Source organism: Ranitomeya variabilis, chromosome 8 (assembly GCF_051348905.1).
Source record: "Ranitomeya variabilis isolate aRanVar5 chromosome 8, aRanVar5.hap1, whole genome shotgun sequence".
NCBI classification, from domain to species: Eukaryota; Metazoa; Chordata; class Amphibia; order Anura; family Dendrobatidae; genus Ranitomeya; species Ranitomeya variabilis.
Window position 1 is genome coordinate 45267596 of NC_135239.1, and position 120494 is coordinate 45388089.

General features: G+C 46.3%; 3 protein-coding genes across 18 annotated transcripts in view; 1 reads left to right on the top strand and 2 right to left on the bottom strand.

Moving 5' to 3' along the window:
- The window catches only part of CEP350 (centrosomal protein 350), a 78005-nt gene extending 73879 nt beyond the window's left edge, over nucleotides 1–4126 (bottom strand). For all 7 annotated transcript variants that reach the window (XM_077278893.1, XM_077278892.1, XM_077278896.1 and 4 more), the window contains exon 1: nucleotides 3995–4126. The gene's annotated coding sequence lies outside the window, so the exon portion shown is untranslated. The remainder of the gene's footprint in view (nucleotides 1–3994) is intronic.
- Nucleotides 4127–11472: 7346 nt separating this feature from the next.
- LOC143788328 (uncharacterized) lies at nucleotides 11473–77116 on the bottom strand. 8 transcript variants are annotated; one of them, XM_077277910.1, is made up of 22 exons: nucleotides 76904–77116; nucleotides 63202–63225; nucleotides 63088–63114; nucleotides 60872–60937; nucleotides 55113–55178; nucleotides 52908–53024; nucleotides 51353–51406; nucleotides 51220–51267; nucleotides 48425–48469; nucleotides 45731–45772; nucleotides 43947–44003; nucleotides 43057–43107; nucleotides 28821–28874; nucleotides 28213–28266; nucleotides 26917–26955; nucleotides 26126–26179; nucleotides 16973–17023; nucleotides 15780–15833; nucleotides 13861–13899; nucleotides 13230–13301; nucleotides 13096–13131; nucleotides 11598–12599 (listed from the first exon to the last, which is right to left on the bottom strand). In XM_077277910.1, exons 1-22 carry the CDS (start codon nucleotides 76932–76934, stop codon nucleotides 11800–11802), a joined length of 1881 nt encoding a protein of 626 aa, XP_077134025.1. In that variant the 5' UTR covers nucleotides 76935–77116; the 3' UTR covers nucleotides 11598–11799. The 8 variants fall into 8 exon arrangements, with proteins under 8 accessions (XP_077134027.1, XP_077134030.1, XP_077134032.1 ...); XM_077277909.1 differs by having other exon boundaries at nucleotides 11658–12599; nucleotides 55101–55178; nucleotides 76904–77051; XM_077277912.1 differs by lacking the exon at nucleotides 45731–45772 and having other exon boundaries at nucleotides 11473–12599; nucleotides 76904–77049.
- On the top strand, nucleotides 76485–96716 carry LOC143788327 (uncharacterized). 3 transcript variants are annotated; one of them, XM_077277907.1, is made up of 4 exons: nucleotides 76485–76588; nucleotides 81649–81765; nucleotides 87950–90092; nucleotides 95077–96716. In XM_077277907.1, the coding sequence occupies exons 3-4, from the start codon at nucleotides 88121–88123 to the stop codon at nucleotides 95814–95816; spliced, it is 2712 nt and encodes a 903-aa protein (XP_077134022.1). In that variant the 5' UTR covers nucleotides 76485–76588; nucleotides 81649–81765; nucleotides 87950–88120; the 3' UTR covers nucleotides 95817–96716. The 3 variants fall into 3 exon arrangements, with proteins under 3 accessions (XP_077134022.1, XP_077134021.1, XP_077134023.1); XM_077277906.1 differs by lacking the exon at nucleotides 76485–76588 and adding an exon at nucleotides 77044–77180; XM_077277908.1 differs by lacking the exon at nucleotides 76485–76588 and adding an exon at nucleotides 80186–80210.
- Nucleotides 96717–120494: the final 23778 nt, after the last annotated feature.

A 120494-nucleotide genomic window follows, 5' to 3' on the forward strand; every position in this document is an offset into this window, starting at 1 on the left:
GCACGATCCGTGATGTCGCAGCGTCGTATGATTATCGCTCCAGCGTCGTAGACTGCGGTCACACTTTGCAATCACGGCGCTGGAGCGATGCCGAAGTCCCCGGGTAACCAGGGTAAATATCGGGTTACTAAGCGCAGGGCCGCGCTTAGTAACCCAATGTTTACCAGCGTAAACGTAAAAAAAAACAAACAGTACATACTTACATTCCGGTGCCTGTCCCCCGGCGTTCTGCTTCTCTGCACTGTGTAAGCACAGCGGCCGGAAAGCAGAGCGGTGACGTCACCGCTGTGCTCGCTTTCCGGCCGGCAGGCGCTCACAGTGCAGAGAAGCTGAGACGCCGGGGACAGACACCGGAATGTAAGTATGTACTGTTTGTTTTTTTTACGTTTACGCTGGTAACCAGGGTAAACATCGGGTTACTAAGCGCGGCCCTGCGCTTAGTTACCCGATGTTTACCCTGGTTACAAGCGAACGCATCGCTGGATCGCTGTCACACACAACGATCCAGCGATGTCAGCGGGTGATCAAGCGACGAAAGAAAGTTCCAAACGATCTGCTACGACGTACGATTCTCAGCGTGATGTCTGATCGCAGTAGCGTGTCAGACACAGCGATATCGTATGGATATCGCTGCAACGTCACGGATCGTACCGTCGTAGCGATCAAAGTGCCACTGTGTGACAGTACCCTAACTTCTGAACAGGTTACAACAACCGGCAGACTCTTAGGGTACTGTCACACAGTGGCACTTTGATCGCTACGACGGTACGATTCGTGACGTTCCAGCGATATCCATACGATATCGCTGTGTCTGACACGCTACTGCGATCAGACATCACGCTGAGAATCGTACGTCGTAGCAGATCGTTTGGAACTTTCTTTCGTCGCTGGATCTCCCGCTGACATCGCTGGATCGTTGTGTGTGACAACGATCCAGCGATGTGTTCGCTTGTAACCAGGGTAAACATCGGGTAACTAAGCGCAGGGCCGCGCTTAGTAACCCGATGTTTACCCTGGTTACCAGCGTAAACGTAAAAAAAACAAACAGTACATACTTACATTCCGGTGTCTGTCCCCCGGCGTCTCAGCTTCTCTGCACTGTGAGCGCCTGACGGCCGGAAAGCGAGCACAGCGGTGACGTCACCGCTCTGCTTTCCGGCTATGGTGCTTACACAGTGCAGAGAAGCAGAACGCCGGGGGACAGACACCGGAATGTGAGCATGTACTGTTTGTTTTTTTTACGTTTACGCTGGTAACCAGGGTAAACATCGGGTTACTAAGCGCGGCCCTGCGCTTAGTTACCCGATATTTACCCTGGTTACCCGGGGACTTCGGCATCGCTCCAGCGCCGTGATTGCAAAGTGTGACCGCAGTCTACGACGCTGGAGCGATAATCATACGACGCTGCGACGTCACGGATCGTGCCGTCGTAGCGTCCAAAGTGTCACTGTGTGACAGTACCCTTAGGCCAGAATTTGCTCATGAATTGCTATGGTAAACATCAGGGCCACACAATCATGATCTAAGGGCACCAATTGGGATTAGGAGGAAGCCCCCACAGTCTGTTAACCATTTATATGATGTAGTCACTATTGACAGCAGCATCTAAAGGGTTAAACAGATTTGGATGGTGCAAACACTGATCGTGGCTGATACAGCAAGTTGTCAGCTATAGTGTACAGCCGACAGCTGCTGGATTGTCACCTGTATGGGGAGGCTATTCTCTTAAATGTCAGGTCAGTTAAAAGACGTATTGGCGGTCATTAAGGGGTTAATAATATTACATTTTGAGAGGTTAAAGGGACGACAATGTAGGGAAAAAGACCCGGATTCCAGTGATTGTCTCTAGAGGACTAGTTAACCCGCTGTCATGTAGTCCTCCATATTCATGAGCTCTGTATAACTCCGGCCCCACCACCAATTGGCAGCTTTCTGCCTTTGCACAGTGTACACTGAAAGCAGCCAATCAGTGGTGTGGGTGGAGTTATACAGGGCTCAGCATTTAGAGAACTGCTAGATCTGCAGCAGAGAAAACTGATTTTTATCAAAACTGCATCAAGTAACTTTGTACGTGACACACGACTGGAATCAGAGTCTTTGCGCCCACATTATGCTGCACTCAGATTGGGTAACAAAAACCTGGTGACAGATTCCCTTTAAGTAACTATCAACCTTGTGAATACCACATCAAAAATGTCACCTGGGAAAGTCTTTAGCACTACAGCCCACCATAGGACATACTGATGCTCAGATTTTATGCAGAGAACAAGGTGAGAAATGGCAGCACAACCCACAGCTCATGTCTCCCATGTTTTGAGTTTAGGGTGAAATCAAGACTGGACACAATGGACATGTGTAGGGGCATCAAGAACCCAGTTTACACACTACAGAAAAGGTTTGACACTAATTTTTGTTTGCGGTGTGAAAAAAAAAAAGTGCAATGGAGAAGAGGTAAGCTACTGAGTCCTGCAGAGTCCGCGAGGTAAAGCCGGATTCACACATCTAGGCTTCACAGTCTGAGCACAGACTGACCTCAGGTCTCCTGCCCCCGACAGTCTCATATATGCTTATCAGGCTGAGGAGTTCGGGTCAGGAGACCCAGGGCCGCTCCCTACCTCATAGTCTGCACTCAGAATCCAGCCTAAGGGCTCTTTTCCATTTGCGGGAAACACGTCTGTGTCTCGCATGTGAAAACCAAGCTGTGGCGCCTCCAGAGTGGAGCGTGCGGCCGCATAGCAACACATGGAGCCGTACGCTCCGCTCCAAAATGCTGGCGCCACAGCTTGGTTTTCACATGCGAGACACGGACGTGTTTCTCGCAAATGGAAAAGAGACCTAAAGCAGAGAATAAACCCCTCTGAATCAGTCTGACCCTCCTGTAGATCAATACACTAATCTGTTGCACCTGTGTATAAAACATATCCTAAGGCATGCAAAAGAGAAAATGTCCACATTACCAACGGAAAAAACAAAACATGAAAGACGTCCAATTAAACAAAAAAGGTTTTACACCTACAGCTCTATGCAGTCCTATGTGTCTCCATGGTGACAGATTACAAACAAAACCCCTGTAGTCTGCTTTTGCAGCCATGATCAAAGCTGGTGAGTGTAGAGCAGTCACCAGGTGCAGCACAACCAGAGGCAGTGGGCAAGGAGAATCGCAGCGCAACCAGAGGCACCAAGCATGCAAGGAGAATCGCAGCACAACCTGAGGAAGCACAAGCGCAGGCAGAGGAAGCACAAGCGCAGGCAGAGGAAGCACAAGCGCAGGCAGAGGAAGCACAAGCGCAGGCAGAGGAAGCACAAGCGCAGGCAGAGGCGCAGAGGAAGCACAAGCGCAGGCAGAGGCGCAGAGGAAGCACAAGCGCAGGCAGAGGCGCAGAGGAAGCACAAGCGCAGGCAGAGGCGCAGAGGAAGCACAAGCGCAGGCAGAGGCGCAGAGGAAGCACAAGCGCAGGCAGAGGCGCAGAGGCAGCACAAGCGCAGGCAGAGGCGCAGAGGCAGGCAGAGGTAGCGCAGGCAGAGGCGCAGAGGCAGGCAGAGGTAGCGCAGGCAGAGGCGCAGAGGCAGGCAGAGGTAGCGCAGGCAGAGGCGCAGAGGAAGCACAAGCGCAGGCAGAGGCGCAGAGGTAGCGCAGGCAGAGGTAGCGCAGGCAGAGGAGCAGAGGTAGCGCACGCAGAGGTGCGGCGATCAGTGCAGGACGGCCCTGTAGTCAGTGCTGGCCGTCAGCAGATGGAGGAGCCGGGAGCAGTCGCGCAGACAGGTCGCCGCCATACAGCTGGCAGGGAGGAGGCCGCCTGCAGCCCGGAGCTCACACTCCGCCAACTCCATGACAACCATAACAGGCAGCCCGCATACAGGGGGTGGCAGGCTGGTACTTATAGTCCCACAGCAGAACGCCACACATAGGTGACATCCCAGCAGGGAGGCCCCGGACTGAGGCCGCAGAGCAGCCCGCACACACCCGGCCCCCGCCCGCCGGACACACACTGACCTCCGCCCCGGCCACAGACGATTCGGTTCTTCTGCTCTTCCAGTTCTCTTCTCCTGGTAACCAGACTACTTCCGCTTCCGGGGTCACGTCCCGCGCTCCCATTGGTCGGCAGTGAGGGGAGGCTAGTGCGCAGTTACAACCGACATTCCGAGAGCGGCCTCGCGGGCGGGAGCGGGAGAGTCTCGCGAGGAGGCGGAGGGCTCGTGCACGTGGCCATGGTGGTTGGGGCAGCGCGCACAGGCCCGGGTACTGCACAAGCGCGAGAGGCGCAGCAGAACAGCGGACGTTACCAGCTGCCTCCGCTAGGGGGAGACAACTCACAAGAAAGCGGCAAATTACACAATTCACACTGGTCCGAGGGAAAGAAGCGTTATATGGAGGGGACAGCACAATGTGGAGGCATGTCCGCATACAGCAGTGACACCCTTACCAAACAATGTAGGAATGACCAGAAACATAAACTGTGCCCCCAGAATATTAAAAAAGACCCTGTGCCCCTGAATAAACAAGTATAATTACATTGGCCGATATCACTAACCATACACTGTGCCCCCTGGAATAAAACCTACTGTGTAATATAAGGGATAACATCTCTGTATGTGGAGGAGCCTGACATCCTGTGAGGAGACTTATAGGCCATGCATGCGCCTCTGCGAAATTAAATATGCAAATTACCCTTGAGTGAGGATGACAACGTAAACACTAGCGCCACCTATTGGAAGCAGCGCTCCTGCACATCGCCACCATCCAGTACAATACACATGCACGCTCGGGGGATATGAGCATGCATGACCTGAGCTGTACCGCCAAGTCTCACCTCCACAATGTTACTCATTTTTCCATCTCCCTATAACACCCGTATAATCGCATATAAAGACGAGGACTGAGTTGTTGATATTCTTCTATTCAAATAAGAAAACCCCGCAATGGTCACGGAAATAACCGGAAACTGACAAAAGTCACTTTTCTTGTAACTTTATTGAACATGAATAAAAATCAGACATTGCTTTTGAATTGTGGTTCCAAACCTAATGAAAAACATCCTGGACAAAAACGACGAGACCTTTAAATTAAAGCAGTGATCTGAAGCAAACATTTATTTTATTCCTAAATGCCATCTATGTAATGTAATAATCTAATCGCTTTTTTTGCCAGTTTTCTCCTTACAATGTGCAGTGACAGTGCGCTCTCTCGGCAGCTCGTCACTTCCCATTAGAGCTGGAGAGAGAGCGCACTGTCACTGTGCATATTGCAGAGTGAACAAGGAAGGATAGTTCCAGCCCAACAGGCATATAATAGTCTTAGTTTAGGCAAGTCCACACCAGACATACAGTATGTAATAAAACTTTTATGTTACAAGTTGCATTATCATCTACATGTTTAAGATCCTTATAGCTCATGATTAAGCGTTCCATAGGAGCCGGATAGATGCTAATGCAGCTTACGTTACACAACCTTATGAGGCAATCGCTGCAAACGATTTCTGTAACTTTCAGAGACTTCTGCACCTGTCTACAGGTATTTTGGAAGAATCCTTATGAGCAAACTGCTCCTTCCGTCTCCGGAGTCTTCTCCAGACTGCAGGTTTCTGCTCAATCCACAGGTTTAGGTTGGAGCTTATAGAAACCACTACAGAACAGTTCAAAGCTTTGCTCTTCGCTATTTCTGGATGTTTTCAGCTGTGTGTTTTGGGACATTATCCTGTTGGAGGACCCATGTTCCTGTGACTCAGACCAAGCTTTCAGACACTGGGCAGCACATTTGTCTCCAGAATGTCTTGAGATTTAATTATACCCTGCACAGAATCCAGACACCCTGTGCCAACACAACAAAGCAGCTGCCACCCCCCCCCCCAAAAAAAAAAAAATAAAAAAAAATAAAAAATCGAGCCTCCTCCATGTTTCAGTGTAGGTATGTTTTCTTTGTATGCTTAATTTATCGTCAGTTTTCGCCTCCTCTGTTCAGATGGCATTCTTCCATTAGCTTTGTGGCTTCTCAATAGGTATTTTGGCATTTTCCAGTCTCGCTTAAAGGGAATTTGTTCCCCTCTTCCCTGGACGTATATGATCTATTAATATGGGCATACAGGTAATAGAAATGTTACACTAGTCCTACCTGTATGCCTCATATTAATGGTCCTGCTGTTGAGAAATGTTATATTCATTTCTGTATGCTAATCGTTTCTTCCAGGCTCCTGGGCATGCGTTGTCTGGAAGAAATCCCTGCCTCCTGTCTTCATTGTAAGGCCAAGTGCACACGCTGCAGATTCCATTGCGGAATTTTCCGCAGCGTTTTTGATAAATCCACAGTGCAAAACCGCTGCGGTTTTTACTGCAGATTTATCGCGGTTTTTCACCTGCAGTTTCCTATTGGAGCAGGTGAAAAACCGCTGCAGATTCCGCACAAAGAATTGACATGCTGCGGAAAATAAACCGCTGTGTTTCCGCACGTTTTTTTCCGCAGCATGTGCACTGCGGATTTCATTTCCCATAGCATTACATGGTACTGTAAATGCATGGTAAAACTCTGCGGATCCGCAGCGTGTGCACATACCCTAATACTACCCTCCTCCTATGCACAGGAAGATTAAGCTGTTTGGAGATGGTCTTATAGCCTTTACCTTTATAGTGGTTGTCCAATACTCAGATAACCCCGTCTCAATCAGCATGTTTGTACCAGTAAAATAACACTTCTACTCCCCTCCGCCGCTCCAGCAGTGGCAGCTCTCGAGGGGCTTCTGTGACTTTGGGTGCCCAGGACATCAAGAGGAAGTTAAATGTGTGGCTGGCCGCTCACTTCCTCTTGATGTCCGAAATGTCTGAAAAGTAGAGCACCGGAGGGGAGTAGAAGCGTTGTTATTTTACTGGGGCAAACATGCTGATTGAAAGGGCTGTGAGTAGTAGACGACCCCTTTAACATGTATGTCTATAATAATCATTCTAATCTCACGAGACAACCCTCTCCTTAGCTTTCTTTGGTCCATGGCCAGTGTGGTACACACCAGGATACCAAACCGCACAGTGACTACTTTTCAAACTTGGAATAGGTAGACTGACTGATAAGTCTGTAGACACCCGTGATAATTACAAGACACTGTAATTTATTATGTCCCCAAGGTCAAATTATTTAGAATTTTCTTTCTAGAGTTACCGTCATTTTTGTCCAGGCCATTTCATTATTTTCCTTTCCTGTTAGGTGACAATTCAAAAGTCTGAAATTCTGTAAATTTAAACAGAAAATTACTTGTCAGTTTCCTGTTATTTCAGTGACCATCGTGGGTTTTTCATACTTTAACAGTAGGGCATTAACAATTTTATCCATGTCTGTACAGTATAGCCACCTACTGGTATAGGTAGTAGCTCTCAATGTATTTAATTAAAAGTATTTAAAAAAAAAAAAATACATTCGATTTGGATTATTTTTATTTAAAAATATTTCTCATTGTACAAAAGTAAGCAACAATCTAAATCTGCGCACACAGGTACAATATACAAAGTCTCAGTGGGAAAAAAAAAAATTGTAGACAAACATTATAAAAAATAAAACCTATACTTGGTCATCTATGAGCAATCTTCAAACAAAGTTTTAAGAAGCAATTCCACCGCAATCAAATAGTATCTAAAATTAAAGCATTAAAACAAATTAATGACATAATGAAATACGCAAAGTAGAATTTTAACGTTTCAGCAAAAGCATAAAACACATCAGACGAGAGGCGATGAAAGAATAGAACAGATTGTGAAATACATCTGTGGCCGATGAAAACGTTGTATGTGGGTTAATTATTAGTGATGAGCAAACGGGATCTGATCAGGTGTAATCCGAGGGTCATCGGTGTGGTTGAATAATATGTTCGAGTCCCCGCGGCTGCATGTCTCGGGGCTGGTCGACAGCCACAATACATAGAGGGATTGCGGCTGTCAGATAGACGTGAGATATGCAGCAGCAAGGACTGGAACAGAGTATTTGAGCACACCGAAGACTCTATTAGCACCTGAGCATGCTCAGATAATACCTTATCCCAGGACGTTCGCTCATCACTATTAATTATATTTATTCCTGCAGCCACAGGTGCAAAAAATTTAATTTGCAGTGGTTTTCCAAAGTCATAACGAAACTACAGCAAAAAAGAAAAGAAGGAATATTTCTATGTGAACTTACCTAAATAACTGCGACCCAACCCAACCCAATCCAAACAAGTCAAGCCCTCTAAACCACTCAAGAATATATTATAAACTAAAATAAAAGAAAAATGGTGCCAAATGCTGCTCCTAAAGCTATTAAATTCTGCAAAAACTTCAACAGGTATGTACAAATAATATAAGAAGCAGTTGTAAATGCCCCCAATTCTTACCCCCTGTCCAGGATAAGACCCCTTGCTGACTGCGGCATGGTCCCATTCATAGCGCTCAAGATGGGGGCCATCACTTCCTTACTGGTATCCCTGGCCCTTAGCACATAGGCAGGCACCAGGCAGGGCTTTCCCTGGTTGTGCAGAAGTGGATGGAGATGAGGAAGCAGTCAGATGATTGCTATCTATATGACTCCGCTGCTCTCCAGTGTTTACACCGCCAGTTCGATGGGTTTTAAGAGGCAGCGCAAGGTCAAAAATGTATAATTGCTTAGATCAGTACAGAACAATTTAGGGCATTTTTAGAAATTTGACTAGAAAGTGACCAACCCCTTTTTACCTCATGTCTGTTGGGCAGCCCAATTATAAGAAGCACATTTCTATACCCTCAAGATTTGTAAACCTGGTCTCAATCAATCAGTAAAAAACAAACAAACCCTTTTTGGGTTATAAAACAAACCCAAAATAAATATAATAAATGCCCTTATATACATTATTAGATGTTGGTTGACGGCTCTCTCTTGTGACCCCGCCGTACTTCGGAACAGACAACGTCAAATCTGATGAAAGTACACTGCGTGCAGAATTATTCGGCAAGTTGTATTTTGATCCCATGATACTTTTTATACATCTTGTCCTACTCCAAGCTGTTCAGGCTTGAGAGCCAACTACCAATTAAGTAAATCAGGTGATGTGCATCTCTGTAATGAGGACGGGTGTTTTCTAATGACATCAAAACCCTATATAAGGTGTGCTTAATTATTAGGCAACTTCCTTTCCTTTGGCAAAATGGGTCAGAAGAGAGATTTGATGGGCTCTGAAAAGTCCAAAATTGGGAGATGTCTTGCAGAGGGATGCAGCAGTCTTGAAATTGCCAAACTTTTGAAGCGTGATCACCGAACAATCAAGCGTTTCATGGCAAATAGACAACAGGGTCGCAAGAAGCGTGTTGTGCAAAAAAGGCGCAAAATAACTGCCCATGAATTGAGGAAAATCAAGCGTGAAGCTGCCAAGATGCCATTTGCCACCAGTTGTGCCATATTTCAGAGCTGCAACGTTACTGGAGTAACAAAAAGCACAAGGTGTGCCATACTCGGGGACATGGCCAAGGTAAGGAAGGCTGAAAAACGACCACCTTTATACAAGAAACATAAGATAAAACGTCAAGACTGGGCCAAGAAATATCTTTAGACTGACTTTTCAAAGGTTTTATGGACTGATGAAATGAGAGTGACTCTTGATGGGCCAGATGGATGGGCCAGAGGCTGGATCAGTAAAGGGCAGAGAGCTCCACTCCGACTCAGACGCCAGCAAGGTGGAGGTGGGGTACTGGTATGGGCTGGTATCATCAAAGATGAACTTGTGGGACCTTTTCGGGTTGAGGATGGAGTGAAGCTCAACTTCCAGACCTACTGCCAGGTTCTAGATGACAACTTCTTCAAGCAGTGGTACAGGAAGAAGTCTGTATCGCTCAAAAAAAAAACATGATTTTCATGCAGGACAATGCTCCATCACATGCCTCCAACTACTCCACAGGATGGCTGGCCAGTAAAGGTCTCAAAGAAGAAAAAATAATGACATGGCCCCCTTGTTCACCTGATCTGTGCCCCATAATGAACCTGTGGTCCCTCATAAAATGTGAGATCTACAGGGAGGGAAACCAGTCCACCTCTCGGAACAGTGTAAACAGATCAAGCAACTGACAGTATCTATGGATGGAAGGCTGTTGAGTGTCATTATAAAGAAAGGGGGCTATATTGGTCAATAATTTTTGGGGGTTTTGTTTGTGTCAGAAATGTTTATTTCTACATTTTGGGCAGTTATATTGGTTTACCTGGTGAAAATAAACAAGTGAGATGGGAATATATTTGGTTTTTATTAAGTTGCCTAATAATTGTGCACAGTAATAGTTACCTGCACAAACAGATATCCTCCTAAGATAGCCAAATCTTAAAAAAAAAAAAAAAAAACACTCCAACTTCCAAAAATATTAAGCTTTGATATTTATCAGTCTTTTGGGTTGATTGAGAACATAGTTGTTGATCAATCATAAAAATAATCCTCTAAAATACAAACTTGCCTAATAATTCTGCACACAGTGTAGATAAATGCCGCGTATTATCTGTGATCTGTACATGCCACCGGACAATCCTGTTCTCTGTAGAGGTAGATTTACAATTTTTGCTCTGTACATAGATTTCGAGAAGAGTCTCACATTAGATATTAGCAGGACGCAGTAGCCTAAAGTGGCCATTAGCTCCTCGTACGATCACCAGTCATGATAAACTCATAAGACAAGGGTCCATGGACGTCATACGCCCTCCATTGTATTTCCAGAACAGAGCTCCATATCTGTTATATGGACCTAGACAGAAAAGACAAATCTCTGGCTGTCGCCTATCCCTGGGGAACGTGCTGTATACATTTATACACCGAATGTATGTTAGCCGGCAACTAGGCAGCCAGAATTTTATCAAACTTAAAACTTTTTTTTATTTTAACTTAATTATTTTAATTTAATACATATAAAATGTAAAGTGAAACCATTTTTCAATACAGATTCCGTCCTGTCACTTCTCCAGCTCCAGTGCAGACTGTGCGTCTTTTTACGGTTATACGTGGTGTATTTGCTGCTGCTATTTCCATAGTATCTGCAGCACAATATGCACCTTTCATGCGGATTTTGCTGCACATGAATCAGTTTCCACTCATTGCTAAGATTTGTTGAGATCTCATCTGCTTATCTGATACTTTACTACTTTGTGGATTTTCTGCCTGCAAATCTGAGTGGAAAAAACACACCAAATACACGTGTGACGCTATGCTACAGGGGGGTTTCTGAGCTGACTATAAAGCTGCACACAGGCAACAATATAGCTAAAATCCAGAATATGTGTCACCCATGTCATCCCAGCACTATGTTCACAAACAAGGGCTGCAGCCATCCTGGCCTGTATACCCTGCCTGCCCGGCTGCAGCTGATCACTGGCCTCAGTGGTATATGGCACAAGAAAGCTGAAGCCAGTGATTGGATGCAGCGGTCATATTGTGTGGATCGGCGAGGATGAAATGGGCTAGCATACATTATTTACACAAGTAAAAAAAAACAGGAGTATCCACCTTCATTGTAGGCAAGTACATTTTGCTTTAATTTGCTGAGATCAGCATCTGTCCAGAGGGGTCAGGAAAACTTTATAAGTCCCCATTGATGTCCGATTGAAGGGATTCCAATTTTTTTTTTTTTTTTTTTTTGAATGCTGGTGATCTCCAGAAACACCAATATTTCCTTTACGTCATATACATATAGTACGATGAAGCTAAACCTGGCCGTTTCCACCATTTACAACCTAAATCTGATGGGTTTTCTTTTCAACAGGACACAAGTGGACGACAACGGCTGTGCATCCCGGCAGGACATCAAATGCTGCACCCTTCACCTCGCTTACTCGATGCTTTAGTTCTGTTTCTTTGCGCATTTCGCCATGATATTTTTTTCAGGGAAGATGGGAAGGACTACATGGGATATGCGGCTCCAGACTCCGCTAAACTTGTCCTCGTCCATCCCGTCATGAGAGGCCTTGGCATTTAAGTCAATTAATTTTTGGGTTAAAAACGATCTCACCTTCTCTTCCAGATTCATAAATGAAATGTCCTTTTCCAGGGTTGCATCATCCAAAAGCACCGTGAGCAGCAGCGCCACATCCTTGAACATCGCCGATTCGTGGTCACAATATTTGTAGAGTATCAGCAGGGACCCGGCGGGCAGTAGCTCCAGACGATGCAGCACCGCTGCCCGGGATGTGCCTTGGAAACCTGCACTGAGACCATCATCGATGTGTTCTTTAACCTCTTGACTAGTTCCAGATGCATAGTCGGATCCAGAGATCACCGTGTAGCCACCACCAAGGGAGGAGGAATAGACATCTGCAAGCCGAGTGCCAAGGCAGCGCAGCGTTTCTTCTGCATCCAGGGCACCCGCGAGGAGGATTATAGCCGGCTCGGTGATCTCCTTCCAGCTTTGCACGTGGCGTTCCAGAATGATCCTACTTCTTCTCCACATCTCCTCAGTCTGGTTGGAGAAATTGCTGGAGAGCATCGCAAACTCATTCTTGAGATCCTTCTTGTCTTGTGGTTCGCTTATCAACTTCATCTGACTGGCAATCTTCTGGAATGACTCTGGTAGGAGGTAAAAGACAGCGGCAGAGCCGACGAGCAGGATGAGGAGGGCCAGGAGTGAGAATTTCATGCATCTTCCTGAAGAAGAAAAAAAAAAACAAGCTAAGACATCTGGTGCGGATTGAAACAATATGCCTGATTCCTATTCTATTTTTATGGCTATAAAGTGGGATCCCACAGACGCTCATTAAGATAAAAACTTTGCCCCAATATTTACCTTGAGAGCAAATATTAGCGTAAAACCCTCGATATCGACCCGTACATGTGTGATCTCTCTACATACAGACGCATAGCAAAGGTCCAGATTTATCTCGCTGCAATGGGACCAGAGGGGGTGTCGGATAATCAGTGACCATAGGAAAGTGCATATGGCCAATTTGGAAGGGTAATCATAACGCTAAAAGAAAGCTTTAACATCAGATCTGCCTTTTTTAATGGGATCTCCCAGGGATCTTTCCGTACACATTACATTCTAGTCCTATATGCCATATTAGAGATGAAAAACAAAACAGTCAGTCATTCATCAGTTTACTATCTCTGTGTATACACATTAAATACATACATACATACATACCAGAAAAACAGATGAACGGCCTGGTGGGAGCAAATACTGTAAAAAGAAACACAGGACTTAGAACACATATCTATGGAATATGGATAACACACAATATCTACATATATCATATACACAGACCAGTGGGACCTTACCTTCCTTCCTATCACTTTTTGATGGATAGTGGTTTATTTTATTGCCTTCAACATGTCTGGGATAAAAGGTATCTGAGAAACAAACAGAAATGAAAGAGGATGCAGAGGACAACAAAGTAACCTTTCTATAAGCTACTAGATGAAGGGGCTTTATGGGACTTTGGTATTAATGGCCTGTTCTAAGGATATGGGAGGTCTGATTTAAGGAGCTGCCATAATTAAAAAGGCCAAGGTCATTACGTTTTTACTCATTAAATGTGTATAGATGCATGTAACGTAGTGTGAGCAGTTTAATGTACTCGCCTACCGCTGCCCTCGCTGGCGTTCAGCGCGGTTCTGCTCCGCTACTCAGCGACGTCACCGCTCTGCAGTCTCTCCAGGTCACGCTGCGCCCCACGTGACCCAGAAGTGGCCTTATAACGAGGCGTTATAACAACAGTCACTGAGAAGCAGAAAAGCACCACGCTGGGCTGCGGAGAACACAATGATGAGTATATTACCCCACTCACTACATTACATGCATGTACACACACATTGAATGCATAAAATACGTAACGGCAGAGCTTCTTTCATCTCATAAACCCTGATGTACATTAATTACACACAGAAACGCGTCGTCTTCTCCATGTACCTTTTTGCTGTTGATAACCAATTCTCTTTTCTTCTTCATCTATGATGTGAAAGAGAACAATGTAAGTGTTTATTATATACACAATACTCACAGATTTAGTGTATTGTTTTGTCAGTAAACGTTGATACATTAATAAAGGGGTTGTCCAGAATTAGACTGTCAGTCTCCAGGAGACAGCAGCAAAGCCTCCGAGTGCACGTCCACAGGCTCCTGCCCCGTCAGCCTTCTAGTACAGGTGATCAATTAATGGTACTATAGTGATTGCACTATATGTCATTTACTAATTAAAGATAATTAACCCCTTTACGCTCCCAAGCCTGTTTTCACCTTCATGACCAGGCCAAATTTTACAACTCTGACCACTGTCACTTTATGAGGTTATAACTCTGGGACGCTTCAACATATCCCACTGATTCTGAGACTATTTTTTCGTGACATATTGTACTTCATTAGTGGTAAAATTTCTCCGATATAACTTGGGTTTATTTGTGAAAAAATTTGGAAATTTGGCGACAATTTTGAAAGTTTCACGTTTTGTGCCCTTAAATTAAGAGTCATGTCACACAAAACAGTTAATAAATAACATTTCCCACATGTCTACTTTACATCAGCACAATTTTTTAAACAATTTTTTTTTGTTAGGAAGTTATAAGGATTGACAACAAAAACTAAAATAAAAAAAATATCACATTTTCCACAAATATCTATATTTTTTTTAGCCCCAAATTTTATTATTATTTTTTTTTTTTTACAAGGGTAACAGGAGAAATTGCACCATATATTTTGTTGTGCAATTTTCCCTACGTACGCCGATACCCCATATGTGGTCGAAAACTACTTTTGAGGCACAGTGCAAAGCTCAGAAGTGCCATATTGAAGTTCAGGTTTTGCTTCTATGGTTTGAGTCCATGAGGTGCCAGACCAGGAGAGCCCCCCATAAGTGACCCCATTTTACAAACTACACCTCTCAATGAATTTATCTAGGGGTGCGGTGATAATATTGACACCACAGGGGTGTCACAGAATTTGATACCATTGGGAAGATTTTAGCCACAGATTTTACATTTTCATAAGGAGAAATTGGTAAAAATGGCACCAAAATGTGTCCCACAATTTCTGCTGAATGTAGAAATACCCCATATGTGGCTGTACAGTACTGCTTAGCCATACGGAGAGACTCGGGAGGAATGGAGAGGTATTTGTCTCCTAAAGCGCAGATTTTTATTTAACAGTTTGCAGACTCCATATACAGAGCCCCTTAAGTACTAGAAGGGCAGAATCCTCCCTCATGTGACCCCATTTTGGAAATTATAACTTTGGGACTTTATCTACAGGTGCAGTGACTATTACAAGTACGCCGCATCCAACCCGCAGCGTTTACTGATCGTATGCCCTAGAGTTGAGCAAATTTTTCAATATTCGGTTTGGATTACGATTGCCGGCGAATATTGTATTTGCAATATTCACCAAACACCATTGGAGTCAATGGCGGTAAAAATGATCTAATAGGTTTGGAAACGATCGTGAAACATAAATTCGGCATGGATAGAGCACCAATATGGCAAATTCAGATTCTGAGATAATTTCCAAACATAATCGCTCAACTCTAGTCTGCACGTTCCCCGAGAGGTCAGTCCAGTAGACAAAAGCAGATTTAACTGATAAAATCAAGCAACTTTGTAATACATCGCAAGTATACTATTGATTTATTAAATAAAACCTAAAACAGCTATAACTCTTTAAGGAATTATTCCTAATGACATTTTATTTATTTCTTTTTCTATTCTCAGACAACCCATCTAATAGTAATACGAGGTACAACCTGCGGACAGGCAAGGTCATTTTTTTTTAAAACAAAGGCTTATTTTCTGTAATTCTGGACAACCCCTTAAGCTTTTAAAAAAAAAAAACTCACATACCATCAGAAAAAGAGGTGCTTGCTTTAGAAAAGTGATGTTGTAATATTGTAGTCTCTGCAAATAAATTGGACAGTCAAAACATAAGAATATATATATACAGGAAATAAACTATGTGGTTCTGTTAACATACAAATATTACACATACAGTGCAAAAAGAAAAAATATATATAGGTTTGTCTCTTTCTGGATGTTGTTTCTTCTTTTCTAGATCACCCAGTGGAAAGAAAAAGTGAGCAATGTGGGTGATAGACATTACTGATGTATAACTGCAGGCAAGCACTGTCTAATCTCCCCCCTCAGTAACATGAGGTTGTCACTAAATGCCTCAAAAGGAAGAGATCCGTCATAATAACCCCTTACTATCCTTCACCCCTAAAAAAAAAAATGAAATAATAGATAATATTGGGACAGGCTGATCATCCCGGCATCATTAAATATGGGAAAGGAATTACTTTCAGTAATTCCATGTCGATTTGACAGAAGAATGCTCTGTAGAACATCAATCTTGTGCAAGCCTAGATAGGTCCACCAGGGTCTTCTCCGCCATTACTTTGATTGTATCAAGCTATCGTGTTGCTGGTCTAACTCTTAGCTTTGTTCCTTCTATTCTTTCGATCATGATGTCTTTCTCCAGTGATTGATCTTTTTGTACGATGTGTCCACAGGCAAGACATAGTTTGTGATCTTGTCTGGTTTGATTTGTTCCAAACTGATTAACCGACAAAGGGTGAGCTTGATGGATCAATGTCTTTTTGTGTAACCACCTCAATAAAAGCCATTTCTCCACCACCTCCAGTTCAAGGTCATTACGACGATGAATCAGTGCTACATCCTCCATACACAGCGCCCAATGAAGCGATCTGCGTCCCCCGCACACACCGTGATCACAGCCTAGGCTTTTCCTCCCCACTAGGTGCACAGGAATGATGACCTACCTGTGACCGCTGCAGCCCTTCCCAGTGTTCACCACAGTGCCTTATCCTCCTTTTAAAGCCCTGGTCACAGCACTGTGAATGGACGCCAACAATGACCTTTTCCTTTGCACCTACTGGTGTGCCCCCCTATAGCAGTGCACCATACCCCACACTGACAAACTCCAATGTACAGGACTACTAGAATAATGGGAAAACCAATCACAGATGCATGAGCTAGAAGAAATGCTTCTATTCCAACACATGAACTTCTCAAAGTACCTCTTGGCTTTGATTGAAAGCGCTGATAGACGTATGGCTCTTTCCCACGATCTGTGAATTATACATTAAATAAAAAAAATTCTGTGTAGATCAGTGTTTTACTGAGTAACAACCGAGATAATTCACATATGATAAAACCGCACAAAAGAGTTGCCTGCCCGTTTGTAATGCAGTGTTCCCTTATTTCATTTCCTTCCCTCTGAAACACCATGCAGAAAGTGCTGTTTTAACTCGCTAGTTCATGCGCTTTTAAAAGCTGCTTTGAACTGCTGCTCTAGGAAACATCCGAGTTCTAACACGATTTTCTACACTAGTTGTTGAAATTGCACGTTAACAACAATCGTTAATTTTAGGCATCTGAAAGCCCACCAATATCTGGAAGAATTTGGCATTTTTGTCTTATAAATGCAGGTCGTTCAATTACAGATCTCATCTGTAATCTTTCTGTATCAACTGTAACATCCGGCGGTTGTTATTAAAGGGGTTCCCATTAAAAATAATACATGGCTAAAAGGATAACAGGATTTTTGGTTGCTTACTGTAAAATCTGTTTCTCAGAGCCTTCATTGGGGGACACAGGAACCATGGGTGTGTGCTGCTGCCACTAGGAGGCTGACGCTATGCACAAAAAAGTTAGCTCCTCCTCTGCAGTGTACACCCCACTAAATGGCATTATGAACTTCAGTTAGTGAGAAAGCAGTAGGAGAAAAAACAATAAGGTTGAAATAATATAACCACAAACATGAAAACTGTAAACATGAGAACAGTCATAACACCGAACCACAAAAACTGAATAATATGGGCAGGTCATGTGTCCCCCAATGAAGGCTCCGAGAAACAGATTTTATGGTAAGCAACCAAAAATCCTGTTTTCTCTATCACCTCATTGGGGGACACAGGAACCATGGGACGTCTCAAAGCAGTCCCTGGGGTGGGAAAAAAAAAAAACAGACTTCCATCAGGTCAGAGGACTCACCACTGCCGCCTGCAAGATCCTTCTCCCTAAGCTGGCGTCCGCCGAAGTGTAGGTATGGACCTTGTAAAATTTGGCGAACGTGGATGGAAGACCAGGTTGCCGCTTTGCAAAGCTGTAGGGCGGTGCACCAGGAGGCGCCGACTGCCCGGGTAGAGTGAGCTTTAATCCCGGGAGGGGGCACTCTGTTCTTAACCCAGTAAGCCTCCAAAATTGCAGTTCTGATCCAGCGAGCAATAGTAGCCTTGGAAGCCGGCAGGCCTCTACGCGTGTCATCAGGAATGACGAAAAGAGAATCCATCTTCCGGAAAGAGGCTGTTCTAGCTAGGTAGATCCTCACCGCCCTGACGAGGTCCAGCTTGTTCAAGTATCGCTCCAGAGGATGAGTCGGAGCTGGACAAAAGGAAGGTAGAACGATGTCCTCGTTGAGGTGGAAACCACCTTAGGAAGGAAGGAAGACGGAGGCCTCAGGACCACCTTGTCCTGGTGGATAACCAGGAAAGGACGTCGGCAAGAAAGGGCCGCCAACTCGGAAACACGCCAGATAGAGGTGATGGCCACAAGAAAAGCCACCTTCCAGGATAGAATTGACAGGGAGACCTCCCTGAGAGGCTCAAAGGGGGAACCCCCTCAGAACCTCCAGCACAAGATTAAGATCCCATGAATCCACAGGAGCCCTGTATGGAGGGACAGCATGGGCTACTCCCTGAAGGAAGGTCTTGACCTGTGGCCGAGAAGATAATGTCTTCTGGAAGAGAATGGAGAGCGCAGAAACCTGGCCCTTTAGGGAACTAAGGGCAAGGTCCGCATCCAGTCCTGCCTGAAGGAAGGCCAAAATGGAAGGAAGGGAGAAGGACATAGGTGAAACGTGGTTGGACTCGCACCAACGGAAGTAAGCCTTCCAGGTACGATAGTAGATCCTGGAAGACGAAGGCTTCCTAGCCTGGATCATAGTGTGAATCACCCGATCCGAAAGGCCGGACGCTCTTAGAACTGCAGTCTCAACAGCCACGCCGTTAAAGTGAGCGACCGAGAATTCGGGTGGCAGATCGGACCCTGAGACAGCAGATCGGGTCTGTCTGGAAGCCACCAGGGGGCGTCCGCAAGAAGATTATAATAATAATAATAATAATAATAATAATAATTTTATTTATATAGCGCCAACATATTCCGCAGCGCTTTACAACTTATAGAGGGGACTTATACAGACAACAGACATTACAGCATAACAGAAATCACAGTTCAAAACAGATACCAGGAGGAATGAGGGCCCTGCTCGCAAGCTTACAAACTATGAGGAAAAGGGGAGACACGAGAGGTGGATGGTAACAATTGCTTTAGTTATTTGGACCAGCCATAGTGTAAGGCTCGGGTGTTCATGTAAAGCTGCATGAACCAGTTAACTGCCTAAGTATGTAACAGTACAGACACAGAGGCTATTAACTGCATAAAGTGTATGAGAACATGATGGAGGAACGTGATTATGTTGTTGTTTTTTATTAATAGGCCACACAGGGATAATTAGGTTAATGCGTTGAGGCGGTAGGCCAATCTGAACAAATGAGTTTTTAGTGCACGCTTAAAACTGTGGGGATTGGGGATTAATTGTATTAACCTAGGTAGTGCATTCCAAAGAATCGGCGCCGCACGTGTAAAGTCTTGGAGACGGGAGTGGGAGGTTCTGATTATTGAGGATGCTAACCTGAGGTCATTAGCAGAGCGGAGGGCACGGGTAGGTTGGTAGACTGAGACCAGAGAGGAGATGTAGGGTGGTGCTGAGCCATGGAGTGCTTTGTGGATGAGGGTAGTAGTTTTGTACTGGATTCTGGATTGGATGGGTAGCCAGTGTAATGACTGGCACAAGGTAGAGGCATCGGTGTAACGGTTGGCGAGGAATATGATCCTGGCAGCAGCATTCAGGACAGATTGGAGCGAGGAGAGTCTGGTAAAAGGTAGGCCAATTAGTAGAGAGTTACAATAGTCCAGACGAGAATGAATAAGTGAGACAGAAAGAGTTTTTGCAGAGTCGAAAGTAAGAAAAGGGCGAATTCTGGAAATGTTTTTGAGATGCAGATAAGAAGAGCGAGCCAGTGATCGGATGTGGGGGGTGAATGAAAGCTCGGAATCAAGGATGACCCCAAGGCAGCAGGCATGTTGCTTTGGAGTAATGATTGAACCGCACACGGAGATGGCAATGTCAGGCAAAGGTAGGTTAGTAGAGGGAGAGAACACGAGGAGTTCAGTTTTTGACAGGTTCAGTTTCAGATAGAGGGAGGACATGATGTTAGAGACAGCGGTAAGACAATCACTGGTGTTTTCTAAAAAGGTCGGCGTGATAACAGGAGAAGAGGTATATAATTGGGTGTCGTCAGCATAGAGATGGTACTGGAAACCAAATCTACTGATTGTTTGTCCAATAGGGGCAGTATACAAAGAGAAGAGGAGGGGGCCTAGGACTGATCCTTGAGGAACCCCAACAGTAAGGGGAAGGTGAGAGGAGGAGGAACCAGCAAAACAAACAGTGAAGGATCGGCCAGAGAGATAGGAGGAGAACCAAGAGAGAACGGTGTCCTTGAGGCCGATGGAGCGGAGCATAGTGAGGAGGAGCTGATGATCCACAGTGTCGAATGCTGCGGAGAGATCCAAGAGAATTAGCATGGAATAGTGACCATTAGATTTAGCTGTTAGTAGGTCATTAGAGACTTTAGTGAGGGCAGTTTCAGTAGAGTGTAAAGAGCGGAAACCAGATTGAAGAGGGTCGAGAAGAGAATTATCTGAGAGATAGCGGGTAAGACGGGAGTGGACCAGGCGTTCCAGGAGTTTAGAGATGAAGGGAAGATTAGAGACAGGTCTATAATTAGCGGCACAATTTTGATCGAGGGAGGGCTTTTTAAGTAGTGGATGTATGATGGCATGCTTAAATGAGGAGGGAAAAATACCGGAAGTGAGGGAAAGGTTGAATATTTTTGTTAGGTGAGAGGTGACAGCCGGGGAAAGGGACTGGAGGAGATGCGACGGAATGGGGTCGCTGGTGCAAGTGGTCGGGCGAGAAGATGCAAGGAGCCTGCTTACTTCTTCTTCTGTAACTGGTTCAAAGTCAGAGAGTGAACTAGATGCAGTGGGGGAGGGAGGACAGTGCTTGGTATGAAGAGATTGGGAAATGATTTCCTGTCGAATGTGGTCAATTTTTTCTTTGAAGTAATTGGCCAGATCGTCAGCATGGAGATCTGTGGTTGGGGCCTGCTCTCTTGGGTTGAGTAGGGACCGGAAAGTGTCAAAGAGACGTTTAGGGTTATTGGACAGCGAGGTGATGAGGGTGTTGAAATAGGTTTGTTTGGAGAGGTGAAGGGCAGAGTTGTATGTTTTTAACATGAACTTATAATGGATGAAATCTTCGGGCAGATTAGATTTTCTCCACAGACGTTCGGCGCACCTGGAGCACCGCTGCAGGAAATGTGTTTGCAGCGTGTGCCACGGTTGTCGCCGTCTGTGCCGAGTTGTTCTATGTATAGGAGGTGCAGCTTCTTCCAGGGCACTTTGCAGGGTTTCATTGTAATGCTTCAGAGCAGAATCAGGACAAGAGATGGAGGAGATTGGGGCCAATGAAGACTGCAAGTTCTTCATAAGTTTCTGGGTGTTAATGGCCTGTATGTTTCTATAAGTGTGGAAAGTGGGGATTGACGATCTCTGCAAACCAAGATCTCCTGGGCCAATCCGGGGCGATCGGAATGACAGGCACCCCTTCCGCCTTGATCTCTTTCAACAGCTTGGGAAGTAAGGGCAGGGGTGGAAACAGATAGGGGAGCACGAACTGCGACCAAAGAATGGCCAGAGCGTCGACGCCCACGGCAAGAGGATCACGGGACCTGGAGACGAACCGAGGGACCTTCCTGTTGATTCAGGACGCCGTGAGGTCCACATCCGGAGTCCCCCATCAAAGACAAATCTGATAGAAAACATCTTGATGCATGGACCATTCCCCTGCCGCGAGGCCCTCACGGCTGAGGAAATCGGCGTCCCAATTGTCCACGCCGGGGATATGCACCACGGATATCACCAGAACCTTTGCCTCTGCCCAAAGGAGGATCTTAGATACCTCGGCCAAAGCCAGAGAACTCAGAGTCCCCTTCTGGTGGTTGACATGCCACTGCTGTGGCATAGTCCGTCTGGATTCGAATTGGCAGGCCCCTGAGAATCCTTTCCCAGTGAAGAAGGGACAGAAAGATGGCCTGAATCTCGAGGACATTGATTGGCAGGGATGACTCCTGCGCCGACCAACGACCCTGAGCCGTCAGGTGAGGAAATACCACACCCCAGCCAAGAAGGCTGGCGTCCGTCGTCACCACCTGCCTGTGAACTGGAAGGACCTGCACTGGGAGATGAGAGGTGACGTCAGCCACCAGTTGAGGGACCTTTTGACCCGGGGCGAAAGCCGAATCAGGCGATCCAGGGAGAAGACAGACCTGTCCCACTGTGAGAGAATAGCCTGCTGAAGAGGTCTTGAGTGAAATTGGGCAAAGGGAATCGCTTCCAATGTTGCAACCATCCTCCCCAGAACCTTCATGGCCGATAGGAAGGAGGGAAGCCGAGGACCCTGGAGCAAGAGAACTTCCCGACGAAGAATGGTTCTCTTCTCTTCGGGAAGGAAGACTCTGGACTGACTGGTGTCGTAGAGCATGCCCAGAAATACGAGGCGCTGAGAGGGAACGAGGCAGGACTTCTTCTGTTGACAAGCCACCCGAAACGGGATAGGGTGTCGAGGACGATGGACAGACTCTCGTGAGCCTGAGAAAAGGACGGAGCCTTGATGAGTATATCGTCGAGGTACGGAAAGAGAACCAGGTCTCTGATCCTCAAGATGGCTATCAGTGCTGCCATGATCTTTGTGAAAACCCTGGGAGAGGTTGTGAGACCGATCGGCAGGGTGACAAACTGGAAATGCTCCTGATGTACTGCGAAACGAAGAAATCTGTGATGTCCCGAAAATATTGGGACATGGAGGTAGGCGTCCTGGATGTCTATGGATCACAGAAATTTTTGAGCCTCCATGGAAGCAATTACCGAACGAAGGGATTCCATCTTGAAGTGTCTCAGACGAACCCTCTTGTTCAGCTATTTGAGATCCAGAATGGGCCGAACCTTGCCGTCCCTTTTCGGTACCACAAACAGGTTTGAATAGAAACCGGTGAACTGTTCTTTTTCTGGAACGGGAACGATTACCCCAGATTTTAGGAGGGAAGCAATGGCTGCAAAGAAATCCGGAACTAGAGCGGGGTCTCTTGGAGGGCGGGATTCGAAGAAACGATCCCGGGGCCGTGAAATGAACTCTATCTAGTATCCTGAGGATACAACTTCCCTGACTCATGCGTCCTCCACTGAGGTGACCCAGATGTCCCTGAAGAAGAGGAGACGGCCGCCCAGCTTGGAAGGTGCGCTGGGGTCTTGCCGTGAGTCATGCCGAGGTGGATCTTCCAGTCCTAGACATGGAGGATCTACCTTGGTAGTAGCGAGAATGCCAGGAAGGAGTGGGTCTAAAGGATACCGTCTTCTTCTCTTAACGTGCCTGTGGCCTCTGCTGCTGGTGGGAAAAGGAATTTGATGCCGCGAAGCAACGAAAAGGACCGATATTGCCGCCTAGGAGGAGGCCGGCGAGGTTTGGACTGAGGAAGAAGGGAGCTTGTGCCCCCGGTGGCGTCCTTAATAATTTGGTCCAGCTTGGAACCGAAGAGACGAGATCCCTGAAAAGGCAGACTGGTAAGGGACTTTTTTGATGACAAATCCGCCTGCCAGTCCTTGAGCAAACGGTACGACAGATGGCCACATTACTGGACGCCTGAGCGGCACAAGATGCGGCGTCCAGGGAAGCAGAGACCAAATATTCCCCAGTATGGGAAATCTGGGTGGCAAGTTCCGCCAGCTTTTCTGGTGTAGATTCGGCCAGAATGTCCCGACGGAGTTGTTTGGCCCATTCGGATATAGACTTCGAAACCCAGGTGGAAGCAAAAGTTGGGCATAGGGTAGACGCGGCTACTTCGAAGGCGGACTTCGCAAAGGATTCTATGATTCTATCGTTGGAATCTTTCAGAGACGCTCCGCCAGACAGCGGGAGGACTGTATTGGTGGAAAGTCTAGAAACTAGCAGATCCACAGAGGGAGAAGAAGTCCAGTTGGCGATGAGATCCGGAGAAAAAGGATATAAGACGCCAAGGCGCTTTCCTCTTTGAAAGCGTCTTGTCGGATTCTCTCTTTCTCTGGTCAGAAGCTGACCGAACGCAGGATGAGGAGCGAAAACCTTGGAAGGTGTTTTAGACCGTCTAAACGAAACCACCTGATCTGCGGGTTCCGTAGAAGAATCTTTGATGCCACAGGTCTGATTGATCGCTCCAATGAGACTCTGAACCATATCCATCATGCTCCAGTTCCAGATTATCCTCGGAAGGCGCATCAGAGAACGCCTTGCCTGACTCAGGGTAGGAGGACCGGGGAGAAGCCGATCGCAGAGAAGGACCGTGGGGCGAGATGGAACGGGAAGGGAAGAGGACTCAGACCGGCATTCCTGTCTGGATCTTTTGCGGCCTATAATGGGAGGCTCGGATGGAGGTTCCTGCGACCAGCTGGCTACTGCGGGAGTCTGCAGGGGCAATCTATCAAGCATGGACACAAGGGTCTGTGACACCAGTGTTAGATCCTCTACCGATTGTGACAGAGTGGAAGCCCAGCTAGGAGTGGAGGCTTCACTCAAGCGGAGTAGCAGGTGGATCCTGGGCAGTGGGCATAATGGGTTTGCTGCAGGCCTGACAGAGAGGAGAGGACTGACCTGAGGGAAGCTTGCATTTACAAGACGAACACGCAAAGTGTTTGACTAAGGCAGAATAATTAGAGGAAGAAGTGAGAGGACGAGAGTGACCTCCCTTAGAGGGAGACATGACGAACGGGTCCCTGAGGAAAATGCCAGGAGAGTGTCAGTCTGCAGTGGAGAGCTACTCACGGCAGACGAAGCGGTTTCCAGAAGGAAGAAGCTGCCCATCTGTAGATGGTCCCCCAGTGGAAGATAGCCCTTCAGGCAAGAAGGTAAAAAACTCCTGCAGCGATCCAGTTAAGGAGACCTGGGACACGTTGTCGTCCGGGGAGCCGGTGAAGATGGCGACTGTAGATGAGAACGCCAGACTGTGCGCTGAAAAGGGCGGAGAGAGGCGTGCGTGGCGCCGAAATACACTTCTGCAGCAGCACAGGGAGAGGTGGAGCTAGCCGTGCGGAACAGGAGCACCAAGATGGCGCCGGTTGGCGGAGCTAGCCAGGGGAATGATGGTCGGGCGGGAGAAAAACCCGCCCGAGGAAAAAGGAAGTGGGCGGAGTCGCGGCGCCGGAACTAGGCCCGGCAGAAGCCGGGGCCTAAATTAGATGCCGGCGACCGCGGAATAGCTGCCGGCCGCCAGGAGAAGGAGCAGGGCGGCACATTACCAAAAGGTAGTGCTCCTGGGATACCTCTGCGTCCCTTTAGAAAATCAGGGCATCCCTTAAAACCCCAGGGGGTAGTGCAGAGTTAATTCCCTAATCTGGATGCAATACTCACCTAATAAATCCCACGCCATCATCTACTACGGAAGCCTCGCTCTCATGGAATTCTGAAAGGAGAGAGAGAGGTACCTCAGTTCAGGGAAGGCATCAGACGTCCTCGTCTCTGCAACCGACAAGCTCTGGAGGGGGGCGAGTAGGTGGGAGACGGAGCAAGGACCGGTCTGAATCTCCTCAACACTCTTCTGTGTTAGGGGTCTTGGTCCTGCTGTGGGGATCTATGAGGATACGGGGAGTACACACCGTTCTCAAAGTCCACATTGTGGGATTACAGTTGTGACTGTTCACACTGTATCCCCCTCTTGGAAATCTGAAAGGGAATGACGCACATTGAGGTAGATATGGGTCTAATAAAAGACCCGTGTCCACCTCCTACTGACACTAAGCTTAACTAATAATGCCAGTCGGTGGAGTGTATACTGCAGGGGAGGAGACCACTTTTTTTGTGCATAGTGTCAGCCTCCTAGTGGCAGCAGCATACACCCATGGTCTGTGTCCCCCAATGAGGCGATAGAGAAATTTATGTTTTAGTATAAGGCAGCACTGCGTTTCTGCACGGGGTAGGGTCATGGACAAGACCTATAAATGTTAAATAGTTCACATACCATCAGAAAAAACACCACGTGCTTTAGACAGGACAGGCTGTATCTTTGTAGTCTCTGCAGATAAATTGACAAGTCAAAACAGGAGAATATGGATAGAAAAAAAAAAAAACTATGACACTGTCACAACAAGATGCAAGACGCTGTGTGCAGTTCATCTGCCGCAGATCCATCAGTAATCTGAATCATCAGGAAATCACTAGAGGACTAGTAAACCATCTGCCATGTAGTCCTCCATATTCATAAACTGCGTATAACCCCGCCCCCACCACTGGATTGGCAGCTTTGTGTGCATAGGGAGAAAGCCGCCAATCAGTGGTGGGGGCGGGGTTATACAGAGCTCATGAATACTGAGGACTACACAGCAGACCGTTTACTAGTCCTCTAGTGATAATCTCCTGCTGATAAAACTGATTTTTATCAAAACTACAGCAAGCAGCCCAGGAGGTGACCCATCACTGGAATCAGATTATGCTGCTTTAAGACTAGGAAGCAAACACTGTGACAGATTCCCTTGATGCTGCCCGGTTTCAATTGTAAAATAGCAAAGTGATGCTGATCTTTTATGGCTACAAAGTAAAAAGTCCAAAGGTTTGATCTATTTAAGTGACGTGGAAATTACTTTAAAATCCTCTACCAAATAGCAAAAATATTGTAAATTAAATTCCTGGGAAAAAAACAAAACAAAAAAAAGTTAAAATACAAGTTCTTTAAAATTCAAACATTTTCTTAATCCCATAAACCCTGATATATATTAATTACACACAGAAAAGCACGCCGTCCTCGCCATGTACCTGTTTTCTGTTGATAACCAATTCTCTTTTCTTCTTCATCTGTGATATGAAAGACAACAATGTGTTTTTTAAAATACATATTTACACAAAGTACTCACAGATTTAGAGTATAGATTTATCAGTAGATGTTGATGCAACATTATTAAAGGGGTTGTCCAGAATTAGAATACCATGGCCACTTTTTCCCCCCCATGTACAGTCCTGTCAATCTCCAGGTCACAGCAGCAAAGCCTCTGACTGTACATGCACAGAGGCTCCTGTCCCGTTAACTTTCCAGGACAGGTTCTATCAATATAACAGTGATCATTTTAGTGTACTATAGGGATTACCTCCCTAGATAAAACAAATGTCATTTGCTAATTTAAAGCGTAACCATTGTTTTAGATTTGACTTCACAAATCAATAGTACATGTGAAAAAAACATATATTACTTGGTATCAGATCTTTGGGTAATCTGCCTCTTTCTCCACCAGGACTGGTCACTCATGTTTAAGATTTTCAAAACACACAGATAAAATCTTTATTCAGTGAAGACATATTTTTACATTACTGAGTAAGGACAGATGGTGCTGATAAGATTCTATGTAGAGGGAGGAGCTAGAGGCAGAGCCCCTCCCACTTCCCCTATACATAGAATCTTATCAGCACCAACTGTCGTCTGTTATCTCAGTAGTGTAAATATCGGTCTTCACCGAATAAAGATTTTACCAATAAATTTTAAATCTTTAAAACGAAATTATCAGATCAGGAGTATATGTAAATTGCCTCTTCAGAGAAAAAAGGACTTGAACTCTATGGCGCCACCTGTTGGAAGTAGCGATCCTACAAGTCACAATCAACCCTTTAATGAGTCTTGTAATAGGACTTAGGATAAAAGCCAAATCAGTATCTCAATTCGCAGACACGGCGTTTCGGGCTGTTGGCCCTCGTCAGTGCGAAGCATTGAATGGAGAATAAGCCTCCTTACCTTGACAAGCCAGAACTGGTAGGTCACTCTCCACAAGGAGAAACCTTACCCCTTAGACCTCAGATCAGGAGGAGAAAGACGCAGATTTCTCCGATGAGATACATGACAAAGTTGATTGTTTTTATGCATAATATTGATTTATAAAATTAAAATGACAGATACTTTTTAAGGATTTCTTTAATTTTTTCTATTCTCAGAAAACTCCATTTACCTGCAATACCAGTTACAACCTGCGGACAGGCATGGTCATGTTTAAAAAAAAAAAAAAGCAGCCGTTTTTTTCCCTGTAATTCTGGACAACCCCTTTAAGCTTAAAAGAACTCACATACCGTCAGGATAAGAGACTCTTGCTTCGGAAGGGGGGTTCTGTATCTTTGTAGCCTCTGCGGAAAAATTAAGTGAAAACATAAGAATATACAACAACACAAACTATAAGCTGAAGAATCCGCACACTGGGAAGAAGCAGCTTTGAACGGCTGCTCTGCCGAGAATCTGTATTCAAATACTATTTTAGACACTAGTTGTTGAAATTGCAGGTTCATTGGGTGAATGTTAGCAAAGGTTCATTTTCGCCAACTGAAAACACCAATATCTGAAAAAAATTTAACCACGTTTGGAAGATTTTTTCTGATAAACACAGGATCGTGAACTCATCTCTCTGATCTTTCTATATTAACTGTAACATCCAGCAGTTATTTAATGGGGTTGTGCCACCATCACATATTTGCAAAGAAAATTATGTTTCTTTTTTCTTTATTCACTCCTATTAAAAATAATACATGGTTATAAGGAAATGTATGTTTTATTACAAGGATTCGCAGTGGATCAGAGGTTGGCACAGGTGTGTGTGTGTGTGTGTGTGTGTGCGCGTGTTTGTTTGTGTGTGTTTGTTTGTGTTCCTGGAAAAGACCTATAAATTCTAATTAACCTCACATACCATCAGAATGAGAGACACGTGCTTTAGACAGGGCAGGTTGTATCTTTGTAGTCTCTGCAGAAAAAAGGAGATTTTTGTGTACTCACCGTAAAATCTTTTTCTCCGAGCCACTCATTGGGGGACACAGGACCATGGGTGTTATGCTGCTGCCACTAGGAGGACACTAAGTAAACAGAAAGATTAACTCCTCCTCTGCAGTATACACCCCTTCACTGGATACAATTTCAACCAGTTCGGTAGTAAAGCAGTAGGAGCATGAACAAAGACAAACTATGTCAAAACCAAAGAAGTAACAACAAGCCAAAACAGGCTAACAGGGTGGGTGCTGTGTTCCCCAATGAGTGGCTCGGAGAAAAAGATTTTACGGTGAGTACACAAAAATCTCCTTTTCTCCTACGCCTCATTGGGGGACACAGGACCATGGGACGTACAAAAGCAGTCCCTGGGTGGGGAGCAATATGCTAATACCCCATGTACCACCAGCTTACTGAGGTACCGATGTGTGCAGAATGCGCCTGCCGAGGGCAGCGTCTGCCGAAGCCTGAGAATGGATGAGGTAGTGCTTCGTGAAAGTATGGAGACTGGACTAAGTCGTAGCTTTACAAGCTGATGTGCGGACGCCTGGTGCCGAATGGCCCAAGAAGCACCGACCGACCGGGTGGAATGCGCCTGAATCCCAGGTGGGACAGGAGTGTTCCTGACACGATAGGATTCCTGAATAGCGGAACAAATCTACTTGGCTAGAGTGGCCTTTGAGGCAGGTAGACCCTTCCTATGTCCCTCCGGAAGCACGAAGAGGACATCCGACTTATGGAAGGGAGCCGTGCGAGATATGTACCTCCGAAGAGCTCAAACCAGATCCAGAGTATGGAGAGCTTTCTCGATACAATGAGTAGGTGCAGGACAGAAAGACGGCAAGACAATGTCCTCGGGAGAGGTTCTCAAAACCACCTTATCTGGGTAAAAAATTCAGAAAAGGGGGGGGGGGGTCGGCAAGAGAGAGCCGCCAACTCAGAAACTCTCCTAATTGACGTAATTGCCACTAGAAAGACCACCTTCGATGAGAGGAGGGTGAGAGAGATGTCCTGCAATGGTTCGAAAGAGGCCTCCTGAAGAACTCCGAGAACCAAGTTAAGATCCCATGACGCCAAAGGCAGTCTATAGGGAGGGAGCACCCGGAAGACTCCTTGGATGAACGTCTTAACCGGCAGTCTGGAAGCGATCCTTCGTTGGAATAGAACAGACAAGGCGGACACTTGTCCCTTGAGCGAGCTTAGGGCAAGGCCTGACTCTAAACTTGATTGGAGAAACTCCAGAATGGATGGAATGGAAAAGACTAAGGGCAAACGTCCATGGGTATTGCACTATGAAAAGAAGATACGCCAGGTGCGATGATAAATGCGCATGGATACGGGTTTCCTAGCGCGAATCATGGTAGAAGGACCCCCGGAGAGAATCCGGCTTGGGCTAAAATCCAGGATTCAACGGCCACGCCGTCAAAGACAGGGTCCCAGAGTTCTGATGGCAAATTGGGCCCTGGAAGAGAAGGTCCGTGCGATCTGGAAGGCGCCAGGGGGTGTCGGCGACCATTTGGACGAGTTCCGCGTACCATGCTCTACCACGATGGCGCGAGGATCGTGGGAACGGGCAATGAACTGGGGAACCTGGTTGTTGAACCTCAAGGTCATGAGATCCACATCCGGCGTCAGCCAGCGAAGGCAAATCTGCTGGAAAACTTCCGGATGGAGGGACCACTCGCCCGAAGCAAGACTTTGGCGACTGAGGAAGTCCGCTACCCAATTCTCCACGCCCGGTATGTGGATCGCCGATATGAGCGAGTGATTGGTCTCTGCCAAGCGCAGGATGTGGGAGACTTCGCGCATGGCTGCTCTGCTGCGGGCTCCCCCTTGTGGTTGATGTACGCCACGGCTGTGGCGTTGTGGGATTGAATTCTGATGGGATGACCTGCGAGAAGGTTGGTGAAAGTTGTGTAAAGCGAGAATGATCGCTCAAATTTCCAGGATATTGATTGGGAGACGTGACTATCTCGTGGACCAACGACCCTGTACCGTGTGGTGAATAAAAATTGCACCCCAGCCAAAAAGGCTGGCATCGGTAGTCACCACTAACCAGCGCACAGGAAGAAAGGATTTCCCTTGTTTCAAGGAAGACTGTAGTGTCCACCACCTGAGGGTCTGCCTGACCTGTGGGGGTAGATGAAAGCGACGGTCGAGAGGAACCGGGCTTCTGTCTCAGGCTAAAAGGAGCGCCTGTTGCAAGGGACGGGGATGGCACTGCGCAAACAGAATGGCTTCCATCACCGCAACCATTTTTTTTTTTTGAGGATGCGCATCGCAAAGCGAATGGAGTGAGGGACTGGGCAGAAGAGCCTGCGCGCTCCCTGTTGTAAGGATAGAACCTTCTCTGGAGGGAGAATGACCAGCCCGCGGGAAGAGTTCAAAATCATGCCCAGGAAGCAGATTTGCTGGGCCGGCACTGGAGATGATTTCTCGAAGTTGATCTTACAACCCAGGCGAGAAGGAGAATCCACGGTGATGCTCACCGACTCCTCGCAGGTAGACTGGGACGGACCTTTGATTAATAGGTCGTCCAGATATGGCAGGACTACCACTCCCCGAGCGTGAAGAATGGCCATGACAGCCGCCATGACCCTTGTGAAGACTCTGGGGGCGGTGGCAAGTCCGAAGGGCAAGGCCACAGACTGGAAGTGTACTTCTTGGGCTGCAAAGAGCAGGAACTGCTGATGAGAGGGAAAAATTGGGATGTGTAGATAGACATCAAAAGATGCCTATGAATGCAAGGCACTCTCCTTTTTCCAGGGACGCGACAACGGAACGGAGGCGGTCCATCCTGAAGTGTCGGACCCGTACGAATTTGTTTTAGCAGTTTGAGATCCAGTATGGGCCGTAGAGTCCCGTCCTTCTTTGGTACCACGAAAAAGGTTGGAGTAAAACCACGTGAACCTTTGGTCACGAGGGACTGGAGTGATGACACCGTCCTTTTGAAGCGCCTGTATGGCGTGAAGAGAAAAAACTCGATTTTGTATCCGGAAGACACGAGCTCTCTGACCCACTCGTCGTGAACGACCGAGAGCCACTGTTGACGGAACGAAAGAAGGCGTCAGCCTACGTTGTCGGTGTCAGCCGGACACGCCAACGAGTCATTGTGAAGGTTTAAGGGATGCGGACGGCTCAGGGGCAGACGGCCTGGGTCCGGGTTTCCAGGAACGGTTTGGTCTGTATGAGACCTGGGAAGTTCTGTTGTCCCGACGTCCCGAACCAGGGGAAGAGTACGACAAACTGGAGTTGTTACGAAATGACTGGAATCGAAACTGCTGCCGATTCCGTGCTGGGGAAGAAATTCACTTTTTTTTTTTTTTTTTTTTTTTTAAATCCGGTAGCGTCAGAAATGATTTGGTCTAGGTTTTCCCCCAAATTAAACGACCCGCTTGGTAAGGAAGAGAGGTCAGCGACTTTTTGGAAGCAGAGTCTGCTCGCCAATCGCGGAGCCATAGGGCCCCCCCCCCGATGGAAATTGCGTTTGCAGCCGCTTGCGCTGCGCAATTAGCCGCATCTATGGAGGCGCTAACGACAAAATCTCTGGCCTGAGCAAACTGGTTAGCTAGTCTGGCCGTCTCTGGGGGAAGATTACTCAACACCTCAGCCCAGGTCACCATTGCCTTAGCTACCCAGGTAGCTGCAAAGGATGGAAGGAGGGCTGCTCCTGAGACTTCAAAGACTGAGCGAGCCAAATAATCAATCTGGCGGTCAGAAGGTTTTTTGACTGATGAATCCTCTGACAGAGAGAAGATTGTTTTGGATGCAAGCCGCGACACGGCAGGATCCAGAAGGAGAAAGAAGTAAGCCCTTCACCAGATCCCTTGAGAAAGGATATTTAGCTTCCGTGGCTTTTTGAGCCGTAAAGCGCTTTTCTGCTCCCTGTGTTTTGGATAATATCCTGAAACTCAGGGTGATTATGGAGACTTCTTAAAAGATACAACGTGTTCCTGAGAGGAAGCAGATTCATCGTCCACCATTAATGCCTGACCAATAGAGGAGTCTGGGTTAAAGATTCCTCCGACTCATATACTGAGCCCTGTACGCTGCGACCCTCAGGGGAGGGGGAGCGAGAAAATGAGCTTGCAGAAGCTGAAGCGTGTACGGGAGATGGGGAAAAGGTCCTTTTCCTGGAACCCCGGGAGCCCCGTACAACGGTGCGCCCCCTGTGGTCGGACAGCCCCGCGCCGTTATCAGATTCCGTCGCAGCCGACGGAGGTGAATTCTGGTTTAAGGAGGACCCAGGATTCCACTGAACGTGCGCGGCCCACTCAGGAGACGACATAGGAAGTGGCGGCAGAAGGCGGCTGCGCACTGGCCAGGTCACAGTTCTGGCACAAGGGGGGACTGTGGGTACTTGGCAAGGCAGACTTGCAAGTGGCACAAATGGTAAAAAATACAGTGTGCTTTTTTGTCCCCTTTTTTCCATAGATTGAGACCTAGTGAATGTCTATCGCAGTTATGTGAGCAGGGAAGGGGTTAAGCTTTTCCCTATGCAGCGGAGCAGCTTACCCACGGTCCTGAACTGGTGTCCCCAGGGAGGAAGAGAGGGAGATAGCGTTTTCGGCTGTATTTCCCTGTAGCAGTGGAGTCCCAAGATGGCGCCCGAGATTTGCAGGGCTCTTCTCATTCAAAACGAGAAGCGCCTGAACAGTGGGCGGGGCTCCGGCGTGGGCGGGTTTTTTTGAACTGCGGCCTAGTCCGGCTGGAGAAGCCGGGGACTAAATTAGTGGAGCCGGCCGACGAAGCGCTCTGGCGGCCGCGACGCCGCGCCTAACGATCGTCGCTGGCATCTAGCCAGCGGTACCTCTCCCCAGGGACCCGGACCGCTTCTTCCCACGCCGGTAGCGTGAGGAAGATAGTACTCACCAAAGGAAGGACCACCTCCAGCTCAATCGATCCTCCCTGTGTCGGGGGACGGAGAGCCTCCTGAAGCATGCTTGCCTTCTCAGGGGACTTACAGCTGTGCCTGCCACATGGAGATTTTTGCAGGGTTCTTCTGCGCCTGCCACAGGGGGCTTACGGCTACTGTGGGGACTACGAGACGCCAAGATGAGGGCTTGAGTGCGGTGGAGCCCGGGAGATGCACATAAGAGGTAAACTCCATGTGCTCGCCATCTTACAGGGGGGAGATCGGGACCGTATAGGAACCGTCGCCCTAGCGTAGATTAGGCGTGCCCCATACGTCGCAGGAGAGGGACGGGGAGGTATACTCGCCGTGCTCGCCTGTTGATGGTTCGGGGGAGAGCGGACCCTATAAAAAAAAGGAACCCGTCGCCCCCTTCACTCCGTTAAGTAAAAAATTAAAAATTTACTGAAAACTAAAAACTTTAAAATAAAAATTAAAATAAGAAAGTTGGGGCCTGAAAACAGACCCAAGTGCCTCCTACAGACACTAAGCAAGAACTGGTTGAAATTGTATCCAGTGAAGGGGTGTATACTGCAGAGGAGGAGTTAATCTTTCTGTCTACTTAGTGTCCTCCTAGTGGCAGCAGCATAACACCCATGGTCCTGTGTCCCCCAATGAGGCGTAGGAGAAAGTGAAAAAAAAAGACAAAAACAACCATAAGAAAAAACTATGACACAAGATCAGACATGAAATTAAACAATATACAAGAAGAGGATATTTTTACAGTTTTTTTCCCTCAAAACCAGGAGGACAGAGATGAGTCAGTAAAGTGCATTAAACATATCAGATAATTGAAGTTGGCCAAGGAGATAACTTTTTTTTTTTCTGCACAGTGTCAGCCTCCTAGTGTCAGCAGCATACACCAGTGGTTCCTGTGTCCCCCAATGAAGCGGTAGAGAAACAGATTAGATCATTGGAGTTGGCCAGTAGTTATAGCATCGATCATCTACCCTCAATAATATGCAAAGAAGTTCCCCAGGGGATGTGATCGTATTTTTACAAATTACATCTAGAAATGTAGAAAGTTATACAGTTGTGTATAAAAAGTTAATATCAACAGTACAGAAGTGGTAATCTGATTAACACAGTCAGATATCTAGGCCATCCAAATCTTAAGAGGTTAAAACCAATTGTTCTATTCAAGTGAATGGACGGGCTAATCTTCAGTACAAAGCACAGCGGCTACGAAGAGCACGGCAAATTCTGTGTGTGTGAATTACTTGGAGCAATTTCTCCACTACCCTCAGCACAGTATCGTAACCTCAGACACATAGTGCCTACTCTTGGACTGGCCCATTGGAGAACAGGTGGATCCCCCGGTGGGCCCTTCACGCTCTTATTTGAGCAATAGTTAGCACCACACGCTTGGTTTACATTGTACAGATTGAGGCAGCATCTAATCATTAATTTCACAAACTACCCAGTGTATTATTACATAGAAGAATACATTTGTGAATGAGTGTAATGTAATATTTGTATGCTGTTGAATACTGGGCCCCAGCGGTCACTGTTACTGGTGGTCCTCCTGGCAACCCAGTATGACTCGGATAGTGCCAATGACCATGCCATGTCATCTGCACACAGCGACCACGGCAGTGCCACGTTTTCCCTACACCGTGCACAGCTATGCTTTGTCCTCCTCCATCTGTCTGCTGCTTTCCTTGTCATCTCATCATTTTGTGCACTGGTCACTGTAGCAGGAGAGTATGAATGCTGCCAGTACCGATGACGCTAGTGACATCAGTAGCAGACCAGCTCTATAATGGCCAGATGATACTGACTCTTACTAGGAATTGGATTTTCCCATTGCCTCCATGGCAGTATTGACAGGAGGGTTTGGTGGCCTCCGATAAATGCAGATAACCCCTTCCTGATGTGTGATACTCTATGTAGGGAGCTTTGGGGCCCATTATACTGAATATAGGGGGCTGTGTGGCCATCATACTATATAGGGAGGGCTATGTGGCCATTATATAATACATAGAGGGCTGTGGGGTCGCAGTACACTAGGCGTCGCAATTCGACACCATTTACTTGTGTGACCCCATGATATAGCAGCTAAACAGAGCTTTGGCCATGTGACCCATGTAGTGACATGTAACCCCAGTCTAAATTTAACAATATGACCCACTTCCTACTGGTATTTTTCTAAGTGACCCCTGAATCCATTTTAGTTTGAGACGCCTGAACTAGATGAAGAGGCATGGAGACAGAGGACACACCTGCCGTACGCCCCTCGGACAGACAACTACTGGCCCACAATCTATTTGTAGCATCCTTGGCAGAAGCTGAACATGACATATATGCGCCGGGTGATAGTGGACGAGTGGGTGCCCTGTGCACTTATTTGATGGCAAGTGGGGAGAGAGGTCATCTTAACAAATGTATTTTGCAACCATACGGTGTTTCTGCCCTCTGCTTTTTTTCTGGTAACTATTATTCATATACAATATGTATGGAGACAACTTTCCAAGTCGTCTGCTTTATTTATCAAGGCATGAATACTCTCCACCTTGGTCTCGTCCCTCTTTTACGAGAGGCAAACACTCATTTAGCCCATCCATAAGGAGTAGCTGATGTGGAATTGCACAAGGTTGCGGCTATGAATTCATCATGGATGGTAGACTCATGATCGGCCACGTGCCCCCTGTGCTGCGTTCTCAGCACATTCCCAAGCGGTTTCATCTTTGGCCTGTACTGATGTAGTTCAAGCTAAAGATTCCATCTTAGGAGGCCTCTACTTCTCATCTATCAGGTCATTTCCACCTCCTCTCGCCTGTCATCTCAATCGCTGTGTGTAGACCAAGTATTTCGGTCCATGGCTTTGTGTGTCAAGGGCCACCATATTTAAAGGGCCGCAGTCTTTCTCCACCTGTTCTTTGTCCTCCTCCTGATGCATTATGGCAGCTCTTCGCTCTGAGAATGGCAGCAGGAGATAGAAGGGCATCTCAGAAGACGGATCGGAGTCTCTGTCAGCATGTGTAAGTGCTGGAAACTGAGGAGGTTAGGGGCAACTCTCTCCTGAGGATGCTAAAAGCAACAGGAGGCTCAGCAATCTGTGTGTGGGCAACAGGAGAATCAAGTGCCGAAATTCTGTCAGATGATTCCCACACACATAGGAATAGCCAGGAGGAATCTTACCAACAGCTGAGGAAAAGAAAAAAAAAAGAAAATAGTAGTTACTCACCGATAACGGTGTTTCTCTGAGCCCATGACGGCACCACGGAGAGAGGGGATCCGCCCACCAAGGACAGGAAACCTACAGATAAAAAGGCGGTACCTCTCTCCTGCATCAGTTGTTTACTAGAGAACGATGGGAGACTATGAACAGAGACTTTATTTATTTAACATTACTTAATTGAGATACCGAGTGACTATTTACACTATTAGCATAAGGCATTATATTTCTGTGCACACCCAAGAAGTGAAGGGAGGGAATGTACGGGTGCCGTCATGGGCTCAGAGAAACACCGTTATCGGTGAGTAACTACTATTTTCTCTGACGCCCATGACGGCACCACAGAGAGAATTGCAGAGATTTGTACATTAGGGAGGGACCACCGCTTCCAGAACCCTTTTACCAAAGGTAAGGTCCGAAGAGGAGATAAGGTCCAATCTATAGTGCCTATAGAAAGTGGACGGTGAAGACCAGGTAGCAGCTTTACATATCTGCTCAATAGAAGCTCCAGCCTTCTCCGCCCAAGAGGTTGCCACTGCTCTTGTTGAGTGCACCTTGATATTTCCCGGGACGGGTACGCCACTCGATGAGTATGACAGGCTGATGGCTTCTGTAATCCATCTTGCCAGGGTGCCCTTAGATGCTTTCTTCCCCTTCCTGGGGCCCTGGAAACACAAAAAGAGAGAGGAATCCTCCCTACTCTCCCTAGTGGCTTCTATATAATGCATGAGGCATCTCCTCACATCTAACGTATGTAATGCCTCTTCCTCTTTGTTTTTGGGATTAGGACAGAAGGAGGGCAGAGATATCTCTTGCGTCCTATGGAAAAGGGATGCCACTTTTGGGAGATATGCTGGGTCAATTTTCAGGATGACCCTATCATCGAGGATTTGTGTGAAAGGGGGGTTAGCGGATAGGGCCTGGATATCACTGACTCTACGTGCGGAAGTGAGAGCAACGCAACGAGCAAGGAAGTTTTAAGGGATAAGATTTTGATTGGAGCTTCCGCTAAGGGTTCAAAGGGAGGTTTAGATAGTGCTTTAAGAACTAAATTTAGATCCCACTTAGGGGTAACCTTCACAGGTAGAGGTCTTGATCTACCGGCTGCTCTGATGAATCTAGAAATCCACCGATTCCCTGCTAAATCATAGTTGAATAAGGCTCCTAGAGCCGCAACATGAACTTTTAGTGTGCTTGTGGCCAGACCCAGTTCTAACCCTTTCTGCAGAAACTCAAGTATGGCTTTAAGGGGGACGCCCTCCCCCATTTTGGCACCTGAAGATGAAAGAAATTTTTTCCATACTTTCCCGTATTGTTTGGTTGTAACAGGCTTCCTACTTTTCAGCAGTGTAGATACCAGCCCCGGAGAAAACCCCGTTTTCTAGTAACTCCCTTTCAAATGCCAAGCTGTCAAGTGCAAATTCTCCACCTGTGGATGATGAACTGGGCCTTGGGAGAGGAGGTTTGGGAGATCCGGCAGTACCCATGGATCGGAGATGGACATTCTCATCATCCAGGAAAACCAAGGCCTCTTCGGCCAGAACGGGGCTATTAAGATTATGTGAGCCCCGTCCTCCCGAATTTTCCTCAGCACTGCCGGAATCAGCGCAATAGGGGGAAAGGCATATGCTAGTGGATGGTTCCAGGGAATCAGGAACGCATCTAGAGATACAGGGTTCCCCAAAGGTGTTATTGAGCAAAAGGTGTTCACTTTTTTGTTTAGATGGTTTGCGAAAAGGTCTATATTTGGTTTGCCCCATCTTACTGAGATCTGAGAGAACACTGACTGATTCAGTTCCCATTCTCCCTGTTTCAAGCAAGAGCGACTTAGATAATCTGCCCTGTAGTTGTCCACCCCTTTTATGTGAAGGCCCGATAGGGATTGAAGGTTGGTTTCGGCTATGTGGAAGATTGATTTGGTTATCTCCATCAGACTCTGAGAACGGGTATCTCCCTGGTGATTTAGGTACGCTACCACCACTTTGTTGTCCGACATTACTCTGACATGGTGAGACCGAAGGGGACCCAGGAACTCTAATAGTGCAAACTTGACCGCCAGCAGTTCTATCATATTGGAGGACACCTTCAGATGAGGTGGCCAAGCTCCCTGGGCTAACAGGTCGTTCAGGTGTGCACCGCACCCGCTGGGACTCGCATCCATTGTTACTATCTGTGAGACTGGGGTTACCCATGGGATTCCTTGAGAAAGATTGTCTAGCGATGTCCACCAACTCAGTGACCGAATTGTGCTTGGAGACAAGTTGAGCCGACCTTCTAAATTCCCTTTTAGAGAGACTTCTTCTGACAGGATCTGCCATTGAAGCTCCCTTGAGTGTAACTGAGCCCATTGGACTGCCGGGATGCAGGCAGTCATGGATCCCAGGAGGGACATAGCTTGACGGAGGGTTATGTAGGGGGTGTCCCGCCTTTTGGATACTAGACTTATGATGTTTTGAATTTTTCCCTCTGGGAGACGGCATTCTCGTTTTATAGAATCCAGAGTAAGGCCCAGGTACTCCTGGATTTGGCATGGTGACAACCTGGATTTTTTTAAGTTCACTAACCAGCCCAGATTTTCTAGTGAATGTCTGATTGTCTTCAGCTGTTCCTTGCAATGTTGCGGAGAGGAACCGATTATCAAAAAATCGTCGAGGTATGGCACTATCAGGGTATCTTGCGCCCTCAGGTGAGCCATTACCTCCGCCACTAATTTTGTGAAGACCCGTGGCGCTATGGCCAGCCCGAAGGGAAGGGCTAAAAACTGAAAGTGGCATAACACCCTCCTGATGTAGATTGCTATCCTGAGGTATTTTTGGTGATCTTTGTGGATGGGGACGTGATAATAGGCGTCCTTTAGATCCAGGACTACCATAAAACACAATGGGAACAACATTTTTATCGAGGTCTTTATTGTTTCCATTTTGAAAGACTGAATCTCCAGAAATTTGTTCAGATTTCTCAGATTTATAATCGTCCTGAAAGAACCGTCTGGTTTCTTTCTCAAGAACAGAGGAGAGTAATATCCTTGTCCTCTTTCTTGTAGGGGAACTTCCGTAAGAACCCCTTTGCTTACTAGTCCCATGACTTCTTTTTCCAACGCTAGCTGTTCTTCCTCCGAAGACCTTAGCGATGTTGTCATAAAGAAGGGGCGAGGGGTTTTTTGGAACCTCAGCTTCAGTCCTGATTTTATTATACTCAACACCCAAGGACTGCTGGTAATTTTCTCCCAGGCCAAGAGGAAGAGGGACAACCTTCCCCCCACCTGGGGCAAGCATTCATTGGGCAGGCTTTTTGTTGTCGTTGGGGTTCCTATTGAATATGAACCCCTTGGTTTTGTTTCGCTTATCTTCCCATTTATCTTGATTTTTTCCTGGTTTCCTTCGGAAGAACCTCTTGCTCCGAAAGGGCCTCCTGTACGAAGGGAAACTCAGAGAGGGAAAGGATTTCTTTTTATCCCCAGCTTTCTCTAAGATATCATCTAGAGTGGGCCCGAATAGGAATTCTCCTTCACAGGGGATGGTGCATAATCTAGACTTTGTTTGGAGATCTCCTGGCCAACATTTAAGCCAAAGGGCTCGTCTAGCGGCATTAGAAAAAAACGCCGCTCTTGCTGATAATTTGATTGAATCGGCTGAAGCGTCCGCTAAGAAGGCAGCCGCTCCACGCATAACTGGTAAAGTATTTAAAATAGAGTCACGAGATGATTTATTTTTGAGTTGGCTTTCTAATTGGTCTAACCATATCATCAGGGAGCGAGATGTACATGCAGCCGCGACTGCTGGTTTAAGGCCTCCACCAGCTGCCTCCCATGAGCCTCGGAGGAAGGCATCTGCCTTTTTTTCCATTGGGTCTTTCAAGACCCCCATGTCCTCGAATGGGAGGGCATATTTCTTGGATGCCTTAGCGATGGCCACATCTAACTTAGGTGCTTTATCCTAAAAGGTGCAAGATTGATCATCGAATGGGTATTTCCTTTTTGGTGTGAGTAGTGCCTTTCTTACGGGTTTCTTCCATTCTTTCTTAATTAAAGCCTGGATTTTTTCATTAAGGGGGAAGGCCCTTCTCTTTCTTTGGTCGAGCCCCCCGAACATTATGTCCTGTACCGAATTTTTGGGGTGAGAGTCTGCCAACCCCATAGTGCTTCTGACAGCCTTAACCAGACTGTCTGTTTCTTCTAAGGGAAAGCAACTACGCCTTCCAGAGGAGGTCGAGGATGATGATGAGGACGAGGAGGAAGAAGAGGTGGAGGTGTCTGAATCCATATCCTCCCCTGAATCACCGGACTCAGGAGACGGGGATCTGTGCTTGGTCTTCCTCCGCTTTTTCCCCCCTTTAAGGGACTTAAAGGTCTCTTCTACCTGGACTTTGATCAGGTTTTTAAGGTCCGCTGCGAACCCGGGGAGGCCCTCTGACACTGTCTGTTGGATACAAACACTGCAAAGCCTCTTTTCCCACGAAGATGGAAGATCTTCTCTACACAGAGCACAAATCTTATGCTTAGACTTGCCTGTGCATTTCTTCCCCTATAGTAAGGAAGCACAAAGATAGGCCCTCACTATCACTAACATTCATGTAGATCACTTACCACCTTATGGACCCATAAATACCGGTTGGGAGTGATCCAATGTCGGTCTATCCTTAGAGCCGGACGCTGTGCTGGACTCCTTGCTGCGCAGTGATCCAGAACGCCCTTTACCGGTATCCTGGTGCCCTTTCTGGGGACGTTGCTTCTGCTGCTGCGGCGGTGGAGATGCCCTGGACAGGGGAGATGCCTGCTCGATGTCGCTCATGACTGGTGAGCGCTGGTCGGACTCCATAGGAAGCGCCTGCCCCCATGTGTGCGCTCACTAAATAGCGGTGGAAGGCGCCATTTTTTTTTTCCCCCCCGCGCATGCGCAGTTCCGGTGAGATCGCGCAGAATCTCGCGCCTGCGCCGACCGCCGCATGTAGCGAGCCCAGACCGCTAGCGCGGCTGCACAGCCAAGTTTTAAGGTCCGCCGCCGCAGCGCGCCTGCGCGGCCCATCTGCCCTGAGCGCGCGCGCCGAACGAGAATCCCGGCGCGAGCGGTGCCGCAGCCAGCCGCGCGTGCGCAGAGACCCCTCCTGTTAAAATCTCGGGGAATCTCGCGCGTGCGCAGCGGAATCCAAGATGGCGCCGCGCATCACCGTACCTGTTTGCTGGCTTCCCGGAACCCCCGGGAACTACAGCCCGCAGTCTTGCGCAGGAGGAGCAGGATGTTGGCTCCTATCCACAGAGGGACCCCCCTTGGATAATGCTGCTGCCGGTGAGTCTTACCTAGAGAGGTGGCCATGGTCCAGCCACCTCTCTCCGCGCACCCTAAAGGCCTACTAGCCCCAGCGGTGGCGCTTCGGGTCACCACACCAGCAGAGGCAGGGGGGGCCCCGCTGCCTGAATCGAGCTGATTGGCCCCGGCATTGTCCACGACGAATCTTCTCTTGACGACACCACGGAGGTGAATCTATAGGTCTCCCATCAAGGACAGGAAACCAACTGATGCAGGAGAGAGGTACCGCCTTTTTATCTGTAGGTTTCCTGTCCTTGGTGGGCGGATCCCCTCTTTCCGTGGTGCCGTCATGGGCGTCAGAGAAAAGTTGTGGCCCCTTAAGATACAGACCCTGGCATTACAGAATGCCAAAACCTGAACCTAATATTTAAGGGGAGAATCCAATGAGGATCCCCCAGTCTTTCCCATACCAGGGGGATATCTGCAGCAAGGTGGAGACACAGGAAGCCTGGGGCTTCCACCAACCGGAGGACATAAGCTAAAGCAGAGAAGGCATCAGGAAGAGGCACCTGAGCGAGGAGGTTTTAATTACCTGCTACCACTTTAATTTTCAGTCGCTATGAGAGGAAGTCCTCCCATCAGTGCCACTGTGGAGTCTATAGAAAAGTACCATTTTCACTCCCACCCAATTGGCGCCCCACATCATACCCCACATTGACAAGCACTGATGTAGAGAGCAACTACAATCAGGACCCTGGGAAGATCAAACAACGGAGCCAAGAGATGTACATCTATCATACACACAAACATGAAGGTCTCCAAGTACCTTTTGGTATTGACTGATGTCCCTGACGGAGGACGGACTCTTCTCCGCGATCTGTGAATTGTACAAGTGAAAAAAGGACATATGTGTAGGTCAGTATATTACTGAGCAATAACTACAGGGATGTAAGGTGCAAAAACAGCAGAAAGATGCAATGGGAAAGCTGTACGGCCCCCATACAATGGGAAAGCTGTGCGGCCGACACACAATGGGAAAGCTGTACGGCCCCCATACAGTGGGAAAGCTGTACGGCCCACATACAATGGGAAAGCTGTACGGCCCCCATACAATGGGAAAGCTGTACGGCCCACACACAATGGGAAAGCTGTACGGCCCACATACAGTGGGAAAGCTGTACGGCCCACATACAGTCGGAAAGCTGTACGGCCCATATACAATGGGAAAGCTGTACGGCCCATATACAATGGGAAAGCTGTACGGCCCATATACAATGGGAAAGCTGTACGGCCCACATACCATGGGAAAGCTGTACGGCCCACATACCATGGGAAAGCTGTACGGCCCACATACCATGGGAAAGCTGTACGGCCCACATACAGTCGGAAAGCTGTACGGCCCACATACAGTCGGAAAGCTGTATGGATTACATCAGGCCTGAAAGGTGGTGGCCACATCTCATATTGGCCAAACCTGGTGACTGGTTCCCTTTAAGCACGGACGTGTGAATGAGGCTTAATGCAGAGTTGTAAATGAAGGCTCGTAGGAGGCCGGGGGTTAAGAAATGATACACCCCATATACAATTTATTTGCAATCTTTTCAAGTTTATAAAGCACTATTAAATGGATGCAAAAATCAGGAAGCAATAAACTGTTAAAAATGAGAAAAAATAAATCAGGTGCAAGATATATATGTATATTATATTATATTATACCTGTGCTCCTATAGGTTCCTCTCTCCTCTCTGTATTGGGAAGTTTGAAATATCGGATCTGAAGAACATAAGGCTATGAGATCACATGGCGCACACACACAAAAAGAAGAGGAATATACCATATATAAAAAAACACCTTTACAAGTTCTCCGCCTCCCCTTTTTCCATTAGAAGCAAACAAAAAAATAAAATAATACACACACATTATATATATATATATATATATATATATACGCACACACACACACACAGACACACATACACACACATACATACACGCAAACATATAACTCCCTAAACTTTAACTCTTTAGAGGTTGGGACATTATTGCTTTTTTATTTCACTCGCCTTCTTTCTAGAGCTATAACTTATTTTTTTGACGTGTGCTAGTTTTCTGTGGGTCAACTTTTTTTTTTAAATGGCACCATTAACGTTACCATGTACTGACACACATGGGAAAAATATATTCCAAGTGTGATGAAATAGCAAAAAAAATAAACAAACATGCAATTTAACCATTGGTTTTTGGGTTTAGGTTTTACAAAGTTCACAGTGTTGAAATGGGTGTTTGAATTTTTATATTTTGTAAAACTTTTTCTTTAATGTTATACGTTATTTTTTAGTCTCCTTAGTGGATTTGAACCTTGCGATTGTTTGATCGCTTATACTATATACTGCATATACTATGTTCTACAGTATTGTAGAATATTGTGAAAATTTCAGTCTATGGAGCTCGGCCTACAGCTGAGCTTCACAGAACGGAGATATCAGCAACGGGGGTCTTTAGCAGATCCTTGGCTGTCATTGTAATCCATCGGTCACTGAAGTCGCTGGGAGCTGGTGTGCGCGGGCACAGTCTTGTGTTCCCTTTAAGGGTATGCGCACACGTTCAGGAATTTTTGCGTTTTTTTCCCCTTTTTTTTGCGATAAAAACGCTATAAAAACGCATACATATGGAACCTATCATTTAGAATGCATTCCGCGCAATTTTTGTGCACATGATGCGTGTTTTTCCGCAAAAAAAAAGCATTGCGGTAAAAAAAGCAGCATGTTCATTAATTTTGCGGATTTTTTGCGTTCTTCCCGCCATTTAATGCACTGGTAAAAACAGGGGAAAAAAAGGGCGCAAAAAAAAAGCGCATAAAAAAGCGCAAAAAAACGCATGCGGAATTCTGGCAGAATTGTCCGTTTTTGGTCAGGAAATTTCTGCAAGAAATCCTGACGTGTGCACATAGCCTTAATGTTGCTGTCAGAGCTTCGCTAAAAGTCACGGCTGTTTGAGACAGAGCCGGCATCTGTTCTGTAGAGGGAGCTCTGTTGAGTCCCCTCCACACCCGAGGATCCCTTTCCAGGAAGTGAATACAACATCCTTTTGCGGGAAGAATTTAATATCTTCTTTTATCAAAATAATTTTTTGTTTTTTTACTTTCCTTAGTGTCCCTAGGAGACCAGAAGTTATTGTTTTAACTAAATTATTACAGCATATTGCAAAAATATCGACCCTCGATGCAGGTGTACCTGTGGGGCGGGATGAGTTAGAGAGGGAGCATGGGTGACGTAAAGGACACTTTCCCTATATCTAATCACTTGAAAGCCACTGTTAGCAATTGACAGAAGCATCTTAGTGGTTAAACAGCAGCGATTAGAACCATATCCTAAAAACATGCTGGCTACATAACAGAGCAACCGCCACGTATGAAGCGGGTTCAGCGCCTGAACCCTCACCAGACACAGATCACATATATATCACACTTCGTAGAAGAATATGTGAATCTTTTCTTGTACCTTGTAGAGTCTGTCTATACTGAGCTCTTTCTTCAATATCATCTAAAAGAATAAATCCAACATTAGACTCTCTGTAAGGGTGGTTTCACACTTGCGTTTTTGTCTGCAGCGTTTTTTGCACAAAAAAACGAATGCGTTTTTTTCCCTATATTTAACATTGAAAACGCATGCGTTTTTTTGTACGCGTTTGGTAGCGTTTTCAAACGCATGCGTTTTTTTCTGCATGCGTTCATTTTCAGAAATGCAACCTGCAGTATTTTCTCGCAGCGTTTTTTTTTGCCGCGAAAAAACGCATGTGTTTTTTCGCGGTAAAAAAATGCATTGCTGTCTATGTAAACGCATGCGTTTTTATAGAAAAAAAACAGAAAACACACTGAAAAGCCACCCACCACCATCAAGGTGATAAAGGGATCCAAACCCTAACCCTAACTCTACCCCTAACCGTTTAATGAACATTTTCTGACAGTCATAGTGCCACGTATTTAAGTGCCACGTATTTAAGTGCCACGTATCACGTATTTCAGTGCCACGTATTTCAGTGCCACGTATCACGTATTTAAGTGCCACGTATTTAAGTGCCACGTATCACGTATTTCAGTGCCACGTATTTAAGTGCCACGTATTTAAGTGCCACGTATTTAAGTGCCACGTATTTAAGTGCCACGTATTTAAGTGCCACGTATCACGTATTTCAGTGCCACGTATTTAAGTGCCACGTATTTAAGTGCCACGTATTTAAGTGCCACGTATTTCAGTGCCACGTATTTCAGTGCCACGTATTTCAGTCACGTTTAGGGTTAGGGTTTTCTTGTGTTTTTCTATAAAAACGCATGCATCTAAAAAACGCATGCGTTTTACCGCGTTTACATGCGTTTTTTCACACATGCGTTTTTTAAAAAAACGCATGCAGATAAAAACGCAAATGTGAAACCAGCCTAAGTGCAGCGTTTTACCGCTAAATCTGCAGCAGCATAATAATAATATTATATATATATATATATATATATGTATATGTATGTATGTATGTATGTATGTATGTATGTATGTATGTATGTATGTATGTATGTATGTATGTATGTATATATATATATATATGTATATATATATATGTATATATATGTATATATATATATATATATATATATGTATATATATATATATGTGTATATATATATATATATATATATATATATATATATATATATATATATATATATATATATATATATATATATATATATATATATATATATATATATATATATATATATATATATATATATATACACATATACACACACACATATATACACACACATACATACTAGATGGTGGCCCGATTCTAATGCATCGGGTATTCTAGAATATGTATGTTTGTATGTATGTACGTCACGCTTAGCACAGCCACATAGTACATAGCACAGCCACATAGTATCCCTGTTAAAAAAAATAGTTATATACTCACCCTCCGGTGTCCACCGAAGCTGTCCCGATGCGCGCGATGCTGCCGCCAGCTTCCGTTCCCAGTGATGCATTGCGAAATTACCCAGATGACCGCTAAGTCATCTGAGTAATTTTGCAATGCATCACTGGGACAGGAAGCTGGCGGCAGCATCGCGCGCATCGGTGGAAGGTGAGAATAGCACAATGTTTTGGTTTTTTTTATTATTTTTAACATTATAACTTTTTACTATTGATGCTGCATAGGCAGCATCAATAGTAAAAAAGTTGGTCCGGGATGGGGTGACACACTGGCGCTGACTGTAGGGGAGTAGGGAGGGGCCAATCCGAGGCCGGACTAAGCCTGTTCAGCGAATATATATATATATATATATATATATATATATATATATATATATATATATATATATATATATATATATATATATATATATATATATATATATATATATATATATATATACACACACATACACACTGGATTCACACTGCCCCCACACTGACTGCCTTCACAGGACATCTGGCAGTGTGTGTATTCACACTTAGCTCTGATTTATACTACCCAGAAACTGCAGAGATCAGGGCTTGTTCTTTTTTGATAAATAGTGAGAGGGATCCAGCTCAACGGATAAAATATTTGGTTTTATTGGTGCATTATTAAAACATATTCACGTGCATCTGTAGTTTATAAGGTAGCACATCAACACGTTTCTGGTGCACTCTGCACCCTTTCTCTCATGAAGATGTTTTAATTATGCACCAATAAAGTTGAAGATTTTATCCGCTGAGCTGGATCCCTCTCACTATTTATCAGGATTGCTACCGTCTTTGTTAATGACACCTCTTCCATGCTCCGGAAAGACTAAGCAGTTATGGTGATCTGGCTTTTTTTTGTATTTTAAAACATGCTCATTTTTCCCTTGCAATACAATAAGCCTCCTGCTTATGATTGGTCAATGTCATACAGGGAACAAAGTACACACCCCCCATAGAAAAATCTCTGGTAACGCCCCGTTGGCCTGATCATAAATGTTAACCTAAACTTTAAAAGCTCAGCAACGGAGAGGAGAAAATAATAAAAAAATTAAAAAAAAAACACTCCATAATGTGGCCAGTTTAACATTCTAAAAATGGTGAAAGGTCCTCTTAGATATATATATATATATATATATAAGTGACACAGGAGCCATGAGCGAGTTGTACTCCTATAAGATCTATAGGAACAGCACCTACCTCTCCAGGTATCATCATTAGTATTACTAGTCTTGCCTTCTTCATCTGTGGAAAAGAAGATCAATAGAGTAACATGACAAGATTAAAAGGAACACTAAACACATAAAACTCAAAAAAAAAAAAAGGAAAAAAAAAAAAAAAAACTCAGGAATCTCATCCCTTAATTTTCTCATATTGTAATTAAAACAGAAATATCTGACCCCCTTTTCAATTTACAATTCTGTGCATGGCTACATGACAACTGGCTGCAGCAGGAGCTTCTCCCTCTTTGTAAGTCTGTAGTAGGGCAAAAAGATCATTTACCCCCACCCAATAACCAAGTGAAAATAAAGCCCTGTTGCAGTAATTGGGGCTGAACTGCAATATCATATACAAATCATGCACAAGAACTGGGCTGTTGATGAGGAAAAAATACCCTATAATTTATTCTTATGATTGTATATTTACCCCTTCATGACCCAGCCTATTTTGGCCTTAATGACCTGGCCATTTTTTGCAAGTCTGACCAGTGTCCCTTTATGAGGTAATAACTCAGGAACGCTTCAACGGATCCTAGCAATTCTGAGACTGTTTTTTCGTGACATATTGGGCTTCATGTTAGTGGTAAATTTAGGTCGATAATTTCTGCGTTTATTTGTGAAAAAAAACAAATTTGGCGAAAATTTTGCAATTTTAAAATTTTGAATTTTCATTCTGTTAAACCAGAGAGTTATGTGACACAAAATACTTAATAAATAACATTTCCCACATGTCTACTTTACATCAGCACAATTTTGGTACCAAATTTTTTTTTTTGCTAGGAAGTTATAAAGGGTTAAAATTTGACCAGCGATTTCTCATTTTTACACCAAAATTTACAAAACCATTTTTTTTAGGGACCACCTCACATTTGAAGTCCGTTTGAGGGGTCTATATGGCTGAAAATACCCAAACGTGACACCATTCTAAAAACTGCACCCCTCAGGATGCTCAAAACCACATTCAAGAAGTTTATTAACCCTTCAGGTGTTTCACAGCAGCAGAAGCAACATGGAAGAAAAAATTAACATTTAACTTTTTAGTCACAAAAATGATTTTTAGCAACAATTTTTTTTTATTTTCCCAAGGGTAAAAGGAGAAACTTGATCCCGGAAGTTATTGTACAATAACAAAGTGTGTTTCATTTTCACATGGTCAACAGGATAAAATGGATCTTAAAATTTGTTGGGCAATTTCTCCTGAGTACGCCGATACCTCACATGTGGGGGTAAACCACTGTTTGGGCGCACGGCAAGGCTCGGAAGGGAAGAAACGCCATTTGACTTTAGAATGAAAAAGTAGCTCCAATCGTTAGCAGACACCATGTCGCGTTTGGAGAGCCCCTGTGTACCTAAACATTGGAGCTCCCCCACAAGTGACCCCATTTTGGAAACTAGACCTCCCAAGGAACTAATCTAGATGTGCGGTGAGCACTTTGAACCCCCAAGTGCTTCACAGAAGTTTATAATGCCGAGCCGTGAAAATAAAAAAAAAATTTTCCCACAAAAATAAGTTTTTAGTCCCCATTTTTTTTTATTTTCCCAAGGGTAACAGGAGAAATTAGACCCCAAAGTTGTTGTGCAATTTTTCCTGAGTATGCTTATGCCCCATATGTTTGGTTAAACCACTATTTGGGCGCACGTCAGGGCTCGGAAGGGAGGGAGCACCATTTGACTTTTTGAACTCAAGATTGGCTGGAATCAATGGTGGCGCCATGTCGCGTTTGGAGACCCCCAATGTGCCTAAATAGTGGAAACCCCTCAATTCTAACTCCAACACTAACCCCAAAACACGCCTAACCCTAATGCCAACTCTAGCCATAATCACAACCCTAACCCCAACACACCCCTAACCTTAATCCCAATCCTAACACAACCCTAACCCCAACACACCCCTAACCCTAATCACAAGCCTAACCCTAACCCCAACACACCCCTAACCCTAATCACAAGCCTAACCCTAACCCCAACACACCCCTAACCCTAATCTTAACGCTATTTCCCACCCTAACCCTAATTCCAACCCTAAGGCTATGTGCCCACGTTGCGAATTTGTGTGAGGATTATTCCGCACCGCTTTTGAAAAATTAAGACCGTGTGCACATGGCCTAATTGCAACCCTAACCCTAATTCTAACCCCAATTGCAACCTTAGCCCTAATTCTAACCCTAATTGCTACCCTAACCCTAATTGCAACCCTAACCCTAGTTCTAACCCTAACCCTAGTGGAAAAATAAAAGTAAATATATTTTCTTTTATTGCATTATTTTCCCTACCTATGGGGGTGATAAAGGGGGGGGGGGGGTTATTTACTATTTTTTTATTTTGATCAATGTGATAGAACCTATCGGACTTCGGGGGGAGCGAACGGGAGGATGGAGGGGAGCGGAGGACAGGAGGGAGGGGAGGAGGAGATTGGTGGCTGTGGCAGATCGCGGTCTCCAGCCATGTCCAATGATATTGAAGCATCGGCCATGGCTGGATTGTAATATTTCAGGGGGGGAATATTTTGGGTAAAATCTAAGCCATCCCCCCTGGGCTCAAGTACCACTCCCCCTGTCCCTGGAGGTCGGGTGAAATTTGAGTTAACCCTTTCACCCGATCTGCAGGAGCGCGATCATTCCGTGACGCAGCATATGCGTCACAGGTCGGATTGGAACCGACTTTCATGACGCAAACGCTGTGTCACAGGTCGGGAAGGGGTTATTATAGTTCCTTTAATAGCAGATAATGGAAAAAGTGCAAGCAAGGAAACAAATTGTATTTTAATGCACATACCAACAGAATTCCGAATTGGAGGTCTTTGGAGGGAAGACCGTGTCGTTACTATAAAAATAAAAAAAAACAAACAGAAATGATCAAACTATTTTGATATACAAATTTATATTCTGACAAATCGATAAACACATACCTGTAGTATAGCTGGCAGACTGAGTAAGCTGGGATGGCTGCCTTTTTTGACTACCTGGAGTTAAATGAATGCAAAAGTTAATATAAAGAACAACAAAATAAAAAATTATCAATATGAACATAGGGTAGAGGTGATGCAAGCTTTGTAGTTGTAACACAACCTCACACATGTATACTTACATGTACCAATAACTCAAATAACAATGAAGCAAAATCAATAGCAAATTGATATATATATATACATACACATACATACTATATATATATATATATATATATATATATATATATATATATATATATATATATATATATATATATATATATATATATATAGACAAAGGTATTGGGACACATCTTAAGCTCAGCCCCATTGCCCCCACGGCATACCATTTGGGCCCTCGACATGACATCTAATAACATGTGATAATGGCTGGTGGTGCAGAGCTCACTGATACACTGGTGGCTCCCATTACAGGACCGTGCTCGCAACAAGTCCGTTCATTACATTTCTTCCTCCTAAATATTCCCCCCATAACCTGTGAGTGATAATACTGAGAAGTGGAAGGAACTGCAGCAACTCCGCCACGAAGTGGAGACCCCGTAATGATACAGAGCGGGGTCACCGAATGCCGAGGAGCAAAGAGCAGAAAAGTCACTAACGCTCTGCTGACTCCATAACTGCAGAGTCCAAGCCTCATCTGGCAATAACATCAGCAAAAAACTAATTGATGCATACGTCCTAATCCCATTTTGCAGGGGGTTGGGACGCAAGCCCTGAGGGGGCCACTGAACGGGTGCCGGAACGCAAAGCGAAAGCACCCTGAGTGTCAGGTCACACACCTTCACATTGACGGGGGAGCACAATGAAGAGTTATGGTAGCCCACAACCCACAAGTTCAGACCCAATTTTTGCTAGAAAGTCAGGTACGTTAGCCTGCCATTAGGGACATTTTCACTGGCAAGTCATATTTAGGGAAATCATGTGTCTGTGGCCGCTCACAGTTTTCTCACATACAAAGGGCAGTCACAGAGCAGTTTGTGCTTTCACCAACGTAGACCTTCCAGAACTCAAAGTGATTGTGTGCGTTCTTCTATTCAGAAATCTGTAATTTCTGTGGCAACAAAAGCTCGTTAGTGATGAGCGGATCTCGTTTGAAATGCAAAAGTTCACGCAGATTTTCCCAGGAAATTTGATTGGCGGCGAAGTTATTTGCAAGAAATTGAATGTTCCTTATTATCCTCTGGAGTCTCTCTTCAAAGAGGTGAATCATTAGGCAAGTATTAGGGCTTTATTTTCCTTGACAATTTGCCAGCCGTTTATGATTCACCAAAACGACAGCAGGATGGCATATTTTGTTTTATCTTGTGATCTTAGGGCTAGAGAATCAAAATCGCAAAGTGTTTGCCTGTAACTGTGAGTTTTAGGAAATTTGGCTCAAACTCCATCAGCTCATCTCTACAGTAATGCTTATGTGTTCTGGGTCTGGAATTAACATTAGATGAGGGCAACATGGAACACGTATCACAGGTGGGGTCACTTCTTTTCCACTTACTTTTGGAAGAAGAGCTGGCTGAGAGAGGATGGGATTGTGTGTCACGTTCAGGTAGCACTCTCCTGATACTATCACTGTGCTTAGAGCCATCAGAGTCTTCGTCTTGGTCGGATTCGACTGTAAGAGATCAGCGGTCGGATGAAATACTCTTCCTGGATTTATGACATAAATCTCTAACATAAAATTCAAACTAGGTCTTTTATTGGCTAAATAATCACTTTTACTTGAAGGGGAACTCCAGCTATTTTTTGTTATTTGCTTATATAGTGCAGCATATGCTATTATTAAAGAGTAAGAGAGGACTTTATGTATACCTTGTGTACAAATGTTTTAGCTCGTGTGGGGGGTCGTGTGGGCCACCATACTGTGTGATTGGATAGCAAGAAGCCGTGTGGGCCACCATACTGCACAACTGGAAAGGAGGAAGCTATGTGGGCCACCATACTGTACAACTGGAATGGAAGAGGCCGTGTGGGCCACCATACTGTGCGATTGGATTGGAAGAGGCCGTGTGGGCCACCATACTGTGCGATTGGATTGGAATTGGACGTGTGGGCCACCATACTGTGCGATTGGATTGGAAGAGGCCGTGTGGGCCACCATACTGTGCGATTGGATTGGAAGAGGCCGTGTGGGCCACCATACTGTGCGATTGGATTGGAAGAGGCTGTGTGGGCCACCATACTGTGCGATTGGAAGAGGCCGTGTGGGCCACCATACTGTGCGATTGGATGAGGCCGTGTGGGCCACCATACTGTGCGACTGGAAGAGGCCGTGTGGGCTACCATACTGTGCGATTGGATTGGAAGAGGCCGTGTGGGCCACCATACTGTGCGATTGGATTGGAAGAGGCCGTGTGGGCCACCATACTGTGTGATTGGATTGGGAGAGGCCATGTAGGCTACCATACTGTGTGATTGGATGAGGCACTGTGGGCCACCATACTGTGAGACTGGAATGGAAGAAGCCATGTGGGCCACCATACTGTGTGACTGGATTGGGAGAGGCCATGTGGGCCACCATACGGTTGTGATGGTGTGATATGCTATGTGGGTATCATTTTTGTGTATATTTCTATTTTACTGATTTTCATGGTGTTCTCTTGTAGAAGGAGTTATTTGCTAATTGATGAATGGCTGTTGTTGCCATCTGATATCAGCCTCCACAGTATTGAATTGTATGCTAATGACATGTTGACCTAGCTTGTTGAAACAATGAGCCCCTGAGACCTTCCCCCTCCTGACCTGTGAATGAGGAGGGATATAAAATATCAGTGAGGTGAGACACAGATCAGTCCTGTGTGGAATGATTATGTGTTCACAGCACCTCAGAGAGAATGAAGAGTATATGGACTATGCTATCCTCTGTCTGCTGGATTGTTGGACTTTTATCCGGTTACTGAACTGCATTCATGTTCTGGACTATTTTATCCTTTGTGTGGTGGATCGTATATATGGACCTTTCGCATTTTTGCCTAATTAAAGGACATGGAATTGTCTACTATACTCTAGCTCTGTTGACTGTGTAGTACCGGAGAAGGACCCCGTGACACTGATTGGATGAGGCTGTGTGGACCACCATACTACTATATGGGCTGTGAGGGGCATCGTACTGTGCACGGGGGGGTGACTGGGGGAATGTGTGAGGAAAAACTGTGAGGAAATTACATTGTTTGTGGGGTACTGTAGAGGCAAATTGAGAGTTGTGTAGGCTGCAGCCCATCAGTGTCTGCTGATTGACTGCAGTACTCACATAACCATCAGAGGACACAAGGCTTAGAGGCCAGGAGTGGTGCTGGTTTGAGAGACAGCTATGCAGAGTTTGTTTTTTTTAATCTATTTTATGATGCACATTGGTGACATTTAAAAAAATGAAGTCTATTAGTGGACGACACCTTTAAAGTAATTACACTGCCTGTTGAGCCGGATGCCTATGGATGCTTGCACCACGCTGCATTCTTCTTTTGAAGTAGAAGGGTGGTGCACCTAAAGCACCATTAACAGGTATTGTAAAAATAAATAAGGTGTTAATACCTGTAAGGATTGTTTTCCTCATGAATATAACAGACGCTACAGTGCTTTATGGGGAAGGAAGTAAAATATATAGACGGTTATAAATTGCAGCAAGCAATTATCCGGGGACGGGCGTCTGCTACACCCTGTTAGACAGACTGGACAGCGCAGACATAGATACCTTCATACTTACTGTGCTTTGTGGTTCTTTTTGGGGAGATACTTTTTGCTTTCTGCTCTACCGTGCGATCTTTTTTTGCTTTAAAAAAAAAAAAAGTAAGAAAGAAGGAATGCAGTATAATCAGCATAGTGTCAAATCAGAGAGCAGAAGACGATTATTTTGTACTGTTCTCTGCAATTGGAGTGCTGTCAAGACAACGCCAAGAAAAAGGCAGAGATGCTTACCTGCCCAGGCCTCAAAACAAATGCACTATCAGGATGCAGTGGACCCAATTAAAGATGGCGGCTACACAGGTGCAGTAATACCGATGAGACAGCCAGCTTACAATCAGGGACTGGCAGTTTGGTACACCAGAGCACAAAAAGATAAGGTAAGGTTAAGCATCTCTGCCTTTTTCTTCGTATTTTTTTTTTTTTTTATAGATTTTTGGAGGATTTTCAAAACCACAAAAAGAGGACTGATGTTAGAGTAGGACTCGCTAAAAGTGAGGACCCATGATGTGGGTTGTGAGTTTCTATATTTTGGCCAGAATGTGAACTAATACCTCACATATAGTGCTATGTGTTTTTTTCACTTTACCTCTTTGCAGGGTGCAGTTGGGCCGAGATGGCTCTGTGAACTGTGGCCTCTGTTCACACAGGATGGATTTTAGTTAGCACTGGGCAGCCCGCCTGATCTAAGAGTATGGGTGTCATTAGTAGGCTGTGAGCCAGATGCTCTGCATTTTCTGTGTGAACATTGCTGCATACAGACTATATCTTTTTGTGCACTGGTGTAAAAAACGGCCAATCCCTGATTGTAGGCTGGCTGTCTCATCGGTATTACTGCACCTGTGTAGCCGCCATCTTTAAATATGCCCACTGCACCCGGTTAGTGCATTTGTTTTGAGGCCTGGGCAGGTAAGCATCTCTGCCTTTTCCTTGGTGTTTTTATAGATTTTTAATTCCTCTTTTTGTGGTTTTGGTGCTGTCAAGAGGCCCAAAATAGCAGTCCTTTTAAATAGAACCTGACCCCTAACAGGCCTCTTGGACTGGTCATCTGAGATGCATGATCTCTGACCAGCTTAAAGACAAGACCATCTGGGGGGACATGGAGCCATTAGGATTACTCAAGTCCTATCTTCCCCATAGCTTTTCAGATCACTTTTTTCAGCGTCTCTATAGCTAAGTAATAATCCCATGGGAAGAACCCTCTGTACTTACAGGAAGATAACAGGCCTAATAATAATTTGCTCCATTAGCTGATGAGAAAAGAACAACATCTGGTCACATAAATAACACTTTCCCTCAGGTTCCGTAGATGAAAAGTGGACAAACCTGCAGGAAAAGTGTAACATAAAAGCCTTGTAGGGGAGCACAAATGTACCTCTTTTGGATTAATAGTAGAGAGAAAAATTCAGCTCTACGGATCCCATAAAAATACCAAAGTTCATTGAAAAAAAAAATCTATCTACCGTATTTTTCGGACTATAAGACGCACCGTACCATAAGACGCACCCCAAATTTGGGGTGAAAATTGCAGAAAAAAAGATTTTTTATAAGATGGGGGTCCGTCTTATTGTCCGAATTTAAGATCTCTTACCTGAGGGCAGGCAGTGGCAGAGCAGGGTCACAGGAGGCATGGTGGTGGCAGAGGTGAGGTGATGCTGAGGTGCGGTGGGCGGAACGGCGTGCACCTGAGCAGGGTCCCATCCTGCTTAGGTGGGCGACGCCATGGCCTGGTGTCCATGGGGAGGTTGCTGTGGCGGCGGCAGATGTGCGGTCACTTCCTCAGGTGGCGGCGGCCAGGGTCTCTTCCACATTTGAGGTGACGCCACAGCAGTAGTGAAGGAGAGCAGCAGAGCTGGGTGAGTCACGGTTTTCCTGGTGGTGGCGGGCTTACCGGCATTGTGGCGGCGACAGAGGTGCGGGGCTGCGAACTCGGCTTCAGGAAAATGGCCACCGCGATCTCCATCTGCGCACGCGCGGCCTCCCGTGACCATTTTCCTGAAGCCCTGGGACGCAGAGTAGTGAATCTGCGCACGCCCGGCCTCAGCGAGATGGCCGCCGCCACCAGAAAATACCGTAACTCACCCAGCTCTGCTGCTCTCCATCAATACCGGGCAGCGGATTCACCTCAAATATGGACGGGACCCTGCTCACGCCATACAGCTCACCGCGCCACATCATCCCCGCACCTCTGTCGCCGCCACAATGCCGGTAAGTCTGCGCTCCAACTATAAGACGCACCCCCCATTTTCCTCACCATTTTTTTGGGGAAAAAGTGCGTCTTATAGTCGGAAAAATACGGTATATAGTGTGTGGGGGTGTGTGTGTGTGTGTGTGTGTGTGTGTGTGTATCTTCAAAGTAGCCACCTTTTGCTTTGATGACTGCTTTGCACACTCTTGGCATTCTCTTAATGAGCTTCAGGAGGTAGTCACCGGGAATGGTCTTCCGACAATCTTGAAGGAGTTCCCACAGATGCTCAGCACTTGTTGGCCCTTTTGCCTTCACTCTGCAGTCCAGCTCACCCCAAACCATCTCGATTGGGTTCAGGTCTGGTGACTGTGGAGGCCAGGTCATCTGGCGTAGCACCCCATCACTCTCCTTCTTGGATAAATAGCCCTTACACAGCCTGGAGGTGTGTTTGGGGTCATTGTCCTGTTGAAAAATAAATGATGGTCCAACTAAACACAAACCGGATGGAATAGCATGCCGCTGCAAGATGCTGTGGTAGCCATGCTGGTTCAGTATGCCTTCAGTTTTGAATAAATCCCCAACAGTGTCACCAGCAAAGCACCCCCACACCATCACACCTCCTCCTCCATGCTTCACGGTGGGAACCAGGCATGTAGAGTCCATCCGTTCACCTTTTCTGCGTCGCACAAAGACGGTGGTTGGAACCAAAGAACTCAAATTTGGACTCATCAGACCAAAGCACAGATTTCCACTGGTCTAATGTCCATTCCTTGTGTTCTTTAGCCCAAACAAGTCTCTTCTGCTTGTTGCCTGTCCTTAGCAGTGGTTTCCTAGCAGCCATTTTACCATGAAGGCCTGCTGCACAAAGTCTCCTCTTAACAGTTGTAGAGATGTGTCTGCTGCTAGAACTCTGTGTGGTATTGACCTGGTCTCTAATCTGAGCTGCTGTTAACCTGCGATTTCTGAGGCTGGTGATTCGGATACACTTATTCTCAGAAGCAGAGGTGACTCTTGGTCTTCCTTTCCTGGGGCGGTCCTCATGTGAGCCAGTTTCTTTGTAGCGCTTGATGGTTTTTGCCACTGCACTTGGGGACACTTTCAAAGTTTTCCGAATTTTTCGGACTGACTGACCTTCATTTCTTAAAGTAATGATGGCCACTCGTTTTTCTTTACTTAGAATTTGTATTATGGCAAGAAAAAAGCAGCTAACAGTGTATTCAGTAGGACTATCAGCTGTGTATCCACCAGACTTCTGCACAACACAACTGATGGTCCCAACCCCATTTATAAGGCAAGAAATCCCACTTATTAACCCTGACAGGGCACACCTGTGAAGTGAAAACCATTCCCGGTGACTACCTCTTGAAGCTCATCAAGAGAATGCCAAGAGTGTGCAAAGCAGTCATCAAAGCAAAAGGTGGCTACTTTGAAGAACCTAGAATATAAGACATAACAAAAAAGTGTGAAACGACTAAAATTAAGTATATAATTCCACGTGTTAATTCATAATTTTGATGCCTTCAGTGTGAATGTACACAATAACTCATGCATATGTGCCATTGCAAGGAGTTTTCCTGTGTCTCCAAGCACCAGGGCACAGCCCTCTACATGAGTACAGCTGGTCAGAGCCAAACCCAGCCACAGGACCAGTATCTGCTCCTTTGCAGGAGCAGGAGGCGCACTGGCTGAGCCCTACATGACCTCCTTGTGGGCTACTGGGGTGCATCTTCTTGATCAAACTATCAGAGACTGGCTACATGAAGGTGGCATGAGGGTTCAATGTTACAGAGTGAGATCTGTGCTCACAGTCCAGAACTACCCAGCCAGACTGGCACTTGCCAGAGAACACCTCATTTGGCAATTCTGCCCCTGGTGCCCTGTTCTCTTCAGATGAGAGCAGGTCCACCCTGACAATATGTGATAGAGTCTGGGGACGCCAGATGCTTGCAACATCATCCATCCAGACCAGTATGGCAGTGGGTCAGTGTTTGTCTAGAAAGACATGTCCCTTGAGTGTTGTACAAATCTTGACACGATGGTCAACAATACCCTGATTGATATTCGGTATCGGGATGAACTTCTCACAGCCATTGTCAGATCAGGGTGCAGTGGGTCCTGGTTCCTCCTACTCAGGGCAATGCCGGACCTCATGTAGCCAGAACGTGTAAGCAGTTCCTGCATTATGAAGCATTGATGCCAATGACGGGGGCCTTACATTCCCCTATTGAGAACCACTGGCTCAATATGGTATGTATCAGTGCATCCAATGCCATCATGTCACATCACAGACTGTCCAGGAGCTCAATGATATCTGACCCTGGTCTGGGGTGAGACCCCATCTGCGTGTCATCAGGATCATACAGAAACATTGTCGAGAGTGCATACAGTCACGTTGGGGGGGGGGGGGATTGGGGTTCATCCTCCTGAGTCACATTAGGAATAAAGTGAGGAAATTCACACAAAGTGGATCTGTGATTTCTATGTTATGTGATTTTTGGGATGATTTTGAATGAAACTCAACTGATTGACGATTTTGGTTTCCATTGGCCGTCGATAAGTTGTTTTGTCCTCAACAAAATACACAAGATATATCATTAAAGGTTTTCAACCTGAATCTTTCAGTCACTGAGATCAGATGTGTGATTTGTGTGCAATGTGTACGTGTAGTAGCTCTTCCAAAGATTTTTCTCTTTTGGGATCACATTCGTACATGGGATACAGATGCAGCAAACATTACAAATAGACTCTGAACAGAGGAGAACAGCAGTAATCATCAATTCTTGGAACTCGGAGCAAACATCTCTGATCACTCTGGGGAAGAGGTCTATGGGGATTGGAAAGTATTATTAGGGAAGACTAGAGAATTCATCCATTGGAAAGAATAAAGCTGTGAAGGCGTTCTAGCATTTTCAACGACTTAAGGACAGTGTGTATTTTGGCTTAAGTTACTAGTGATAAGCGAAGGTGCTCGAGTATTAATAGTGCGCCTTCGGTGTGCTCGAATACTATGTTCGAGGTTTTGCGGCTGCATGTCTTGCGGCCTGTTAGGCAATCCCTGCATGTGTTGCTGCTGTCGTAGGCCATGTCTGAATCATTTCTATTTACTGACTTATGTGCTGTAAATAAAGAACTGCAAAGGGAGCCGCCAGCAGCGGTTCTTGATGATTTGCTGCCCAAGCGCGGCCGAACATTCCTAAGACAACCATTAACAATCTCAGTGATAGAGCCTTGGCTGCTAAGTGCGGGGATTTCTGCAAGTGATGCTCATATTCTATACGTCTTGAAAATTTTGTTTTTATTTCTTCATCATGTGCATATCAGTGACATGTCCAACACCCTGTGTTTTCCATAAGTTAACATCTTTTCCTTACTGGTGTTGCAATTTTATTGTTAAGATGGTTATATGTTCATATGCAGGAAAGGGTTACTGGAGTGATGTACAGAGGTACGGGGCAGCAGTGCTTCTCACAAAGCTCATCCACAGGTTACACACTCATCTCTATGGCTGTATCCTACATCTATAGATTAGCTGTACAAGAAAACAATCATTTTATTTGGGGGATAAAGTGTAAATTCATCGCATTGTTCCTTACCACGCTCAGGAGTCTGAGGCGCCGTCACCGGGGATGCGATACCTGACGACTGCTGCACAACATTTACTGGGAAAATTGTTGGGGGAATAAAAAATGCAAATAATAAATACTAATATTGACCGAAAGTGATTAGAATTCTACGGTGCGTGTGAGACACATTCATGAAAATGTGAAAATCTGTAACAAATTGCACACAGAAGTTAATGATGTTACAGGACCAAGGCCACAAAGTCAGAGTGACCGTCCACAGCAATGTTCATAGCCGAATTTCACTTATCTGTCAAATAACTGTAAGGCCATGTTCACATGTTGCATTTTTGCTGCAGTTTTTTTTTTCTGCAGACAAAACACACTCTATTGGAAGTAAAGAAGCTGCTTACGAAAAAGCAGGTTCTGTTGCGTTTTTTATTGTCCTTTTTGTGCATGTTGATAAAGCTTAGTCCCCCCCCCCCCCAAAAAAAAAGAATTCATGATGCAACGTCCTTAGGTTTTTGCACCAAAAACGCAGCAAAACTTGAGACCTGTGTTTTTTGTTGCATTTTTGCACTTATTGCTTTCTATGGGTGACAAAACACTGAAAGAAGCGACATGCTGCAGTTTGCAATAATGCAGCAGTTTTGCAATTCAGGCAAGAAAAAAAAACAATGTGTGCATGAGATTTCTGAAATCTCAGTCTTTTCTGGTACTAAATCCGAGCTTAAAATTTGCATAAAAAAAAAAAAAAACGCAGCAAAACTGAAAAGTGTGAACATAGCCTAAAGGTACCTTCACACGAAACGACGCTGCAGCGATAGCGACAACGATGCCGATCGCTGCAGCGTCGCTGTTTGATCGCTGGAGAGCTGTCACACAGACCGCTCTCCAGCGACCAACGATGCCGAGGTCCCCGGGTAACCAGGGTAAACATCGGGTTGCTAAGCGCAGGGCCGCGCTTAGTAACCCGATGTTTACCCTGGTTACCAGCGTAAAATGTAAAAAAAACAAACAGTACATACTCACATTCGCGTCCCCCGGCGTCCGCTTCCTGCACTGACTGACTGACTGAGCGCCGGCAGTAGCAGGGCACAGCGGTGACGTCACCGCTGTGCTTTCACTTTCACTTTGCGGCGCTCAGTCAGTGTGGGAAGCAGACGGCGGGGGATGCGAATGTAAGTATGTAGTGTTTGTTTTTTTACATTTTACACTGGTAACCAGGGTAAACATCGGGTTACTAAGCGCGGCCCTGCACTTAGTAACCCGATGTTTACCCTGGTTACCAGTGTAAAATATCGCTGGTATCGTTGCTTTTGCTGTCAAACACAACGATACACGGCGATCGGATGACCAAATAAAGTTCTGAACTTTATTCAGCGACCAGCGATATCACAGCAGGATCCTGATCGCTGCTGCGTGTCAAACTAAACGATATCGCTAGCCAGGACGCTGCAACGTCACGGATCACTATCGTTATCGTTACAAAGTCGTTTCGTGTGAAGGTACCTTAACTCTGTACATTGACACGGATGGCATTTGGAACAATTGGAGAGATACAAACAAAAGCATAGAAAAATAAAGAGGTACGTTCCCCATAGCAATACATAAGGTATCAGCCGTACTTTCCAGGCTCTTACAATAAGAAAACAGCTGCCACTTTAGCCGCTATGAAAGCACTATAGGTGCTGGGACTTTCTAGATCTCATATCCCAACTTGTGTTGCTCCTGCTATTGTCTAATGGCCTGCATGCCCTAAAATAAAAGCCTGACTGTTTTGCTTGTATGGATAACATACTGCACTACTTCTATCTATGGCACATCGGTGATCACCACTGCGGGGAGCTGATGAAGTGACAGAGGGAGGGATCTCCTTCTGTCGAACTGCTTAAATCATGCAGATGCTATGGATCGCGGCATTTAAAGTGCTATTGGAGCCACTGTAAAACCCCAGAAGCTCATCCACCACTGCGGGATCTATGCTGAGCAGGGCTAGAAAACTAGAAGCTCCAACGTCACAATTCAAGTCCTAATGGGAAGTAGCACATCCATTGGGAACAGAAAGGGCAGTGCTGTGACGGGACGTGGTTAATAAAGCAGATGTTTGTTATTCTCCCTATGAAATAAATATTGTGGAAAGAAGGAGCAATAATTTAGAGGAAACACATTTAAGTATTGTTCATTATGTAGCCATCCGAGACAGCCAACGCTGACATCCTGTAAGTAAAGACATTTGGGATACTTACTTGTGCGATCCCGGAGTTTCATTGTTCCTTGGATAGACAAAAATAAATAAATTAGGAAAAGCTGCAGTTCTGAAATCCATTCAGGAAAAAAGGCGGGTAGTGGCTAATACTTACTCTGCACTGCAGGTGAGGACGTGCCTGGAAAGACAGGAGGACACATTAATGACCGCACAGACAATGAGGATCTGCATAACGTACATGGTAGAGACGCTCTCTGCACTGCGGACTATGAATCCGGCAAGCTTCTACATACTTAGAGGGAAGTCATCATGGGGCTGCTGAGCTGGGGGCCAAGAGACCACCGGTTGGTTCTGACATCACAGTTTTTGGACAGTGAATGTCAGACGTGTGCACCCGTCCTTTGTATTTTAAGGAAAAGACATATGTACAGCACACCTGGCACAGATGACGGACACCAGACTCTGAAAACCATCACTTCCAGCAGCTCCATGTAAGGAACTGAGGGACACGAGGCCAGTCTATTCCTCTCTAGTGAGGGTGGATGGACAACCATCACGCAAAGCTGGTCATACCGGTATACAGCAAAATCTTGCAGGTTATACTGGGGCTCACTTTTCAGTGAAGATATATATATATTTTTTTTAAAGAATTTCTAGCAATATTCCTAACATTTTCAGTTAAAGATCCGCAATGAGATCAGTAGGTTGTGGCACGATTACGTCTTTAATGGCTTCATAATGCAAGAATTCCTGGGTAATGAGAAACTGCAGAGAAGAAAATGGCGGGTGCGACTCTCCATGCGCAGTGACCCCTGAGCTGATAAAGAGGAGCCGCGCTGTTATCTGCCGCCGCCACAATGGCCGTGCACGCAGCACAGCAGAGGCGACACACAAGCCCACTGTTACTTTGTTAAAGATAACAGTTCAATGAAGGGTTAAAGTCTGCTGCTTCCTAGAAGACAATGTTACACAATGTCCAATCCATCTTCCCTGTGAGCTTCAGGATTAATGTTCCAACCACAGATGCCCCATATACAGGACACACGCGTAGTCCTCGCATACATGGCGGCCCACACACACGCGTAGTCCTCGCATACATGGCGGCCCACACACACACGCGTAGTCCTCGCATACATGGCGGCCCACACACACACACGCGTAGTCCTCGCATACATGGCGGCCCACACACACACGCGTAGTCCTCGCATACATGGCGGCCCACACACACACACGCGTAGTCCTCGCATACATGGCGGCCCACACACACACACGCGTAGTCCTCGCATACATGGCGGCCCACACACACACACGCGTAGTCCTCGCATACATGGCGGCCCACACACACACGCGTAGTCCTCGCATACATGGCGGCCCACACACACACGCGTAGTCCTCGCATACATGGCGGCCCACACACACACGCGTAGTCCTCGCATACATGGCGGCCCACACACACACACACGCGTAGTCCTCGCATACATGGCGGCCCACACACACACACACACGCGTAGTCCTCGCATACATGGCGGCCCACACACACACGCGTAGTCCTCGCATACATGGTGGCCCACACACACACGCGTAGTCCTCGCATACATGGTGGCCCACACACACACGCGTAGTCCTCGCATACATGGTGGCCCACACATACACGCGTAGTCCTCGCATACATGGTGGCCCACACACACACACGCGTAGTCCTCGCATACATGGTGGCCCACACACACACGCGTAGTCCTCGCATACATGGTGGCCCACACACACACACGCGTAGTCCTCGCATACATGGTGGCCCACACACACACACACACACACACACACACACACACACACACACACACACACAGTCCCCGCACACAACAGCAGAGATACACAGGTGAGTTCTTAGCACATATACCCCTCACCTAATGAGACCTTACAGATAATTTACTGTGCAGTTACCCCTTCAACAACTGCATGTAGTTCTACCTGGGTTGGTGAGGAGCCTCAGGGCTTAGTCACACAGGTCGGACTCAGTGGATTTTCTGCTGGTGTATTGTATCAGTGTTGAGCACAAGACTAAGGCTATGTGCCCACGTTGCATAATAGAAGCAGAATGTTCTGCTTCAGTTCTGCATACCCTCTGCATGAAAAACGCATGAGGATTTATTCACGTCTTAGACATGTAATTGACGCGTTTTTCAAATGCATTTCTATGGGTGCGGAATTGCTGCAATTCCGCAAAAATAATGAACATGCTGCATTTTTTACCGTGATGCGTTTCTGCCACGGAAAAACGCATCATGGGCACATCAATTGCAGAATGCATTAGAAAATAATGGGATGCTGTTTGTAAGCGTTTTTTTTAAGCGTTTCCGCAGAGGAAAATCACGGCAAAAATACTTTAAAAAATGCAACAAGGGCACATAGCCTTAAAGGGAACCTGTCAGCAGGATTTTGATCAGTAACCTACAGACAGTGTCAGGTTGGCGCCGTTACACTGATTACAATGATACCTGGTGATGAAATCCATCCTGTGGTTGTTGTTTAATCGTTATTTTCAGTCTTGAGTTAGTGATATGCTCGTGCTCTGGGGCGGCCTGTGGGGGTCTTTATGTGATGCTCCGATTAAGGCTTCTTTCACACTTCCGTCTTCCAAGTCTGCACAGGATCCGTCAAGACGTTCCTGTGCAGATTGTAGAAAACATGTGCACTGGGCCCGTCTTTCTGACGGACCCATAGAGCCTTTTGCGCACCTGTTGTGTATGCGTCTTCGCAGCGGTTTTCCGCTACGAAAACGCATACACAACACAAACCAGGTTAAAAAAAATAAATTTAAAAAAAAAAATCAATTGCAGTATTCTCACCTACCGACGTTCCTGTGCAGCGATGTTCCCGGCAGCTAGCATTCCTAGTAAAACATTGCGAAATCTCACGTGAAGTCGCGGTCTCGTGAGACCTCGACTTCTCGCGAGATTTCGCACTGTATTACTAGGAACACTAGCTGCCGGGAACATCGGTGACACTGCGCGGGACGCCGGTAGGTGAGAATATTGTGATTTTTTATTATTTTTAACATTATATCTTGTTACTATTGATGCTGTATAGGCAGCACCAATAGTAAAAAGAGAAAGAGAGCGAGTGAAAGAAAATTACCCTGACGGAAAATTCTTCCAAGCATGCTCAGTTTGAAAAGGCGGGACCCGTCGCTGGATTCCTGCTTTTCACAGGCAGCGAAGCATCCTGCACCCATAGGCTTCCATTGTAGCCAGTGACGGGCAGCGCAGGATGCATCGCTGACCGATTCCCCGACGTGCAGAAAAAACGTTCTGAATGTTTTCTCTGCCCGACGAACTGTTTTTTTTACGCAAGATCCAGTGCACGACAGATGAAACGGATGGCCATCCGTCACGATCCGTCGCTAATACAAGTCTATGAGAAAATGCAGGATCCTGCATAAAAAAAAATAATAATAATAGACGGATTATGACGGGAACTGAAAGACGGAAGTGTGAAAGAGGCCTAAGTATTCACCAGTATCGCTTCTGATAGGTCACTGATCCCTCACTGACCTGCCCCCTAGTTTACATACTGTGTATAATATGGTTTGAAAAAAAAAAGAAAAAAAAAAAAAACATTCATCAGGCAGGTGGCGGCACTGTACCATGATGCGGTGGATAATACGCCTGTTTTCATTTTATTTAGACATAGGTTTTGTTTGAAAAAAAACAACAACAAAAAACGCATCTTCATCAAAATTGCGGCTGCACCATAGCATTTATCAAATTCCGATAGATGCTACTGTGCAGGGGCCTCGGTGGCACCATTTTGCTAGAGAAAAAAAAAATTGGCTCCATCAAGATGGTGCCTGTGCAGTAGCATCTATCAAAAAGTGATAGATGCTATGCCATGGCCAACATTTTAATTAAAGGGAACCTGTCACTCCCAAAATCGATGGTGAGGTAAGCTCACCGTCATCAGGGGCTGATCTACAGCATTCTGTAATGCATTCTGTAATGCTGTAGATAAGCCCCCGATGTTACCTGAAAGATGAGAAAATAGAATTAGACTTTTCGGTAATTCGGTTTCTAGGAACCTTCCACGACAGCATAGGAGGATGTCTCCATTCCCTAATGGGGGACAGGAAGCACAAAGGTTAAAAGGCCCCTCCCACCTCCCATTAACCAGTGACTTATAATGGATACCATAGCACTAGCTACCTTAATAAACCCAGGATAAATCCAAAGGAAGGGAGGGAATTAGTGCTGTCGTGGAAGGTTCCTAGAAACCGAATTACCAGTACCGTATATACTCGAGTATAAGTCGAGATTTTCAGCCCAAATTTTTGGGCTGAAAGTGCCCCTCTCGGCTTATACTCGAGTCACGGTCGGCGGGTGAGGGGGAGAGGGCGCTGAGGCATACTTACCTGCTTCCGGCGATCCCGGCGCTCCCCCTGCCCGTCCCACGGTCTCCGGGTGCCGCAGCTCTTTCCCTGTTCAGCAGTCACGTGTGACCGCTCATTAGAGAAATGAATATGGACTCCACTCCCATAGGGGCGGAGCCGCCTATTCATTTCTCTAATCAGCGGTAACGGTGACCGCTGATAGAGGCAGAGGCTGCGGCACCGAAGACCAGCTGTCTGGGGGAAGGAGCGGGACGACGGGAGCAGGTAAGTATTACATATTCACCTGTCCGCGTTCCACACGCCGGGCGTCGCTCCATCTTCCCGGCGTCTCTCCGCACTGACTGTGCAGGTCAGAGGGCGCGATGACGCATATAGTGTGCGCGCCGCCCTCTGCCTGATCAGTTAGTGCAGAGAGACGCCGGGACCGGACGCTGAGGACCTGCAAGCAAGAGAGGCGAGTATGTGTTTTATTATTTTTATTGCAGCAGAAGCACAGCTTTCTATTGCACAGCTTTCTATGGTACATCTATAGGGCAATAATGAACGGCGCAGAGCACTATATGGCACAGCTATGGGGCAATTATGAACGGTGCAGAGCACTATATGGCACAGCTATGGGGCAATAATGAACGGTACAGAGCACTATATGGCACAGCTATGGGGCAATTATGAACGGTGCAAAGCACTATATGGCACAGCTATGGGGCAATTATGAACGGTGTAGAGCACTATATGGCACAGCTATGGGGCAATAATGAACGGTGCAGAGCACTATATGGCACAGCTATGGGGCAATAATGAATGGTGCAGAGCACTATATGGCACAGCTATGGGGCAATAATGAACGGTGCAGAGCACTATATGGCACAGCTATGGGGCCATAATGAACGGTATGGAGCATCTATTTTTATTTTTGAAATTCACCGGTAGCTGCGGCATTTTCCACCCTAGGCTTATACTCGAGTCAGTAAGTTTTCCCAGTTTTTTGTGGCAAAATTAGGGGGGGGGGTCGGCTTATACTCGAGTATATACGGTAAGTCTAATTCTATTTTCTCTAGTCACCTTCCACGACAACATAGGAGGAGTACCAACCAATTCAGCACTAGGGGGGGGGGGGGGACACAATAGCCTGGAGAACTTTCCGGCCAAAGACTAGATCCCGATTGGACAATAAGTCCAATCTGTAGTGTTTGGTAAATGTATGTGGTGAAGACCAAGTTGCAGCTCTGCAGATCTGCTCGATGGAAGCGCCCGCTCGTTCAGCGCATGACGTTGATGTAGATCTTGTAGAGTGAGCTCTGACTCCAGTTGGAGGTGCTAGCTTTTGGGCTAGATAAGATTCTTGTATAGCCCTCTTAATCCAGCTAGAGATGGTGCTTTTTGCCACCTTCTTCCCTTTTCTCTGACCTGACATATGGACAAACAGGTTTTGGTCGATTCTGAAGGAGTTAGTTTGCTCAAGGTAGTGTATAATGATACGCCTAACGTCAAGAGTATGGAATTCTTCCTCTCTGGAGTTTGTCGGATTCTGACAGAAGGAGGGAAGGGTGATGTTTTGAGATCGGTGAAAATCAGACACCACTTTAGGTAGAAAAAAGGGATCCAGACGGAGATTTATGGAGTCATCCGTTATTGTCAAGTAGGGTTCTCTTACTGATAGGGATTGAAGCTCTCCTACTCATCTTGCAGTGGTTATTGCTACTAGAAAGGCGGCTTTGTAGGATAGGAATTGAGGAGAGCATGAAGATAGAGGCTCAAACAGTGTTTGAATGAGACCCTTGAGGACCAGGTTTAAATCCCAAGAGGGAACAACTGGTTGTTTTCCAGGTTGCAATCTGAGAGCTGAAACCATAAATCTTTTGATCCAACGAAGGTTGGCCAGCTCCTGATCGAAGACTGCACTGAGAGCAGACACTTGAACCTTCAATGTGCTAGGCTTAAGCCCTCATTCTAGGCCGTGCTGAAGAAAATCTAATATTTTAGATATATTAGGACGGAGAGGATCAGGAGTACTTGGAAGGCAAAAGGTGGAGGTGGTCTTCCACACCTTACTGTAGACTGCATTTTTGACAGGTTTTCTGGATTTTTGTAAAGTTGAAATTACTGCATCCGATAGTCCTCCTGCCTTTAGGACCTGGGTTTCAGCAACCAGGCTGCCAGGTTCCATTTTCGGGGGTTGCAGTGTTGGAAGGACCCCTGGATGAGAAGATCGGCATCCACTGGTAGAAAGACTGGCCCATCCGCATGTAGTTCGACAATTATGTTGTACCAACTCCTCTTCAGCCATGCTGGAGCTATCAGTATGGTAGGTACCTGTTCCTCTCGTATCTTCCGCAGAACTTTCGCCAACAGAGGAATTGGTGGGAAGGCGTATGCCAGCCGAAAATTCCAGGTCTGGACCATGGCATCTACCCCTCTGGGATTGTCCCTGGGATTTAGGGAAAAAAAATGTTTCCACCTGGGCATTCTGACCTGAGGCAAAGAGATCTACCTCCGGAAGGCCCCATCTGTCCACCAGCATCCTGAAGGTTCTTCTGTTCAGGCTCCATTCCCCGGGTTGAATGTCCTAACAACTCAGGAAATCCGCCTGGAGGTTTGATGACCCCTTCAGATGGACAGCCGTGAGGGAGAGAAGGTTTTTTTTCTGCCCAGCAAAAAATTCGACTCGAGACGTTTGCCAAGCTGTTGAATTTTGAGCTCCCCTGATGTTTGAGATGGGTGACAGTAGTTGTGTTGTCTGAGTAAATCTGGACATGTCTCCCAGAAATTAAGCTGCTTGCTGCTTTGAGGGCTTCCTCCACCGCTTTCAGTTTCCTGAAATTGGAGGATCTGGCACTCAATGTCTGACTCCAGAGGCCCTGAAACGGAGTATGCAGGATTACTGCTCCCCAACCCCGGTTGCTGGCATCCGTCGTGATTGTCACAAGGGGAGATTGCGACCAGCTTACCCCTCTGCAAAGATTTCTGGGGTTCAACCACCATGCAAGAGATGCCTTCACATGACCTGGGGTAAACACTCTTGTTTAGGGAACCCCGATTTCCATCCCAGTTTGCAAGAATGTGGGCCTGGAGGACTCTGGAATGGGCCTGAGCCCAAGGCACTGACTGGATACATGCCGTCATGGAGCCCAGGACCCACATGCCTTCCCGTATGGTCGGAGATCTGGATTCTCTGAAATCTATCACTATTGTTGTTAGGGCCCGAAGATGGTCTTCCGGGAGAAAAGATTTCTGTTTCACTGAGTCCAGAAGAACTCCCAGGAACCTTCTTGTTTTGGAAGGTTGTAACTGGGATTTTTTTTAAATTCGGGAGCCACCCTAATGTTTTGAGAATGTCCAGGGTTCTCGTAACATGATTGGTGAGAGTCTGAGCCGAAGGCCCTATTAGAAGCAGATCGTCCAGATAAGGGATGATACAGATTCCCTGTTTGCGGATATGAGATACTGTCTCTGCCATAATCCTTGGGAAAACTCTTGGAGCTGAAGAGATTCCAAAGGGGAGTACATTGAACTGAAAGTGAGTCACTTGCTGATTGAACTGAATCGAAAACCTGAGGAATTTTCTGTGACGGGGGTGAATGGGCACGTGAAAGTAGGTGTCTTTTAGGTCTATCGTTACCATAAAAAACCCAGGACCTATTAGGGGAATGGCAGACTTCACGGATTCCATCTTGAACCTGTGGTATACGATGTGACGATTCAGCTCTTTCAGATTTTTAATGACGCTTGGTTCCCCTGTTGGTTTCTTTACCAGGAATAATCGGGAGTAATGTCCTACACCCCATTCTTCTGGGGGTATCTGGAAAATTGCATTTGTTTTTAGCAGTTTCCTCAAACCTGTCATCATTGTTAAGAAGTCTCTTTGCGACGACAGGGAGGTGATTCTCAGATTTCAAGTGGGAAGAATTCTATCAGAAGGCCCTCTTGTAATATATTGAGGACCCACTGAGACTCGGAGATAGCCAGCCAGTGATGGACAAATTCTGCGAGCCTCCCCCCCACCGGGACGGAGTCGTTTCTCTTGCTGCTGCTGCTGCTGCTGGGGAATGAGGATATTTTTTCCCCCTCCCTATGGGGTAGCTCCATCTCCCCGTTTTACCTTTACCTCTTGTTTGAGGGGTATTTGACTGGATGGCACGAAAAAAACGCTTCCTGATAGGAAAAAGGCCCTTCCAGACCAAAAGCCTATCTGTTGCCTTTTCTAGAATTTCATCTAGAGAGGGGCCAAATAGGTAGTCACCTTTAAAGGGTATGGAGCACAGCTTAATTTTGGAGGTTACGTCACCACTCCACATTTTAAGCCAGAGGGCTCTTCGTGCAGAATTGGACTGGACTAAGGACCTAGCCGCAATCCTAATAGACTCCATGGAGGCGTCTGAGAGAAAAGCCGAAGCCTTTTGAAGCATTGGTAGAGAAACAAGTAGCTCTCCCCTTGATGTGCCCTGAGAAATATGCTTCTCAAGCTCATCTATCCAGCGAGAAAGGGCTCTGGCGACACAGGTAGCTGAAATGTTAGCTTTTAATCCCGAGGTGGACGTTTCCCAAGATTTTTTTAATAGACTCCATTTTCCTATCCAATGGATCCCTTAGCTGGGAGGAGTCCTCAAAGGGGAGTGAAGTTTTCTTAGCCACTCTAACCACTTGTATGTCCACCCTTGGTACATCCCAGGAAGGGGAACCTGCCCCTAAGGGAAACCTGTGTCTCATTTCTGACGGTGTAACAAGTCGCTTCTCCGGGCATTCCCACTCCTGAGAAATCATGTCTATGATGTTCTGGTGAACTGGGAACCCCATTCGCTTTTCCGACTTCAATCCTCCAAACATTTTATCCTGAATGGTTTGAGATACAGGTTCCTCCTGAAGCCCCATAGTGCTGCGTACTGCCATCACTAGCTCGTCAATGTAATCCGAGGAGAAAAAATACTTTCTTGCTTCGGAGATTTTATAACTTGACGATTCACCCCATTTTTCCGAATAGGAACGGTTAGAATCAGAGTCAGAATCCTCAGTTTGAATCTTCCTTTTTTTGGAAGGGGAGGGATTCTGAGGAGGCATAGGAGGATTGAAGGCAGCTAAGGAAGATTGCACTTCATTTTTGACTAGTGTGCGGATTTCTTCTAGCAGGGAAGGCTGCTCGGCTCTAACTATTTTGTCCGTGCAGGCCTGACATAGTTTCTTCTCCCATAAGGCGGGAAGCTTTATACTGCAGATTGCACATTTAGCCGTTTTCTTAGCCGGGTTTCTTTGGGCCGACTTTTCTCCCTAAAATAAAGGGAGAGTGGAGTCAGGAACTAAAATAAGGCCCTTAATACCCTGGACATGGACCCACCCCGCGACTGACTTACAGGAGCTGGGGCAGTGCTGGGCTCTGCAGATGCAGGGCAGGAAGCAACATTCATACTGAAGGGATCAGTCTTACCTGGAGGTGTCTTCAGGCTGGTTTATATAGCCATAAACCCAGCCCCCAGCGCAGGTGCAAAAGTCCCCTCCTCATCCTCGGGTCCCAGGCAGGCCGCCACGTGGGGGGCGCACCGCCGCGGCGTTAGAGGCTCAGGAGGCCGGCAAGGCCACACCAGGAAGTGTGTGTGCGCTCCACGAAGTGGAAAGCAGGAACCGGAAGTGACGCGAGCGACCGCCGGCGTCATTTCCGGAACGCCGAGCCGCAGAAGGATGAGGAACATGGCGGTGAGCTCAGGAGGACACCGCCGGGGATTACTGGCCCGCTTTACCTCAAAGAGGCGCGGGTGGGCCAGGACAGGTCCCGAGTCCGGAGGAGACGGGAGCAGCGCAACCCGTGGAGGAGGGCAGAGCCCACAACCACCACTGCCCGGTTAAAAAAAAACAAAACAGGTATGCCACGGTCACCGGCCACGCAGCATAGCAAAACCTCTCCATGCCCCATGGGGGACAGGAAAGACACTGACGATTTGGAGGTGAGAGGGGCCTTTTAACCTCTTTGTGCTTCCTGTCCCCCATTAGGGAATGGAGACATCCTCCTATGCTGTCGTGGAAGGTGACTAGAGAAAAAGAGGTTACAATATACTCACCCCAGGGGCGGTCCCGTCCAGAGCCTCCCATCTTCATTCCATGACGTCCTTTTCTGGTCTTCACGCCGCGGCTCCGACGCAGGCTGTCCTGTTAAGGGCAGAGCAAAGTACTGCAGTGCGCAGGCGCCGGGACAGGATAGAGAGGCCCAGCGCCTGCGCACTGCAGTACTTTGCTCTGCCCTCAACAGGACAGACAAAGTACGCCTGCGTCGGAGCCGCGGCGTGAAGACCAGAAGAGGACGTCATGGAATGAAGATGGGAGGCGCCAGACCAGACCTGAGACGCCCATCGGACCGGACCGCCCCTGGGTGAGTATAATCTAACCTCTTTTTCTCCTCTTTCAGGTAACATCGGGGGCTTATCTACAGCATTACAGAATGCTGTAGATCAGCCCCTGATGACGGTGAGCTTACCTCACCATCGATTTTGGGGGTGACAGGTTCCCTTTATAGTATAGATATAGTTTTGTTTGAAGAAAAAAAAAAAATTATGTCTAAATAAAACGAAAACAGGCGTATTATCCACAGCATCATGCTACAGCGCCGCCACCTGCTTGAAAAATGTGATTTTTTTTTTTTTCAAAACCATATTATATACAGTACGTAAAATAGAGGGCAGGTCAGTGAGGGATTAGTGACCTGTCAGACGCCATACACATGAATACCTAACTAGAGCACCACATGAAGACCCCCACGGGCCGCCCCAAAGCACAAGCATATCATTAACTCAAAACTGAAAATGAAGATTACACAACAACCACAAGACGGATTTCATCACCCACGTATCATTGTAATCAGTATAACGTCGCCGACCTGACACTGTCTGTAGGTTACTGAGCACAATCCTGCTGACAGGTTCACTTTAATAGGATCTCATCCACACACTGCAGAGAAAATGTGAATTCATGCTGTGGATAGCCCCCGAGGATTTCATTCTCTAATGCCTATGGCTAAACCTGCATAATATTTAGCAGCCTTATGGTACAGCGACAAGTCAGCGCCAGCAGCGTGCCCAGTACAGAAGGCCTGCACCATTTCTGCTTTCCCGATCACTACTTGCATAGACTCAGTGAGCTGAGCGCTACGTATAGAAAAGAGGAAACAGCAGTTTCATATCATCATCATCAGGGCAGATGTTAGGAAACAGATACTGGGTGTCAAATATTCGTCACTTGTCAGAAAGATTTTGCCTTTTTTCCTGACTTTATGGGGGACATTTGTGCATTGTGGATCCTGGACATAAACGTCATGGACATGCACAGTAAACATGTTTGGCATGCAATACCTTACTTAATATGGCGCCCGTCTTTCTGAAAGTGTACTGAGCAACTGCGGACTTGAGGATTGTGGGTCCTGAATGTAAACGTCATGGACATGCACAGTGGACATGCTAAGACGCCGAAGGATTGAACTTGCACAGGGAACATGTTATTGTAAGTTTAATTTGATTATGTTTCATGAGATGGGACACCTGAATATGGAAACTTATTTAATTGATTATTTAAGGAATCTTTGTGATTCCAGTACGTTATTTTTGGTGAACTGTTTGTATAAATAAAGAATCCTAAAGGATTTTCTGAGCACGCACTGATGCACTTTATGTAACACTTGTCACTAATACACTTTTTATTAATTTTTCTTATTGCTCTTAATGATTATATAAATGAGAAATGTATGTGTTTCTTATAAAAACCTGTCACTTCCATGTATTCACTGCTTGAGAAAGGATATTATATCCGAAACGTTGCCACGCCTTCTGGGCAAATAAAGTCCACTTTTTTTTTTAGTTTTTTGTGCTGTTTTCCTTTTTAATTTTTATAAAAAAATATATATATATATATATATATATATATATATATATATATATATATATATATATATATATATATATATTTGGTTTAGTTTATTTTTATGTTTTACCGTTTAGGTTTCACAACAAATAACTTTGATTGAAATCTCCAGGTTTTTCTGGTATGACAGATACCTACGGTAATATGTGTCGGTTTTGCATGGGTTTTGTTTTCTATTTATGTGTATGGAAAAAACAAACAAACAAACATTTTCTATTAGGCTGTGTGCACACGTTGCAGATTTTTTGCGTTTTTTTCGCGTTTTTTCCCCGATAAAAACGCTATAAAACCGCAAAAAATCTGCATACATTATGCATCCCATCATTTTTAATGTATTCCACAATTCTTGTACACATGATGCGTTTTTTCCCGCGAAAAAAACGCATTGCGGTAAAAAACGCAGCATGTTCATTAATTTTGCAAAAAAAAAAAAAACGCAGTAAAAACGCATGCAGATTTCTTGCAGAAAATCTCAGGATTTTCTCAGGAATTTTCTGCAAGAAATCCAGAACGTGTGCACATAGCCTTAAAGTTTTTGAAATTAGAAATATATTTATTTTCCCAGATTAAATATATACACACACACACACACCCTTTTTTTTGTTAGATAACTTATCCCCCAAGAGATAATAAAAGATCAAAGGAACCATCTTTTTTCCCTTTATTGTTCATTTTTTCCCCCTGTAACTGGGGCATCCATAGAAGCCCCAGTTACAGGGGTGAAACTCCCATTAAAAGTGAAAAAAGTCACAGGCTGAGCTGATCCAGGTGTGCTAGGACCCAGCTGCTCTGCTGTAGCGGCAGACCCCCCGGTGATCAAGTGACCACCAGGTCTTATAGAAGCGCTCACACTGCTGATGCTTCTGTACACGACACAGCGCTCTGCGTAGTCGGCAAAAAAGAAGATGGAAGCGGTAATAAACCTCTCCTGTCTTCTTCCCAGGATCTCGACCACTTCTGACAGCCAGAGACCCATTTGCACCTGCTAGATTACAAAGGGTTAAACATAAAAGGTTTACTCCCATCACCATGCTCAGTGATTGGCTGCAGCGGTCACAGTCGTGACGTCATTGCAGTAACCTGTAAACAATTAGCAGACCAGTGAAGGAGGCTGAAAACGGATCTGCCACCCACATTCACAACACAAACACTTTAGACCCGATGAGGCCGGTGTACTGACACCCATAACCCACGTCACAATGAAAGCTTTCCTGCTTGATGGACTGACACACTCATTACATGACCGCTGTCATTAGCCAAAGTAAGTACACCGGCCTCATCAGATCTAAGAGACGGATTAGCGTATGCGGATTGTAATGTGACATCTGGTGACGCCAGAAATCTGGAGGGAAAAGGAGCAAAAGTCACTGCAAAATCAGATTACGGGGATTATAAGCGTCTGATCCCAGGGTCACCCGGAAATCCCCCCGTATCACAGCAGCAGTGACGTAGTCACCCCCTATATCTGGCCCGGCCGATGGCGGCACTGCCGCTCTCTCGTCTTCGCAGCTAGTTGTCACCAGTTGCCACCATCCCCGTCCAGGCACAGGCCCCTCTCCCCGGCCCGAGCACTCACCGGCAGTCCCTGCTCTCCTCCGAGCACTCATCTTTCCCGCTCTTTAATACAACCAACGGAGTATCCGCTACACGATAGTCACTGAAGTGCGGGGAGTGTTCTCTGCGCCTGACTTCCTGGTTTAATGTTTCCGGGGGACGGAGATTTGCTCTGTACCGGGAATGAAGCCGCAGTACACAGGCTGTAGGCACTTCCGGTGTGCTGCAAGTTTCAGTCTGCTGGAAAATATCGAAAGTAAATGAAGATGAGAAAGCGGGGAGGGCGGCGCTGACGGCAGGTACGGAGCGATGTGCGCAGCCCCGGGGCATTACACGGCCGGGTGCACCACTGCCATCACTACCGGCGGTGCTCAGGGTGCGTCCTGCTGGGGGCGCTCTGCTGGACGAACAGAGTCTCCCTAGTAATAAGCAAAACCTGTGCCTGCATAGAGGGGCACCAGGGGGGCTGGGGCGTAGCGGATTATGTGGTGATCAGATCCATCAAGTGAGACCATTTTATAAATGCATCTTGTACATAATGCCTGGCCGAGGGTGTCACCCGCTCCATCAGGTCTAAAAGAGACTGTGACCCCCGATGCCGGTGAGGTGTCTCTTGCGTGACCCGGTGTTGGCGGGGTGTCTGTCACTCGCGTGACCCGGTGTTGGCGGGGTGTCTGTCACTCGCGTGACCCGGTGTTGGCGGGGTGTCTGTCACTCGCGTGACCCGGTGTTGGCGGGGTGTCTGTCACTCGCGTGACCCGGTGTTGGCGGGGTGTCTGTCACTCGCGTGACCCGGTGTTGGCGGGGTGTCTGTCGCTCTCGTGACCCGGTGTTGGCGGGGTGTCTGTCACTCGCGTGACCCGGTGTTGGCGGGGTGTCTGTCACTCGCGTGACCCGGTGTTGGCGGGGTGTCTGTCACTCGCGTGACCCGGTGTTGGCGGGGTGTCTGTCACTCGCGTGACCCGGTGTTGGCGGGGTGTCTGTCACTCGCGTGACCCGGTGTTGGCGGGGTGTCTGTCACTCTCGTGACCCGGTGTTGGCGGGGTGTCTGTCACTCGCGTGACCCGGTGTTGGCGGGGTGTCTGTCACTCGCGTGACCCGGTGTTGGCGGGGTGTCTGTCACTCGCGTGACCCGGTGTTGGCGGGGTGTCTGTCACTCGCGTGACCCGGTGTTGGCGGGGTGTCTGTCACTCTCGTGACCCGGTGTTGGCGGGGTGTCTGTCACTCTCGTGACCCGGTGTTGGCGGGGTGTCTGTCACTCGCGTGACCCGGTGTTGGCGGGGTGTCTGTCACTCGCGTGACCCGGTGTTGGCGGGGTGTCTGTCGCTCTCGTGACCCGGTGTTGGCGGGGTGTCTGTCGCTCTCGTGACCCGGTGTTGGCGGGGTGTCTGTCGCTCGCGTGACCCGGTGTTGGCGGGGTGTCTGTCGCTCGCGTGACCCGGTGTTGGCGGGGTGTCTGTCGCTCGCGTGACCCGGTGTTGGCGGGGTGTCTGTCACTCGCGTGACCCGGTGTTGGCGGGGTGTCTGTCACTCGCGTGACCCGGTGTTGGCGGGGTGTCTGTCACTCGCGTGACCCGGTGTTGGCGGGGTGTCTGTCACTCGCGTGACCCGGTGTTGGCGGGGTGTCTGTCACTCTCGTGACCCGGTGTTGGCGGGGTGTCTGTCACTCTCGTGACCCGGTGTTGGCGGGGTGTCTGTCACTCGCGTGACCCGGCGGCGGGGTGTCTGTCACTCGCGTGACCCGGTGTTGGCGGGGTGTCTGTCACTCGCGTGATCTGGTGTCGGCGGGGTGTCTGTCACTCGCGTGACCCGTTGTCGGCGGGGTGTCTGTCACTCGCGTGACCCGGTGTTGGCGGGGTGTCTGTCACTCGCGTGACCCGGTGTTGGCGGGGTGTCTGTCGCTCGCGTGACCCGGTGTTGGCGGGGTGTCTGTCACTCGCGTGACCCGGTGTTGGCGGGGTGTCTGTCACTCGCGTGACCCGGTGTTGGCGGGGTGTCTGTCACTCGCGTGACCCGGTGTTGGCGGGGTGTCTGTCGCTCGCGTGACCCGGTGTTGGCGGGGTGTCTGTCACTCGCGTGACCCGGTGTTGGCGGGGTGTCTGTCACTCGCGTGACCCGGTGTTGGCGGGGTGTCTGTCACTCTCGTGACCCGGTGTTGGCGGGGTGTCTGTCACTCGCGTGACCCGGTGTTGGCGGGGTGTCTGTCACTCGCGTGACCCGGCGGCGGGGTGTCTGTCACTCGCGTGACCCGGTGTTGGCGGGGTGTCTGTCACTCGCGTGATCTGGTGTCGGCGGGGTGTCTGTCACTCGCGTGACCCGTTGTCGGCGGGGTGTCTGTCACTCGCGTGACCCGGTGTTGGCGGGGTGTCTGTCGCTCGCGTGACCCGGTGTTGGCGGGGTGTCTGTCGCTCGCGTGACCCGGTGTTGGCGGGGTGTCTGTCACTCGCGTGACCCGGTGTTGGCGGGGTGTCTGTCACTCGCGTGACCCGGTGTTGGCGGGGTGTCTGTCACTCGCGTGACCCGGTGTTGGCGGGGTGTCTGGCACTCGCGTGACCCGGTGTTGGCGGGGTGTCTGTCACTCGCGTGACCCGGTGTTGGCGGGGTGTCTGTCACTCTCGTGACCCGGTGTTGGCGGGGTGTCTGTCACTCGCGTGACCCGGTGTTGGCGGGGTGTCTGTCACTCGCGTGACCCGGCGGCGGGGTGTCTGTCACTCGCGTGACCCGGTGTTGGCGGGGTGTCTGTCACTCGCGTGATCTGGTGTCGGCGGGGTGTCTGTCACTCGCGTGACCCGGTGTTGGCGGGGTGTCTGTCACTCGCGTGACCCGGTGTTGGCGGGGTGTCTGTCACTCGCGTGACCCGGTGTTGGCGGGGTGTCTGTCACTCGCGTGACCCGGTGTTGGCGGGGTGTCTGTCACTCGCGTGACCCGGTGTTGGCGGGGTGTCTGTCACTCGCGTGACCCGGTGTTGGCGGGGTGTCTGTCACTCTCGTGACCCGGTGTTGGCGGGGTGTCTGTCACTCGCGTGACCCGGTGTTGGCGGGGTGTCTGTCACTCGCGTGACCCGGCGGCGGGGTGTCTGTCACTCGCGTGACCCGGTGTTGGCGGGGTGTCTGTCACTCGCGTGATCTGGTGTCGGCGGGGTGTCTGTCACTCGCGTGACCCGTTGTCGGCGGGGTGTCTGTCACTGTCCTGCATATATGTACAGAATAGCGATATACCAGACACCTTTTGCAGGCCGCAGAGAATGCATTCAGTAATTGGACTGACAATTTATGAAGAAAATCTACTAATTTTGTGGATCAAAAGTCAGGACTCTCCTTTCAAAAAAGGTGCGCTTGGGATATGTATTGGGCAGTGCTCACATCTGTGCCGCTACTCCATAATTTATAGCATCCATGCTGTACTATTGTGTCAGGTATATGATGGCTGCCATGACTGGCATTGTAAGTGAGATCTATTTGGCACTGGTGTCCATCATGCCACCCATCCGTCGCTGGCATGAATAAACTGCTCAGAATGCTGATGTGCTGCCACTTTTATTTAAGGGGTTCCCTGGAATTTGGTATTGATGGCCTATGTGAAGGATAAGTCATCAATATACCGTAGTTATTCCAATAAATTCACAAGATCCAGTCCAGTGGCCAGTTCAATACTCTGTGGCTTCTGGGCAGGAGGCATGAGAACCATCTTCTACTCGTTGGCATCCCTGGCTCGTCATCTGTTTCTTTTTTACCTTCTTTGCTTCTGTATCACTGTTGCAGGGTGACACACAAGACATAATGCCAGGACGGCTTATTAAGAGAGCAGCTGCAGATTCCGGCATGAAGAAGAAGGTTCTCAGGGCTCCAAGGGAATAGCTATTTAATTCCCTATTTACATACATTAAAAAAATCAGTGCAGGATCGTGATCTCGCTGTGGATTTTAAAATCTGCAGAATGTTCATTATTTGCGTGATTTCTGCACAGAAAACTCCGACTACCCCACTGAATTACAATGGATCCTTTGGCTGAAATCCAAGTATCGGCCTCAAATTTCAGCTTCAGATTCTTTTGAAAAATACATGTCTGATGACAACTCCTAAGAGTGTGAGCTTTGCCCTCGCTATGCTTTTATGGAGCCTGAGCTGCACCAGCATGGTAGTGGGCCCATGATATCCTTGATTAACCACATCCTCCATATCATTGCCCCATTTACACATGTCCAGATACCTACAGACCTTTGTGCAGATGAGACCGCAGAACATCCTCCATGTATGTACATGTCTGTACTTGCAATGCAATGGCGCCTCGTTCCTCCTCAACGGGCTTGGCTCTCTAAAACCCATTGCCGATCATGAACTGCACAGACTTTATGTGTGTATTTAAATCTGTGCTGGATTATAAAGTCATGTTCACACCCATATCCATAGCTCTTGGCTCAGACGTACGCCATGAGAGTGTATGAGTTTATACCTTTATTTTTATTATTTTGCAATGTGTACGCGACTACATATTCCAATATACGTCACCCTGCAAGGAGCGTGATACCGTGCAGTATATGGTTTGTGCATTTTGTTTGATGCTGTTTTTATTGGATATTATTGCAGCTTTTTTTCTCATATTCTCAGCCTGTTTGCTTTGTCACCTGCTATCAGTGTTACCAGCTATATAATCTATTGCTGGTCTCCCATCCCACCCTTCCCTTTTTTACCTCCACACTTTAGATTGAAGGTCAGACTGCACCTTTCTGCTTCTCTTATTCTTGCATTACTTTTGCTTCTGTTTCAGAAGCTGCAGAGACGCAAGAATCTTGTACAACAGGTCTGCATAATTACGCCTTGTATTCACGGCACGGAGGATTGCTTGATGAGTGTCTGCTCCGAGGGGGACTCCTGATATATAAGGGTAGGAATCAATCTCTAATATCACTATTATATGTTGTGTTCCCCGTGACAATTACGCCTGGTCCTGCAGTGATATCACCAGAGGGGTGTACGTATAGCATGCATTGCCCTGGAAGACCAAGCACAGCTCTGCAGGGGAAATATACAGCCACCATCAATTCCTTCCCGCAGTCTTAGCTGTCCTAACTTGTGGCAATCGCGACTTTATAGGATCAAAGTGTTGTCATGATGAGACGTCCTCTTATTAGACTACAAAGGAAAAATAAGAATACTTTCTCGTTGTAACCTTAGTACATTGTATCTGTATGTGAGCAATGTGTAAATTATCCTCCCTCTAGAGCAGAGGTCAGCAACAAGTGATGTCCGACTGCTGTAAAACGACAGCTCTCAGCATGATCCTGGTAGTGTCAGCTAGTCAGGGCATGGATGGGAGTTGTAGGCTCGCCACTATTGGGTGCTGCAGGTGGATGGTCCCTGTTCCCGACCTAAAAGGACTCAAATTGCCTATATTCACATTGCGCGGTCAATGCATAGTGTGTTGTGAATTCCGTTCTTGGGCTCCCTCCTGTGGTTATGAATGGTACTTTTGTGAGTTCTGCCATTGGGCTCCCTCTGGTGGTTTCGAGTGGAACTGCTGCTCCTTGAGTTTAGCCGCAGCAGCTGCTTTCACTAATCGGCTCCCCTGGCCTTGCTATTTAACTTGGCTCTGGTCTGTAGTCCATGCCAGCTGTCAATGCTCTCTGGGTTGGATTCAGATCTCTCCTTGGATTTCTCTGATGGCCTGTCCATTTCAGCATAAGATAAGTTCTTGCTAGTTCTTTGGTTGTCCATTTGCTTTGGACTTTACTGCTCAGTCTAAGTTATGTTTCTTTTTGTCCAGCTTGTCATTATGAAATATTCACGCTAGCTGGAAGCTCTGGGGAAGCAGATTTGCCCCTCCACACCGTGAGTCGGTGTGGAGATCATTTTTGTAAACTCTGCGTGGATTTTTAGTTTTTTAATACTGACCGCACAGTATCCTTTTCTATTTCTGTCTATCTAGATTAGAATTGGCCTCTTTTGCTAAAATCTGTTTTCATTTCTGTGTATGTCATTTCCCTCTCTACTCACAGTTAATATTTGTGGGGGGCTATCTTTCCTTTTGGGAATTTCTCTGAGGCAAGATAGTTTTCTGTTTTCCATCTTTAGGGGTAGTTAGTTCTTGGGCTGTGACGAGGTGTCTAGGGAGAGTCAGGAACACTCCACGGCTATTTCTAGTGTTGGTGTTAGGATTAGGAACTGCGGTCAGTAAAGCTACCACCTCCTCAGAGCTTGTCCCATGATTCATTTTACCCACCAGGTCATATCAGTGCTTCTCCGTAACCACCAGGTCATAACAGTAGTGTACAATTACCATGAAGTTGGGGCATATTGTCATGGGTTTGTCGCAATGTTGCCAATTATTGTCAGATTTTGACACAGTTCTGTGGTGATTTGACCGGACCAACAATGACCAGGAAGAAACTTTCGGTACAAAACTTAACGAATAAATTGAAAAACTCTTGAAACTCAAACAAGACCCTGACTTTAGTAGACGTGAAAGTTTACTGCAAACACCAGTGAAGACATTTCATTCACTAATTAAGGAAGGACAGGAAACACCCTCAGTTTTCCAGGGATCTGACAGAATTCACAGAGAATCGGGGATATAATTTTCAAACGTCACCGACAGAGGTGTCATCGTCAGGTTCAGATACATCTGACACTGACAATACCATAATTTCCCTAGGGATCAATAAAGTGTATTGTATCGTACAAGGGGAGGCAAACTTTAGAGGGGACCCTCGTGGCAGGGGTAGACACTCCAGACCCAGATGGAAGCATCCAGGAGGTCCCAACAGACAAGGAGGAACATGGAGGGATCCCTTTTTTCCTTCAAATGGAAACAGATCTCCACCTTCCTCTTCCTCACATTCCTCTTTTTTTAGAGCAGAGAGCCCCATCAGGATATGACCTGAGGCAAAGGCATCAATAGCTCACGGAGAAGTGATATAATCCGACTAAGGAGGAATATTGGTTACTACGTAAGGGACTCAACTTTGTACCTGCCAATGACTATGATTGCTTTAAATGGGTTAAGGTTTTGAATATTTTCTGTAGGAATCTAAAATGGAAACTCTTCTTTCAGAATCATAATAGGGAACAGTGTCACCAACTAGGTCTCTCCGATGAGGACATTGCTGGCTATCAAGCCCTATTGGGACTGCTATAGGTGAACCAAAAATGTATCGATGATGGTCCTTTCACCAACCTCAAAAGGAGAAGCACACAGATGCCTACAAAATAAGGACTATACTACCATCAACATATTCCTTAAGCTGGTTGAAGACAACCTGTGTAGAATTCCATGGAAAACCCCCAATTAGATGTCCAGTGTATCTGAAGGTGAACTCTCTGCCCTTAGCAATCTTGAAAGGAATTGCAATCTAATCATTAAGCCATCCGATAAGGGGGGCAACCTTGTACTATTGGATCACCAAAAGTACTTGGATACGTGCCAATCGATCCTGAGTGACCATTTCTCATATGAAGTGTTACCTGCAAGTCCCACACATACTTTCATGAAAGACCTTATGACTATTCTCAAAGTGGCTAGGGAAAATTGCTCATCTCTGAGAATGAGTACAAATTCCTCGTCCCTGCTGGACCTACCAGCCCCATGTTTTATGCCTTACCTAAAATACACAAGGGCCTGGAGCCACTTAAGGGCTGCCCGATATTGTCAGACATAGTCGCTATCATACAGAACGTGGGGGTGTACAGTACATCGACAGGGTTTTGTGACCGTTCGTGGCTGCCCACCCATCTCATGTGCGGGATTGGAGTATGTGCTAGTGGATAGTCCTGTGATCATGGCATCCATTGATGTAGGGGCACTATGCAGGAAGTACCTCCACCAGCTCAGGGGAACTGCGATGGGGAGCCCCTTTGCTCCCACTTACGCTGATCTGCTCCTGGGCTGGTGGGAGGAAACCACAGTATTTGAGGATCAGGAGAGCTTGGTGGCATCCATATATCGGCCTCTGGGCCAGGTACATTGATGACATCTTTGTTCTGTGGTCTGGCTCAGGGGCAGAATTCCTCTCCTTTGTTGAGTTCCTCAATACTAGCTCCATCACCCTTAGATTTACCTGTGAGTGGAATCATAGAGAAATTGCCTTCTTGGACCTGCGCAAGGAGGAAGATGGCCACGCACTTACTGCCGACTGCCACTAATAGTCTTCTGAAATGGACCAGTCACCAACCATCAGCCCTCGGGAAGGGTATACCCAAAGGGCAGTTCCTCCACATCAAGAGGAACTGTACCCACACACGTGAGTTTAGGACACTGACGCGGGACCTTCACAGGAGATTCCTAGAAAGATGAACCGGTCACTGAACAATTCTACTACCACGCGATTGGTAGAAATAGATGATCTCTGATCATGGAACATGAGCCCGAAGACCCTGAAATAAGAGGGACCAATGACATCAGGGTCATAGGCACCTACAACACCCAGGCTGACAGAATATTTAGCGTACTTAAGAAACATTGGAGATTCTTGCTGGCTGACCCGAATCTTAGTGGACTTGTTCCACCAACAACCAGGGTGACTTACCGGAGGGGGTCCATAGGGGATCCACTGGTGCTCAGCCTATACTGCAGACCACAGACAACGGGCTCGTGGTTGGACAGGAAAACGTGGCTCATACAGATGCGATAATTGCTGCAACCTTAAGTGGATGACTAGGTAGCAAGTGCAGACAATTGGTGCCTTGTCTGAACTTGTTGGGTTGTCTGGCAGGTCTTGTTAGGGCTCTAGTTATATAAGTTTGGCTGTGTCTTGGAACCTTTTAATGGTTTAATAAATGTTATGTTTTAAATTCCTACTTTTCGCTAATATTTTTCTGTCATAATTTACCGCACTCTAGTGGTGTAAGTGCTGATGAATATGTCAGCCATGCTCCACTAAGCCCCCTCCCGCTGCGCTATGCCCACATTATAAAAATATGGAGAAGCTGGTGTAAAAACGGCAAAAGTAAATCATGGTAAAAATGTTTAGTGTATTCTGTGTTTTAGACCCTTTTTTTTTAAATGCGTATGACAAGTGTCCGTCCCTAATGACAGTAGTCTGGTTTAAAAGACTGCAAAATTTGCATGCTAGTGGTACAAAGTAAGCCCACCTACAGATGGGGACAAGTGGGGGAAAAGTATCTAAAGAAGAACCTAATTTCCAAACGTTCCAATTTGTTTAGATTTCCATTCGCAAAATAAGTCTTATTCTAGAGAAATCCACTTGTTTCTTAATATGTAAATGAGCTGTTAAGATCTATGGGCCGAACATAGATCTCCCTGAGAATCAGCCTCCAAAGCTTATTTTCCATGAAAGGAGGCATTACCAGTGTGAGACATGTAATGACTGACAGTCTGCTCTCCTGATCTACATGTCTCACAATAGTAACGCCTCCTTTTATTTACAATAAGCTCTGGAGGCAGATTCTCACTGAGATCTTTGTCCGGCCCATAGATCTTAATGGCTCATTTACATCATTTACATATAAAAAAAAAACGTGGATTTCTTTGGAATAAGACATCAGATCGCAGATATCAAGGTATCATTTTCTTCAGCTTCCTATGATCTACATGCCTATATAGGCGGCTTAGGAGGGTTGATCCTACTGACAGATTCCTTTTAAAGGGATGCACCCATCTTTTTAAATCCAGGAATGAACAGCTCCCCAGCCTTTTGATTTCTGGGGCTTGAGGGGGATGAATGCTCCTGATTGACAGTTCGGGCCAGCAGCCAGATGTTGTATCTCGATGCTGTAAGCAACTTTGCAGCAGTGAGACTGAAGCAAGCCAAGATCGGTGCTATCCCGGCCGACCCCCAGTCCCATTGCAGTAATTAAAAGTTCAGCACCAAAAGAACTTGTCAGCACTGAGCACATTTGGTCACTGCTTTTAGACAGCAGAAGTGGCCGATCCCCCTGGCAAGTAGCAATAAAAAGTAACATTTTATAGCAAACTTTAATAGCAACTAAATTGTCGCTTCTCAACTCTTCCTTGTGGGGGTCTTCATGCGAATCATGGGAGGGGACACCATATCTCGGGAATAGAGAGGCGCAGGAAAAAAACAAACACCAATTCAGGAGAACAAGTGGCGAGTGTGTGTATATGTGTGTAGCACACTTATGCAATGATGAGGCAGTGACCCAGCAAAGTTCCAAACAAAAGTCTCCTTAATGCGTTTACTTCACAGCATTAATTTCCAGCTCATATAAACACAGCACACGATAACCTCCAGATCGCAGCCGGGCACATATTCCCTGGATTACAGTCACTAAACACGACAGTCCTCCTCTGACCGGTTGCCATGGGCGACTGCACCACCGTGTTAATGTTCTACTCACAGCTTTGCACAGTACACAATATCCTCCGAGTCACAGCCGGGCACCATATCCTTCTGTTGACAGTCACTAAACACGCCTGTCCTCCTCTGGACACAGGACAGTCTACCTCCGGTTCGTCACCGGGCACACGACAGTCCACCTCCGACACCGGTCACCGTGGGCGACTGCACCGCTGTGCATGCCTGTGCCAAGCGTCTCAGCTCCCTTGGCTGCTTGGCTCCACTTGCTTGAGTTGCCTCACGCAGGAGCTCTGCAGAGCCAACTACTCTGCCCTCTAGCATACACCAGACTGATTACTCTGACCCTGACACACCCAAATCCTTTCCTGCAGGGATTTTAACTGCTATATGTGGCCTTCAGCCACATGTAAAACTCGGGCCTGGGATGAAATGGACTGCACAACTACCATCATGCAGTCTGCAATGCATTCTCATGGCCTCCATACGCCACCGTGCACATCCTGGGGAAAAACCCACAGTGACCCCTACCTGTGACATCGGTGACTGCCTCACAATTGCAATCACAGCTATGTGACTGCAATGCACCCTCATGGCCTCAATATGCCTCCGTGCACATCCTGGGGAGAACATACAGCGACCCGTACAGCAGACGTCCTCTAACAGAAATAAGGGTTATAGCTCATAGGGATCAAAGTTTTCAGTATTAATGAAAGTTAAGATTTGTTAACACCGCCAGTTTCACAACTGAATATTTTTAACCTTTTTTTTTTCCTTCTTCTTGTTCCCCTTACATAGATTCCATTGTATGAGCGACTATAATGAAATAGAGAACCAGATTGGACGTTTATTCCCCATAAACAAAGCTCCTTTTATTTTCTGGATACTCGTGCACTATTACACGTCACAATCACCGCAGTGTCACACGTGGATGCTGAGGACAAACCTTCTGGTCAGTCAAAGTCACCGATGAGCTGGAAAAACATGTCCTCAGGAGAGGAAAAGACACCGGTGGGCAGCACAGAACAGTTTTCTGGCAAGCCAGAGACACGTGCAAAGGCTGCAGAGACGTCTTCTGATAGGGAAGAATCATCAGTTGACATCATGGACAAGTCTTTTGGAGATGGAAAGCCACGGGTCAATGCCACAGACAAATCTTTTGCTGAGTTAGAATCCCAGACAGACAATTCAGGGGAGCTACAGTCACAGGCAAGCACCACGGACATGTCTCCTGGCATGGAAAAACCATATGCAAGCAGTGCAGCTGAGTCTTCTGGTGTGGAAAAGCCACCGGTGAATACTGTGGACAATTCTTTAGCTGAGGCAGAGTCACAGGTGGGAACCACATACATAGCTGGTCATCCAGAATCACAGATTGACACCGCAAATTATTCTTCTGGTGAACCACAGTTACAATTGGGAGCCACAAATAAGAGTTTCGCTGATGAGAAGTCAGAATTGAATGATACAGGGAAGTATTCAGATCAGACACAATCACCAGCGAGCTCCGAAGATAAGTCATCGGGTGAGGAACATTCAGATGCAATTATCATAGTCAAGTCCTCTGGCGTGGAAAAGTCACAGACGAGTACCTCTGACAAGTGTCCTAGAGAGAAGTCGCAGGATAATGACCCAGACAGAGGGTCGGATGAGGCACAGTCCCGGACAAGCAGCACAGATGACTCTCCTGGAGCAGAAGTGACACAAGAGAGCCCCCCAGCAAAGCCTTGTGAGGCTGACGTGTCGCAGGCTAGCCTCCCAGCGAAGCCTTGTGAGGCTGACGTGTCGCAGGCGAGCCCTCCAGCGAAGCCTTGTGAGGCTGACGTGTTGCAGGCGAGCCCCCCAGCGAAGCCTTCTGAGGCTGACGTGTTGCAGGCAAGCCCCCCAGCGAAGCCTTCTGAGGCTGAAGTGTCGCAGGCGAGCCCCCCAGCGAAGCCTTCTGAGACTGAAGGGTCACAGGCGAGCCCCCCAGCGAAGCCTTCTGAGACTGACGTGTCGCAGGCGAGCCCCCCAGCGAAGCCTTCTGAGACTGACGTGTCGCAGGCGAGCCCCCCAGCGAAGCCTTCTGAGGCTGAAGTGTCGCAGGCGAGCCCCCCAGCGAAGCCTTCTGAGGCTGAAGTGTCGCAGGCGAGCCCCCCAGCGAAGCCTTCTGAGGCTGAAGTGTCGCAGGCGAGCCCCCCAGCGAAGCCTTCTGAGGCTGAAGTGTCGCAGGCGAGCCCCCCAGCGAAGCATTCTGAGGCTGACGTGTCACAGGCGAGCCACCCAGCGAAGCCTTCTGAGGCTGAAGTGTCGCAGGAGAGCCCCCCAGCGAAGCCTTCTGAGGCTGAAGTGTCGCAGGAGAGCCCCCCAGCAAAGCCTTCTGAGGCTGAAGTGTCACAGGCAAGCCCCCCAGCGAAGCCTTGTGAGGCTGACTTGTCGCAGGCGAGCCCCCCAGCGAAGCTTTCTGAGGCTGAAGTGTCGCAGGAGAGCCCCCCAGCAAAGCCTTCTGAGGCTGAAGTGTCGCAGGCGAGCCCCCCAGCGAAGCCTTGGGAGGCTGACTTGTCGCGGGCGAGCCCCCCAGCGAAGCCTTCTGAGGCTGAAGTGTCGCAGGCGAGCCCCCCAGCGAAGCCTTCTGAGGCTGAAGTGTCGCAGGCGAGCCCCCCAGCGAAGCCTTCTGAGGCTGAAGTGTCGCATGTGAGCCCCCCAGCGAAGCCTTCTGAGGCTGAAGTGTTGCAGGCAAGCCCCTCAACAGAGATTTCTGAGGCTGAAGAGTCACAGGCGAGCCCCCCTGTTCCGCAGCTAAAGCGAAGACTCTTGACCTATTCTGGTGTAGGATCTAAATCGCCATCGAGCTCTGGTCAGCCGGAGTCACAGCAAATCGCCACGGTCGAGTCTGGTGATCTAGAGCCACTGTCAGACACTAAAGAGAAAGCTGCTACAAATTATCTTTGGATGATAATCGGTAAGAAATGTCCCCTAATGTTACTACACTCTGATGAGTGACGAGATGACAATGAACAGATAAATGTAAAGTATTAATGTTCTCATGTCCCAGAAGTGAGTCCTGATTGTTTCTCCCCAGGTGTTATGTCCGTGTACTGGCTCTACAGCTGATAGTCCTACTAGGACCCATGGGTGTCGTCTCCATGGGTCTCCTCTACGGGCAGTATTATACGCCTGACAGTAGTCTATAGGTGGCCAATTAGCTGAATGTCAGGCTATATGCACACATTGAGCATATGCAGCAGATTTTTCTGCAGCAAAAACCAGAGCGTTGGCAGAAAAAAATGCTGCCTAAATATGCTTGTTTTTGCTTGCATTTTTTTTCCATTCATTTGAATAGAAGAAAAACGTTGAAAGAATTTGACTTCCTGCAGATTTTAGAAAACACTTTGATGGTTCAAATTTGCAAGGAAAAAATGAGAAATATCACTGACTTTGCTGGTACTGTAAATCTGCAAAAATGCCGCATGTGATAAAGTCCTAACAATACTTTTTCCCTGAAATGTCAGGATGGCCATGCCTAGCCCTGGCAAAATCAGCTATTTATCAGAGTTCTTGGGAATAATAATAATAATAATAATAATTTTATTTATATAGCGCCAACATATTCCGCAGCGCTTTACAACTTATAGAGGGGACTTATACAGACAACAGACATTACAGCATAACAGAAATCACAGTTCAAAACAGATACCAGGAGGAATGAGGGCCCTGCTGCTCGCAAGCTTACAAACTATGAGGAAAAGGGGAGACACAAGAGGTGGATGGTAACAATTGCTTTAGTTATTTGGACCAGCCATAGTGTAAGGCTCGGGTGTTCATGTAAAGCTGCATGAACCAGTTAACTGCCTAAGTATGTAACAGTACAGACACAGAGGCTATTAACTGCATAAAGTGTATGAGAACATGATGGAGGAACGTGATTATGTTGTTGTTTTTTATTAATAGGCCACACAGGGATAATTAGGTTAATGCGTTGAGGCGGTAGGCCAATCTGAACAAATGAGTTTTTAGTGCACGCTTAAAACTGTGGGGATTGGGGATTAATTGTATTAACCTAGGTAGTGCATTCCAAAGAATCGGCGCCGCACGTGTAAAGTCTTGGAGACGGGAGTGGGAGGTTCTGATTATTGAGGATGCTAACCTGAGGTCATTAGCAGAGCGGAGGGCACGGGTAGGTTGGTAGACTGAGACCAGAGAGGAGATGTAGGGTGGTGCTGAGCCATGGAGTGCTTTGTGGATGAGGGTAGTAGTTTTGTACTGGATTCTGGATTGGATGGGTAGCCAGTGTAATGACTGGCACAAGGTAGAGGCATCGGTGTAACGGTTGGCGAGGAATATGATCCTGGCAGCAGCATTCAGGACAGATTGGAGCGGGGAGAGTCTGGTAAAAGGTAGGCCAATTAGTAGAGAGTTACAATAGTCCAGACGAGAATGAATAAGTGAGACAGTAAGAGTTTTTGCAGAGTCGAAAGTAAGAAAAGGGCGAATTCTGGAAATGTTTTTGAGATGCAGATAAGAAGAGCGAGCCAGTGATCGGATGTGGGGGGTGAATGAAAGCTCGGAATCAAGGATGACTCCAAGGCAGCGGGCATGTTGCTTTGGAGTAATGGTGGAACCGCACACAGAGATGGCAATGTCGGGCAAAGGTAGGTTTGTAGAGGGAGAGAACACGAGGAGTTCAGTTTTTGACAGGTTCAGTTTCAGATAGAGGGAGGACATGATGTTAGAGACAGCGGTAAGACAATCACTGGTGTTTTCTAAAAAGGTCGGCGTGATAACAGGAGAAGAGGTATATAATTGGGTGTCGTCAGCATAGAGATGGTACTGGAAACCAAATCTACTGATTGTTTGTCCAATAGGGGCAGTATACAAAGAGAAGAGGAGGGGGCCTAGGACTGATCCTTGAGGAACCCCAACAGTAAGGGGAAGGTGAGAGGAGGAGGAACCAGCAAAACAAACAGTGAAGGATCGGCCAGAGAGATAGGAGGAGAACCAAGAGAGAACGGTGTCCTTGAGGCCGATGGAGCGGAGCATAGTGAGGAGGAGCTGATGATCCACAGTGTCGAATGCTGCGGAGAGATCCAAGAGAATTAGCAAGGAATAGTGACCATTAGATTTAGCTGTTAGTAGGTCATTAGAGACTTTAGTGAGGGCAGTTTCAGTAGAGTGTAAAGAGCGGAAACCAGATTGAAGAGGGTCGAGAAGAGAATTATCTGAGAGATAGCGGGTAAGACGGGAGTGGACCAGGCGTTCCAGGAGTTTAGAGATGAAGGAAAGATTAGAGACAGGTCTATAATTAGCGGCACAATTTTGATCGAGGGAGGGCTTTTTAAGTAGTGGATGTATGATGGCATGCTTAAATGAGGAGGGAAAAATACCGGAAGTGAGGGAAAGGTTGAATATTTTTGTTAGGTGAGAGGTGACAGCCGGGGAAAGGGACTGGAGGAGATGCGACGGAATGGGGTCGCTGGTGCAAGTGGTCGGGCGAGAAGATGCAAGGAGCCTGCTTACTTCTTCTTCTGTAACTGGTTCAAAGTCAGAGAGTGAACTAGATGCAGTGGGGGAGGGAGGACAGTGCTTGGTATGAAGAGATTGGGAAATGATTTCCTGTCGAATGTGGTCAATTTTTTCTTTGAAGTAATTGGCCAGATCGTCAGCGTGGAGATCTGTGGTTGGGGCCTGCTCTCTTGGGTTGAGTAGGGCCGGAAAGTGTCAAAGAGACGTTTAGGGTTATTGGACAGCGAGGTGATGAGGGTGTTGAAATAGGTTTGTTTGGAGAGGTGAAGGGCAGAGTTGTATGTTTTTAACATGAACTTATAATGGATGAAATCTTCGGGCAGATTAGATTTTCTCCACAGACGTTCGGCGCACCTGGAGCACCGCTGCAGGAAACGTGTTTGCAGCGTGTGCCACGGTTGTCGCCGTCTGTGCCGAGTTGTTCTATGTATAGGAGGTGCAGCTTCTTCCAGGGCACTTTGCAGGGTTTCATTGTAATGCTTCAGAGCAGAATCAGGACAAGAGATGGAGGAGATTGGGGCCAATGAAGACTGCAAGTTCTTCATAAGTTTCTGGGTGTTAATGGCCTGTATGTTTCTATAAGTGTGGAAAGTGGGGATGACCTGAGCGGGATGGCAGTTCTTGATAGAGAATGAAAGAAGGTTGTGGTCAGAGAGCGGGAGAGGGGAGTTTGTGAAATCATCCAGTGAGCAAAGCCGGGAGAAGACCAAATCAAGGGAGTTTCCATCATCATGTGTTGGAGAGTTAGTATGCTGCGAGAGGCCGAAAGAGGAGGTTAGAGATAAAAGGTGAGAAGCAGATGGGGAGAGGGGAGAAGCAATTGGGATATTGAAATCACCCATGATGAGGGTGGGGGTGTCATAAGAGAGAAAGTGTGGAAGCCAGGTGGCAAAATGATCCAGGAACTGGTGAGAGGGGCCGGGAGGACGATACACCACCGCCACTCGCATGGAGAAGGGGACGTAGAATCTGACAGCATGGACCTCAAAGGAAGGGAATACAAGTGAGGGTACTTGGGGGATAACTTGGAAGGTACATTTGGGTGAAAGGAGCAGACCAACGCCTCCACCTGCTCTGTTGTCTGATCTTGGGGTATGAGAAAAGTGTAGTCCACCAAATGAGAGAGCAGCAGCAGCGGTGGTGTCTGACTGCTGGATCCAGGTTTCAGTAAGAGCCAGGAGATTAAGAGAATTAGAAAGGAAGAAGTCATGAATGAAGGAGAGTTTATTACACACAGAGCGAGAATTCCAAAGAGCACAATTGAAAGAGACAGAAGGCATGCATGGAATATTAATAAGGTTAGAGGGGTTTCTGGGTGTAGCAGTTGGGAGGTTTGACTGGCTATAACATGGGGGGCCGGGGTTCGGAGAGATGTCTCCAGCAACTAGGAGAAGGAGGATAGAAAGAGTGAGCAGATGGTTAAGTGATTTGTGAGAGCGTCTCTTGTGTTGGATGGTGGGACTGAATGGATCTGTACTGTTAAGCAATGTGAACAGAGCATGAGTGCTATACATAGGAGAGGCCAGGACAGAGGGGCCAATATGGATGGAGTGTAAAGAGTTGATGCAAGGGCGGTGATTGTGTGTGAAAGCAGCAGCCATGATGGGAAGCGGCGGCACAGTGATCGATTGGTCGCTGCAGCTGCTCTCATAATCAAGGGTTATGACTGGGATAATAGTGAGGACGTCTGGGTTTAAAAAAGTTTTTTTGGGGCACCATTTACTTTCACAGCTGGACGTGAGCAACGCTAATGTCTTAGCGTCATCAAATTCGTGTGTAAGACTGGTGCAATGGTGCTCCCATACTGGCGGGCATCTGCCAACGCACCATCATCGTTGCCACTCGCTTCCAGATGTGAAGGTGAGCTGAATCAGAGAACCCCTTTAAAGAAGTTGTCCACTACTTTTTTTTTTTTATTGATGACTTATCCTTAGGATAGATCATCAATGTCTGATGGACTAGGGTCCGATATCCAACACCCCCGCCGATCAGTTGTTATCGGTGTTGAAGGCCACCGTCCGGAAGCACTCACTTTCCAAGCTGGCCGGCTTCTCATAGCGGCCGAGGCTGGGTATTGCACATCTGCCTCCTATTCAAATAAGTAGGAGGCAGAGGCGTAGTACCCCGTGGCGGCTACTATGAGAACACGGAACAGATCCGCAAGTGAGTGCTTGCGGCCGCTGCCACCGATAATGGCTAATCGACGGGGGTGTCGAACCCCGGGCGATCAGACATTGGTGACCTATCCTTAGGATAGGTCATCCATGAAAAAGTAGAGGACAACCTCTTTTAAATTACTTTGAAAAACTTCCTTTAATTATTCCTAACATGGCTACAAGTCCACCTTGTTTTGATAGGCGACATTACGTATCGTTCTTCTGATCATACTCACATGTACTTTCTTCTCTCTCCTCTCCATTTAGGTGGTTGTGTGGTTTTGGCCTTAGTGTATTCTCTCCTGACACAGAGAGAACAACCAATCCCCCGTGACAACACACTTGACATTTTTTTAAAAGAATTTGCAAGTCTCAAGAAGGATTTCCCTGGACAGTATGAAGGTTTGTGGTTTAGAAGTCAAAAACTACTACAGAAACACCTAAACATGTCTGAACACAGCACACCTTCTATACTGATCCTCACCGCCGCCCGCGATGGGGAAAAGACCTTACTTTGTGCGAGCCAACGTCTGGCCAAGTCCTACGCCGACTCCCTGAGAGCCAAGTGGATATTGGTATATGGACCGGATGAGTCGAATTCTGACAGCGCCACCAGCAAAATGAAGATGGATGATAAACTGAGCGTAGGATTCCAGTCCGACAGTCGGGCAGCCGTATTGTACCGCTTAGAAACATTACCGTCCGGATCCTTACTCATCCTCTATAAATACTGTGATCACGAAAATGCCGCCTTCAAAGATGTGGCCTTGGTGCTCACCGTACTCCTGGAGGAGCAGTCTCTACAGACCGATCTTTCGTTCTCTGAGGTAGAAGAGAAGGTGAAGGATTTCCTTTGGGAACGGTTCGCCAGCTCGGAAGTCAGTGCGCACAATGAAATGGATGTGGACAAGCTGAGCGGGGTGTGGAGCCGCATCTCTCACGTCGTTCTTCCCGTACTCCCCGTGGAATCCATAGAGAATGGCGTCTGTCCTAAGATTGAAGACTAAAGCTTTTGATGACCTTACGCTCGCTGTCACCAACGTGCCTTTCATATATCTGAATAATGCAATCCCGGTTTGCAAAAATGGAGAATACAAAGTAATGGAAATTTTCTCGAGGGCTGTAAGGTGGTTTAATCATGAGCTGATCTGTCTGTTTTGGTAAAATACTTGTATCCTCCATGAAATGATGATTTTGGAGCTTTTTTTAAAAGGCTTGCATTTTACCATTCCTCTCTTTCCTCCTGTAACTATATTAATAAATAGATAACTAGGTGTTACTATTCCTCTTGGCGTCTTCCAACATGTGATGCATGGACAGAAGGAATGGTAACACACCAGTTTATTTATTTCCGAGAGGAGTAACAGAGGATCGGCACAATGCAACATCCTGAGAAAAAAATATGCTCCAAAGTTGATTTTATTATTAGAATTGGGAGACATTCTTTAATTATCAATCTATAGGAATTATGAACGTTCAGTTTTATATGATCAGTGATCTTTTACTGTTACGATAATTTTATAAAAATAATTTTAATATCTTGGAAAACCACTTTGAAAAAGTAAAGTATTGGGGGCGACTATGGGACCCCTACTTTTATCTATATCGGAGATCTGCTGTAATTCAGTGGCTGATTTCGGAGGATGCTATGTAATGTGTATAGTAAGTGGTGTCCTTTATAATGTACAGCTTATTACAGTTCGCTGCTCTCCTGGGGGCCTGCTCATACACAGTGGCTTTGGATAAGGGGGTCCACATGTCCCCTTATCCCGCAGTGAGAGTTAAGCATTTACAAAACGGCTTTAAATGCACTTTTAGATATGTGAAAAATCCTAAAAAACTGAAATGTTTTAATTTTGCTTTGTAAATTGTTATAATTTTAAAGTAAATAAGAATTTTAATTGTGATGTGTCTGTGATCGACTTATAATTATAGATCAGCACGTCGGCTAAGTTCAGTAATGTGGGACCACTGCTTCCTTTTGTCGTCTACTTATATGGTCATCATTAAGACCCCTATACACCTTAGACTAATGTCAGCTGATCCCGCCAATAGTGTGCATGGGGGCCCCGACCAGTGAGGTCAGAGGAGATAAGGATGCACCGGGTGCTGCTGACAGTGGAATCAGACATCTCTCTCAGCTTTGTATGGAGGAGTCCGGAGAAATAGTCACCAGCCGAACCATCGCTTGGAAAATAAAAGGAGTGAGACATGTAATGACTGACCGTTTGCTCTCCTGATCTACATGTCTCACACTGGTAGCGTCCTCTTTCATTTACAATAATCCTTGATGGCAGATTCTCACGGAGATCTATGTCCGGCCCATAGATCTTAACAGCTTATTTACATATTAAGAAAAATGTGGCATTTTCTAGATTAAGGTATCGTGTTATTCGGCTTCCTGTGACCTACATGTTCATGTAGACTGCTTAGGAGGGTTCATCCTACTGACAGATTTTCTTTAACAACTTTGAATTATCCCGATTCTCTTGTTGCTAAAAAGTCCCAAAAAACAATTGAAGACAAAAATAATGAGCATTTTTTATTTTATTTATGAACCATTTTGATGTTTTTGGCATTAAAAAAAAAAACTCAGACTCCGAAAAAAAAAGATTTTTTTTTTTTTTGCAGACTACTTGATCAGCATGCACTTGGGAACTGCCCCATAGATTGTAATGAATACGTGACCCTTCAAAAACATGGATAGGATATATGAGAAAAACACGTCTGAATGAGGCCTAACCTCTGACATTGGAAATGTTGGATTATTACCAATCTGATGGTATTGTTTCCTGAGAAGAGCAGGGCCGTATGAAAAGATGCTACTTTTTCTACCAAAATACGACGCAGCTTGTCTGTTTGGACTTTTATAAGATTTCACCAGTGTGATTCTCTGTTATAATGGATCGGGCGGGGAACATCACAGCGACCTACTCCCATTATACGTGATGTTCACCGCTGATAATGTTCCACAGTCTGACCACTCTGGTAAACGCTAAACTTTGGGTTATTTTGGACAGTATATTATAGTTTGTAAGAGGTTGTGTTTTTAGCTCCTCGTAGGTCATAATGGAGATGCAGGTAACATACAGAATGAATATGTGCATCTAACATTCAACCCAAAGCCCTGGTGCTCTAAGCAGTAACATGAAGGTATTTTGACTACTGTTCAACAAAATGTGGGCAAAAAAAAACCTTAAAGCGTTTATCCTTTAAAAAGGAACAAAATAAATGTATCCTCTATATCCCAAATAAACTGCACAGAAAAAATGCAGCAATACTTACAACTACCTGCTCACAATACTAATTTACTGCAAAAAGTGTCACCAAAGTGAGCAAAATCCATTGTCAAACTCAAATTTAATAAGATGTGTTCTACGAGTGCTCGGGAAATTAATACAGCACAGCCTTGTATGGTGTACTCAGGATTTCTGATTTATTAGGCACTTTACATAGTCACAGAAAAAGGAAACGCTTCCTCTGAACTACCAGCCAATAAAAACTTTAATGGCGTGAATAGAAATATAGAACTTCCTCGCCCATCAGTGTTACTTGATCCCCTTCCTGACCATCGGTGTTATTTGATCACCTTCCTGTCCATCAGTATTAATTAAGCAACACCCTCCCATCAGTGTTAGGCTGCTTTCACACTAGCGTCGGTACGGGCCTGTCGCAATGCGTCGGTAATGTTAGTCTATGGGGAAAAAACGCATCCTGCAGACAACTTTGCAGGATGCGTTTTTTCTCCTGAACGACGCATTGCAACGTATTGCAAACAACGCTAGTGTGAAAGTAGCCTTACTTGATCGCCTTCCTCACCATTAGTGTTACTTGATCCCCTTCCTGCCCATCAGTGTTACTTGATCCCCTTCCTGCCCATCAGTGTTACTTGATCCCCTTCCTGCCCATCAGTGTTACTTGATCCCCTTCCTGCCCATCAGTGTTACTTGATCCCCTTCCTGCCCATCAGTGTTACTTGATCCCCTTCCTGCCCATCAGTGTTACTTGATCCCCTTCCTGCCCATCAGTGTTACTTGATCCCCTTCCTGCCCATCAGTGTTACTTGATCCTCTTTCTGCCCATTAGTGTTACTTGATCGCCTTCCTGCCCATCAGTGTTACTTGATCCCCTTTCTGCCCATCAGTGTTACTTGATCCCCTTCCTGCCCATCAGTGTTACTTGATCCCCTTCCTGCCCATCAGTGTTACTTGATCACCTTCCTCACCATTAGTGTTACTTGATCGCCTTCCTGCCCATCAGTGTTACTTGATCCCCTTTCTGCCCATCAGTGTTACTTGATCCCCTTTCTGCCCATCAGTGTTACTTGATCCCCTTCCTCACCATTAGTGTTACTCGATCCCCTTCCTGCCCATCAGTGTTACTTGATCCCCTTCCTGCCCATCAGTGTTACTTGATCCCCTTCCTGCCCATCAGTGTTACTTGATCCCCTTTCTGCCCATCAGTGTTACTTGATCCCCTTCCTGCCCATCAGTGTTACTTGATCCCCTTCCTGCCCATCAGTGTTACTTGATCCTCTTTCTGCCCATTAGTGTTACTTGATCCCCTTCCTGCCCATCAGTGTTACTTGATCCCCTTTCTGCCCATCAGTGTTACTTGATCACCTTCCTCACCATTAGTGTTACTCGATCCCCTTCCTGCCCATCAGTGTTACTTGATCCCCTTCCTGCCCATCAGTGTTACTTGATCCCCTTCCTGCCCATCAGTGTTACTTGATCGCCTTCCTCACCATTAGTGTTACTCGATCCCCTTCCTCACCATTAGTGTTACTCGATCCCCTTCCTGCCCATCAGTGTTACTTGATCCTCTTTCTGCCCATCAGTGTTACTTGATCCCCTTTCTGCCCATCAGTGTTACTCGATCACCTTCCTCACCATTAGTGTTACTCGATCCCCTTCCTCACCATTAGTGTTACTCGATCCCCTTCCTGCCCATCAGTGTTACTTGATCCCCTTTCTGCCCATCAGTGTTACTTGATCACCTTCCTCACCATCAGTGTTACTTGATCACCTTCCTCACCATTAGTGTTACTTGATCCCCTTCCTGCCCATCAGTGTTACTCGATCCCCTTCCTGCCCATCAGTGTTACTTGATCCCCTTTCTGCCCATCAGTGTTACTTGATCACCTTCCTCACCATCAGTGTTACTTGATCGCCTTCCTCACCATTAGTGTTACTTGATCCCCTTCCTGCCCATCAGTGTTACTTGATCCCCTTCCTGCCCATCAGTGTTACTTGATCCCCTTCCTGCCCATCAGTGTTACTTGATCCCCTTCCTGCCCATCAGTGTTACTTGATCCCCTTCCTGCCCATCAGTGTTACTTGATCCCCTTCCTGCCCATCAGTGTTACTTGATCCCCTTCCTGCCCATCAGTGTTACTTGATCCCCTTCCTGCCCATCAGTGTTACTTGATCCCCTTCCTGCCCATCAGTGTTACTTGATCCTCTTTCTGCCCATTAGTGTTACTTGATCGCCTTCCTGCCCATCAGTGTTACTTGATCCCCTTTCTGCCCATCAGTGTTACTTGATCCCCTTCCTGCCCATCAGTGTTACTTGATCCCCTTCCTGCCCATCAGTGTTACTTGATCACCTTCCTCACCATTAGTGTTACTTGATCGCCTTCCTGCCCATCAGTGTTACTTGATCCCCTTTCTGCCCATCAGTGTTACTTGATCCCCTTTCTGCCCATCAGTGTTACTTGATCCCCTTCCTCACCATTAGTGTTACTCGATCCCCTTCCTGCCCATCAGTGTTACTTGATCCCCTTCCTGCCCATCAGTGTTACTTGATCCCCTTCCTGCCCATCAGTGTTACTTGATCCCCTTCCTGCCCATCAGTGTTACTTGATCCCCTTCCTGCCCATCAGTGTTACTTGATCCTCTTTCTGCCCATTAGTGTTACTTGATCGCCTTCCTGCCCATCAGTGTTACTTGATCCCCTTTCTGCCCATCAGTGTTACTTGATCCCCTTTCTGCCCATCAGTGTTACTTGATCCCCTTCCTCACCATTAGTGTTACTCGATCCCCTTCCTGCCCATCAGTGTTACTTGATCCCCTTCCTGCCCATCAGTGTTACTTGATCCCCTTCCTGCCCATCAGTGTTACTTGATCCCCTTTCTGCCCATCAGTGTTACTTGATCCCCTTCCTCACCATTAGTGTTACTCGATCCCCTTCCTGCCCATCAGTGTTACTTGATCCCCTTTCTGCCCATCAGTGTTACTTGATCCCCTTTCTGCCCATCAGTGTTACTTGATCCCCTTCCTCACCATTAGTGTTACTCGATCCCCTTCCTGCCCATCAGTGTTACTTGATCCCCTTCCTGCCCATCAGTGTTACTTGATCCCCTTCCTGCCCATCAGTGTTACTTGATCACCTTCCTCACCATTAGTGTTACTTGATCGCCTTCCTGCCCATCAGTGTTACTTGATCCCCTTTCTGCCCATCAGTGTTACTTGATCCCCTTTCTGCCCATCAGTGTTACTTGATCCCCTTCCTCACCATTAGTGTTACTCGATCCCCTTCCTGCCCATCAGTGTTACTTGATCCCCTTCCTGCCCATCAGTGTTACTTGATCCCCTTCCTGCCCATCAGTGTTACTTGATCCCCTTCCTGCCCATCAGTGTTACTTGATCCCCTTCCTGCCCATCAGTGTTACTTGATCCTCTTTCTGCCCATTAGTGTTACTTGATCGCCTTCCTGCCCATCAGTGTTACTTGATCCCCTTTCTGCCCATCAGTGTTACTTGATCCCCTTTCTGCCCATCAGTGTTACTTGATCCCCTTCCTCACCATTAGTGTTACTCGATCCCCTTCCTGCCCATCAGTGTTACTTGATCCCCTTCCTGCCCATCAGTGTTACTTGATCCCCTTCCTGCCCATCAGTGTTACTTGATCCCCTTTCTGCCCATCAGTGTTACTTGATCCCCTTCCTGCCCATCAGTGTTACTTGATCCCCTTCCTGCCCATCAGTGTTACTTGATCCTCTTTCTGCCCATTAGTGTTACTTGATCCCCTTCCTGCCCATCAGTGTTACTTGATCCCCTTCCTGCCCATCAGTGTTACTTGATCCTCTTTCTGCCCATTAGTGTTACTTGATCCCCTTCCTGCCCATCAGTGTTACTTGATCCCCTTTCTGCCCATCAGTGTTACTTGATCACCTTCCTCACCATCAGTGTTACTTGATCACCTTCCTCACCATTAGTGTTACTTGATCCCCTTCCTGCCCATCAGTATTACTCGATCCCCTTCCTGCCCATCAGTGTTACTTGATCGCCTTCCTCACCATTAGTGTTACTCGATCCCCTTCCTCACCATTAGTGTTACTCGATCCCCTTCCTGCCCATCAGTGTTACTTGATCCTCTTTCTGCCCATCAGTGTTACTTGATCCCCTTTCTGCCCATCAGTGTTACTTGATCACCTTCCTCACCATTAGTGTTACTCGATCCCCTTCCTCACCATTAGTGTTACTCGATCCCCTTCCTGCCCATCAGTGTTACTTGATCCCCTTTCTGCCCATCAGTGTTACTTGATCACCTTCCTCACCATCAGTGTTACTTGATCACCTTCCTCACCATTAGTGTTACTTGATCCCCTTCCTGCCCATCAGTGTTACTCGATCCCCTTCCTGCCCATCAGTGTTACTTGATCCCCTTTCTGCCCATCAGTGTTACTTGATCACCTTCCTCACCATCAGTGTTACTTGATCACCTTCCTCACCATTAGTGTTACTCGATCCCCTTCCTGCCCATCAGTGTTACTCGATCCCCTTCCTGCCCATCAGTGTTACTCGATCCCCTTCCTGCCCATCAGTGTTACTTGATCGCCTTCCTCACCATTAGTGTTACTCGATCCCCTTCCTCACCATTAGTGTTACTCGATCCCCTTCCTGCCCATCAGTGTTACTTGATCCTCTTTCTGCCCATCAGTGTTACTTGATCCCTTCTGCCCATTAGTGTTACTCGATCCCCTTCCTGCCCATCAGTGTTACTTGATCCTCTTTCTGCCCATCAGTGTTACTTGATCCTCTTTCTGCCCATCAGTGTTACTTGATCCCCTTTCTGCCCATTAGTGTTACTCGATCCCCTTCCTGCCCATCAGTGTTACTTGATCACCATTACACAGAAGTTACAATTCATAATAGATACCACTGACTCAAAATGAGTTCTGTTCTCTCACAAAGGCTACTAGGGTCACATGGCCCATGACTGACACCATGTTTATTATAGCGCCATTTATTACATGGCGCTTTACATGTGAGGAGTATACATTAAATAGTACAGTAATCGTAAAGAATACAAGTCACTGACTGGTGCAGGAGGAGAGAGGACCCTGCCTGCGAGGGCTCACAATCTACAACGGATGGGTGAGGATACAGTAGGTGAGGGTGTATAGTCCTTTTCCGACATGGATGCATTTCAAGTCTTTTCTAAAAAGCTGAGCAGGAAAAAAACGTTTAAAGGGTCCCCCCTCAAAAAAAAAAAATTCTAGGGAATAACTTACTGATCCCTGAAGGTCCAATTGCTGAGACTCTCGGGCATCCTGAGACTGGGGCTTTAGAACCCTGAGAATACTTGGCCTTTACCCATCTGTGTGGCAGCCAAGAACAGCGCTCGGCTATTTCCATCAATTCCATAGACCATGAATAAAGCGGAGGCCAAGCGTATACATCTCTGCTCCTTTCAGGGTTCCAGTTTGAAGCCCTGATCTCAGACTTAGGGCTCAGTCAGCAGCCCATATAACACAGATGACCGGTGGCTCTCCTGACCGGAGTGTGACCGTATGTATTTCTATGCAGCTGTCCCGCTCGGGCCAGTCCATGCACTGCGATGCGGTCGTCATCTGACTGCGCCCTTACTGGGGTATTCTGTCTGCGGGCGCACGCTCAGCCAAGGGAACACATCAGAGCGCCCCTGCAGCCATTGTGTACTGACACCATGAGTGTGCCGCAGCGCAGACAGGAGACACCGCATTCGCTCGTGTTATAGACAAGTCTATTAAAGTGAGGTATCGGCTTTATTGTGCGAACAGGACGGCGTGACGGTGCACCAAGCCATAGGCCACACCAAGGGATGCACCAAAGCACCCACATTTCAATATCAAAGTCCATTTTTAATTATAAAGTTAAGTGATACTTGCCTAGAATGATACAAATAGTTGCTAGTTGCGCCAGACATTGTGTAGGCAGCTTTATTGGGGCAACGGACCCCCTTTAATTAAGTCACAGCTGCTTAACACTGGACAGGGAAAATACCCTCCTATTGTGCGGAGAGGGGTCAGTTGCCCTGATATAAGAGTTTTTATATCTCCCCTACTCTGCCCTGTTTTTCATAAGATTTTTCTGCAATCTAAACTGCAAAAATCCATTGTAAAGATGATACACGATACCAAAGTGGACCTCATCCTGTGGACACAATAATGGATATCATGCAGCTGTATAAATATCGCCATACGGGCCACAAATGGACATGATCTTAGCACATCTGACTCAATTCATTTAATCGTATATCACTTATGTTGTTAATGCCAATTTATTTATCAGTCACCTGCACGGCTTTTTCTGAAGCAATACCAAACTTCACCACCAGAGGGCACACCTTGTCTTTGGAGGAGTGTAAGAAGCCGCACACTTGGATGCTTTTACTTCTGAATTTTGGGCTCTGTCCACATCTGCCCCATCAGCAGCCTCCGTCCCACAATCCCATGCATTGAACGCTATTTCTCAAAAAAGACAGTTACCTTTGAGTAACCTGATGGACCCCATAGGGTACAACGAGCAGCAGATTTCTCGTAGCGTTATGGTTTTCATTATAAACAGATGCCACATTGCAGATGTGAAGCCTGACAAAGGTGGAGGGAAAAGAAAAAATCCTTAGGAGACAATAAGATTAAAGCTGGAGTCACACACAACGTATAAAAATACGGTCCGTTTTTTACAGACCAAATACGCAGAAATGTTCCCTGAACAGTGATCCATATATCATTCGTAGGCAAAGTGTGGCTGCGTATTTTGCGCATGTAAACCTCCGTACGGCAAGATTTTCTCACCAGCTTGCAAAATGGACATAGAATGGATCCATAGGCTCAAACATTCGTGAAAACCTATATACAGTCTATATATATATATAGTATATGTCAGTGAGACACATACAGTGGGGCAAAAAAGTATTTAGTCAGTCAGCAATAGTGCAAGTTCCACCACTTAAAAAGATGAGAGGCGTCTGTAATTTACATCATAGGTAGACCTCAACTATGGGAGACAAACTGAGAAAAAAAAATCCAGAAAATCACATTGTCTGTTTTTTTATCATTTTATTTGCATTTTATGGTGGAAAATGGATTTCACTTTTAACCATTCTGTTAAAAAAATAAAATAAAAAAGCAACAATATTCCATACCTGTCCGTCGTACAGTCATGTCCCACGCTGTAAATCCATCTGAAGGGGTTAAATAATTTTACAACCAGGAGCCTGCTAATGCAGCTGCCCCTGGCTGTAAAAACTGGGGAATTAATGGAATGCAGGGGAACGTAACATCGTAGACTTGCGGTGATGCGCCCCCTGGTGGCATAAACTCATATGAACTCTAGCGTGAGAATTTTTCTGAATATTTTCCCACGCTACAGTTCATATGAGTTTATGCCAGCAGGGGGCGCAGCACCGCAAGTCTACAAAGCTACGTTCCCCTGCATTCCATTTATTCCCCAGTTTTTACAGCCAGGGGCAGCTGCATTAGCAGGCTCCTGGTTGTAAAATTATTTAACCCCTTCAGATGGATTTACATCGTGGGACATGACTGTACGGCGGACAGGTATGGGATATTATTGCTTTTTTACTTTATTGTTTTTACAGAACGAGGGTCGTCAGTTGGATTGAGCGTACAATAAAGATTTTAAAACTCCATGTGTGTATTTATTTCATTAATATACTGTGTGTATTATTAACCCTTTACTACTATTGGATTAATAATGGATAGGTGTCTTATTGACATCTCTCCATTATTAACCAGGCTTAATGTCACCTTACAATAGCAAGGTGACATTAAAGGGAACCTGTCACCTGAATTTGGCGGGACCAGTTTTGGGTCATAGGGGTGGGGTTTTCGGGTGTTTGATTCACCCTTTCCTTACCTGCTGGCTGCATGCTGGCCGCAATATTGGATTGAAGTTCATTCTCTGTCCTCCGGAGTACACGCCTGCGCAAGGCCCTCCAGGCTGTGTAAGGGCTATTTGACCAAGAAAGAGAGTGATGGGGTGCTATGCCAGATGAACTGGCCTCCACAGTCACCAGACCTGAACCCAATGGAGATGGTTTGGGGTGAGCTGGACCGCAGAGTGAAGGCAAAAGGGCCAACAAGTGCTAAGCATCTCTGGGAACTCCTTCAAGATTGTTGGAAAACCATTCCCGGTGACTACCTCTTGAAGCTCATCAAGAGAATGCCAAGAGTGTGCAAAGCAGTCATCAAAGCAAAAGGTGACTACTTTGAAGAACCTAGAATATAGGACATAATTTCAGTTGTTTCACACTTTTTTGTTAAGTATATAATTCCACATGTGTTCATTCATAGTTTTGATGCCTTCAGTGTGAATGTACAATTTTCATAGTCAAAATACAGAAAACTCTTTAAATAAGAAGGTGTGTCCAAACTTTTGGTCTGTACTGGATATATATTTTTATATGTGTATGTATATATATATATATATATATATATATATATATATATACTAAATGGTGGCCCGATTTTTACGCATCGGGTATTCTAGAATATGTATAGTAGTATATGGCACAGCCCATGCAGTATATAACACAGCCCACGTAGTATATAACACAGGCCACGTAGTATATAACCCAGGCCACGTAGTATATAGCACAGCCATGTAGCATATTGCCCAGCCACGCATATTGTCCAGCTATGTAGTATATTGCATAGCCACGTAGTATATAGCACAGCCACGTAGTATATAGCACAGCCACGTAGTATATAGCACAGAGACATAGTATATAACACAGGCCATGCAGTATATAACAGCCCACGCAGTAAATAACAGCCACGTAGTATATAGCACAGCCACGTAGTATATTGCACTGCCACGTAGTATATAGTACAGCCACGTAGTATATAGCACAGAGACGTAGTAAATAACACAAGCCACGCAGTATATAACAGCCCATGCAATATATAATGCAGCCACGTAGTATATTGCACAGCCACGTAGTATAGCACAGAGACATAGTATGTAACACAGGCCATGTAGTATATAACACAACCTACATAGTATATAGCACAGAAACGTATATAACAGCCCATGTAGTATATAGGAATGTGCGCAACATATCTCTGTTAAAAAAAGAATTAAAATAAAAAATAGTTATATACTCACCTTCCGGCGGCCCCCGGATCCAGCCCAGGCGTTTAGCGATGCTCTTCGCGACACTCCGGCCCCAAGAATGCATTGCGGCAATAACATGTGATGATGTAGCTGTCTCACAAGACCGCTACGTCATCTCCGGTCATTGCCGCAATGCATTCTTGGGACTGGAGCGTCGCGATGAGCGGGAAATGCGCCGGAAGGTGAGAACATAATGATTTTTTTTAATTATTATTTTTAACATGAGATCTTTTTACTATTGATGCTGCATAGGCAGCATCAATAGTAAAAAGTTGGTCACACAGGGTTAATAGCAGCGTTAACAGACTGCGTTACACCACGTTATGCCGCAGTGTAACGGACTGCTAAACCGCTATGGGGGCACTGACTGGAGGGGAGTAGGGAGGGGCGAATTCGCAGCCGGACTTTGCCCGTCGCTGATTGGTCGCGGCCGGCCGCAGCCAATCAGTGACACGGGATTTCCGTTACAGGCAGACAAACAGACAGAAGTACCCCTTAGATAATTATATATATATAGATATATATATACTGTATATATATACCTTTACTATGTGTAGACAGTTATTTTAGCTAGTCTATTCTAACCTGTCGGTGTGATTTTACTGTACACCGCACTGAATTGCTGGCTTTTCTACAGAACACCGCTGCGTATTTCTCGCAAGTCACACGCATGGTCCCTATGTAATCAGCATTTTTCTCGCCCCCATAGACTTTCATTGGCTGATTTTTTGCGCAGTACGCTGACAATCGCAGCATGCTGCGATTTTCTCAGCCCGTAAAATACGGCTGAGAAATATATGGCAGATAGGAGCTGCCCATAGAGAAACATTGGTTCGAGTGCAATGCGTAGTTTTTGCGCCTCTCATACGTCCGTATTTCTCTCTAGTGTGACGCCGGCCTAATGCTTATTTTTCTCCCTTTTCTATGCATTAATAGGGCTCTCCTTGTATCCGTGCAGTAACTCATGGGTGCAATAGGTGACTGCTTTAATAGCAGCTCTTAATGCCTGGTAAGGTGGCCATAAGTTAGCCATTAGCGATGAGCGAACGTGCTCTGGTGGTTACAGAGTGACTTCAGTGTGCGGGAATAATATGTTCAGGTCCCGTCAGCTGCTCGACAGTCACAACACTTGCAGGGATTGTCTGTTTGTTAGGCCAAAAATTCTAATTTGGTAGATTTGCTTGAATTTTGCCATAAATTTGATTTAACCAAAACCAATCGGTAAAAATGTGTATTTTGGATAATCCAATTTTTTCATAAAATGCGAGGTGAGTTTGATTGGCCTTAAAATGTTTCGCTCATTTCTACTCATCAGTCAACAATATGAATATTCTTCCAATATCCTCAGCGTGGGCTGCTGAGCTAAACCCCAGGATGGCAGAATAAAAAAAAAAAGTCTTGAATCTTCCTTGGGCCAGTGGGTCACCTGATATAAGTCCCATAAAACATGTCTGGTCTTGATCGTAGGGTGAGATGATATTCCCAATAACCTTCTTCCCATGGAGAACTTTTTGAAATTTTCTGTGCCGATTTTTTTTGAGAGGATTGGATATGCTGAAAACGGACATGCCTGACCCTTCTTTCTCCCAACATCTACTGCCGGGATGAGTTAGAAAACCACATACACATTAGATGGTCAATAGCAGCATGTTTAGCCGACATTCATGTAATGTGCGGTCTCGGACTTAGATTGCATGCTCAGAACTTAGCCAAGTAATTAATTGGATTGATAGAGGCAGGTACAGATGGGGCTGAAATTCAGTCCTGGCATTTGACATCACACAGGCCCATGTTGTCCCCGTCCCCATGAACCAGATGGGATATATTACTAATATTACCCTGGATGGAGGAAAGGAAGATTTACTACACGACCAATATTTCTAATGATACCCATGGCTGCTGGGGTAAGTGACGGAGTAAGCGATATTGTGCTCCGTCACAACTTTTAACAGTATGGGTATCTTGAGAACACCAATTCTGTTAACGTTGCAGACAAGGCGGGCCATGACCAGACAGGCCCTGGTTAGAGGTATAGGCATGTTCTTCATAATGAGCTACTGGAAAGGACATTGCACGCGGCCCCTCTTCTGAATGTGCCCACCTCCCTCCTCACAAACAGTGAATATTTGGTTTTCTTGGCTCTTGCGGTTTCATGGTCCTCAGGACTGTCTGATTTCCCACAGTCCAGGAAGCATCAATGATCTGGTGATAAGCAGAAGGAAGGTCATATCTTTGGAAATTATTGCAACACCTCCTTCCACACCGTCTTCCAGACAGTTTCCTTGGCCACACATGGAGAAGCTATCAACAGAGAAATCCCAACTCCCAATATGATGATGATGGATTTATCAGCTGTGCTACAAGAGCCGAACATCAGGAGATGGAGCTCTTCAGTCAGAGACATCTGGTGCAGGAGCTACGGCCATCTGGAGAAAGAAGCACAGGAAGAGGCAGCAGGACACAAAATGAAGAAGAGACATTTTAAAGGAAATTATTTTCTGAGATAAGAAACACAAAAATACAAAAGACAAGGCGACAACAGAACAAGAGACAATAATAACTTCCTGAGACACAACGTACAAATTCTGCAGTGTTTAGGCTTCATTCTCATATTTACCCAAGATCACTGTCTGTAATACAGATCTAAGGGTACCGTCACACAGTACCATTTACATCGCTACGACGGCACGATTCGTGACGTCGCAGCGTCGTATAATCATCGCTCCAGCGTCGTAGACTGCGGTCACATGTTGCAATCACGGCGCTGGAGCGATGCCGAAGTCCCCGGGTAACCAGGGTAAACATCGGGTAACTAAGCGCAGGGCCGCGCTTAGTAACCCGATGTTTACCCTGGTTACCAGCGTAAACGTAAAAAAAAAAAAACCGTACATACTCACCATCTGATGTCCGTCAGGTCCCTAGCCGTCTGCTTCCTGCTCTGACTGAGATCCGGCCGTACAGTGAGAGCAGAGCGCAGCGGCGACGTCACCGCTGTGATCTGCTCTCACTTTCCGGCCGGCAGACAGTAAGAGCGGAAAGCAGACGGCAAGGGACCTGACGGGCATCAGATGGTGAGTATGTACGGTTTGTTTTTTTTTACTTTTACGCTGGTAACCACGGTAAACATCAGGCTACTAAGCGTGGCCCTGCGCTTAGTTACCCGATGTTTACCCTGGTTACCAGCGAACGCATCGCTGGATCGCTGTCACACACAACGATCCAGCGATGACAGCGGGAGATCCAGCGACGAAAGAAAGTTTCAAACGATGTGCTACGACGTACGATTCTCAGCTGGGTGCCTGATCGCAGTAGCGTGTCAGACACTGCGAGATCGTAACGATATCGCTAGAACGTCACGAATCGTGCCGTCGTAGTGATAAAAATGCCACTGTGTGACGGTACCCTAAAGCCCAGAGCCCACGCCATTCACCGAACTGAACTTACAGGACCAGAGGTATCTATGGAAAAAATATGAGGCATCATTGTGATAACCAAACAATAATCAACGTTTCATCCACATCAGTGCTCAAAATGCATTGGAAATATGTAAGAGCAGTCAGAAGAATGTAAACTTTTATAAAACCGTCTGTGCACACCATATACAACTGCTGTACTGTAGGGTTGTCTTACATGGGACATGTATAGTACATCCTATGGGACCCGCGCATATCTCCATATCAGGGGTCTGCCAATCCCCCGTTTCAGGCAACATCCAACCACCCTTGACTGAAGAGGTGGTAGTGCATGAGCCGGCTTTCTCCATTCATTGCTATAGGAACTGCAAATACTATTATGGATGTGCCATAAATGTCTGTTGTGAGACGGCACTTTTTCAGGTTCCCATACACTACATTCAGGAGCCCATACACACATGCCACATTCAGATACCCATACACACAAGCCAGTGTGGGTTATATTGTATGGTTGGATCCACATAACTGGTCACCAGATTACTGGTCACCAGATTACTGCTCGTTCATCTGTCAACCTCTATCTAATGTGTGAGGCCATCTGAAAGTGGTATTCCTCTGGTTACATTTATGGCATATCCTGGGACCCTTCAATATTTTTTGAGAATGAGCGCAGTGGTGTGCAGTTCGCTTTTTAACTTCCCATATATTTAAACCAGAAGAGCAGTGTATGTGCGGTCACCTATCCGAAGACAGTGGTGCACTACTGAGCCCCATTCAGGGGAGATTCGGGTCTCAGGCGCGGGTTTTGCATCCAGCACACATATAGAAATGGATGAGATCGGATTACTCATGTAGGGGATTAGAAAGGGACTTTGTACTTGACCAAACTTTGCATAAATCAATAGCATAGTTGAATATAAGAAACTTTGTAACATTTCTCGGCAGAGAAATCTGCTTCTTTCTCCACGTATGAGCCACTTCTTCCCCTGCATCCTGAACTCACCATCCACTCTGAAAAAGAAAAAATAGCTCAGACCTTTTGCTGAAGACAACATGCACTGCCAGATCCTTATTTTTTCCCTATGGTAAAGGAGGCAGAGTAAGAGAATAAACAGACCGAGACATAGAATGTTGTGCTGAGCTTTCTAACAAGTCTTAAGGTACCGTCACACTAAGCGACGCTGCAGCGATAGCGACAGCAATGCCGATCGCTGCAGCGTCGCTGTGTGGTCGCTGGAGAGCTGTCACACAGACCGCTCTCCAGCGACCAGCGATGCCGAGGTCCCCGGGTAACCAGGGTAAACATCGGGTTGCTAAGCGCAGGGCCGCGCTTAGTAACCCGATGTTTACCCTGGTTACCAGCGTAAAAGTTAAAAAAACAAACAGTACATGCTCACCTGCGCGTCCCCCAGCCTCTGCATCCTGACGCTGACTGAGCTCCGGCCCTAACAGCAGAGCGGTGACGTCACCGCTGTTGCTTTCACTTTCAGTTTAGGGCCGGCGCTTTAGTGTCAGGAAGCAGAGGCTGGGGGACGCGCAGGTGAGTATGTACTGTTTGTTTTTTTAACTTTTACGCTGGTAACCAGGGTAAACATCGGGTTACTAAGCGCGGCCCTGCGCTTAGTAACCCGATGTTTACCCTGGTTACCAGTGTAAAATATCGCTGGTATCGTCGCTTTTGCTGTCAAACACGGCGATACACGGCGACCTAGCGACCAAATAATGTGCAGACCTTCTAGCAGCGACCAGCAATTTCACAGCGGGATCCAGATCGCTGCTGCGTGTCAAATACAGCGATATCGCCATCCAGGTCGCTGCAACGTCACGGATTGCTGGCGATATCGCCTAGTGTGACGGTACCTTTATCCCTCACTTCAGAGCTAGTTTCACAGCCACACAACTTAGTACTACTGTACAATTTCCTCTATGCTGCTGACACTTCTTTCTGTTACAACAAATCAATGGGGAGCAGAAATCCCTCTCTGAGCTGTGTATGGGCAACATCATAGCAGTTAGTTTCTATCCACCAGCTCAGAGTCAACTGAAATTAAAACACTTGCTGTGACGTAAACTTGCTGTGTTTTTTTTTTGCTACTGTTTACATGATCCATAATATGTCCATCTGTAGTATCACATATTCTGTCACATAGATCATTGTCATGATGACACATGTAGGTTATTGTGCAGCGTAGTTTATGATGTTCATCAGTATTTTGCACCTGTTTTCCCTCCATCATTAACAATTGGGGCCTGTCCACATCCTTTACTTTACCCATGTATTGGTAAGAATGGCCTTTATTCAATACCGTGTTGTGGATTTTATGATCTTTTCTGTGAATTGCTGTTAAAGTTTATGGGAAAGTGCAGATTTATAGTTTCTGAGAACCAGCTGAGCGTAAACAATTGGGCCATGTGTCTTTGAAGCGTTCTCATTTATGATAATCAATAATAATAGGAATATTTATTTCTAAGAAAATATGTATAATGTAGTTTATTGAGTCCTATTCAGGGACGGACGGCTGTTTTTGTATCCACTATTAACCTCTTCGCCATTGCCAATTTTATGTTTTGTGCTTTTGTTTTTCCTCTCCTGCTTCCCAGAGTCATAAGTTTTGTTTTTTATGTTTATTTATATGTTGACCTAGCCAAATGAGGTTTTTTTTTTTATAGAACGAGTTGTTGTTTTGAATGCCACTATTCATTTTACCAATAATGCACTTGAAAACGGGGGGAAAAAAAAATAATTTTTTTCTGATTTGTGTGTTTTGTTCTTTCAGTGTCCATTGTGTGACGGCAAAAATGACCGGCCAACATGCAATACCAAAAATAATATATCTTTTTTTTTTTACTTTATCGTTGAAAAAAAAAATCAGAAATCTGAATTTGTGAACAAAAATCTAAAAAATAGTTTGCGTGTTGCACTTTTCTGAGCAAGGTACATTCTTTATTGTTCCATCGATCTGTGTGAGACCTTGTTTTTTGCGTGGTGGACATATATTTTTATTGATGACATTTTCGGGTACATATGATATTTTCATTGTTTTTAACTGAATTTTGGCGGCAAGCAGAAAGCGACAATTTCTTGACTTTTTTTTTTCTTTATCTTTACAGTATGGGTTAAATAATTGATGTCAATATGATTTTTCTTTATAATGTGGGGGGAAATGGGTCATGTCTTTTTTAAATATTTCTAAAAATATTTTTTTTTACTTTTTTTGTATTATTAGGTAACCCTTAAGGAGCTTGATCCTGTGATTGTGTGATCTCTTGTTCTGTATACTGCAATATTGCAGTGTATAGGTAAAATCATGGTCTCATTGAATCTTAGCCTGTTGCTTGACTTCAGAGAAGTACCAAAATGGCAGTCGCAGGGACAATCAGCAGACTCTCGAGCTGCCATGGCCACCCATCGGCACTCCGTGTGTTAGCTTAGGGTTAGACTTACGATAAGTCCAGGGTTAGATTTAGGGCTGTCCCACACGTCCAGATAATTCCGGTACCGGAATAAATCGGTACCGGAGTTATCCGTGTCCGTGTGCCTGGGAACTCACGTAGGCCATACGTGCGGCACACGTGTGCCGCCCGTATGGCGAGTGGGTACCACACGGAGCGTGTGGTACCCACGCGTGTGGTACCCTGCATCGCGGATTCATATGTTCCCTGCAGCAGCGTTTGCTGCAGAGAAAATATGAAGAATACTGTTTAAAATAAAGATCTATGTGTCCGCCGCCCCCCCACCCCCTGTGTGCCCCCCCCTGCTGTTCAGAAAATACTTACCCGCCTCCCTCGCTGCTTCCTGGTCTGGCCGCGGCTTCTAGGGTATGCGGTCACATGGGGCCGATCATTTACAGTCATGAATATGTGGCTCCACCTCCCATAGGGGCGGAGCCGACTATTCATGATTGTAAATGATCGGCCCCACGTGACCGCATACAGTGGAAGCCGCGGCCAGACCAGGAAGCAGCGAGGGAGGCGGGTAAGTATTTTCTGACCAGCGGGGGGGCGCACAGGAGGTGGGGGGGCGGCGGACACATAGATCTTTATTTTAAACACTATTATTCATATTTTCTCTGCAGCAAACGCTGCTGCAGGGAACATATGAATCGCGGCTTCAGCACCAGTGGGGGGGACAGCGCTTACTGTAGCGCTGTCTCCTGCACGCACACGGACCCCAGACGGAGAATGTCCGTGTGAGGTCCGTGTTTTACACGGACCCATTGACTCTATTGGGTCCGTGTAATCCGTGCGCTCCCACGAACACTGACATGTCTCCGTGTTTGGCACACTGAGACACGGTCCGCAAAAAATCAATGACATCTGAACAGATGCATTGATTTTTATGGGTCTACGTGTGTCAGTGTCTCCGGTACGTGAGGAAACTGTCACCTCACGTACCGGAGCCACTGACGTGTGAAACCGGCCTTATGGATAGAACTAGGGTTATACCAAGTCACACGACCGTCAATGCTCTCGATTTAGGCTGATTATGCTAATGACCCTCTGCTCAAACTGTGTCAGAGTTTTAGCTGAGGGTCGGCTTAGTGCGATCTGATTTTCTCACATAAGAGAATCTCAGGTGCGGAGGAGACGGAAAACTTATTTTCTCCATTCTCTGTGTCCGCAGATATCAATCTGCACTCGGATGGCATCCGAGTGCAGTACAAAGTTTCACACGCACCTATAGACTCGTATGGGTGTGTGTGATCCGATGATCGGAGGCAATCGCAGCATTCTGCAATAGTTTTCCGATGCTGAGTTAGCATGAGAAAAAAGGGAAAAAGATCGCAGATCTGCTCTGCCACATAGTATAACATTGGTAATTGATAAAATATCGGATACCGCTCGGTGTTATACGCTCATGTAAGAGAGCCCTAGGTGTAATAAAATAGTAAAAAAAATCAAGTAAAAAAATATGTAATAATGTATAAGTTTTCATTTTACTTTTTTATGGCAGATTTCAGTAAAAATGTAGAAAAAGTTAGGGCTAAGTTCACACCGGGCATTTTTGCTGCTTTTTTTTAATTATTTTTTTAATACCAATTTTCAGCTGCGTTTTACTGTACCAGCGAAGCCTATGACATTTTAGAAATCTCACGCACACGCATTGTTTTTTTTTTGTCATCAGTATTTTGTGCTTTGCATGTTTGTTTTTGCACAATGGAGAGTGTCACTTCTTTCATGTTTTTTCCAGCATTTTTCACCCATTGACATGACTGGGTGGTGAAAAAAACACTGAAAGAATGCAACAAAACACAGGTATTAGGTTTTTCTGTGTTTTTTTTTTTTTGTGCCAAAACTTGATTCTATAGAATAGAACTTTTTTTTCAACACTAAACTTTATCAGCATGCACGAGAGACAAATCTAGCATGCCAAAACCGCAAACACTGCAAAAAACGCAAGAAAAAACAAGGAAAACATGCTTTTTTCTGCAGCATCTTGCCTGCCAAGAAATCAGGAAAAAGAAAAGTCTGAAAAAACGTCTAGTGTGAATTTACCCTAAAGGTCAAAGGATAAACTATACTTGGATCAGTATTTTTTTTAAAACGGAATAAATATACAGTACATGGAGTAGTTAAGGGACGCAAATACATTCCTGGAAAACCAAGCTATCCTGCTGTATACACGCTACAGAGATGTAAGGACCCTCTGTGCCCCATTATGATGCATACTCTCCCGTAGAAGCCTTTTTAGGCCTGTTTCACACGTCAGTGGCTCCGGTACGTGTGGTGACAGTTATCTCACGTACCGGAGACACTGACTCACATAGACACATTAAATCAATGTGTCTCTGCACATGTCAGCGTGCTTTCACGGACTGTGTGTCTGTTTGAAAAACACGGAGACATGTCAGTGTTCGTGGGAGCGCACGGACCCATTAAAGTCAATGGGTGCGTGTCAACACGTACCGCACACGGATGCAGTTCGTGTGCTGTCCATGTGCCGACTGAGGACCACACGGACCGTGCAGGAGACAGCGCTAGGTTAAGCGCTCTTCCCCCCTGCGTGTGGTGCTGAAGCCGGCATTCATTCCTTCTCCCCAGCAGCGTTCGCTGGAGAGAAGGAATGAAAAATCAAGGTTTTTTAATTTTTTTTGTGTTTAAAATAAAGTTTCTGGTTACCACCTGCCTCCCACCCCCTGTGCGCCCTCCCGCTGGCATTAAAATACTCACCCAGCTCCCACGATGTCTCCTCTCAGCGCCGGCAGCTTGTCCTGTGTGAGCGGTCACGTGGTGCCGCTCATTACAGGGATGAATATGCGGCTCCACCTCCCATAGGGAGGACTGGCCCACTGGAGAGTATGAGAATCCTCCGGTGGGCCACCACCCTGTTATACACATACAATATACGGTACTTGAATCACTATGTACAGACATCTTATTCTTTTACTAATCTACCCAGCTCATTGTTCTATACATTTGTGATTGAGGATAATGACACATTTGCATGTAGTTGAGAAGTGGGGCCCTGGAGTTGGTTACTGGGGGGCTCGTGGCACCACAGTCCGACACGGCCTAGTATTGTCGGGAAAGTCTCAGGGACAACATTACTTTTAGCTTATTTCCAGGTGATCCGTACCCTAAGTCTTAGTTCACACGATGCTTCTCCAAACCCTTAACCTACTTGTCCGAGACGTACTGTGACCTCTGACAAAATGAAAACACTAAACTCAATCCCTCGGGCGCTGCCACCGCAAGAGAAGATGATAATAAAACTAAAAAATATATATATTTATTTATTAATTTGAAGTTAAAAAAACTCCTATTTCTTAAATCCTTTATACTTGTTTACATTTTGGCCGCATTCAGACGTCCGTTTTTTTTTCATGTACGAGAAAGAAATGGGCAGATTTCCACAAGTGTGCTGATCATATTCTCATCAGGGGTTTGGTTAGTCGGTCAGGTCTTATCATCCGTTTTTTCTCACATCCAAAGAAAAACTGCAGGTTTCTCAAGATTTTACTATCAAATAGTCCATGAAAAGCAGACAGCACTGGGTTGCTACACGGACGTTATCAGTGTGCTGTCCAAGATTTTTGCAGATCAAAAATTAGTGAGATTTACATTGATACGTTTGATTAGTCACGCGGATTAAGAACAAATATATGTCCCTTTTTTTCTGCATACACTCATTCTACAAAAAAAAAATAACACAGACATGTGAACACCCCAAAAAACATTTTTGTTCCCCATTTTCCAGAACACTGTGCGGTAGAATAAATGGTGCCATTTAACATTCCAACTCGTCTGGCGAAAAAAAACAATCCATCGTACGGCGATATTGACAAAAATATAAAAAAGATAAGGCTCTTGGAAAAAGGGGAGGAAAAAAAGAAAGTGGAAAAAATAAATATAAAATGGCCTAGGGGAGAGGGTTAATCTTTACCTTATCAAGTTCAGTGGTTACATCCCTCTATAATACAACTTGCAATCAAATATGCCAACATTGATTGTATTATGAATTTCATAGATAGATAGTAGATAGATGATAGATAATATATAGGTGATAGAGATAGATAGATAGATAGATAGATAGATAGATAGATAGATAGATAGATAGATAGATAGATAGATAGATAGATAGATAGATAGATACTGTAGATAGACAGACACAGCACAGGAAAATTGTGTATGTCTATGTATAAAATTGGAGGCGTAGTTGGGTGCACTATAAGGTCTCGGATGCCATATTGTGGATGTATGCAACATGTATTTATAATGCAACTGTGTGCATCAGCCCTTACTAAAAACTAAAGGATGAATTGTTTTACTGCTTTTTTTTCCACTTAGGACAAATGCTCTATACTGTGCATAGTCACTCATATGTTTATGATATAATAAAATCCGCGCGGGGTGACACGACATGGGTTCTGTCGGTGTAGCTAGTGCCCCGATTGTGTTCACAAGTGTACAGAAACTCCAGCCATATGGAAATGGTCCCAAGACAGATGCCTGAGATGGAACAGATGAAGACAGTTATCTGCAGGGGATGGAGAGCTCGGATCAGCTGGACACATGTGCTCCGCAGGCCTCCCCCTTACAGCTTAGTGTCAGCCACCTGATTCCACTTTAAATAATTCTTTGGTCAGAAGGGAGGTGGATGGGAGATCTGCTACCAGGGGGCTCCCACTCATGAAGCCCCCCTCCCCTGCAGTAGTTAATCACTAGGGGGTACTTTGGAGGTTCTGCTTACTTTAACAAGTCCACTAAGCACCCTTTAATATAAGCTACTTGTCTATGACTTGGAACATATTTATTTTCTTATAAGAAATCTTGACAGAGGGAAGTCACATCAGCAGCCCCCTCAGCCTATGCTGATCCTGGGAAGATGTTGGAGAGGGAACCAGAGGACCTGGGGGCTTATAGACAGGCTGGAAAACCTGTGGGAGGAGGCAGCTATTGGGACTCCTAACCCGAAAACCATACAGATCTCAGATCATATATCCTTGGCTGCGACTATGTATCTCACAATAAAACCGTGACAAGAAATAAGTTACGTTTTGCAAGATTAAAACACAACACTTTTCCTATTTATTTATTTAAACTTATGAAACGTTCGATATTTGTAAATAGAATTGTTACTATCCTATCATTTGTGAAAGGCACCTAGAGCCCTGACCAGAACACAAGGCTCCGGAGGATTTCACATCTTCTCTTCTATATCTACAATTGCAAATCAAAATTATTCAACCCTGGTTACAAATGAAGTTTAATAGCAAAATGTACAAATCTTTCTGCTGTTTGCAATAAAGCAGAAAAGAACAATGGAAAGTGCAACACAACTAATATAATAAGGGGTTTCTCCAAATTCAGCTCACATTGCCACTTTTTCACTCCCGCAGTCTCAGAATAATTCACCGCCTCTAATGACAAGCGTCTTCAGTACTTGGCAGATCACCTCTGGCTGTTATAACCTGCTGCAGGCGTGCTGCATAGCCAGACACCAGCTTCTGACAAGTGCTGCTGAGGAATCTTAGCCCATCACTCATGGACTATGGACTCACACTCACTAGTACTCCTGGGTTTGCCGGCTGCACCCGCCTTCTTCAAATCTCATGAAAGATCAATGGGGTTCCGCAGGAAAGAATCCGCAAACTTCCGGAGCTGATTTAGGCTATGTGCACACATTGCGGATTTCCTGCGGATCCGCAGCGTTTTTTTCCACGCAGATCCACAAGTGATTTACAGTACAATGTAAATCAATGGAAGAAAAATTGCTCTGCTAATGGTGCGGAAAATTCCGCATGGAAAACGCTGCGGATCAAAAGAAGGAGCATGTCATTTATTTGTCCGGATCTACAGCGTTTTTGTACCCATTCCATTATAGAAATCCGCAGGGGTAAAAAAAACGCATAGAAATCCGCAGGGGCAATCCACATAAAAAACGCATCAAATCCGCACCTGCGCTTTCTGCCAAGAGATGCAGAATCCGCACCAGAAATTCCAGAGGCAAATCCACAACGTGTGCACATAGCCTTACACCAGCCGTCACCTGCCTCTAAGGCTATGTGCACACGATGCGGATTTAGTGCGGATCCGCAGCGGATTTTTCCGCGCAGAAACGCTGCAGATCTGCACTGTGATGTACAGTACAATGTAAATCAATAGTGAAAAAAAAAAGCTGTGCACATGGTGCAGAAAAATCTGTGCGGAAACGCTGCGGATTTAAAAGAAGTGCATGTCACTTCTTTTGTGCGGATCTGCAGCGTTTCTGCACCCTTCCATGATAAAAATCCGCAGTGGTAAAATCCGCATCAAAACCGTGGCAAATCCGCGGCAATTCTGCACCTGCGCTTTCTGCCAGGAGATGTGGATTTTGTGCAGAAATTTCTGCACCCCATTCCGCAAAGTGTGCACCTAGCCTATAAGCA

Excerpts from the sequence above, each read along its gene's own strand:
- LOC143788328 (XM_077277909.1), bottom strand. The coding sequence starts at position 76,934 with ATGAGTGCTCGGAGGAGAGCAGGGACTGCCG. Across the intron at positions 63,115-63,201 it reads GTCCTCACCTGCAGTGCAGA|GAACAATGAAACTCCGGGAT; the intron begins GTAAGTATTAGC and ends TGTCTATCCAAG. Across the intron at positions 55,179-60,871 it reads GCCTCAGACTCCTGAGCGTG|CAAAAAAAGATCGCACGGTA; the intron begins GTAAGGAACAAT and ends TTTTTTTTAAAG.
- LOC143788327 (XM_077277907.1), top strand. The coding sequence starts at position 88,121 with ATGAGCTGGAAAAACATGTCCTCAGGAGAGGAAAAGACACCGGTGGGC. Across the intron at positions 90,093-95,076 it reads TTATCTTTGGATGATAATCG|GTGGTTGTGTGGTTTTGGCC; the intron begins GTAAGAAATGTC and ends CTCTCCATTTAG.